General features: G+C 39.2%; 3 protein-coding genes across 3 annotated transcripts in view; 1 reads left to right on the top strand and 2 right to left on the bottom strand.

The window, feature by feature from the left end:
* The window catches only part of flii (FLII actin remodeling protein), a 15,214-nt gene extending 10,648 nt beyond the window's left edge, over positions 1 to 4,566 (bottom strand). The window contains exons 1-7 of the mRNA XM_040159721.1: positions 4,044 to 4,566; positions 2,695 to 2,805; positions 1,754 to 1,825; positions 1,471 to 1,551; positions 952 to 1,199; positions 655 to 758; positions 293 to 468 (exon numbers count right to left, since the gene is read on the bottom strand). Of these exons, the coding sequence (XP_040015655.1) occupies positions 293 to 468; positions 655 to 758; positions 952 to 1,199; positions 1,471 to 1,551; positions 1,754 to 1,825; positions 2,695 to 2,805; positions 4,044 to 4,106 (855 nt within the window). The 5' untranslated portion in view covers positions 4,107 to 4,566. The remainder of the gene's footprint in view (positions 1 to 292; positions 469 to 654; positions 759 to 951; positions 1,200 to 1,470; positions 1,552 to 1,753; positions 1,826 to 2,694; positions 2,806 to 4,043) is intronic.
* A 121-nt stretch (positions 4,567 to 4,687) lies between these two features.
* Positions 4,688 to 12,262, top strand: desi1a (desumoylating isopeptidase 1a). The gene is made up of 6 exons (XM_040159734.1): positions 4,688 to 4,902; positions 5,218 to 5,239; positions 5,858 to 5,927; positions 7,764 to 7,873; positions 8,047 to 8,169; positions 9,497 to 12,262. The coding sequence occupies exons 1-6, from the start codon at positions 4,812 to 4,814 to the stop codon at positions 9,585 to 9,587; spliced, it is 507 nt and encodes a 168-aa protein (XP_040015668.1). The 5' UTR covers positions 4,688 to 4,811; the 3' UTR covers positions 9,588 to 12,262.
* Positions 12,263 to 42,792: 30,530 nt separating this feature from the next.
* Positions 42,793 to 137,206, bottom strand: LOC120783766 (protein shisa-8). The gene is made up of 4 exons (XM_040116983.1): positions 136,641 to 137,206; positions 96,044 to 96,159; positions 54,981 to 55,097; positions 42,793 to 44,189 (listed from the first exon to the last, which is right to left on the bottom strand). The coding sequence occupies exons 1-4, from the start codon at positions 137,204 to 137,206 to the stop codon at positions 43,693 to 43,695; spliced, it is 1,296 nt and encodes a 431-aa protein (XP_039972917.1). The 3' UTR covers positions 42,793 to 43,692.
* Positions 137,207 to 144,179: the final 6,973 nt, after the last annotated feature.

Here is a 144,179-nt window from a genome sequence, read left to right as displayed (position 1 = left end):
CAGTATTCTATTGTCAAAGTCTTTCAGATTAAGAAATTACTCAGTAAAGCAATGTGGTCTTAAAAGGCCAGGTTCACCCAAATTCAAATATTTTCTTCGTCTTTAGTCATACAGACAGTTTTTGTTTTATTTTCCCATGTTTTGAGATATTCATCTTTTAGAGTGAGTAATGAATGAAATTTCATTTGTGCCTTTAATACTGCAACAACTCCAATTACATATCTTCCTAAACACTGTTTGTAATAAAAGAGTGGTTTATAAAAAGAAGCTGTGTAATGGTTATTGTCCTTACGGGCAGTGAGGTGAGCTGGTTACGGCTCAGGTTAAGTGTCTCCAGCTGAGTCCACTGGTCAATGCAGAGGGAGAGTTCAGAGATCTGATTACTGCTCAGGTTGAGTCTCTTCAGACTGCCCAGTGAATAGAGGCACTCTGGCACCCGAGTCAGGTCGTTACATGACAGGTCAACATCTGGGAGACATCGGGGGACAAGAAGGAGCACATTTGTAAAAAAAAGTTAAAAAGGAATGTGTATTCCGGACAGGGAGGGTATATACAGAGTGACGCATTTGTGAAAAATGTAGGTTCAAAGAAAGAAAGAAGAAAATAATGTATGTGAAAATGGTGTGTTTTTGTCCGTGTGTGTATGTTTATTACCTGCTAAATGTGTCAGTCCCTCCAGGCTGGTGGGCATATTGCTCTGGGTCCTCTGGGTGTTCCTCAAGTGGAGAGTCTGTAATGCCACCATGGCTGGCAGCTGGCTGCTCAGAAGCACACACACAAACACACAAGTGCAGTCAGAAAAAGACTAAATAAAATTTGTGTTTTCTAACTACATTTACCACTCACTTTTAGACTTAAAGTGGGACCGAGCACTTTCTGGGTGTTTGGGTATAGGTGTGAAGTGAGGGCTAGATGGCAAAGGATAATGGCAACAAAGCCATGTCTTTTTACCGCAACTGGGCATGCATCAGTGGGTTGTTGTTCAGTATGAGAGTCTGCAGGTGCACCAGGCGTCTCATCTGGGGTGGCAGGCTGTCCAGCTTGTTGTCGCTCAGGTCCAAGTACAGCAGGTCTGTCAGGTTGATGAACAGCTGGTTGGGGATGGAGTCGATACTGTTGTGGCTCAGATTCAGCACCAGCATGTTCCTGCTGTTCTCCAAGTCCCTGGGGATCTCCGTCAGTTGATTGTAGCTCAGGTCCTAAAGTAGAAAAAATATGGGAAAAGTGAGTGGGGAAAACATTATATTGTTTTTGTTGTTAAGACTGTCTGGAAGCCACATTTATTTTTGGGACAGGAAAGTTTCACAACCAATTAAAAACAGGGAAAGTGACAGATTTAAAGCTAAGGCAGTTTACCATTAAAAAAAAGGAACGGAAGCATGTTGATGAAATAAGTGTGGGTGAACTGTAAAAAAAAGTCTTTATGGGTATGATAAGAAGAAAAGAAGAGATGGTGGGAAATTATTATACCAGCACAGAGAGATCATCTAGTTGAAAGATGTCATCTGGGACTCCAGAGTTTTTCAGGTTGTTGGCTCTGGCTACCACCGCCTGCACACATAGTGAAACACTTTTAGTGCATTATGATAGGTGGATTAAATATATACGGTACAATTAGGTGGTTAGTCCTGAAAACCCATGTGAACTTTTCAAAGCATCAAATTAAAATCAACAGTACTAACAAACAATTGATCATTGATGTTGCTTATGGCTATAATATGATTAACAAAATAATTCCACATGTATCAGTTACCCGTAGGTTTGGTAAGCTGGACAGTTCTCCATGTAAGGTGGTCAGGCTGTTGTGACTCACTGAAAGATGCTCCTGAAGAGGGGAAAACAGAGGTTTTGTTACCAGATACACTACACACTGCACAAACATGACCTAATAATGTAAAACTCCATAAATATATCCTACAAGGTCCCCTCGTCGCTGCTGTGAAACATGCCACTAGCCCTAATGCCCAGTTGTCTTGAAACCAAATTATTTAACTACAAACAGGATTAAAAAAAAAAAAAAAATCAAAGCAGAAGTTTAGCTAAACACACCCCAGACATAGCAACTATGAGCCATTATAACAAACAAATATGTTTACCTACACCTGGTAAGCATGGTAGCATAGGTCATCTTTTCACTGTGGCCTGCTAAGCACTGCTTTGGAGAGTTAGATTAGTTAATCCTATCAGAGATATTAAGGATTAAAGCAGAGCCGTGTGTGTTCCAGGTCAGGTGAGATTTCACTGGTGAAATGGATCAATCTGCTGATGTGATCTCCTCTGTTACCCACACTTATAATGTTAAATATTGGTATGGTTTGACCCAGAGAGTGACAACACTGTTGTCAATAACACACTGATAGATGGAAAAATTGATTACGTAATCTAGGTTGATATCATACTAGATGACAACAAACAAAAGTTAAATGAAAATACATACCCATGACTAATAATATATATGTACTTTTATTATTATTAATTCTACGGATAATTAAGACAATACCAAAACAATAATATCATTGAGGTCCTTTTGAATTCTCCCCAGCTTCAAAGCAATTAACTGTGGATTTGCACAGAGTGAACAGGAACAAGACACACATCCAAGTGCCACTTGTGAAAAAGGTTTCAAGTTAATGCCTTCATGTACACAGATGTGGAGCCAAGCTAATAAGGAGCAAATGGGCCGGAATGTCTCACCAGCTTCTGCAGAGAGGCTAGCTCTTCTGGTAGGTAACACAGTCCTGTCCTGTTCAGTTTCAGCCATCGCAGACTGCTCATACACTTGACATGCTCTGGGAAGTACCCACCCTGCAAGGACAAACAAGTTGGAGACACATAAATGACTTCTGACAACAATAATACTTGTAATGACTGTATTTACCAATGCTATGTTTTATTTTCAGTATAGCAGTGTTAAATTGTGGTGGAGAGGGAGGATCTTGCAGTAAATCCAGCTGACATTGCCTGTAAAACATATTAGTGATATTTATACACCAAAATCATTCACTGTGTGAAAATAGAGGAATAAGTACAGTAAATTTCATCTACGTGTCTAGATACAAGATTAAAAGCTGGTATCAGCCCTGTTGGTTTCACAGTCATTATGGGAGGGTGTGACAGCACAAATTTGGACAACTTCAGTCACTTACAAGTCAGCTAGATGAATAAATTCAGCAGACATCTGGCCAGCTGTGATGTTCAGAGTATATTATCTTTTACAGTCAGGATACGACACTTGAAAAGTGTCTGTTACAGTCGTTTTGTTCTGAGGCACATTTTAGTAGAGGAAATGATGTCATTCCAGACTGGCTGGAAATAGATTTTAATCGTCAGCCATCCACTGACTAACAAATGAACAAGTTATTTCGCCTGTTTATGTCCACCACTTTAATACTGACATGGCCGCTAGTTCTATGTACACAAATAGTAGTTGGTTCATGCCAGATGATCCCAGCTGTCACTGCTGCCTTCCCGGCTGCTTGTCCAATCCCCCAAACTATGCTGGCAAAGTCGGTCAAAAGTTACAAGAATGACGACGTGGTTGCGGCTGCAGCTACATCAGCTAACGTTGCTTTTGGCCACAGCATTATCTAAGTTAAACGCTGATAAAGCTGACATGTTCTGACACGAAGCTTGTGCTTCTGACTCAGACAGCCACAGTTAGCCAACACTGAAGCTAAATTCGTTAGCTAGCGTGACGTTGGAAATAAAAGCTACGTTATATAAAACTACAAAGAATTATCTAACAGCTAACAAATTAAAAAAAAAAAAAAAAAAAAAAAAAGTAAACACATTCCCCTAAATATAAATGAGGAAACTGCCAGACAGGACGCTTGTGGCCGAAACCAGTCGGACTCTACTTTGTCCATGTCAAACATCTGACAACTGGCTAACGCCCAATGCTAGTAACGGTAAGCTAAGCTAATGTATTAGCGAACTCAGCTTTTAGCCGTTTGTTGCTCTGAGCCTCTAACTTTAGCTTTAGCTATCTAACTAAACTAAACAGCTATGGATACAAGTCAAAGAGTGTTGCTTAAAATCCTTACTTTGAAGTCGTTTCCACTGAGGTCTACCCCCCTTATGAAGGGAAGAACTCCGGTGGCAGCCATTTCTAGTTGAAGTCAGCTGCTCAGCCCTCAACTGTCTATTTTGGTCCAGAGGTAGAGGGCTGTGGCTGGTAAACTACTGCTCTTCTCTTGGATGTTTACCGGCGGTTTAGGTGCTTTACCGCCACCTTCTGCTCCGGAGTGTGGACCGGAGAGCGTAATCATGTGAGTTCAGCGCCCTCCCGTGGTACACCCATGGACAGTGTCAGTTTCCTACTTTGGAATAAGGATTTGCTAGTCCATCCTCCACAATATTTACCGGCTCAGACGCCTGTCTCTGCATTAAAGTGATGCGTTTATATAATAGGACATTTATTCAACAAAAAATGTCTTCTCCTTTTCAAGACTAAAATCTTAGAGCTGTTTCTTTCTTCGTAACAAGCTCTTTGATCGTGGCACATATGCAACAAAACACCTGTCAGCTTTCAGAATTAAATTGTGTCAAGTCATTCAGAGATAGCGGGGGTAAAACCGGAAACGATACAATTTACTTCAAAATAAAGCCATTTCTGAAGAAAGCTCTCGATACGTTGTTGAAATTTCTCATTCAAGTTTTTGTTTTGAAAGCAATGGAAACGGAAAGGATCTTTCGGCGTAATGACATCATTCTGTAGACCCCCCTCCCCCCGTCAGCTGTGCCATTAAAGGGCCCTAGCTGAGCTATCTAATAGAAAAATAAAATAAAAAACTATTTTAGGGGTTTACATTATGGATAAGAATGCTACGCGATACAAAGTACAACTGTATATTTATGATTTATCGAGAGGAATGGCTCGCAGCCTCAGCCCTATCATGTTAGGTAAGTACAGATAGAAAATCCGATGCAGCCTGGCCTTGGGAAGAAATAAGTGATGATAACAAATCCGTGTGGAGATACATCCTCTGGCGTGCGTTGTATCGATCGTTAGTTATCAAGAGATAGTTTTTTGTTTTTTAATTAATTTTATTTTGTAAATAAATTGTAAAGCGTGATCGATTGATGTTCATGATGATCGTTACTGGGGGTTGACATCAAACCGCTCCACTTGTTAGTGTCAGCTCCCTTGACCTGCTTTGCCTAGAAGATCATCTGCTACCTGCTTTCTCTCACTACTTTCCCCCCTTTCTCTTACAGGAAAACAACTGGATGGTATATGGTATGAATCTCCTTTCTGCTATTTTGATAACTGCGTTGCCTTTGACCTAAAAGTCAGACCTCCTGATTCACCCAAACACTGCTTCTCATGATTTGCGGCTCAGGCAGGTGTAGGCCAACGACCCAGTTAGAACAGGCATTTAAAAATCACCCCTTAAACACAGAGCAGTGTGAAAAACAGCTGCTGGTGGCATGTCTATCTGTCCTAATTGTGTTGTTTAGTGTTGTTCTTTTGGATTTTGTTGAAAGAAACTTTGCGAAATTTAGGAAATCACAAAGTAAAGCAGAATTAGACAGGTGTGGTTGTAGTAGAGGGGACACACCACACAAGTAAGACGCTCTGTCACAAAATAGAAACATGGATTTATCCAAGCCTGGACTTGTTCCTTTTTGAGCATAGCATTTATTCAAATGATATCAAAATCTGTCATCATTGCAAGCCTGGAATAAACAGAATCATCTTGTTTGTAAATGTTTTTTGGGCATGTTATTTGGTTTAAAAGAAAAAAAAAAAGGCACTGAGTTATAATTTTAAATAGGTGCAACTTCAAATGTTGAGTAATATCAAATTGCTCTGACCTGGATACACCCCTGTGTTAATTTTGTGCTTTTCTTCCAGGCACACAGCTATAGTGGCATATGGTGATGAGTTTTTCTTCGGAGGCGAGGGGATCTCCAGCTGTTCACCGGTAAGTCTGTAGCAAGGGGACTGACTCCTGTTTCGCAGGTCTCATCAACCAATCTCATGAAGGAGATGTAGGCCATCTATCTCAGACTGCTGCACGCATATGGAAGACTGTCAAACATTTTTAGCGCCTGTGGGCCCCTTCAGCTAGAAAATTAAAATCCAAAGGAAGTTTCTAGATAAGTGACAGCCACATTATACCTGCTAACCGAGATATACAACAGAGAGACTTGTAAATGTTCTAGAGGTGCTTGGTTCGATTCCTATCACTCAGATTATGTTTTCCAACTGTCAGCGCGCAGTTCTGCTAAAACTAAATCCTTAAAAATTCATACAGGCTGTGTCTTTTATAAAATTCATAATAATAAAATAAAATTTTGTCATGTGCAAGACAATACCAGGTTTACTCGTTCATTGTTTTGAGATGTTGCCAGTCACTAGAAAGACTCCAGGCAAAACACCAAATTAATGATTCACATGCTCTCAGATGTTATTTTGTGTTGGTGTCTTAAGACCTGCCTCAATTACCTTTACTTCAGTTTGTAATTTCTTGCATTTCCCAGAGTCATTTTTAAAGGATACAGCTGGTGTTATTCTATGTCCTTCTCGTTGTCTACAAATATCTTGAAAAGACCGAAACCAACAATGGATTACTCTGTATATCAATACTTTGACTTCCCTACTCCAAATATCTTGAAAAGACCGAAACCAACAATGGATTACTCTGTATATCAATACTTTGACTTCCCTACTCTGTCCGTATCACAAGCACATACTGTATGTTCATCTTTTAAAATAGCTTAGTGATTTTCTAACCACCTGGGCAGTGTAGTTTTTTATCAAATGTTACTCAAACAACAGTAAATAGTCTATATGTCGTGAACTATTTTCAACTGCAGATTAATACACATTTGTTGCTCTTGGTATTGTTTATGGCAGCAGGAAGGTGAATGTAGGAGCAACTCAAAATAAATTACAGCATCCATGATCACTGTAGTGAAGGAACACATCACCTAGTGCAACAATGTGGCTCACTGATGTGATTTTAATAGTTTTGGATGACATTGCAGGTCTATGGCACAGAGGAATAAGCTCTACTAGACTTTGGTTACACAGGAAATACTTGTTAGTGGGATAAATGTTGGTTGTTGGTTTTGGTCTTTTAAAGGACAATAAGAAAATATAGAGTATAAAATGAACAAGATAGAAAAATAGAAAAAAATATAGAATGTTGCCAGCCTCATCCTTTAACATTAATAATGATGGCTGCTAAAAAAAGTCCAGACAGAAAAAAAAGGTGGTAGAGAAACTGATATATTAGCTTCTTATGAGATTAATTTATTCCTACATGATTGTGCAAAATGACAGCTCTAGAAAGACACCCTTGCTCTGTATTTTAGAGGGACTGATAAAACCCAATGTTTGCAACAGCTGAACATTGTTCTGCTATCAAACACCAAGCTAGCTGTTTTGCAAGTATCTTCTCTGAATGTGATGTAATCTGGCTTTTAGCTAACATCCACAAAAATGAGGGGGAAAATGGGCCTAGAATTTTCTGTTTTTTGTAAATTGTGGATTTATGACTTGGGGATCCCCCCCCCCCCCCGGAAGCTACTTGATTGTAGTACATGATCCCATGGGGGGGGGTAGATTAATGTGATACAAATCAGTCACTGAGGATCAAGGTCAGTTGATCCTCAGACTTCTGAATTTTCGTTGTCACAGACAGTAACTCTCGGATCAATCAAACATCACTGATTTGGTTACTTTCTTCAATAGCTCTCGCATAATGTGTCAGTTTTGTGATACATTTTCCTAGTGTGTGCTTTGTGTTTGTCAGGGTGGGACAATGCTGGGACCTCCAGACACAGTAGTGGAGCTGGGTGAGACCGAAGTGTCTGAGGAGATCTTCATGGATTACCTCTCTTCCCTGGGAGAAAGCACATACAGGTTGAGTGACTGTTCTTCATCTCCTCTTCACACCAAATTTCCTCTTTCTTTAATATAGAAAAGTTATTAGTTATTCATATGTTAAGTAAATAGGATTTTATACTTGTTACTAACTAGTCACAATGCATGAAAGCTCTGGTTAATAAACCCCCTTCCGTTCCTTCCTGGTTCAGAGGTGACAGATATCGCCTGTTTGAGCACAACTGCAACACCTTCACCAACGAGGTGGCTCAGTTCCTGACAGGCAGGCCCATCCCCTCCTATATCACTGACCTTCCATCCGAAGTCCTCTCCACGTGAGTGTAAACCTCAGTCCCTGAGCTGCCCACGATTTACGCTCACACAGTGCTCTCTGCCGAAAACGATCAACTAACTAAATTATGTAACATATGGGTAAATTATAAAACATGTCTTTTTAAAAATCCTGTCATTTCAACTTGACTGAAGTTAAACTTTGTGATACAGAAAATTTCAAACCCTGCCAGTGAACCAAAAAGTTAACGTGATGTGGCCCTCTGAGGAGTTTTATTTGGACTAGTTTTTAGGGCTCACTTTGATCTCTTTTTAGCCATCACATGGTGAGTCATATGGGAGTCACAAGTTCTACTGCAAATTCAGTGTGACTCAGCTACATTTGAGGGGGAACAGGCAGCACTAGTTGCCCTCGCAAAAATGGCAGTTACAATGGATGCATAAAGGGTAACAAGTGCCCTAGAAATACAAGTACCTGCATTAAGCATAAAATATTATTTAGCCTTCCTTAGGACCAGTGGTGGATAGTAACTAAGTACATTTATTCAAGTATTGTACTCAAGTACAATATTGAGATACTTGTACTTGAGCATTTCATTTTTCTGCTACTTAATATTTCTACTTCGCTACATTTCAGGGGGAAATATGTTACTTTTTACTCCACTACATTATTTAACACAGAGTTACTAGTTATTTTGCAGACTAAGATTTGAAATTCAGAACATAAGATCATTTATAAAATACAATGCATCGTGGAGTGCACAAAATCTGCTTTTTGAGTAATTTTAGTCATTAATGGAGTACTTTTTTTTCTTAAAAGGAACAAAATTGGCTGTAATAATATTCTAACCTGTTTTTAACACAAATGAACATGTTTGAAGTATATTCTGAAATTTCATTTTTTCATCATACCAGTGTAGCAGCCTGCCTTATTGTTTCTGGTTTCTAGCAACAGAAACTAATTTCAAGTTGATTGAAATTAAAAACAAAACTAATCTCCTTGACAAGTTTGCCTCACAAATGCTAACTTTCTATACAGATGCTCAGAGTGGAGGATGGTGTTGAAAAGCAGCCTTAAATGCAATGGGTTCCTCAATTATTTTTAATGGCAAAAGCTTAAAAGAACAGTTATACAATTGTGACTAAAATTCACTGCAGAAGCCACTGCATATTGCATTTCTTAAGTGTAAAATACCTTATATAGAAACACTTTGTTAACCCCACTGGAAAATAAAAACAAATACGGTCTGTTAATATGCAGTAACGTATGATTATCGTTTAAATTTATGGGTGAGGACCAAAAAATTTGCAATATTTGCATTATGATCCAGTTTAAAAATATCAAATCAAATATCTTTCTTCCATCTCCAGACCGTTCGGCCAGATACTGCGGCCCATTCTGGACTCTATCCACATCGCCCCTCCCGGAGGTAACGTCATAAACGGGGGAAGAAACATCTAACCTGAGAGAGCAGCAGAGTCAGAGTGTTCTCAAGTTTGCTTCCATTGTAGTCAGTCACTAAGAAGTCTCAAACTTTCTTTCTTTCTGTAAATAAACTAGAAATGAAGGTAATTGCAGTTTGGCAAACTATAACTGCTAGATGACAAGTAAATCCTTAAAATTCATCATTTAAATATAATTTCCTCCTTTTTAAATCTAGTTGGTTGGTGGATAGTAATTAGTGGCAACTCACTGCCCACTTTAAGACATTTAATGGTGTCTTGGTCAGTTGACATCACATGCAATGTACTGAGAGGCAGTTGGACAGTAAAAAAAAAAAATGGATAGAATTTTTCAGTATACCTGCATAGTCTGACATCAACATTTAGTTTCCTACACTGAAAGTCGAGTTTGATGAATGTCGCCTCGTCAGACACAGATACATCTGTGGTTTTTTAAAAGCGAATGATAGCAAAGTACATTTTGCCAGGTATTTTATTGAGAATTTTGCAACATTTTGCAAGATTACATACTTTTACTCCACAACATGGAAATATTGCACATCTGATAGTTGTAATTAAGGCTCCTACAACATTAAAATACCTCTTAGCACATTAGTGCATAAAGCTAAATAATTATATAATCTATTTTTTTTTTTTTTTTCGTAGTTTTTTTTTTTGTAGTTTTTTCCCATTTTGGTATTGCCACGTTTTTTTAAAGAACGATTTTAGTTCTTCAGTGTAGTCCTTCTATAAGGATTTTAGTTCCCAACATATCAGGTTTCACACATGGTTTCTGCAGTGAGAATCATCTGCTGTTGGCTTCAATGGAATTAATCTTTGTGTACACTTTTGCGTAGGTATGTTTTAATATATTCAATTCAAAGGATGCAGTTGGATGGAAAATAAGAAAAGGATGGTTGAATCTTTTAATATCAATCAGATTTTAATTTTGCACTTTTATGTTTTGTTCCACTTTTTGTTATTTTGTAGCCTGTACTTAATTTCCCATCAGCAATCGAATTAAGCTCCTTTGTGCTCACCTACTTACTCTACCTTTTATATTATCATTCCATTTGTCGGAGAATATGTGAAATGACATAGAGCAGGTGATTGATGCCTAACAAGCTCAGAGGTTATAAACTTATATTAGAGATTACATAAACTTTGTTCAGTGTACATCTTTATAGCAGGATAGGGTTCAGTTCACTATAAATCCAGTTATTTTGCTGTATACAAAAGTAAACCCTGGATGTCATTTGTTAATGGCAGAGTTTATTAGAAGAGAAAACAGAAGATTAAGTTCCAAAGTGCTATAAAATCATTTCCTGGGGACAATCCTGATCCAATTTTTTAAAGACTAATGAAAATAACTCTGTTATGAAACTGTTGTGAAAATAACAGTTTTCTTGGTCAGATATAACCAAGAATGTAGGGTTTTTTATATTAAATCAACTCTCCGATATAATTAAAAGTGAACTGCACCACAGCCCAGTTATATCACATAAGTTGTGCCTCTTGGCCTGTTTAACCAGCTCCAGAGGGAGATGCTGATAACAGATACACCTGTTCTTTAATTTCTTTTTAAAATACATGTGTTCCAGTTGCCATGTAGGTAATTCTAAACAAATGCACATCCACAGATATTTTTAATGTAGAGGTGACGATATGCAGGGCAAGGTCCTGCACTGTAGACTTATTAACAACCTGCTTGAGTCCTTTAACAACCACCAGAGTGTGTTTGATAATACACCTCTGTGCCTTCATTTCCCTCCGCTTAGTTCCGGTCCCACCGTTGGGGGTTGGCATGGTTATAGTAGAACACAGGTGGTATATTCTTACACCGTCTGCATTAATTATCAGATGGTTAGTTTAATGTATGATGGTCCAGAAACCTTCAAAATCTCAAAGTACACTAATTAGGTAAAAGTTGTAAATAAAACTCACTAATATTCATCATTCATTGCATATAATGAATTAAATTCCTAACTGTTTAAAACATAAGCAGTTGTAAACATTCCAGATTGAACAACATCTGGATCCAGTACTGTAACTCACAGCCTATAACCTCAGTGCATTATCCACTGCACTCTGCCATCAGAAAGAACACATAGCTGTCTAATTTCAAGATAATACGCACAGTAGATGGAATGTTTTAGGGTTTATCTGATTTAAGATAATGTTACAAACAAGAACCACACTGAACCTCATGATCCTTTCCCTGCTTACATAAACAGAGTGAAGGAAAAGAAAGACAAGAGGCCTCAAAGAGTGATTAAACCAGCATTAACCTTCATCATGTTCTCCTGCAATAAATAAACCTTACACACACTTACCTTCCAAGCAGTCACCACTAAAGGTTTAACCAGACATTTCTAAATATTTGGCTACTTTTAAAGACTAATATATGAAACTGAATCCCCCTTTAAGAGGCTAGAAAGCTCAGGTGAATCTGGGTTACGTTATTTTGCCTTCTGCTAACCAACTAACTGACCTGCTAACCAGACCACTGAAATGTATTACTGCACAAGTCACCCTTTGTTGCTGTAATGTGTGTTGTTGCTGGCTGCTACCTGTAATGTGAAATTGCAACAGATATATTTATGGATATTATTCCCTATTTGAGTAATCTAACTATGGTAGATATGCTTATGCATATTGTTTGTGTAATTGTTTTTGTAATTCGACCTATACATAAAACCATTGACTGCAAATTTGTGACTCTCTGGTGTATTCTTGACCATTTTAAATAGTTTCTGGCTGGATACATATGTTTATGGAATTACATTTCAAGGACTTAACAGTTTCAAAATACTGCATATGTGTGATATGTTTAAGTCTTGGTGGAGACTTTGATGATTTAACTGTAAAAACCAATTAGTGCAAGAAAAAAAATTAATGTGACATACAAGGAAAATTCACATGCATAACCTTGCACAAACTTCCAATGTCACAAAAGATATAATAAAAATATAACTTTAGTAATAAGGTGGGTGCCATAGGTTCACAAGACAGTGGGGGCAACAAGAGTCAAATCTTCATAACTATCATAAACTGATTATATTAAGATATTAAGTGGAATATCACAAATATTCTTTATATACAGGTTGTTTTTCCATACATACATATAGATCCTAGGGGGAATCGGAAAAAACGAAAACTGGAAAAAATATGTCTCTGTCAGATGCACTAGAAATGAATGTATAGGCTATAATATTAGGATATGTGTACAAGAAAGGCAAAGTCCTCTTGAAAACTATGAGGGGACAAGGTATTCACGGAGTAAATCCAGTAAGTCTCCCGCTGCAAGAACTTTTTATTGTAATCACTCTCTCTAGGTGGTAAATCAGCTTTTTAAATGTCCAGGTGTGTCATAGTTCTAATATTGTGACTGGTCAACTTGAAATGAGCATGTCAACTGTTCTAATATTCCTCCTGCGCTCCCGATGCCTTACTGCAGTTCTGTAAGTGTCCACAAAGAGACAGTGTTGCTCTGTCTCTAGCTACAGATGCATCTTCAAGACAAGAGATGGATTATGATCAGAAGCTTGCCCTTACAAACCATAAAATTTTAACCAAGAAGTGAATCAATACTGCTGTATCCCTACCTATATTCATAAATAGCTATCAACACCCAATAAGCAAGACAATAACCAGCAAAAAATGATGTGGCAACAACCCCCAATTGGGAGTGTGTGTGTTTTGAGGGAAGTGAGTGGTCAACAAAAACCAGGTCTTCTCAGGGAAAAGCAAAAGGTTAATAATAAAAGGAAATGTACTGAAAATAAAAATGGAAAATAATACTATCAACTGGTTTAATACTGACAAACAACCAAATTAATGAGTGATGAAGGAAAATGTAAAAGCATTATGGAAAGGTGTTTCCATGATTTTTTGCAGTGTTGTGTGGCCCTAAATCTCCCAGTGTTTCCCCTTGGCACAATTCAAAACCAACTTCTTCTAATATGGATAAATAGATTTTACATTTGGCAACGAGTTCACAACAGTAATTAAAGTTCCTCATTTTTGTTCAGGCCAGTCATTTGACATTCATCACAAAAATATACCAGGTCTCGTCTGTGCTACTAAACTCTGTGGTATCAATCATGATGTCAAAGAAGGTATCAGTTTTCCAGATGGCCTATGTCTCACTGTGCAGCAAAACTGTTGCGCAAACAGATGTGAAGCAGAATTGGTCCATGGCCTTTACATCAGCACCCCTCCTAAGAGAAAGTGGATGATAATAATGCACACAGACCTACCCTGTCCTTGCTACCCATGGGTCAGGAGCTGAATCAGCTCGGTTAGTAGCAGAGTTATGAATGTCCATGTGACGTTTGACAAACATTAACCTTCTCTCCAACTTCAAGGGTACTGTCAGCCTGGGCCAAAGTTCTTCATGGCAGTACCTCTGTGTCAAAACCCAGTGTGTCACACCGACCCTCCTGCTGTGGTGTCAAATCCTTCCATGACACATAGGGGTGACTTGGCTTCTCCTACTATGGGCTGTGGTGTAAAGTGCATTTTACTATTACCACTGAGATTATAAAAATGTAAAGAAGGTTGACGAAAGTTGAAGCCTAGTGACGGATGGTTTAGCTAATTTGTCCTTAAAAATAACTACATTTTGGATTGGTAGAAATATAGTCTGGTTATTAAAATATGTAAAAATTTGACTTAAAAATTATCAGCGATATGCATTACATTATGTAATTGTTATAACCATAATATTAAAATTTTTATAAAGTTGATATTGTGGATGTGTTAGCAAACACTCGCCTATTTACACATCCAGCAGATACAGAGTAACATTAGCATTAGCATTCACGTTTTATTACAGACGACACGTCTGAGTCCAATATTCATGCTCCTTCTCGCTCTGTTTTGGTCTCCACCAACACCTGAGAAAAATATCTGGCTCTTTAGCTGCTAAATGCTCCACCATGTTCACCAGCTTGTCACTAATTTTGTCTGTATGTCATTATTTTGCAGGTATTTGGTCATAAACCAAAGCCCTGGACAAGTCAATATGTTGACCTGTTGAGATATTTCAGTCTGGACCCAAGTGGTGGACAGACCAACACAGCAACAGACCAAGATTGCCATTCAGTTAGCCATGTTCTAAGTTTGGCATACATATTGGTTAAAGAAGCTTTAAAAAATTTTTATAATGTGAGCGAGAAAAATTGTAAACAGCTTGAGTGACAGGGAAAATAGTGTCAGTTTACCACACTAAACCAAATGGATTATGAGACCGCAAGTGAATGGTGAAGCTGATTTAACAGCAGCTGCAGTTCCATTGAGAGGTCCTGATTTGCTACGTAACCGTGTGCTCAAAGTGTGCGTGTCTGTTTGTGTGTGTGTGTGTGTGTGTGTTTGTGTGTTGATGTCTGTGTCTGTGGGTGTGAGGGAAGGTGAGAGACAGATCAAAGAGGGATGCTTTTAACAGGTAAGTGTTTAAAAGCTGCATTTTCCCAAGCTCTCCTGAAGGTTTTGCTGGGAGAACTACATCCCCCGGCTTAATGTTTCATTTAGTGCTGATAATGCATAATTAAGGGATTCATGTACTATTTTTGAAGGTTACCCTGCCACTTTGAGCAAGGAGTAATTAATGTATGCAGTGCACAGTAGGCAATGTCAGGTTCTTAGTTTTGACTAACTGAAAATCTACAGTTTGTCACATTTCCTGCATTTGGTGTTTTGTAGGAAGACAATCCCAAACCTCATGTATGAATCTGCACATTTGCACTGCAAAAGCTCGTACGGCAAAAGAGACGGTCCTGATTCTCAAATCTCTTTTGACATAAACCAACATCAAGCAACAAAACCAGTCAAACTATTTCAAGCAGCTAAACCACAATAAAGTGTTCAAGACTGAACCCGATTCTCTGTTCATTGGAACAGAATAAACGTGGCTGATGCTAAAATAATCTGTTAAAATCTGTATCGCTCGCAATCGCAGATACTCTCTTGTGTTGGGACGACAGTTGTCTCCACATTTAATTAAGTTCAGTCTCATAGGAGTCTGGCTAAATGTTGTAAGCCACATCAGTAAGTGTGATGATTATACTTGTCCAGTCATGGTTGCTCAGACATGCTGTCATCTCTGCTGTAGGTGTCAATTTGAATGACTGCCCATATGTCACAGCGGCCTCTTTTAGCATGTACGTAAAGAGGATACCCTTCTTTTCACCCTTTAACTCTCCTCCCTTTTTTCCCTCACCCCTCTTCCCTTCTTTCTACCATCAATGTCTGTATTTTATTTTAACCTTCCCACCTCAATCTCTCTCTTTATCTTCTCCTATCTTTTTCCTCCCTTTACCTATTTTTTGCAAACCTCTACCACTAAAAACATGCTTACCTTCTCTTTCTCTATTCATTCATTTCTCACCAGTATCTCCCCAGACCTCGATCTCCTTCCAATGCTCTTTCTTTCCTCATTTTGCACCCCTTTTTCCTTCCTTTTCATCATGCCTTCCTTATTTGTTCTTTCTCAAAATGCTTTATTACCCAGGGAGTTTTTTCTTGGCTGCACCTCCTCCGCTTTCCAAGCCTCCTCTCATTTCTCTCCTCGTTTCCTCCTCTGACTTTTTTGACCTTGTTTGTTAACCTCTATCATTTTCCATCATCCATTTTGCTTTCTCCATTGAGTTTTTTAAGGTAACTTTAGAAATGCACTCATGCGAAGTAAAAGCATCTAAAACACAAGAGTTAATGCATGTCACTATGTTTTTGTATATCACGTTTTTTTATTTTGTCAAACGCTCAAATGCACGCAAACACACTCACAGCCAGATTATTCATTTCTGAGTTATGTATGAGTTGCTCCTACTCTGTTTTTATCTCATGCAGAAACATATTAAACTCTGGTGTTGGCTTAAGGCTTAAATGAAAGCCCATTTCAATGTTTGACACAAAGTTGCAAAGAAAGCAAAAATAATTAGGTCGTGACATTCTTGCTTTTACTTTGTCCCACTCTGATACTGTTTGTCTTGTCTATCTATTCCTTCAGACCACCTTTACCTCACTTCCTTTATTTCCCTCCTCTAACTTGTCAGCTCCCACCACAGGCAACCAGCTGGGGAACGGCCAACCAGCTGGCCAGATCACTGTTTTGGAATCAGTTGGGTCAACAGCTGCTATTAGCTCCTTGTCTATGTCAAGCCAAGGCCAGGATAACTGCCATGTCCTTGCATAAATACATAGAAGTATATATAGAGATGTGAACTGGCCTCGAGACCTTCTGCAGCATCAGTCACCATTTGCAGCTGTTTCCTGGAATGCCCTTGGGTTGTCCCATCTGTCCATATTGTCTGTGTGTTGGTGAGTCCATGTGTATCTTCCTGTGTGTGTGCACACGATTACTTATCTGTTTCTCTTCTCCTGAACTATTTACAACTTAAAGCAACCCAGACTTTTGATCATCATAAGATCATTTGAAGTAATAGTTTGACATTTTTGCTTTCTTGCAGAGAGAGAAGCTAGAGCCACCAGCTGACTAGCTTAGCTTAGCATAAAATGGACTTGGAATAGGGGGAAACAGCTAGCCTAGGCTATATCCAAAGTTTTTTATGCCTTGTTTTTCGCCTTGAACAAGATATAATGTGTTAATTATTGAATTTGAGAGGTGCTGGTAGGTGGATTTGTTACCTTTGAACAGAGCCAGCTTAGATGTTTCTCCCTGTTTCGAGTCTTAATGTTAGGCTTAGCTAACTGACTGCTGGATCGCAGTAAACATTTCGATGTTGAAAAAATGTTGAAACAACGACTAAACCTAGACATGGTCAGGGTTGAAATATATAGCCAAAATGGAAACTGAATCGACATCAGGTCACAATGTTGACGACATCTCAATTTGCAGTCTTCAACTTATGATAATGAATAAATTGCTATATCCTGACATGTCTTGTGAAAAACTGACTTTTATGATTTTCTGAAATCCAGCGGACAACATCTATTCAGATTAATTTTTTAATGTAAAATAATCAATTACAAAGCTGAAAATGAAAATGAAAGCTGTATTCTTCTTGCTCTGATTGGCACCCTGGCCTAAGTCCAAGAATAAGCTGAAAAAAAAGGATGAAACAAAATCAATAAGGTCAATAAAAAATGTTAAAATGTAAAACAATTATTCAGTTATATGGCCTGGTTTGATACGACAATGATAGAAGCATCACAACCATAAAAAGTAATTTCTTCAGATATTTTTTAAAAAGCAAAGGCTGGAGGTACAAGTTAAAAGCATTAGTTCTTACATAGACCTTTCATTATCTCTTATAACAAATTACATTGTATTTGTAACCACCTAAGATGTCTATAATAGTTTGAAATATCACACACACATTAACACACACAAACACACGCGCAAACACACACACACACACACGCAAACACACACACACACACACACTTCCACAGCTAGATCGATCTACGGTCGTATCCACTATAGAGCCATTGTTACAGTTGAGTTGGGACTGCAAACCCATGTTGTCCCTAATTAGGAGAAGTCTGTAGTCACAGAACTGTGGAGGCTCTACAGGGACCTGATCTGGTGCCTGTGGACTCTGCCTGAGAAGCAAAGAGGGAGGGTGGAAGACAGAGAAAGAGACAGTGATGATGGATAGAGAGGAGGAAAGGAGGTTAAGAAAGAGAGACAAGAGCAAGAGATAACAGAGAGAGTAACAATAATTACACCTGAGGGTTGAATAGGTATTAAATGACATGTTGGCTATTGCAACAACAAGACCTGATTTTATATCGATCACATGAAATGTCTTTCTACTCACTTGGCCCTCCTTTTTACCAAATACTATCTTCACATTTATGGAAATGGAACTCCTGGGCGCCGCATCAAGACAGCTTCAGTCATTTTGGCAGAGCAGAAGCAGTTTTGATTCAGACTGTGATATAGCTTACTAAAATTAGAACAAGCCTGGAAGCTTTAAATTTCTCCGTAGCAGCAATACCAGTTTATAATTTTGCATTACTCACATTTTCCACTTGATGGCACTAGCTCAGAGCAGTATTAACCATGCAGTATATATATTTTGGCTACTGAAGTAATACGCCACTGTTATGGTAGTAATTTCAGTTGAAACATGGTTGTGTCTGTCTGGAAAGAACAATATGCCCCAGGGATATATTTTTTTTAATTTTTAATTTTAGCCACCAACACAGTGGTTTAATGTTTATTATAATAATGGGGACTGACACCCCAAGCACTCTTGGACCACAGACTCAAGCATATCACAATATATATTTAAAAGTCCTCTGGGAATTTGGTCTTATTTTGAACATTTTAAAATTCTGATTAGGACTGAAAATGATGTAGTATTTAGTGTTGCTTCGACTGTTCTTAATGTACTATTTTCTCTTATAGAGTATGTTTCTTACAGTTCTTTAATCTGGACTTCCACTGTTTGGATCCTTTAATGGTTATATGCAGTCCTCCTTAATGTTTCTTGTTTGGTATAGAAAAATATTGCTGCACTTTGCATCTCTTTTTATTATTATATTATTTTTATAATTATACTCAAACCATATACTAATTGTAATTATTGTAATTACTGGCACCCCTGAATTTTATATACAGAATTTAGAATATCTTCAGAAATAAATGCAAATTAACCAATTTTGTATAATCAGAATATTTAATCAAATGTACAAAGTTACTGAAGAACAACAACAACAAAAAAAAAACAAACGCTTTCATTCAGTGAAATAAAAAACACAGACATAAAATGTATGCTTGACACAATTATTGGTATCCTTTTGATGAATTTAAATTAGTTCCTCAAACAAAATAAAAAACAAATAAAACTAACCTGTGCTTAATTTTAAGTGTTCACATGACCTGAAGTACACACACCATTTGCTCACTGATGTGGAGGCTGTGAGAGAAATCTCTTTGCACTCATGAAACCTGTAACAAGGGGTGTCACTACAAATTTTAGACCATGTGAAAAGATGTGACACTGGAGCCTCCACTTCAATGCATCAGAGAAGTGCACACTGGAGTGTTAGCCATGAGGATGCTTTATTTGTTTGGACATGAGGCACTCTGAGGTTAGAAATAATCTCTGATTAAAGGACAATGTGCAGTGTCAGAGAACATCAATTAGTCCAGTGGGAAAAGATGTAACAGAGGAGAAAGCTATCATGATAGTGCTCTTGCTACTAACTAACCACGTTGGTAATATAATTTACCCTAAATTACCAGTATTAATGTACATTTAATACCTGTTTGACCCAATGCAATCCACTAAAGTGGCCCTGCTATTAATCTTACTTTGAATCTTATTTTAGCCATGCTAGTGGTGCAGTTCTGTGGATGGCAACGTCAAGCGATCTACCATTAACCATCAGGTGGCCTGCTACAAAGTTTTGTACAGAGATTTGTGTTCCTCACATTATGAGTCCTAATGACTAAATGTATAACCAAATACACAGGGCTAATGTTAAGCCTGTCAGCCTAAGCCGTATTTTATGTTTAATGCTAAATAGCAAATATTAGCATGCTAACATACTAAACTAAGATGGTGACCAAGCTAAAAATTATCCTTGATGAACATTGGCATGTTAGCAATATCACTGTGATCATGTTAGCATGCTGATGTTAGCATCTAGCTCAAAGCAGCACTGAGCTTCAGAGAGCTCAGTGTAGCTGGTTATTTTGAGGAGACATAAGAAAATTATTCCGGCGATTACCTGTGCCACAAATTTTTGTTTCTTATGGCTCAATATGCGGGGCCCGAGTCCAGCCCACATAGGCTACAGCATGTCTATCAGTTACCACTTCCACATCTGGACCAGTTCTGGCGCACACACACAGAAAATCTTGCTAGCTAAACACTAGCGGATAATGGACAGAAACTTTCCCCAAAAATGGTTTGCTATGTGGGTTACAAGTAGTGATGTATTGTATTGTACTTTACCCCGTCCCAATTCTGTACATGATACATATATAATCTATGTTGTGAATATGAATAGAACTCTGACACAGAAAAAATTATTAGGACATAAAACCTGACCACTGAATGGTCAGTTATACATATACAGTACATATACACTTACAGACACGTGTATATCTAAATGCAGTATTTTTCTTATTATAACTGGAAAAGTAAAACTTTCATGCAGTTATATCACAACCTTCAACTCTGACAGCTGCAGTGTGATATTTAAAAAAAATAAAACATGTTTACAGTGACAAGCCCATGCAGGATATTTCCTGAGCTGAGGCTTGACGCATATAGGCTAAGAAGGCAGCTGATACACTACCAGATCTCTGACGGGAAGGATATACTGTAGCAGAGGAAGAAAGAGTGGACAGATTCTGGGACATTTTAGAGAAAGATGAGAGGTTCAGCCAGCTGGCAGTCCTCACGAAGGCAATTCTCTGCATCCAACACTGTAATGTCCCCTCAGAGAAAACCTTCACAATGGTTAAAAAAATGTCACTGAAAATAGAATGAGTATGGACAATGGATATCCCATTTCTCTCTTTTGTACTGCAAGTTCAACTACAGAAACATTGGCTATAAAACTGCCAAGTCTGCTACCTGTAATTACAATAGTTTAATAGTTTGTTGGGTGGAAGGCACCAGCATGAGAGCTATAAAACACATAACACACACTTTAGGATTCCTTTTTTAGGAATAGAATCTGTTTTTCATCTTCTTTCCTGTTCATGATTATGATAAGAGAGGTAAGCACCTCTATTATCAATAAAACTGTACTTTCAAATCTTTCTATCAAATCTGCCAGAAAGAATAGGGAGACATTTTTATGTGCATATATGCACTGCATCTTCAGATAATATATATTATGGTACCTGTCCTTGTCAGCGTGAACCGAAAAAAGTGGGAAAGTGGCAAGTAAAAAACACTTGAAGCACACCGAGGCTTTTTCCTTCTTTCCTCTGCAAGAGGTAGTTTTAGCTGCTGCCTCGGTAACAATAAATATTTCTCTCAAACTAAACTGTCCAAACTGTCGAACAATGAAAGAAACAAACCTCCAGTTTTATATGGATAATTTAAACTTTCACATATTCTAGTGAAACCAAGCGTGTGTGTGTGAGTGTGTGTGTGTGTGTGTGTGTGTGTGTGTGTGTGTGTGTGTGTGTGTGTACGTCTAATATCACTGTTGTGTGTGAATGGGGTCACTGTATTACGGTCAATATACTTACTTTGATTATATCAAACATTTTCCTTCAAGTATTGCTGAAAGGGTTTTGCATCTCTTTACCAACACGGCACAATCCAGCGATCTTCTAATTAACTCTCTTGGGTTGATGCTAGGAAATCTCTGCCCTGACAGTTTGTCTGGTTGAGATTCACTGATGAGAAACTACAACAAAATGTGACCTGGAGGACACTCTAGTGAGTATGGCACTACACTCATTCCCGTAAAACATAGGAGAGATGCGCCAGTCCAACTATTTCTCTCCCAACACAAATTGTGATATCTCAACTCACTACATCTGCTGAGGCTGAGACGAATCTGATACAAGTGCTCTGGTACTAGAGATGTGCCCTTGTGAATCTATGCCTGAGGACCCTCATTTACATAAAGCAATCCCTAGCCCCCAGTGGTGGAAGAAGTACTCAGAAACTTTGCTTAAGTACAAGTAGCATTACCACAAAGTAAAAATACTCTGTTACAAGTTACATGTCCTGCATTCAAAATTCAACTTGAGTTAAAGTAGGTAAGTATTACCAGCAAAATGTACTTAAAGTATCAAAAGTAATAATACTCATTTTGCAGAATGGCCCTCTCAGAGTGGTAAACTGTGAGTCCCCAGTGTCCTGAAAGACCTTATAAATCTTAAGTCTTATGCACAGAAGCTAATATAAAGTCATTTTATTAAAGTAATAAAGTCATTTTTCAGGGCGTCAGGAGCTCTGCTGTTGATTTTGTTGCGGGGCAATTTACAACTGTGTCATTCTTATTAGCATAGGGTCACCTCCTGTAGATCCAGTATAACTTTGCACAACTCCGAGCTGAGCAGGTCTAAGCGACCACATAACTGGAAACGAGTGTGGATAAAAACGCAAGGCCTTTAATCCGTAATAATGCATCGTACTTTATAGGTTGATCATATGTTGTCATAGGTTGATCAAAGTAATGAGAAATTATAGTTGTCAGATAAATGTAGTTAAAAAGTACAATCGTTGGACCAGAAGTATAAAGAAGCATAAAATGAAAATACTCAAGTACAACCTGAGTAAATGTATCTAGTTACTTTCCCCTAGCCCTAACAACAATACTAAATGTCTAACCTCTAACCGTGCCCTAAACCACACCTAAACCCAATTCTAACCTTAACCCAAAAACCAGGTCTTAAAAGAATGGTTCAACTTTTTGGGAGAAATTACAAAGTTGCTCCGTTGCCAAGAGATAGATGAGCTATCTCTTGGCTGTAGCTTCATAATTACCATACATACATTTGAGTGGTATTGATCTTCTCCTCTAACTCTTGGCAAGAAAGTGACACCACTAATGTCCTCACTCATTAGGTGTAAAACTTAAACTCACAAAGTATCATTGTGAATTGTTAGAAAGGCACTCGCGTCAAGACCAGCTGAGACAAGGGTTATCGCTGAATAGACACTCTCTGTCAAACACACACACACACACACACACACACACACACACACACACACACACACACACACACACAAATTCAGTTATGGGGGGGTTGAGTTCGGACCAAAGGTAATGATTTGCTTTGGCAAGTGGGCAGCGGAGCGTTTTGGAGCCTGTGCATCAGAGAGACACGGGCATGACACGCAACAGCATCCTGACACACATGATTTTAGCATGTCAGCAGAGAACTAGGAGAAGGACTGCCGAAAACCTGGCTCAGCCCGAGGCGAAGGTGAGATGCTGGTAAGTTAGTATTGTATTTACAGCAAACGCAAGGAAGATGAAGTGCAGTATTTGACTACCCAAGCAAGCTGTGATTTTCAAGGTGTGAGAAAATATTCTGGGGGTTACTATGGCTGTCAAGTTGAAAAGGTTAAAGACTCTGTGGAACAAAACCTGGATTCATTCCTTAAAAAGACAGAGAAGTGAAGACAAACTATTGGGAGGGAGAATGACAGGCAACTATCTCAGCAATGGAAAGTAAGTGGAAATGCAAGAAGAAATAACAAGTTTAAGAAAGTTTAATGCATTCAGAGATTGACAGATGCGATAAAAGAGTGTCCCCAGATGACAAGAAATAGAGGCAAAAAAAACAAAAGAGGGAAAGTTCTATCGGATGGAAGAAAAGGAAGCATATGAAATAGCGAACAGACAAATTATAATGCTAAACAACTTTTGAGAACATCTGTCCCCTTTGGATAGTGCTGAATTCCTTTAATATAAACTGAGGACATTTTCCCCCTCTGAAAGTATGGTCACATTGGAAAAGTTTCTCAAGTTAAGTCTTAACTGTTGACAAAAATATTTCATTCACAATTATTTTAGTCACAATGCTCTTGCCATGGCAAACCACATAATCATTTATCCAAAGAATATCTTTTTCTAGCTCCAAGAGTTTGATTTCGGCTGTGTCCGAAATCACTCCCTATTTACTATATTGTTCACTACATTGACTGTTTGCCATTTTATTTGTGTCTGAATTCTGAGTGTGCGAATGTATCCAGTATATAGTGCCCACAAAAATTCCACAATGGAATGAAAAAAGGTAGCGTCCATGACACCTGCACTACTTTCTTCACAACAGTCCCCCAATGCTATGCTCTGCATCTTATAGGTGGTACAAAATGATGATAATCCCATGAGGCTCCGAGCTCCTCTCTCCGCCTCTCTCTCTCCATCTGTACGCATTCACATCCCATCATCGCTTGTCACTAACTTGGCTTCTTCCCTCTCCCGTAGTTTTGTGCTTTCTCGTCTCGCTCCTCCTGTCGCTTTCTGCCCCTGGTTCTGCAGAGTCTGGATCTGCGACTGTGGGCCACCTACTGCCCCCATGATCCTGGTCAACACCCAGCGCTTCAATTTTTATGATTATAATTATTATGATTATATTTAGTCTTATTATTATTATTAACCCTATTATTATAATTATTTGTTTTATTATTAGTCTCATTATACTCTCATTAGTCTCATTATACATCTTTATGTCGTACCTGTATTGTGTTATTTTCTCTTTCCTCCCTCCTACCCCCGTCTCTGTCTCTCTCTCCCTCTCTGTTTCTCTCTCAGCCCAGCTGGTGGGGGCAGACGGCCCTGCACCATGAGCCGGGTTCTGTGCAAGGTGTCTACTGCTGCTGCTGTTGCCAAGTGCTTCTTCATGGGGGAAGGTTGGGTCTAAAAGCAAAAGCAAAAGAAAAAAGACATGCTGCTACTGATGTTTTTAGTTCCGCTTGCTAAGCTATGATTGGACAATTGCTGTTTGGGCAAGGGGTGTAGCAAACAGTCAATTCGGACAGATAAAGATGACATATTCTAAGTAAACTGTGGTGTAGTTGCTCAGGATGTATGAAAATAGCAGCTGGGTCCATGGAAAGTTTGGATGTTATCTCAGATGTGGGCAAAATGCCAGAAAACGAAGCCCTGCGCTGTGTAGTTGACTTTACTGATGTGCTGAAACAAGTAGCCTTGAGCAACTAAGTGACAGTGCAGTGAGCGAAAGATAGGGAGGCACACAGAAGAAACAGAGAAATGAGTCAGAGAATGAGAGGAGGGAGACACAAACAGAATTAGATAGAGGCACACAAAGAAACAGACCCACATACTAAACAGCCAGTATTGCACAGACTTAAATCTGTATGGCCAATAAATGTATCTCCATTTGTCTGCATCTAATGCATACATTTTTGGGTGTGTTTTCCATTATTCTACATTTCTTTGTCATTTGCTGCATCTATTGTTGCTGTCGTCACATCTTCCTGAAGCCTTATTCCACCTCGTTTCATACTTCATACATTTTATGACACTGTACAACAGTACAGTTCATTTACCCAAATTTGCTCCATTCTTATTCTAGCAATCCTTTTCCTTACTGTAGCCTTTTGCAATGTGCTGCTCCCATATGGCATTTTCCTCCCAACCGAGTTCATGAAAGATTGATCTTATCACAGAGAGACACAGGGAAGAGGAGGGAAAAACACAGAGAGAATTGGATAGCAGGCAGCATACATGGCACTGAGCTGCAGTATCTCTGACTTTGTATTCTGCTGCTGTCAAGGGTTGTAGTTTTAATTGGAGCCAAACTCAGCACAACACAGCAGTCGGATCTTCTCAACCTGACCCCAAGACAACAGATATTCACCCTCACACACACACATACACACACACACACACACACACACACACACACACACACACACACACACACACACACACACACACACACACACACACACACACACACACACACACACACGTGCATGCACACATAGGGAGACAGAGGAATACAGTGATAGACATGGACAGGACAGCAGAGAACTCTAATTATCCAACATAAACTTGTATAATAGCATGTTATTTACCAGTTAAGACTCAAGCGACCGGGATCAAATTGTGGCGCAGAGGCAGAGCCAGGCCAACTTACTATAAAGCAAAGTGTAATGAATTAATTCAGCTGCTCACAGGTGCCAGATGTATAGCCACGTGGGGCTGATCAAAAGGTGGGACCTGCACAGGGAATTGGAACAATGATGCTTTGTTAATCTAAATTTAAAATCTAATCTGACGTACCGTTAAATAAGAGGGACCACTCTGAATGGAAAATGCACGGAAGAAATATAGAAGTAGGTTTATTATGGGCAGGCGTGCCTAAAGCAATTAAACTTTTAACTAGTGTTAGTGGGATTCTGTTACACTGTTCAACTATGGTTTGTGATATGCACTACTTGGCCAAGTCATTTTTTTTTTTGGATGTAGTCAGTTTCAGACTGTCTCCACTTATCTATTCAGCTAAAGCTACTGCTTATGTCTGTGTCAGCTACTGGTTCCCTACATTTCTCACAATGTCATTTGACATGCTTTGTGCTTATTCAGTGGAAGTGGAGAGAGCAGAAGTGAAAGCAGCTGTTTGTTCTTCTGAGAGTCAAAGTGCGAGTGAAAACAATAATGCGGCGATGTCTCATTCCAAAAGTGAAGACAAATCTACAATGATGCAGGCCGCCTTTCTGATGATGCCGTTAGTGGACACATTGGTTTCTCAACTGGTTACTTCTTTACCAATATGGATGCATGAATGAATGATTTTTTTAAATTATTGTGTCATGAATATAAATATGCCCAGACCACATGGGCTTACAAGACACCAAAAATTCATGCAAGCCAGGACCAAAGTGCAGCGTATACATTCCCAAAGACAGAGAAGGCAACACATGCTCTTTGGACAAACGTAAACACATCGAAATTAAACAAGCATTCCCGTTTTTGATCATATCAACATCTCAGAGTTTTGTTGAGTTACTTCATGGAAAATTAACTCTCTTCAATCATCGGAGATTGTACAGTACAAAAGAAAGTGGGACTCACTTTCCACTTCACCTATATCACACAGCTCAGAGGGTCTGTTTTCCTCAATGCACAGCTCTCAACTTTGGTATCAAAGAGCTATGGCTTCTGGATAAATGAGATGTAACAAACACACACACACACACACACACACACACACACACACACACACACACACACACACACACACACACACACACACACACATATATATATGTCCTTCATTAGGACTTTTAATAAAGTTGACATTACAGCACAAAACAATCCTGTAGATATACAGCAGATCCAGAGAAAAAAAAAATTATTTCCTAATTTTTCAGTCCAAAGTCAATTTGTCTTCTCATTGGGTACAACTTCAACGTGTGTGTACATGGCCTCATCAAACTTCCAACATAGCTCAACCCAACAGTCGGCCTGAAAAGACATCTAACCAGCAACAGTAAGTGAAAACATCTGTGGGTGTGCGGAGTGTTTTGCCAATAATGTTGGTCAAACCCTGACACTTATGGATGTGACGTGTGATTTGTAAGAAACAAAATCACAAGCTGATACCATGTATTTATTTATTGTGTCAGCTGTTTAGCTCTTCACTATAAGGCAACTGCTTGACTGAATGACTGTGGGAGACAGGTTAGTTATTGTGGAGGGGCAGCGCAAGAGCCTCAGATGAAGCAAATAAATGGTGGTAATTAAGTGGAAAAACTGCAGCTCCTGCGATGGTAAGAGACTGTAGTGGTGCAGTGGTAGATGAGTGCAAAGTGACACTATGAGAGTAGTGATGGAGGGTGACAGGATGCAATCATAATCACTGTGTGATTATTCCCTAATGATTCATATCCTGCTGTATATTGTATTAATAGCTCTGTACGTAAGACCAAAATGAGAGCATGGGGTATTTGTTCAAATTAAATAAAAGTAGAAAGACTAACCATTTCCCTTTGAGGAGGAGGGATATACAGCAGGTTTACCAGAATTCCTTGTGTGAATTCGGTGTGTACTGACTCATGTATGATATAATTCTGAATTGTTTAAGCCATTTTAGTAGATGGCATAATGTGAGCATCAAATGAGTCAATATGAGCCATTTCCAGTTTTCTGTTTGCGTGGACATGAATCACAATTATCTGCGAGGTTGTTGAAGCATCTGCAGTCCAGCCGTGGTGCTATTATCTGCTTGTTCCTTAATATTTGAATTACTTCAGATGGAAGAAAAAAGGGTCTATACACCTAATTACACAAATTTAAAGTTTCACCCCAGTGCCTCTGAGTTTGTGAGATCTTCTTTCTCCTCGAGGCAACTGTTGATGTGAGAATCCAGCAGACTATCAATAGCATAATATGTTATAACAACAGATATTTACTATTCAGCCAAAGATTTCATAATCCAGGTGGGAAACTCATTACTGATAAATAAGACTGAGGGTCTACAGCCAGACTGTGACACTCAGGCACAGCCGTGCGTTGAGATAAATGCTCACATCAGCATTCTAACATGCTTCGTTTAGCAGGTAGAATGTTTACCATGTTCGCAATCTTAGTTTAGTGTGTTAACATGCTAACATTTGCTACTTGGCAAAGAATCATCAGAACCGGTAGGATTTCATCGTCAGTGGACCAGGTGCTACCAGGTAGCAGTGCACTATGAGTGTGAAGTAAGGTAGTGCTGCAGGAGCGCACGTTTTAGTGGAGAAATACATGTCAACAACGTGGTTGATTTCCAGGTCAGGTCAGAGGCACTGACTAACAGGCAGACTGAGTGGCCTGCGACCTGATGGCTGACTGGTTTGCCGGCAAGAGGCACTTTACTTCCAAAGAGTTCATTTAAAAGAGCACACACAAACACACTCTACGTTCAGTTTTCAGCTACACACAACCCTGTCCACTGTGTCCATGAAAAGGCGTGTATCTTTACGTGCACACACACACACACACACACACACACACACACACACACACACACACACACACACACACACACACACACACACACACGGATCAAGCCAGAGTAAATATTGATGTGTCCAATCACCATAATTTTCCTTAAATTTAATTAATTTTGTGCAGTACGTCTTGGCTCTATCTATCCATCAGGTTTTATGTGCCGTCTGCTGCCCACCTCTCCATCTCCTATCATTTCCCCTTTAAAGCAGATGTATTGATTGGGGCTTGTCGGCGTTTTATGAAGTAGTCCGCAGCGCTTGTCTCTATTTTTCTCTGTTTTATATCCCTGTTGTTCTGACCCTGAAGGCAAGTGCAATTTGACTTGTTACTGCAGTAATAAAAAATGTAGGTCCTTTGATATAAACTGTAAAACTTGGTATTATATGACATTTGTTTTTGACAGAAAGCAAGCAAAAAAAAAAAAAAAAAAAAAAGGGAATTGAAGATACATTCTGAAAGGCCTGGATCTGTGTTGATAAGGGAGGTCAGCAAAGTTGTCGAGTGAATGATCTATCAACAGTTGTGAGATTAATTTCATTGGTGATATAGCCCCTGACAATTGAGGCTGGGTGTGCTGTTGAAGAGGGAAAGGGAACGTAGTGGCATACTGGGAGATTTCCCGCCAGATTAGAGGGGCAGTGACGGAGAGTGAGATAGATAGATAGATGGAGAAAGAGAGTGTTCCCCCTCAGGAGGCCTGCAGTTTAATTGAGTTTATGAGGCAGTGGACAGAGGAGACTGATGGAAGACATCCATCTAATAGCACCGTGATCTCTGTGGAACTCTGTCTTCCTACTTGCTCTCCATCTTTCAACTGATCTTTTTCTTCCTTTTTCACCTTTATTCTTATTCTCTTCATCTCACTTACTGTCCTGCCTCTTTCTGTCTCCCTTCCGCTTTCTTCATTTTTTTCTCCTCATTTTCTTCCATTTGATTTCTTCTCTCTCTACACTATCACAAACTCTTTTATACCATGTGGCCAGATCCTTCTCATCCATCTCCACTTTCACAGTTTTCAACCCCTGTCTGTATTTCCAATATTCCTCCCGTCCTCACTTTTCTCCGTCATCTCTTCATTTTCATTGTTTTCGTCCGTATTGTCAGTTTTGTCCAATGTGAAAGTCTCTTGCCTCTACCTCATCCTTCACATTCACATCCATTTCACACATATTTACATGGATCGAGATGAAGGCACGAAAATGCAAGAGCACACACAGTCAAATATGAAAATACTAATGCATATGTTAGTTTGCAATGCATACATAGGGTCACACTTACAGACTTTAAATTACAGTTTAAATGCTTACAGCATACCCATAGGTAAAAGGAAAGGAACACAAGGAATGAGGTTGGTAACAAATTTGTGTTATTACATGTACTATCCTGTAAGAACTTTTAAAATTGCATAAAGTACATTATATAATAAATATTTACAGGGTACAGACAGGGGACCAACAGGCTTAGCATATACTGTATGGCATTTCACAATAGGTATGCCATAAATAAGGGGAGCCAAGTGACACATGGCACTGTCACTATAAGTAAAAAAAATAAAATAAAATAAAGCAAACAACTTATAAACTTTAATATACAATATAATAAAGTATATTGACTGTCCTCGTGGATACACTCAAAAGGGTAAAACGTCTCATTACTCCTCAATAATAATAAAACTACAAATGTTGTAGATTTCACGAAGTGTCTGCTTTGATATCTGTTTTAACTGTTTTTGCCTCCTGAATTTGCCAAACAGCCGGTGTCCCAACTGTACGGACGTATTTACCCCATTTATATCCTGCCTTGTTACCCAGTCATATTATTAATGCACGCTGTGATTATTAAACAACGCAATCAGTAATTTAAGAAATGCTTACAGTATTGTTACCCCCTTATTGGTAGAGGTATCAGGCTGTTATCTAACACGTTATTCCATATTCATGTACAACTGGCTACACAATTACACACTCATGTACCAACACGCATGCACTTAAACATATTCTGTCAGCCTGTTACACTCCTGACTGTGTGTTGACAGCTGGTTGCAGACAGAGAGGCGACCTGATTGATAGAGCTGCTGGCAGATTCGCATGTGTGTGTGTGTGTGTGTGTGTGTGTATGTGTGCTTGTATGAGAAAGAATTTACTGATTGAAGATTAGAGAGCAAGAAAGAACGTGAGAGATGTCTTTGGGGTGTAGAGCAATTTGAAAAAGGGAAAATGATATGCTAATGACTGCATATTGTGTGAATAAAAAGAGCACAGAGTGAATATGTGTGTGAATATGATAAAAAGCCTGCATTAGTGTGCACCAGTGTGTCTTTCTTTCCGTGTGAATTGACAGTCTCCTTCTGTCCCTGATGATATTCAGTGTCACACTGTTACCCCCGATTATAATCCCCCACCCTACACACACCTTATTACCTCGATACTTCTTATTAACTCTTGTTCAAGCGTTACGTTTCTGTTGAGTGCCTTTTTTTTCATATTCAGGTGCTTATTAAGCAATTAAGGTTGCCAATATGTATTCAGATTTTCATCCAAAACCTTAAAGAATAATCATAAGTACAGCTGACCTGACAAAGCAGCAAGCCCAAGATACAAAACATTCATAAATATATGAATAGACAAAACAAAAGAGGTCAAGGAAGGAAAAAAGGGGGAAAGAAAAGAGGAAAACGTTCCTTATAATGAAAAATTGATTTTGAATTATCAATTTTAGAAGAAGAGAGGAGCATATTGTGTACATGAAGAGATGTTCTTATCTAGTTTTTTAATGGAAAATGACAAAAAAAATAAAATAAAAAAGGAGGTAAGGATCTGAGTTATAGAACAGCTAAGTGGACTGGCTGTTGGTTGGAAATGAAACAAGTAAAACACTCGTGCTTTTGGCTCTCCATGTCACTTAGCCCATCTAACCACCGGGCTCAGCACTTCCTGAGCTCTCCATGGCCCCGTTTCCAGCTGTGAACCACCCAGTCGACCAAAGCGTTAGCTGGATTAACCTCCACACTCCTGCTGCTCCCTCTGGTTGTCTGTCTCTCTCCTGTAGCACCAGACTTAAAGCTGTCCTTTGGTTCTTCCTGCCTCTGCTAGTCCAGTGCTCTTTCTCTCTTCGCAGCTTTATGTGCCATTCTGTTAGCTCTGCGGCAAACGTGCACGCCTCGCGCCTACTTTTTCCCCGTGCGGCTGGAAATGTCATCTCCCTTTCCTCGACGATTTCTTTTGTCCTCCCTTTTTTTCTCTTGGTTTTATCTGGCACAGTGTCATTTTCTTTTTGACAGTATATCTTCAGAGAGGGGATATTTCCTCCCCCTTTTTTCTCCCTCTCTCACCCTCCTCTCCTCCCCCTCTGGCTTTTTGGTGTGCTTCTTTTTTTCTCTCATTCATTTGGTTTCCTGTCCTGTCATTATCGACTGCATTGAGTGGCTTTGTGTGGCAGTTGCTGTCTTATCTGGTTCTGTCAGGTGCTGGTTAAAATCCATACATCGGTAGGATGCAGAAAGGTAGGCTGGTACAATGCCAGCGCTGCCTCCACATTGCAATGGGTAGAATATTTTTGGCTGGACACACCGTATGGCACTAAAAGCGTCTTGATTTCCTCTTATTTCGCTCAGTTTATCGTCTGATTGTCTATTTACCTGTTGCTCAACAGAGGAAGAAATGAGTTGGGTTTGTTACTGTATCTGTGTGTGTCTGTGCTTTTACTGTTTCTTTTTCTTCCGAATGCTTTAACTTTACTTGAATGAATGTTTCATCTAATGCACTGTACTTTCTATAGCACACAGCACACAACACATATACATTGTCTTTTCCTACAAACAAAAAACTTGGGCTATTATACGTAAGTTTGAAAGGTTATATAATAGCATAGAAAGGGGCTTTAAATCTGCATTAACAGATATTTTGGCCATTTGTCTTCAACAAACCAGATGCAACAAAAAAATTGATATATTTACACCTAATGGTAACATTATTAACATTAATTTTCAGTCGTGTTTCTGGTGACCAGGCGAAAGGTAAGTCCAAATTTCACTCTCCTTTTCGCTCTGTTTTTGTCTTCAGCAAACACTGAGAAAAATGCTGGCTCGCTGTCATGACTTACTGAGCCACTGTTAATGTTATCAGCAATACCTGTGCCTCTCCTACTAAAGACAAGTCAAAATGTCTGCTGCTAAAAGAGGCCTATTGATTGGATATGAAATCTCACTGTTTCGAGTAATAAATTCCTGGATAACAATGACATTGCTGAAAACGTCCCTTTCTAAACAACAGGGTCACTGAGAGGTTTCGTTTTTGCTGCTAACATGCAGCAGAGACCCTGCTTTGGCAATAGCGGGATGGCTGAATAAGTAATGGTAATGCAATATTCCAGTGTCCTGTGACCTGAATAAGAACATTTATACACTGGTACTGTGCCCCAGGATGCCCGCCATGGGCGAGGGAGAGAGAGAGAGAGAGAGAGAAAGAGAGAGAGAGAATTATTGTGGACATGGTTTGTGGCATTTGGCTTTTTGCTTTCTGTGATGGATTTGGTCCAAACCCTTGAGACACACAAATGAACTGTGACATCTTTGACAGCTGGAGATGATGCCCATTGCCCTGCCTGCACACGTGTACACACACACACACACACACACACACACACACACACACACACACACACACACACACACACACACACACACACACACAGACACACACACACACACACACATATGCACACGTGCCCGCGCGCGGGAGCAGTATGTCGCATACTTGGCCAGCTGTTTCCGGTTGCTAAGACAAATTCAAAATGTCGTCCTTCAGGCAGCAGGCTTCTTCTTGCTGATGAAATATTTTCCATCTCACATTTGTTGTCAAGCAGTATTACATATTACTCAGTAATGAATTTTATATCCATTGGACATCTAGTATATTTGTTATGTGTATTAGTATGTTATCATTTTCTTACAATAATAAATAAATGTGAACAGCTGTTACAATGGGTTAAATTTCCTAGATGAAAATGAGTATGGAACCAGGCTTTTCCCTATAGAGCATATGCGTGGACTCAGATCAGAGGCTATATTAGCGTTTTAGTCTGTACTACTTTCTTTATTATTATTATTATTTATTTTATTTTTTTTAAGACCCTTTGAAATAAATTATGCAGAAAGGCTGTGAATTTGTCTTTGAAGCCTCTGGGAGTACCAAAAGGAAGGTGTATCATCATGAAGTTTGCTCCGTTAACAAAATCAAAAGTGCCTTTTCCATCCTGTCTTTCTGTAAGGCTAGATGTGCCTGCGGTGACATATATCCTGTTTTACCTCCCGGCTGGGTTGTTGACTGCTTTGTGCAGGAATTGACATTATTTGCGTGCATGTACAATAAAAATTTTTCTACATTGCTCTACTGCAATGTGTCCTGATGTGTAAATATCTGTGCTCATTTTACTCACATCTTTTACAAATGGCTTACTTTTCGCATATTAGATATGCGTATTTTGCTCTATTTCTTTTGGCCGTGTGCGTAAAGGACAGCATTAGCTATTCGAATGTTTGCATGTACACATGGTCAATATAAACACAACACAACACAACACTATTAGAGGTCAAAACACTTTCTCTTGTTAACTACATTTTCATGACCTCCTTGTTGTCTTTGTCTTGCTCCTCCTCTCTCTGAACTATAACATTTCTCCAGGTCAAAAACAATTAAAAGTCTAATTTACAGCATGTCTTTGTTGAGGGATAATTGGGGGGGTCATATTATCAGTGTCAAAGCCAATTAACTCATTCATCTAAAAGATCTTTAACATAAGCTTAATGCAGCCCGACATCCTTAACTGGATTTGTCTATTGAGCCAGCTGTGAAGACGTTGCTGCACTAAGTATGAAAGAATTAGTTACAGTATGTCTGTTAAATACAGTGGCCAGACTTGATTATAATTTTGTTACATGATAAACGATTGATATTGTCTCCTGCCATAAATGTGTATCGTCTCTCTTGCCACTTGCTACTTAACTAAACTGGCTTTTTACTGTTCTTAATGCATTATGCAACGTGGAGCTTTAACCTCTAACACGTGTGTGTGTGTGTGTTTGTTTGTGTGCATGGAGAGGGGATTGGTCTTTGGTCTCAGGAGACAAGGCGATGGTTTTGCTTGCTGTCGGATGATATCACACACTTAAGGGCTCTGAAACACACACTGCCGGCTCGCTCGTAACCCACAGGAAACACATCCGGTCAAATCCCAGATGATGTCAGAACAAATAAAGTGGCAACACTCCTCTTTGGGAGACCCAGACTTTAGGCTGTGTATGACAAAGAGACAAAGTGGGGAAAGAGAAGAGAAAGAAAGAAAGAAATAAAGAGAGAAAGAAAGAAAAAGCCGATACCTTCACACTATCCAGCTGAATACAGGTGATGAGAGGGGATGAGGACTTTCTGTTGCTGTTTTGATGTGTGCCACTCATCAGTCAACCTGAGAGCATGTTCTACAGGGAGTCAAGCTCCGGAACTGCCAAACTGAGTCAAATGAAAGCTTAAAGCGGATCTTTTCGGCTGCTGCTTGTAAGAGGTGACAGTTTCCTTGCTAGCACTGCCACAAGCCTCGTTGTCACAGCCATTTAATGAGGTAAATTTTGGGGGAGACCTTCAGTCTTGGATGATCCTGTACTCGTTTTTATATCATCAGTCTGTGTCATTGCTTTTAGGGGATATTTTGTGATGAAGTGTTGTACTATACCCTAGTGTTGAACCCACTTCCCCTCCCTTCTCCTTTTAGTTACGTATTTTTTGTATATCCTAGGATGCTTTTTGACAAGCCCCAACATGCCTGACTGATAAATTTCAGCTGAAGTTTTTACAAGAAGTGTCAGCATTCAGGTCACACTTCTGTTTGTATCTTTTGGATTTATGAATGTTAAAATGTGTCATGTCTAGACTCACTAAAATAGTGAGTCTAGACATGACACATTTTAACAAATGTGCCACGTGATGCCGCGTCATTAGTGCTTGGCAATTTAAACACCGACCACTCTTATAGTGTCTGCTTTAATGTGCTTAGGCATGGATTTAAGCACATTAAAGCTGATGTTAACTTGAACTTTACATGGCCCATTGCAAGTAACCGTTGTTGTAATAATAATAATGAAGTATTTTAGAGTGAAATTTCAATTAAAGGAATAGTTTGACATTTTGGGAATTATGCTTTAAAATGTTCTTTTTGAGAGTTAGATGAAAAAAATAAACACCCATCTCAAGTCTGTACACACAAGCAGTTGGTTAGCTTAGCTTAGCATAAAGACTGGAAACGGGAAAACAGCTAGCCTGGTTCTGTCCAGAGGTAACACAATCAGCCTACTGGCACCTCTAACACCTTGTCTACGCACGAAGCAGATTAGTGTAGCTTTAGCAGCAGCTTCAGTACTCTAAGTAGTGTTAGTGTAAAAAAGTCTGGTTGTTGTTTCGGGGAGGTCATGGACTATTTCTTGACTGGGCACAGTGACTTCCAGGAGTCTTGGTTTGGTAACTGGCAACCTCACGGTGATGGTGATTTATTTGTCTAACTATGATTTTGGACAGTTTGTCCCTATATTTGAGAGCCCACAGAAGCAAGATGTCAGTAAATGAGAGAAAAGGAGAACAACATGCAACAAAGGTCGCTGGCCAGAAAGAAACTGGGGATGTTGTGGTTCATGTCAAGTCTCGAGGATATTATTGCAACTGGCCAAGAAAAAGTCCAGCACATAAACCAATGTAAAACCACAATCTGTCGCTTTGGCACATTGGTTTTTGTACAAGTTTAAAAAACGATCTCAATTAACATTTTAATTTGTGAGCTTTAAGAGGTGCTTATTTGCTGATTTAGCTAGCTGTTTCCCCCTATTTGCAGTCTTTATGCTAACTAAGCTAAACTAAGATAAGCTAAACTAAGATAAGGTGAACCAAAATAAACTAAGATAAGATAAGCGGCTGCTGGCTATAGCTTCATATTTCTCATAAAGACGTTGGAGTGGTGTCAATCTTCTCATGTAATTCTCGGCTGGAAAGTGAAAAGGCATATTTATCAAATATGTTGAAGTATTCCTCTAAGTAGTAAATGGTGTCAGCAGGACTTTGACAAAGACAAAAACACTTTTTCTTTAAATTTCTTCACATTGTACCACTCCTGAACAGAAACAACCAGTACACACAGGTACGATTAACAAATGAATGCTGTATTTCTTGAGAGATTTATACAAATAGGACACATGGGCCAATGTTGTATGAGTGCCAATAGACATTTTAGTCAGTCAGTCAAAACTTTATTTATATAGCATTTTGTATGCATGAAAATTCAGTTCATATCCCTTCATCCCTAAAAAAAAAAAACCTCTAGAGAAATTTGTCTCGAGTTACAGAGAGTGACGTCAGATTGCCCAGTCTGCTTTTATACCTATAAAAAGCCCTTATATAAGCTGAGTAGTCAACAAATTTCACAGCAGACAAGTGGTACAGCATACATATATACACAAGTAGTACATAGCAATCCAAGGCAGCCTATTGCTGCCTGTTACAAATTATCATGAAACCACGCATGATTTTTTTTTTCCTTTTTTGCAGATGCAAAAGCTGTACAAGAAATCACAGAATCTTCCTTTTGTCTGTCAGCTAATGTGTTGGCAAAGCACTTGGATACAATGCAATATCTTTTAACATTAAATACATGTATGCATGTAAACCATACAATGTAACTCAAAAGATCACAAGCTTCAAACGTTTGACATCCTCTGGGGGTAAGGGCCGTGAGTGGGGGGAGTGCTGAAGGGTGCGCAGCCATGAGTCTAAAATCTGGAAGCACTTTTAACTTTCCATTAGTCAAATGAACTTTTTTTTGTTGTTGTTTTTGACAGGAACTCGATCCTTGAAAAAACACAGTACAAAAAACAAACAAACTGACAGGAAACAAAGAAACAATTGAACCATACACCATAACCTATATATTGCTAGGGATCATGGAGCCCAAGTATGTCTACCAGGTTGCATTCAGATAACCTGCAGTAGAATACTTGCATTGTTTCTTTTATATAGAGGAAGTTTTACAAACAACAGTCACTTAGCTCTGAGATGAGCAAGCGACACCATAGTCTGTTATTAATCAGGAGAGATTGAGTAAATGCACTCTAAGCTGATGATCCAAAACAGTCTCAGCATTCTCACTATTTTGGATGTTTAGGCATCAGTTAGGTGTACTCAGTTTCTCCTGATTCAAGGCTTTTGGTCCTGTTTCTTACCACAAAGTTGTGGACATTGTATGGAAGATATAAGTAGTGTTACACGTCTGTGGCTCCTTCTTTCTTGTTCATGAGCATGTATGTTTGTGCATGTGTTCGAGTATTTCCATTGTCCATGACAGAGGCAAAACTGTGGCTCATCAGAGGCCTTTTTCAGTCTAATTTATTCAACTTCACCGGCTGTTTTTCCATGCATTGCTTTGCCTGAAGGGAGTCATAGAAATCCATCCAGCACTGAAAAAAATCCTGGATCCAGGATGTCTAACCACAGGGAAACGAACATGAAAAGGTGTCCCTGTTTTCCAGCGCATCAACACGGTTGCTTCATGTGATCGTGGCACCTCTGATGCGGATCTCCCAAAGAGCAAAAGGATATTCAAGAATCAGCCATTCACAGTGCTCACTTTAACTCTTTAACTGTGGCTAATCATTATGAGCCGTGTCAGCCAACAGAATGTGAGGAAAGTTGAGAGGGAGTTGTCACTCTCTTTAACTTTGCTGGTAGCCTGTCCTCAGGCTCTGGTTGTCCTGAGGGACTCCACTCCTGAACTGTAAATCCTGGTGCCAGTGTTGCCACTGTGTTAAATCTTCAGTGCGATTTGTTAGCAGTAGCACTACAACCCGAGAGGTCAGGCAGTTTTTTAGGAGTTTGAAAGGGTCCTGTTCCTCCAAGACCCAACCACAACAATAACTTTGTTGGCGAAATTGTGCGTTTCAGAGTAAAGACCAACTTTCCCGTTCAACTACAGTCACAGAATGCTTTTGAAAGCTTGTTGTTAGAGAACATCAGAGAGATAAAACCCAGAATTAATGTTTTTAGATGATCCAGACAAATCTGTATGAAAAACAACCATTCTCATATCAGCTGTGTCCATGCAACTCTATTCCTCTTTTCTCCTTCATCTCCTCCCAAGTCCTGTGCACAGCCCATTCTTTTTCTTGGTTTTAACCCCGGCACCCTCATGAGCACACACCACTAAACTCCGAGGAGGGCTCCAGATAGGCAGACAGAGAGATAAGGATAGGGTGAGGATGGTTGGGTGCTTATTGCTTTACTGACGCATATTGCTTGTTTACTCGCTGTCATTTCTCGTTTGTCCTCAACCTCTAATGCATTCGGAGTGATTAAGGACAGACCCCACAGAATCTTTTAGTAGGGCCTTAAGAGGCCAGAAATCTTTTCTTATGAAGTGACCCACTAAAAGGTGGCACCTCGTGGGAATAAAAGTCAAAGAGACAGGGAAGCCATGGAAAAGAAACTTCCTGCAACATGGTACATTACATACTGTGCAGCGCTGGCGAGAGCATAAGCACAGATTCGTTTGATGCATATTCACACTATGCATATCCCATTGATGCTTTTGTATTCATGATCCCCATTCTCTGCTGATCCCTTATTACAAAAGCATGCCAGCAGCTCTGAGCACCAGTCCAACAGCTCGCCTAACAGGTTTTTTCACATCTTGGAGAGGTAAAGTGGAGAAACCATTGCAGCATTACAAACACGCATGATATTGCTAATTTATTCTCTCTCGTTAACGTTTTACTCAGTTTCTCCTTTTATATGCTTGTGTACATGCACAGCTCCATAAAAGTGAAATGCAATTTGGGGAATTTGGCTGATTGACATTTCTGCTTGCAAAAAAAAAAAAAAAAAAAAAAAAAATCAATTAATTCAAAAACTAATATCTCTATTACATAAAATCCACTTGGTTAATATTTAAGGTAGCATGCTCACATGCTCACATCTGGTCAGTCATGTCCCAGCCTGTGTTTGTGGATGCTAGTTTGTGTGTGTTTCCTTTAATGTGTGCATTGAGTAATCGTTCTAGAGTTTGTGTGAGTAATTGAACGTGTGTGAGTGTGATGGTGTACCACGGAAGAAATCTGGAGCCTGCCATGTTGTGACTGACCCCCCCCCCCACACACACACACAAACACAAAGTGAAACAAACGTGCTAAGAGGACCCAGTGAGAATATCATACTTCATAATAGCTTGGAGGACTGGGTACCAACAACCAGACAGGTGCTTAGTACCCATTGCTCCCCCCTCAGTGGACATGGACACAAAGAGGGAGGTTGGGGGGTTGAAGCAGGGAGCAGAAAAAGCAGGAGAAAGACAGAGAGCAAAAGGAAGACAGACAGAGAGAGTGAGTGAGTAAGAAAAAATGCTAAACAGTGTGTGACTCTGGTAAGAGCTGCTGTTTGATTAGGTTCCACCACCTGTCTGATGTGCTGTAGCATGTGCCAGGCATATGCACTGCAGCATAGCTGGTGTCCTCATGATAACAAATGAAGGTGAATTCAATCAGTGAGTCACACTGTTCTGTATGGTGGAGGTGAGAATATGTGTTGTTGAGCTAAAGGATTTTAAAGGCTGAAAGCAGTATTGAATTTCTAGACTGAAACCATCAATAACAAGTGTTGGAGAAGTCATTCGAAGAATGTAATATATTTCTCATTGAAAAAAAGTAATTCTATCTAATCACTCGTCAGCGAAAGTAATTGCTTACGTATCACATTACTTTTGTTACTCAGCCAAGCTCCCTCAAAGGTGCCTTTAAAGAGAAATTCCAGTATATTTCACCCTGGTTTACTTCCGTTAAATGTGGCTATTGTGACTCTATAGGTCGTGCTAACTTTTCACCCGCCACCTCCATTGCAGAACTTTGGGGGGAGAATGACTCACAGAAAACAATGTATATTGGGGCATGATATATACATTGCAAATGAGTGTCCTACAGATTTCCAAATAGACATGATTACCTTCCTGAAACAGCCATTATGGCTTGCTGCAGAGGGATCTACATCTTGGGCAACTTGCCGGTTGACCTTATCCCCTTGCATATTCCTCCAATTGGCCAGTTTGTTAATGTGTGAAGCTGACTTTCACTGCAGTTATGCTTTTCTAAGGAGACCCAAAAAACTACATGCAATGGCAGATTACCCCATGGACTATCATGAGGATGATCTGGAGTCATTTCACTTTGATGGTGGACTGGACACAAACGAGTAACTAAATTAAATGGAAGGGGAAAGATAAAGGGGAAATACGCCAGCTTGAACTATACCAGAATTTTCCTTTAAGTCCAAATCCTCCACAAACACCTGAAAAATTTCTGTATTTAACCAGGCAGATGTTGAAATCTAGCCCGATGTAGAGACAAAAAACAAACAGTGAGCCTATTGTTTGGTGGTATTTCCGAACCATCAACAGCTTGCTTAATGTTAGCCCCGTGACTGCATGCAAGTCACCAGAAGTCCTCAAAAAGAAGCTGCTGCTCCAACACTTAACAAAACCAAGTGATTCCTGAATGCAGACTAAGCATTTGCTAGCCAGCTAAGAAGACACATGTAGGTAAGAACAACATGCAACAACATGCACCTCCCACTAACTCGTGCATTTATCCTCACCGTCTCCTCGGACCTCCAGTACCTCTAGCCCCCAACACTCCCAGCTGAGTCTGTCCACTGAACACGGAGAGACCAAACAGCTATCAATGCTCCAACAAACTCCCAGTCCGTTGGGTGACCCCAGACACTGTAGCGGGCGCTAATTCTACGACAAATCTACTGAAAGCACACAGTAGGGGAAGAAAGCAGGAAAAGCTGTACATTAGGTTTCTAAGTTTAAATATTTTAAAGTGACTGTATGTAACCATTGTACAGCATGCAGGCTATTTTATACTTGTTTTTTTGTTGTTATAGATTTTATAAGTATGTCGTTATTCTGATAATCAGTGTTTTAGAAAGAAATACAACCAATCATCAACAAGGAGCTGTGCAGACTGCTCTGTTTCAAGTTTTGAGAGGCAGTCCCTGGTCTGTATAATTGTTGAGGTTTGCAGATGTGCGTGCGCCTCTAAGAAGCATGCAAAGTACCTGGAATTAGTAAAATTTCAAATTGTAATAACTTATACTTCTCCTTACTGAAAAACATAATCACATTATCGTAATGCCTTAATAAGTCCAACACTCTCAATAAATAATATTTTATGTCTACATTCAAAACTAAAAATTTGACCATTCCAAAGAAAGAAGCTCTTGTTTGAATCCATTCAGTTCAGGAACTGCTCTTATCTTAGGTGCCAGCAGTCATTCATTGCAGCTGTTAAAGCATTTCATGGACAGTAAATTGCAGTGCACTGACAAGTGGTTTCAGCCTCTCAGTTATCTTAGCATTGCAGCAGTAAACACATATATCAAACAGCTGTGTTTAGGAATAGCCATACTGGGACAAGGTGTTCCTGTAACGCACCACTGCTTTCTCTTTCTACATCCAGACACACACCATGGTGATAATCATTAGTGTCTGATTATGAAATAATATCTTAGCATGTGTCTGTTGCCAGAAAACAATAAAGTGGATTTGGAGGATGTACTGTGATCTGTACTCACATATCACAATTTTATGTCCTGGTACAACAAAATGCCTGTACCAGCATGCAGGATTGGCAGATATTTCTCTGACACATACAGTCTCATTTCGAAAAGAGAGAACGCAATGACCTTGACCTTTCTGGATACAAGGGCTCTTTTTCCCTTTTTTTTAAAGCATTGTGACACATCTGAAGATTTTTTTAGAGATAAACATCTGTAGCAACACAATAGACAGTGGCTAGATTTAGCTGCTCAACAAACTGCTACAAATACTAACCAGAAAGCTTGCTTATTCATTTTCCCAGTTTGTGAGGATCAGTGTGTGGAGAGAAAGTGTGTGTGTCTGTGCGTCACTGTTCTCTGACACTGCTGGGAACCTTTTGTAGTTGTTGGCAAGTGTGTAGTGTGTGTGTGTGGGTGTGTGCACATGGTTCCGATCCTTCTCATCTCATTTTCCCCTGGAATGAGATGAACCCCCCCCGGTATAAATTGCCAGGCTGATATCTCACTCCCCGGAGGGCAGGAGGGCAACAGGAACGGACAACACAATGGCATTGTCTCTGCTGTTGGGAAGCCAAAGTCTTAGGGGAAACACTCCCCTACCAGCCTCACTGATAGCCTTGGAGTCTGGGTTAGTTTGTGGACTAAAGAGTGTCTTGTGTGTGGGATTTGAACATTTGCATGTGGTATTGTTGAAGTGCAGGGGGGTTGAGAGGAAAAGGAGGACAGAGCTGTGCCAACACACTGAGAGAGCACTCAATTATTTAGAAGAGCCGCTGGGTTCAAAGAGTCACAGCCAGCACCTGCCAATGCACCACCTTCACAGCTTATCTGATGCTGCTGTTGTTTAGATCCAGTGGTCTTAAAAGTAAAGAGATATCACTCACATTATTATTAGTACTGTCAACACTGATGAGAAAAATACAGAGTTAAAAAATTCCAGATACGATATTTCTTGCCCCCGTCTCACCAATACGACTGTGGATATAAAAGATATCTTAACATTTCCCTTCCAACTCCAACTTCCTTTGTCTCCTCGTCTGTCGATTCACCCATTTACCCCCATGTTCAGACGGTGACTTCGGTCTTGCTGTTGGTGGGCAGTCCCTTGTGCTTGGGGTGCATGCGTGGCGAGTGGCCATAGCCCAGTGGCTGCGAGAAGAGCTCGGGCAGTGTCTCGATACTGAACTGCCTTTTGTTGGAGTAGGCCTGGCGACGGCTGTTCTGCTGGTGCAGTGGCTGATGCTGCTGCTGCTGGATGGGGTGATGCTGCTGCCCCTGGAGGCCCATGTGGGAGGCCGCCGGGTGCGGGACATGGCTCTTACTGGGGTCCCATGCTTTGAAGGCCGAGCTGGAGGTGAGCGGGTGGGTGTTGGTCTTGGAGATCTTAGGCTTGGGAATTTGGGAGGCATTGATGGTGATGGCCAGTGGCGCGTGGATGTCGGGCGGTGGGAGGAAGGGCTTGTCCTTGGGATGGAAGTTGATTGGCTGGAAAGTGGGGGGGGACTGGCGATGGGTATAATCTACCATAGGGTAGCTCTTATAGTAGTCTCTTGCAGCCGTGTCTGGAAGATGGGTGGGGGCAAAAAGACATGGGAGGAGGGGAAAGCAAGACAGAGACATGGTTAAATTATAACAATGAGAAGTTGAGATGATTAGTGATAAAAGCAATCAGTAGTGTATGAGGGTATGAAGCTGACAAAACTGTAGTTACAATATAATAATGATATATAGAATTATTATTCAGTGCAAACTAGCAGGTTTATTTTTAAAAATGGAATTGTTGATGATGGAAAGGTTCACCACTAACCTAAATCTTTTCATATTTATATATATTATATTAAATAGCCATGGATGGAATATGGAATATAATCTTCACAATGATGTTTTCATTATTATATAGTCACCTGAAATGAAGAATTATTGTATTTTTCTTTCCTTAGAATAAGACCTTTATATATACAGAGGGAACAGTTCCTCTTCCACGGAGCCTGCAATGTTTCTACAGTAGCCCAGAATGGACAAACCAAACACTGTCTCTAGAGAGCACCTGAAGGCCACGGTAGGTTCTTCTACACACTTGGAAAGGGAGGGGTGAGGGGTATTCAATTGGTTGCAATCTGCAACCTCACCGCTGGATGCCACTAAATCCTACACACTGGTCCTTTAAAGTGAACTTAGTGAGACACCTTGTTTGGTTAAAGTCACACAGGTTAACAAATAAAAACAACCAAGGCAAAGTAGGCGAATCCTTTGAAGTTGTGCAGTATGCGTGCATCCACGAGGATGAGAGTGTTTGGACAAAATTTTTATTTAACTGAACGCTGAATTGTCTATGCACTGACTTTAGAGTTAAAAGTACTAACAGCACCAGAGAGAAAACAACTGACAATATAAGGGAAACAGCAGTATGAGTGAGTGTCGGGCAAAACAGTAAATTTATAGGGAGTAAAAATAGAGTGGGTTCAACATGTCGAGTCAGATTAGCGCAAGCTCCTTGAGTGGAACTCGACTCTGCTGTTCGGTCATAACTGCTCCCCCCACACCCCTCATACACACTCTGCCCTAAAGACACTGACAACCTTGTTTGCTTAGCCTGGTTTTATTGGTCCCTTTTTCCTGGAGAGAAATAGTGTGAAAGAAATTAAAAATATGAATCTGCATTATACTTTTTCTCTCACTGCTTCATAACATAACAGGACACAACTGCAATCAGCCTGTATTATATTTTTATGACAGTGTATGTTTTCCTATGTATCTGATCTTACCATTATTACACTCCAAACAGTCACATAATAGGGTTATGTCAATAGTGTGGTCAGAGGATGAATGACCAGTTGAGATTAATCTGTTGTAATAAACGTCAATGAATGTGGCTTGCTATTAGTGAGTGTTTATGCAGGCGTGTGTGTTTGTGTGTTTTGTCTGAAACATAAATACAACTCAAAAAAAGACAATCTGCCCTTGAAAGCATATTTGGGCTGCTGTATATTTGTACCACTGGATTGCTTGAGCTCTGAGTTTTGTGCTTGCAGTTTAAGGAATGTAACCTCTTGTGTGTTAACATGCATTTTTACAGCACAGTATGCTCAATTATTTGTTTACAAGGAGAGTTTTTGGGCACTATTCAGACAAAGAACACGAACAGAAGTCATCCAGATTTATTGATTTATCTGAAGTATGTATTGAAAAATCACAGAGTTTTGCAGAGGCCTGCTTTCCCTCTGTAGTTACCGCTGCTGATTCATTTCTAATAAGTTACAGCAGCCAAGATGACTGACAGCACCTTCTTATAATTGTATTTCCAGGAAACACCTGCAGGAGTAGTCTCACAATCACACATGCCAGAAAACTGCCCAGTGCTATCACAGTCTGGTAATTGCTTATTGAACACTTCACATGTGGGTCCATTGTGTAACTCCAGGGCACTTCAACAGCAGCTGTTGAGGAAGGAGACGGAGTTGCCAGTAATCATTCACTCCCTCTGTAAAATTCTCAATGCTCGTCCAAGGATTTAAATACAATCCTGATTTTCTCAATGTACCGTCAAATCACATAAGCAGCCTAAATTTAGGTTCAAGTTTAATGGTTTATAAATATAGCAATTGGTTTTATTAATTAGAGATGAAAATGTACAATTCAGAGATGAACAATTTCCACTGCCAGGACCAACAAATCAACCTTTCTGCACAAGGTAGAGGACCTGGCCATCTAAGTAGTAACCAACAAGATGGTGCAAGAGAGCAGCTAATTTCTGCTAAGATGAAATTTATTTTGCATCCCATGAATTTTCATCCCGCTGGAGAATGCTGCTGGGGTATTTATAGTTCACATCTTTGAGATTTTCATGAAATCAGACCCAATTTTTCCTACTATCTATGGTAAGTATTTTTTTCTGCATTAGCCATTAGATATATTTACATTCAGTAATTATTCCCTCTATAAAGTAGTTTTTAATAGTAGTGATGGAGTCCACCATTCACATTAAAAGCAGCAGCCACAGGAAATGTAATTTAATTGTCACATAGTTAGCTATAAATGTGATCAGTTATCAAAATGTGTCTGAACAACAAGACAAGGTCCTTGCGCTGTGGACTTGTGGAAGGGGATATAAGAGACATGAAGGGAAGCAGAGAAAGAACAATGACATAAATCAATTGAATCGTTCAAATAGCAGAGCAATTAAAGTGGCCTATTTTATGAGGCATATTTTTCTTCAGAAAGCAATGAAATTACACAGTAGTGCTGGCTAGGAATGAGGGAATGAATAGAGGGACTGATTTGCCTTAATTTAAATTTTTGCAAGATAGGAAGGGGTTGAGAAATAGTGTATTTGTGTGTCTGCATGTTTGTGTCTATGGGTTCATATGTTTACACACGTGTGTGAAAATCAGGCATTTTGCAGCAAAGAACACATTTACATAAATTCTTCACTCATTGAAAGGGGAGTAAGCCGCTTGATATGTGTGTGTCTGTGCAGTGAAGTGCATCATGTGGTTTTGGCAGTGGAGAAAATGGGGTGCCTGTTCCTCACAGTGACATGAAGACATTCTTTGGATGTCAGCAGTATTGCTACAGATAGATAGATAGGTTGTATATGCAGACTGCTGGACAAACCCTGGGTGTCAAGAACAGGTCGGTTTTCCTGAAAAATGTTTGTATATATATACATTTTCTGCAGTTTCATTATTTATCAGATTGTAGGAACTACCAAGTATTGCTGTAGACACAGTATTCCTCTCCTTGGCGTGATACACTGCAGCTGAAGCTACAGTACACTGACAGAATTTGAACTTAAATTGGTCCAAATCTCTGGACAGGGTGGGAAAATCTGGGACAGCTGAGAAACAATGAATTAATCACACCCTTTCTTCCCCCAACAACTGCTGTTGCTGTGCATTTTAGTGTTTCCACACATGTTGCCAGCAGGAGCACCTGACAGCAGAGTCCTCTGTGACAGTATTATGTGCCTTCCTCTCCATTTCACAGACTCTCCATCTGCTCGTTCTTCCTCTCGCTCTCTCTTGTTTTTTTAATTCTTTCCTTCTGTATTTTATTCATTTCATGCTCCTAAACATTCAGCCTTTGCTCTCTATCCAGCAGCCGCCTAAAGCGAGGCCCGTGGGCCCAATCTGGGCCACCACATTATAACTGCATAAGTTGGGCCCTCTGAAGGATTTCAGAGTTTGACAACATACTGTATTCTATTCGGTCTATTTCTAATGCCATTTAATTATGTTTGAGCAGTTATTCTGGGGGAAACCTGCTCAGTCTAATGCAGTTTAACACAAGTCACCGTGGAACAAGAACTAAAACACAATTATTTCTTAAGTACTCCACACTTTCTGGTAGTTTTCGGCATGTAGCCAACATTTATATTTTATAAAAGGCAGCTCATATTTTCTGTCCATCCACTTCGTAACTTCTATGTGCGTTTTTAAACCGGTAGTTGTAAATTCATTTTATGAACTTTTAAGGTGGTTTTTGCCCTTTTCTGTACTTAACAAGTTGTGGACAACACAGACTATATACTGGCATCATTAATATATAGCCACATGTGTTGATCTGCATCCTTAACCTCTTAAACGCTCAATTTCGCCCTTATACTTCCTTTTTTCCATATTTCCCATGACAATGTGCTCTGTAACTGCTTGTTCAACACTTCATTGCAGCTATATGATGTCTTACAATTAATTAAATATTTAAACTCCAGATTCCTGCAGATTTTTAAATTCACTGCAGCAGAACACCACATCCTACAAGAGAATCCACAAACTCACAACTAACAAATGTTTCCTCAAATAAGTACATGTCTACCTCACTATAGTGAAGAAAAATTCAAGGATCACATTGCTATGCTTTTCCTCATTAGTCTATTTAGGTACTCGGCTGATCACTGCATATAAAGGAAGCCTATCAGGAAGAAGAAAACATAAAAAACAAACAACTTTGAAACAGATAAGGTTGGAGGAGCACCCTCATTTTCAAAGCCACCTTTTGGAGTATTTGAGATCACCCTACCTCATGTAATCCACCAAAACTTATTTCACTCATTCATTGACCTGAAGCACTTAGTAAGTAGACTGGCACTCAGTAGAGAGCATACCTCTGCTGAGGCAAAAATTGCCGTATTTCGCAATGTTAAGGAAAATGATAAGAAATTCCAGGATCCGCCCCTTTAACCAGATCCGCACCAAAATTTAATGGGTTCTTCCCTGGCCCATGGCCCATCCCTCCACCAAGTTTGATGCAAGTCGGTACAGTACTTTTTGCGTAATCCTACTGACAAATAAACAAACCAACAAACAAACAAACCAACCGACACGGTTGAAACATAACCTCCTTGGTGGAGGTAAAAAAAAATGCAGTATCCACACTGCAGAAGTATTTAATAATTTAATCTCTCACTGAGTCTTAAAGTTTTTCCCCTAAAGCAAGTAAAAGCCTTTATCAGTGAGTCTAAGGAGAAATGTTCTTGTTTCCATGACAACATTTTGTGAAGTAACTCATTATGTAAAAATTTGGCTTCTATGACCTTTTAAAACTGGTGTCCTAGGTGATCTTGCATAAGCAAATACTGAATATTATTTAACTTGAAAGCCATTTTTTTTTTTTTTTTTACAGTATCTCCACTAGTACTCAGACTGTTGGATTGTTAGACTTTAATTACAGACTTCAGGCTGTCTTGGCCCAGAACTTGGGAGTCCTAGCTTCCTGGCACAGTTGTCTTTTCTCTTTCCTGTAAACCAGCTGCTTATTGGACAGTAGACTGGGTTGAGCTCAAGAATCACACATGAAGTATTTGTTTGTATTTTCAAACTGCTTCCTCAATGAAAACAGCTCCAAGTTCCATGAAACCCAAATAGACACGAGGTTAAGTAGTAGAAGTAAAAACAAAAATGAACAACCAACAACCTGGACCAGCCCAGATTAATTTCTCGAAGTTTATTTCTTCCTCCTCTCACTCTGAGATTCTGTTTGTTCATTCTCTGTGATCTCACTTTCTTAGTCTCTAACCTTACGCATATTTATCCCATATTTTCTCACTGCCAGTCCACCTGTAATCCTTTCAGTACTCTATTTAATATAGATTTAACACAGCTGCTTGGGCAGCTGCTGTTACAGGACACAGCAGGTGTCCTGTAACAGCACACCTGCTGTTACAGGTTACTGGCACGGGTTTGCTGCCACAGATTATCCCGACCTCTTTGATCTGTTTTGTCCTTCTTCTTTTCTATTCTTTTTTATTCCTTCTGTACTTCCTACTTCCTTTTTTCCATTTCACCTCGTTTCTTGCTTTGCAAGACAGATTTTAGAAAAAAACACAAACTGTAAACAGCTGCAATGTGTTTAAGATTTCAAAGCAGCTTGGTCCAAATACCTGCTGTTTCACCTGGCAAATGGTCAGCAGCCCCATCCAAGCTGTTGTGTGTCCTAGCCATGACTTTGTCTACACAGCCAGGATCTCTGGACCAAGTGGCTTGTTTATTGCCCAGCGAGAGAACTGATAAGCATGTGTGAAAAGATGATTGGATTGTTTGTACATTCATGTCTCTGTGTATAATATGTTGCCAGTTTCTTAAAGTGAAACAACAGAGGTGGTGAAAATTAAAACATTATTCCTCTATTCATACTTGAAGGAATAATTCATCCTTTTTAGGAAATATGTTTATTCAAGGTTCAAGTTTTTTTACTGTCATTTCTAGAAGCAAAATATCAATTCTCATGGAAAAGTTGGGAGGTGTGTTGGGTGGCTGGCCAGGGTGTGCAAGCTGTTAAAGATTCTCATAGCTTGAGGGGAGAAGCTGTTGCAGAGCCTGGTAGAGGTGGTCCTGATGCGCTGGTGCCTCCTGCAGGATGGTAGGAGGGTGAAGAGGGGGGTGGGGTCCTTTATGATGCCTACCAGCACCTTTAAAGCTTAGCTGTATTTACTAAAAGATATGAGAGTGGTATCAGTCTCATCTAACTCCCGGCAAGAAAGCAAATAAGCATATTTCATAAAATGTTGAAAAATTTCTTTATAATCATGCAACACATCTACTGAGTGGGGTGAATGAATCAGAAAAAGAAACAAAAAAAATAGATCCAAATGTTCTGTCACAATGTGAATCTATTTTATGACATATACAAGTCTTTCACAGTAGAGTTATCTCCCCAGGATTCATACTTTATATGAGTGCTGCCAAAGAAAACAGATCCAGTTTAAGTTTCATTTTTGATGCCCACTGCCCTGAATTTGGGTGCTGGGCATGGTCAAGAAGAGAGGACGATTGATTGTTCATATTATAAAACACTTGAAAATAAATACAATTTATGCAATTTTTCTTCCATTTTATTTCAGCGTTTTCTTTTTTTTTTTTTTTTTTACTTCTATTGTCTTTATTTGGAATCTATCAGTGTGTCTACTTCTATGTTGCATATGCATGTGGCTTTATGCACGAATGAAGACAGACAGAAAAAGCTGATGACATAGACAGTAATAGAAGAGGAGAATTTAAGAGTGTGTCAGAATATACTGTATGCATATTCATCAATGAGAGGAAATGTCGGACGTGCTTGTGGGTTGTACGTGTGTTGTGTCAGTTGTCAGGAGCATCATTAAGAACATATCCCTGATGGCAGAAAGCACGACACACCAAAACTGTACTGGGACAGAGGCCTAAATACAAAAGTGTGCTTGTGTGTCTGTGTGTTAGATAAAGACAGAACAACAAAAACAGAGGAGATACCAAAGAGAGGGACACAAAGAGGAGCAGTTCATCGTCTGTGGGTCATCAAACAGAGACAGAAGTAAATACGTACAGTGGGGACCAAAAGTCTGAGACTGCTGTCGAGAGAGGAGCACTGCACCTCAACGTGTGAAGTATTTTTCAGTGAAATCCTGCTGATGCTCATCCTTCAGTGGTTGGGGGGATGCTGCTGCTGCTGCAATCGGCATTTGTTTCTCTCTCACTGAGCAGAATAATGAGATGAGCTTTTCTCTTTCCTTCTCTTCTCCCTTTCAGTTAGTTTCCTTAGCTCATTTTGCTGGCCTCAGTTTTTCTTTTCATTGTCTTAATTGACATTCGGCTCTGTTCTAGTCTATTTTAACGCTGATTGCTAAGAACATTTTTCCAAAACTTTCAAAAAACCCTGAAAAGGCCCGTTCACTGTGGCCTCTGCAGTAAGTTATCACTTCAATTTCTTCATGGCTGCAATTTCCACCTGTGATTTCTAAAAAAATAGATTTTACAGTAATGATCGAAAACTAAAATATATCTAATCTAGAATTAAGCAGGACTTAATTGACTGTTGACTAAACATAGCTTAGCAGTGATAACTTTACACCACAGGCTTACGTTTGGAATTTCTTCATATGTTGAAGCATTGTGCATCTAGAGTTTGGAGGGAGGGTTTTTTTTTTAGCCCTTTCAAAACCAAAAACACAATAGTTACAATATAAGAAACGGATTAAAAAGCACATTTATCTGCTCTAACGTAACCTGCGTATGCTAGCATACCCCGCTAACTAGCTTGCTACCTACAGCAGTAAGGCCAAGCAGCATATACTGTAATTTGGTGACTATGTTATTAAATATTTATTTAAATATTATAGGTTATGTTATAGAAAAATGGCTTGTTCATGACTATTTCATCAGTTGTGTAGTATTTTTATGGTGTGGAAGCCAGTCCTGGAAGCTATCAGAATTTTATTTTAACGTTAGAAGCTCTTGCTCTTTATTGTATTTATACTCCAGCAACCCGGCAACCTTACCTGAGATATAGCGTTACCTTTGCTATACATATCTACACCTGGTCAGCCTTTTTCTCTTGAAATGTGAAAAGTGAAAACACAATGTTTGTAAAACAAACAAGTATGGAAGCTAAGCAGCCACAGAGTTTATATTGGAAAAAAATAAAGTAAGCGCCTGATATTCATATCTATAAGATTTGTTTTAAAGAAACACATTAAGCTAACGTTAGCTTAATTAGCTAGCTCACAAATGCTGATAAAATCTGCTGGAGACAGTTAGATACCACTGTCTGAAATCAATTGTTGCCAGTGTTTCAAAAATTATTAAGAATTTCGAGCAGCCACTGTTATTATTTTAAACTGCATTATTTGAAGTGCAAACTGGAGGTTTGCAGCTTTGTCCTCCAAAACTTTGGATGTCTTATGGTCTTTGGTTTCTGTGTCTGATACTCTTCAGCTATGATGGGAAGCCCTGTCTCCATTTGCATATTATGTCAATAAACAGTACATACACGTGTCAAGCTGTTGCTCCTCATCATCGTCATTGTGTCCTTATCTGTCTCTGATCTGCAGTGATCAGAAGATAGAATGTATGTGTGGGTGCGTGTGTCCCTTATGTCCCCTTGTGTGCCTTTACATTAGGGAGAAGTGTGTTTGAATGTGTGTGCGTGTCAGTGTGGCCAGAGGGAAAGTTTGAGGCCTGAACTTGCTGTTTTACTCTGCTGCTGTCCAGACTGCTGTCACTCTCCGCCCAACAATGCCTAACTAATTTTGTGTGTGTGTGTGTTTGAGTGTCACACATGTAAAATCACCTTGGTGATTTGTAGAGATGCTAAGATTAGACTCTGTGTAAGATTAGTACAAAAAAAGACATGTACATATATTAATTTTAATATTGTGAACTACTTGAGTTACCTGTACAAGTTATGTCATCATCTGCAGTGAATTTGTGCCATCATTTCATTGTGTTAATCCACGACTCATGTAACACCATGTTCATATCATAAGAGGTAGTTATTTATGATTCTAAATGATAGATCAAAACACAGGAAAATCACCATAAAGTGCATTAGTAAGATGTTAGGTCTGCTTTACACGGTGACGCAAAATCTAGGTGCTCAAATGGGTTCATACTTATCAGAGCATTCAGTGATTTCTCATGCCCTCTATGAAAATATCTACATCAGCTACATTTCTGCACTTATTTATTTAAATATTCATTTCTCCTTTATGTTTACTAATCATAGTTGTGTAGAATTCTGTGACGCACTATGAAACAGATCATTTATATAGCTTGCAAACATATTTATATCAGGAAAACAGTGTATTAACTCTTGCAGTTTGATCTGACTGAGAACACCAACTTGTGATTTTGATAAAGTGATGGTGCGCTGCAGGCATAGATTGTCTTGATGTGAAACCCACTTTAGTCAAAGAGCCTCTCTAAAACATGACACATGCTATTTATCGGTTTGTGTAGTTCATTAATTTTAGTGCAAAACACAGTTTCTGTTTGTTTTATTTACTGTATTTTATTTAATTTTATATTTTGTCTTTGAATGTCCATGTCCAATGTTGGATTCAATTTGCCTTGTCTTTTGTTTTGGTTTTGTTCTTTTTGTTTTTAGGGGTGTATTTAGACAAGTGTGGGTGATTTATGACAGAATAAAACTGTGTTTTCAACATTTTGTGTGTTTCTGTTTTGTGTCTATGTCTGCAAATGTAGCTGCTATTCTCTTGCTAAACAGTGACAGCAAAGTAAAGTTTGTATTAAGCTGCAGCTGACAAAATAAAAGTTTACAGTGGCACGATACTGTCCTACATGATCAGCCTGTTTCCAGTCTTGTATTTATGCTGCTCATTTCACTAAGGAGAGCTTTGCAAACAGGTTTTCCCAATAACTCAACAAAGAAGAGGTTTCTCCCATTTGCATGTATACATCTGCTGCAGCACAGTTTTATACATCACAGTCATAAATTTCTGTATAATTTGCCAAATTTCTCTCCCTCAAACACTTGCAGTATTTTTTTTAGATGGTTGAACGATGGGCTGTCTTTTTTGAGAGCGGCGTAACTTGGTCATAATATTTACATCATGACTGTCGTAATTTAGTTATACTGAGGTCGAGGAAATCAGGAATAAGTCACAGCAATCAAACATGAATCATGATCCAACATGGTTGGATGAGAGTCAGACTCATAAAAAATCCATTATCTTAATGGGTGCTTGCTCTCCCTTAACCACTGTCCCACTCAGAGCGTGCATGAGTATGTTGACATGCTGTATTTTCCATCATCCTAATTCAGGTTTGTTTATACTGTACAATTTTTTAGCTTCACTGACCTCTCTACAGTAAGCTTGTGTTCTGCATCTATCTTGTTATATCCACATCAGTAGATTGATCCATTATTTACATACTATGGGTTACTCTGCATAATATGCCTTTTTAAGTATTCAAACATGCATAAATGCATACATAAAGATGTATGTCTCCATGTAGTCAGTGTATGTGTGTGTCTATGTGTGTGTGTGTGTGTGTGTGTGTGTGTGTGTGTGTGTGTGTGTGTGTGTGTGTGTGTGTGTGTGTGTGTGTGTTTGTGTGTGTGTGTGTAATCCTACTCACCCACGGCCTTGAGCGAGCTGTACTTGTTGAAACCAATTCCCAGGTTGTTATGAGGGTGAGACAAGGCCATGGCTGGACCCAGGGGAGACAAGGCTGCGTTGTTCAAATGGTTATGATCTAAGGGAGGGGGACACAGAGAGAGAAAAATATATTAAGCAAATATCTGAAAAGTCAGCCAAAGAGAATCCAAATCAGTTAATTTTTTCATCAGCTAGTGTTATGAGAATATTCTCAAGAGGGAGTAACAACATCACACAATTAAAGGAGCACCAGTCTTCTGTAACTCTGGTACATCATGGCCTGTTAAGACCGAATCTGATTTAAGATGATATTTGTTTATTTCATGAATTAAGTTTGTGAGACTTTGTCTGTAACTACAGTGTTTGAACACTGCATCCAGAATGTGACATAAGATGCTTGTTAAGCTCTTTTAGGGAGAATGGATGTAATGATTAGCTGTGGCTCGATAACCATTTGCGCATTTCTATGAGTTCTCATTACATAATGTTTCCACTTAAAATAACAAATATGCACATCTAAAGCACTAGCCTTTAGATGTGCAGGTTACCCAGGGCAGAGGCAAACGTTACTTAATATGGGCCTACAGTTAGGATACATACAAGGACAGCTAACAAGAAAATAACACACAAACATAATGATGCATGGAATATGTAAAAAGATACTGTGCGTATGTTTCCTTACAACAGATTACATTAAAGATTAATTATGACAGATTTGATTAAATTACTGATGCTGTAAAGATATGTAGCTGCAGCTCAGAATTTCAAGTGTCAAAGAGTTGGATTTTGTGAAGAATCTGCTGCATTACTTTATGGTACTGAACAAGAAGTGTGGGGTAGAGAAGAAGAACTGGTAATCTGTGGAATATTTTGGTGTCAATATCCAACTAAGTATATTATATTGCTTTCATCTGTACTTTATGTCATGTCTTAATAGAATTCTGATGACCTTTCCTTGTTTGAGTTGGCTGATGGGCATCAGCTGGTTCATTCATGCTTTATAATCATTGGCTGACTGGTTGGTTCACTAACGATGAGGTGTTTACACTCATTCACATTGGCTGTGTGGCTAACGGCTGACTCCTATGATCCAGTTATATTCATGCAGGTGCACAGCGTGGCCATTATAACCTGAAACTTCCTATTATCACTCTGCTCTCACTCATTTCAACACCACAACCTTCTCCTTATGTGCGCTTTGCGCTATTATTGACTTAACTAAAATTGAATGTTCATTTATGTACTTCTGAAGGGGGGATCAGTTCTCACAGAAGAATCCTCATTAAAGATCCTCATCTTTGACACAAGCATCTCTGTCTGAATCGGTGTTTGAGGTAAATCTGAATTTTGAATACTGAAGGTATAATGGTCCCAGTGATTGATGCTAATATTAATACGCTTTGGTCTGCTGATGTTCTGGATTTGAGAGTCAATATCATGGTAATTCTAGTAGTTTTGCTATCGATCCTGTGTGTTTGTTTATGGCACCTGATGACATATTGACAATTTGATGAGTGGAATTGAAGCAGCTTGATGTGAAACATGTTGTTCACAATAAAAAACTCTTTTTATCTGATGTAAATAAAGAATTTTGGTTTCCAGCGACAAGCAAACTTTTTCAATACTGATATGACTGCCAAGACCCCATGGAAAATATTTTCTTGTTTTGCAGGTGGATTAGAGTAAATGCTTCATGCTCGGAAAAGGGTGATATTCATTCTTCCAAATTGAGTTTAAATCTTCACTAATCAATCTTTTTATATTAACAATGGATCAAATTACTATGTGTAGTTTAAACAATATCACCCAACTGCAGTTCCCTTCAAGTCTACAGAGGTTTTTTATTTCTGGCTTCTTTCAGCTTATTGTTTTGGTTTTATAACTTAACTTTTCACAGTCAGTCTCACTGCTCTCATCAACCTCGTTTTTAGCAGCAGTTTTTGGCTGTTTTCAGCAAAAAAGCCTGAACCGATTGTACGCCACCTGCCCAGCAGCAAATGGCAGACAGAGAAAGTACATAGTGGACAATTTAGAAGCTAAAGAACCTATTATTTTCTCAGGAGTTGTTAGAGACCAAAACAGAACTAAAGGAAGGGAAATGTCAGTGATCTGATGTTGCTCCAGGTCTGCTGGATGTGTAAATAGGCAACTAATTGCTAAATTGATAATGCAGCCACAGTTTTACAAAAAAATGTAATGTAATGTAATGAAAATTAAGTTTTAATTTTTGAAAACACTATCAGAGGCAAAAGACCCTCTCTATGGACTTATTTTGTTACAGAAACAAAGAATAAAAGTTAATTTAAGAGTGATGCACCATTGTTCCAAATAGCATCTTTAACTTTAAAACCCTCCAAGATCTGAAGAAACAAGGTCAGGTTAGGATTATCTCACTTCTTAAAAATGTTCTCTTAAACTTAAACCATTTCCCACAGGGGAATAACAGTACAAACACGCTGTCACACACATGCAATAAACAAACACACAGACCTTTCACCCATGTCCACCAGCCCCACGATGACTGAGATGTGTCAGCGAGAATTAAGTGAGTGGGGAAACAGGAGAGCGAGAGGGAGAGAGCGGGTGAGGCAGGGAGAAAGCCAGAGAGTGAGGGATGTGACACCGCTGCTGACTGATTGAATTAGAAATAGATCTTCACTTCTCCTTGTAATTGTTATGCAGTGATGACAGGTTGTGTGCAACGTGGAGTGCAGGGGGGCACAGCTGTGTGTTGTAATTTTATGTGTGTGTAGCTGTGTGCGTGTGTCACATGTGGGTTGTTATTGTCTTATGTGAACCGCTGGTACCACCTGGTCTCCTCACTTACTCATCATCACCAACACTTCAAAAATAGATATTTAAAGGTGCGTGACCTTCAATCAACCATCCAAACAAATAAACACAAACAAAAACATATTAAAAATTGCCTGTAGGCGCTTCATAAGTTAGGTTTTCAGGATCTTTTGAGTGATTATTTAATAACTATATATAAAGAAATAGCTTTTGCTCTTTACGTGCCCTAAATTTGGTTGTTATGTTCTCAAGCGTTATCTAGCAAGCCAACAACAGTGGAAATAATGAGACAGACAGAGAGGGAGAGATAGAGTGAAGAACAGAGTGAGAGAGAGAGTTGAAGGCAGAGATAGACAGGGGAAAAAAATCAACTAATTGATGGAAAGATCCCTGGCCAGTCTCCAGTTTCACCACAGGGCTGTTCCCAGCCACCATAGAGCACAGAGAGAGAGCGAGAGAGATTTTGTTGTGTTATTATTTGTTGTCTTTTTTAAACTTAATGAGTCATGCTAACAGGGCATTAGATCGGATATGGTATATTGGATATGGAAGAGATGGTTTGGCTTATTTGTTATTTTTGTCAGATGAGAACCACTAAATGTATCAGTTTCATGATTCCACTTTTTTATCCAGAGTGAATAAAATCGTATGTTATATGAATATGACAGTTATCAGCTTTAAGGCTGGTGATTTTAAGATGGAGAGAAAAACTGCTGTTCTAACTGGAGTGAAAAGGTCATTTTTCTCCATTAGTGGAACAGAAGTTCAGGGAGAGGTAGTGAGCAAATTAGGTCTGAACATGACTAAGAGTCTATACGTCCATGCTAGCAAAGCAGCTCTGTGTGCTGTGCTTGTGCACAGCCGTGCTTTGGGCTAAATGCTAATATCAGTCTGGCTACATGTTCACCATGATAATGCTGACATGCAGGTATAATGCCAAGATTTGCTAATTAGCACTAAACACAAAGTACAGCTGAGGCTGAAGTATTTTGTCGTAAACTAATGTACTGGACAAATTAAGCTTTCGACCCGATGTTTGTATATATGATGGTTATATGAAAAGTTAAGGGATCATTAAAGTGATTACAGTTCATGGTGAGGGAACCATGTGCCAATCCAACTTCTAAATGTTGAGATATTGATTGGGATAAATGAAAACCAACTAATCTAGACGTATAAAATTTAATGGTCCAATAATAGTAGAGATATTTTAAATCTTGACTAGCATTCTTTTTAATGATGCCACAAATTCAATATGTTGATTCACATGACTACCACTTAGGGGAGTATCCTAATGCTTAAAATTGCAGAATAGTCTTGATATTATATTTATTTCAGGAAACAAAAAGTTAAATATGGCAAACTGAAACTTATTGAAACATTGAACAGATATGAGCAACATTTGTATGTATTTGGAGTCATCTTTCTGTCCATCAAATAAATGTAAGTCCAATACTCACTCTCCCTTTAGCTCTGTTTTTAATCTCCTCTAACTTCTAAGTGAAATAGCTGGATCTGCTAAATACTCCACCATGTTCATCAGCTAGTTGCTAACATTGTCTCTCTACCTTTTGGGCAGCAGCATACAGGGAGTTTTTAGAGCTATTCAACTGAAAACATCTGCCTGGTACAGACAAACTCAACACTACGAGAGAAGTGATACTAAACCAAAATATTAAAGCTACGGGCTAGAAAACAAAAACAATGAGCTGAAAAAAGCTAAAAAGCTCGGTACAGCTGAGAGGAACTGCAAAGTCGAGTGATAATTCTATGTGGTTTTGTCACTACGAGGGACACCCTTCACATTACACATAACAATCAATCCATCACTATTATAAAAAAATTGAGAAGTGCAGCTTTAATGTTTGGGGAAGGTTTTGGTTTAGTTGAAATGAAGGACTCAGTCAACATGAAAATATCACCAAGGGAAGTAAAATATTTTTCTACATCTGATATGGAAACTGAACTTGGGATAGCAGAGTTAGAAGTTCCTCCTTGTCTCAATTTGTTACAACTGAAGTGTATTCTCCTTTTTCTGCACAGAGTATGTATTTCCATTTTAAGATACCATGTTCATTTTATGAAATGTCAGGTCACCAGCCTGTTTTTATCTGGAATTCAGGAGGCTTCCTCCTTTAGTCACTTGGGGACTATTCATACCAGCATACTATAAGAGCGGTAGAGAGCAGATTGAAAGGGAATAAATTCTTATCCGTATGCTGTATTCTTGAATAAATTCTCTCTGAATGTCCTACATTTTTCCATGTGTGTATTCATCAGTGTGTGCATGTTTTTTTGATGTGCTACAGTATAGAGACCTCAGAGGAGAGGCACTCATAAGAATTCAAATTTATGTTTATTAAAGAGAAGTGCAGAATGAAATGAGGATTTACGGTGAATGAATGTAATTCACAAAGTAGAGACAGCAACTGTGAGACTTGAGAATAAGAAATGTTTGTGGACCTGTTTTAGTGTGTGCCCACTGCTTCTGTGTGAGTAGCAGCATATATACTTCGTTTTGCATGTGCATGCTTTCCTGCCAGCACACATTTGTTTTTGTTTTTATGTGTGTGCTTGCAAGCGTACTGCGTGTGTGTGTTTGTGTGTGTGTGTTTGTGTGTGTGTGCAGGCAGGCAGCAGAGCACCGCTGGGTGATGGCCTAATTCAGCAGGGCTCAACATCAAAGAGGCTGACTGCTGCAAGGGCTTCAGCCAGCCTTACTCTGACATGACTACTGTCACACACACACACACACACACACACACACACACACACACACACACACACACACACACACACACACACACACGCACACACACACAGAGAGGGAGAGAGATGGAATGAGGAAGAAAGGAAAATAGATGTAAGGTGGAGGAAGTGGCGTGGGTAGCAGACAGGGAGAAAGGGAAGAGATTCCTGTGTTGTTTAATGCATAGAACAGAAAACTAGGAGGGGTACGACTTTGAGTCCTGCTAGTAACGCAGGCTAACATGAATGCACTTATGGAACTGTAGGGCACACTGGATGAACAGCCAAGTGGCGTATATGTCACATCGTTTCATGTAAGTGTACCAGAGAAGGAGAGGGAAGGAAAAAACAAGGATTGTGAGGGCAAGACAGGTCAGAGGAGAAGTTTACTTTATGACACATGTTGGGAAATTGTCATCTGATTTTCCTGGGGAAAGCACATTTTCTATATTGAGTACGTAACAAAGAATACATGTTCCTAAAGCAATGTAGCAGCTGTTTATGGGACTGGTCTGCATGTTGGCCAATGTGGAGATTAAATTATTAGAGCAGAAGCTACAAAGTCATACATGCATCCTCACTCACTGCAACCAACCAGTATTACCTGAAAAGTTTGAAAACTACAATTTGCAGCAATTCTGATTTAGTTATTTTATTTTAAAGCAATAGTTCAACATCTTGGGAAATAGGCCTATTATCTTTTTTGCCAAGAGTTAGATTATGAGATCAATGGCACTTTCATGTCTGTATGCTAAATACGAAGACACCTCAGCCAGCAGTTACATGAAATATAACTGATAAACAACTTTGCCCATTGTGACATTAAATATGGTGGCTGGTAGGAGACTATGTACAACTACAAATTACTGCAAAGCAGATGAATATTTGTTTGCACACTTCATATATTTCCACTATCATGTACACTTTGGCTGTTTTGGGAAATCCCCACCTATGTCTATTATTTGGGGCTATAGACAGCATGATGCTACAGCAAATCTAGATATGTGTGTATTTTCATGTCTCAGCTGTTGGTTTTACTATGTTTTTTTTTTAGTCAGTGTGTGACTGTTTTATTACACCTGTTTTACAAAAACCTATGATGATACTGGCATCAGTGGTAACACAGTTTACATCAGGCCTTCAATTTTACAATATTGTATATAATGTAATGTATATTGTATAAAATGTAAAGAAAATAGGTCTTTAACGAGCAAAATGTGAGGTAATAACTCCATACTCTTTGCATGTTAAGGCTTTCAGACGGTGGCCTGTTTATGACATATGGGCCTACTTCATTAATATCTTTCTCAGTGCGCTGCAGTAGAAGAAATACACGCAAACATTTGTTTTAGGTGTTGTGGGGTATAACATGCTGTAGTCCCTCTCAATCACGCAAACAACATGTCCATAGAGTATGAGCAGATGCTGCTTAGCAGATCTCTCTTCCTATCCCCTCACTTCCCTACTCCTATTCTTTCTCTGTCTTTTTTACCTTTGACTCTTTACCTCTGTATCACCTACTTTCTCTCTGATTAATTTGTTGTCATATGCCTCTTCCTGCTTCAGTAGCTGTCTTTGTTCCTTTTTCCCCCTCTCAATCCTCCTTTTTCTTTCCGTCACCTGCTTCTTCCTGCAACTCTTCTTGTCCTATTTGTTTATTCTCTCTCAGTGAGTATGAGGCAGGCCATCTGTTGTCTTGTAATGAAAGCAACGTGTGGGATGCACTCATCCGCCTTTAATTTTTTAAATTCTCTCATTTTCCCTACCTTGACTTTTATTATAGTGGATGCAAAAGCAGATGAGCATGAAAAGTTTTAAGAATATCTTTGTGTGAAGGAGATTTTTTTTTTCTTAACTGTCATTTCATGCTGATAGAGATTTCACACGTATTTCTGTTTGGTCACAGCTCCTCATTTACTGCTGTGTTTTAGACAGTTTAAAAAGGTGAGAACCTAGTCCTTGTTTTAGATGAGGAAAAATGTTTAAACAAAAAATCCTATCAAGTTCACTGAATGGAAGTTTGTGCTGCATGTCGTGCTTGACTGGCAAAATACCAGGCTAGCTTAGCTATTAGCTAACTAGGTCTCCTGTGTGAACATCAACGAAACACCGGTCTTTCATACAGGAGACCTCTGTTCGTTTCCTCTGTGAAACCGAGAACCAGCGTTGTTTCTTTTATCCATGATGTTCCTCAAGTTTAACTACATGTTTATTATTGTAACCTTGACGAAAAAGGGTCCTCTAACTTAAAGAATGTACTTATTTGAAAACAAACCACGATCTTTCCCTAAACCTGACCAAGTTGTGTTTGTCCTTAAAACCTAACCAAACTGTGACCGTTCCAAAGCTTAACCACGTGTATACGACTGGAACCATGACAATAAAGGACTGGTACACCTGCTGCTGTAGGGGGGCTTTATCAGGAGACACTCCTATGGGTCAGATCAGACGGTAGGGACAAATGACCTATATGCTTGTTCAGGTAGCAGAACTTGTTGGTTAAAACCGATTAAACTAATACTGTAAATGACAGACACTGAAAAATTGTTTCAATAAATCTTGTACTTGTAAAAATGAACTGTAGCACTAATTTTATAGTAAGTTAAAAACTACTGTAGTTAGTTCTAATGTAGCTTTACTGTGGTATGACTAACAGGACATTGCTGCTAACTGTTGCCAGTAACTTAATGTTATTTTAACGATAAACTTTGAACAGTGCTTGTAGGACAAAAGTAGAGGAGCTTTTATTTGTAGTTGCATTTTTTTTTAATCAGAAAAAGTTTCTGGATTACTACCCTCATTCCATACTTCTCTCTAACATACTTTTTTTCTTTAGTCTCTCTCTTGTTTGTGTTAAATGGAGTCATTTCAGTACATTGATTCCAATGTGGAAGTCCCCCCCCTTCTTTTTCCCTCTCATACATTCTATTTGCAGGGTAAATGAGGGCTTATCCCAGGATAACACCATTATTTTCTGCATTCTGCCCACACATTGAATGCATTGAACTTTGGCTGCCTGTCTGCTTAGCACTTTACATAATGCAGTGGACCGCTATACATCCACAAACACAAACACAAACACACACACACACACACACACACACACACACACACACACACACACACACACACACACACACACACACACACAGAGGATTTGTAATACACATGGGGATGGACAGAGCCCTTTGCTTCCCATTGGGGATATGGTTGGGGAAAGCATGTGGAGGAGAGTTGAAGAGAAACAGACTGATGAAGGGAGTTAGGTAAAAGTGGAAGAAGGAAAAGAAATGAAGAATTTTTTGATGACCTTAACCCAAACAAGGTCACGGACACAATAATCACATACTGAATAAGATAAGTGGAGTGTTCTTATTGTTACAGGGCAAACCACTCCTAAAAATAAACACCATCTTCTATCTGTTCTATATATCTCCATTTCTTTGTTTGTGTGTTCTTACCACTACTTATTTAGAACGTCCTGTGTAGCCATGCATCTTTTCCAGAGCACAGTCACTGTGAACACTCAGTCTGATTCTATTTTCATGTACAGTAACTTCATACAGAGACCATCTGGAAATATCATGTTTTTCCAGCATTTATATGTTGACACCCACACCACAGTAGTAACATGATCCATAAGCTTAAGTGCTAGGTGAATAGCAATATCAGTAAAATAATTCCAGTATTATTAAACTATAGTAAACTTTAAAGCTATCATGGACCTCTAAAATTAATATACTAACATGCTAGGAAACAGTCGCCACATCCAGCAGACACAGAGCAACATTAGCATTCATATGGAGTTGTACCTCTGGTCACCTGATGAATTCCAAAATGTACTCTTTTTTTAGTTCTGTTTTGGTCTCCACCAATTTCTGATGGAAATATCTGGCTCTGTAGCTGCTAACCATGTTCACCAGCTAGTTACTATCTTTGAGCTGAGGGGAACTGAAGAGTCCGATGATAATTCGCTGTGTTTGTCACTAGGAGTGACACCTTTTACTTTACATGTTGCAATTTTATCCAATTCCTAAAGTACAAACCTTCTGTCTGTACAAAAGGCAACATTGGAACAAACTGTGTTACAACACACTTTAAAGCATTAAAAGGACTATACTGTACAGCAGGAAGTAGAACTGCATATTGCTTTCAGAATGATGACAAAAAGCCAATTAACAAAGGAAGACTGACTGTTTGGTCAGGGTTTCATACAACAGCAAGATCATGACCCAAAACATTAGAAAAATCAAACTAGACGGTGGACTCATATGAAAGCAAAAAAGAAGATGAAAGCAAAGCAACCTACAAGTGCAACAGATTCATGGGAACTTCTGCAACAGTGTTGGGATGAACTTTCTGAAAAATATTTGATTTCCCTTGTAGAAAGAACTCCACGAGTGTGTTCGGCTGCTGAATGAGTCAAAATTTAGATTAAATTTACTTCAGTAAGAAGATTCCTTGTTTTTAAAATCTCCAATTGTTTATTTTTTTCAGTGTTTTAATTTCAGAAACCCTGAGACATTGAATTATGTAAATTTAAATAACAGCTGTAAAAAAGGAAGTGTCCTTTTTTTTTATACTTTTGTGATGTCTTTCATGATACACTTAGTAATTTGAATCCATTGTTATTATAAAAATATTGATTAATTCAGCTTTAAGTACATTTATTACTGTCCAAGCAGAAACAAAAACTCATTAGAATAGCCAGATTATTGTAGTCCATGTAAACATAGTTTGTTATATGTCACTAAAATGGGAACTGAAGATGAAAAGAGCAAAAGATGATGGATTGAAATTACAGAGGAGATGGTGAGAGATGAACAGATTGAAAACAGATAAAGGAAAGAGAAAGAGACCACACAACAGCTTAGAATGTCCCTCCTGGTTTGCATTTTCCTGAATGTAGAGCAGCTGCTTTCAGCACCATGGACAGAACCATCAAGTGTCCTACTGACAGTATGCATTTCTTTTCAGCACCATGGACAGCGGCGTTAGCCATGATACAGTTATATATCCAACCCTCATTCTCTAGACTTTACTAGATAGTTTTGACTGTAAAGAGTGACACAAACCATGGGAAGAGACTCTTGTTTCATTTTAATCTATTCTCTTCATTTTACTCATTTGATGACATGGTTTGTGCGCTCCTTTTTTGATGCTTCTGTCCTTCTTATTACTCATGTTTTCTGGAAAAACAGTCTGGGTACAGCACCCTGGATCCTCATTTATGTGAATTTCATTATCCAGTCTGGCTGATTAACCTGTCAGTCATAATTTAAAAATTGAACCACAATTGGTAAAAACGAGAATATTAAATGGAAGCATTTTTCATCATAACGTCTGTATGTATGCAAACACACAAACATGTAGACTTTCTTTAACTGTTGTTGTAATGTACGTTTGAGTGATCAATGCTTGTGGGTGCATGCGTGCACGAGGGTGTGTGCATTTTTTGTGCATGCATTTGTGTGTTATGCAATATTGGAGCAAACAGTAAGAGTGAATCTCTTTAGTCCATTATTTCTTTTTCATTATCTACAAAGAGCTACTTTAACTCTGACATGCGTCCGAAGTCCCACTGGCTTCCCTCAAAGTCACCATGACTCAATCTGTCTCTCTCCCTCCCCTTTTTTCACCCTCTAATTGTTCTTCAAGAAACAACAAAGCAAACGCCTGCCCTGCGCTTCTTAACTTCTGAGGATTTAATTATTCAAGAGGTAATAGTATTGCACAGTCATCTAAAACTCCCTAATTACCCCACAGACATTTACTGATGTTTTCTGTGTGTGTGTATCTTTTTTTTTTTTTGGCTCTTTCCTTATGTTTCTGTTTGTGAGCAGTCTTGTAACGTTAAGTGTGCTTCACATATGTTACCTGTGTGTGTACATGTGCACTTTGTGTGTCTGAAAGCGAGTGTGTGTGTTGCATAACCATCTCCAACTCCCTCTAACAGTTGCAGAAATTTGGAGAGGTACAGAAACCCTAGTTATGCAACAGGAACCAATTTGGGTCTCATACATTAATTTGCTTGAATGAATTCTTCATGAAAAAAAAATTCACAACAATTACCTAAGACTCGAGATCAGGCTTTGGTGCACGACAGACGGCCATTTGTATCCGTTAGGTAATTGGTGACAGATATTACACAATCAGGAACCCTTGTTGCTCTTTTGTACCTTAAAATCACACTTGCGACAGTTGTGTATCCTCATTGTGATCTTTCGTAACATTCATATGAAAATTTGTATCGAATTTTGAGACAAAAAAAATGAACAGAAATGCACATAGCAATTACTTTGTTACACATATCACAGTCTTACAGTGAAAACAGACCCAAAAAATTTAATTACATAAAGGAGTGAATGCTACACAACAAGTCTTCCAAGTTAAACCAATTTTAACCAGGCCGTCTAGAGAGACATATGGAACAGTTTTCTGATCTGATGCTACTATCAGCAGGTTGACATACATACAAATCACTGTTGAAAAAAAAACTGCTACACTAATGTTAAGGTTTGGTTAGATTTGGGGAAACATCGCTCATCGAAACATCGTTAAAATGACTACATTATTAAGGTTCAGGGACCTTCGTCATCATGGTTACAGTAATAAACACGAAAACGAACAAGTGTGAAATAAACAGCGATCTCCCATGTTGAAGCCTGATGTTTTGGTGATACAACCATCCACCCCAATCTCCTCCCTATGCAGATTTTGTTGCTCTATAACAATGTCACCTGACTTTGCCTCTTTGCTCATATTGTAAGTACCACGGCCACTAGAGGGCTTTGCCAATGGGAGTTAAACATATGTTGTTTTGGGGCATTTGCTGAAACTACTGATGCTGTTGTTCTTCTTTGGAGGTCTGTCTTGTGCTACATTGTAAACCAGCATGGGGCTTCATAAAGTGAGCTTGTCTTAAAATGCAAAATAGGCAAAATATGTCTCCTCACTGCAAAGTATCATTAGTAAAGTAGATAGTAACTAAAACAGTAATCACTGTTGAGGTCTGATTGACAGCTGGGCAGATGTTCATTTATCTGAGTTGAGAAGCGCTCCATTTTGAAGTTTAAATAAAAGCTTTTATATTTAACCAGGACCAAAACCAAATTGTTGAAGTTGACTTGAGGATTTGAGTTGATTTTAGAACATTTTGGAGCTTGTGTTGCTGCTAATGGCAACATTGTGACACTTATCAACTCAGGTAATTTCACAACAATCCCCACTTTAGTGCAAATGAAACATCTTCATATATCAAGTCCTTGACTTGCTACCTCTACATGTGCAGACATACAGTTATACTCACACACAAACCTCAGCAGATACAAAGACATTTTTCCTGCTCAAAATCCCTAAGCAATCCCTGAAAAATCTGTTTTTTTACAGACTGTAAGAATTTCTTCCTCCCTTATGGCCTTATCTCTTTTTACCATTTAATATTCTAAAAGATAGTACACCTTTCTAAAGCTCTTTGAAGGATAGAGATATTTTAGTAATGCTTCTCATTCACTGTACCTGCAGAACTAATGAATTAATAATAACCAGTGCGTAGATCTGTGTACCTGTATTTTTTGTTTCTGTAAGTATAAATATGTATGTGTGTGTCACAACAGTGTGTGCATACAGATACACTCCTTCCTACTGTACTTAGAGAACTAGTGAATTATTGAGCTAATCTGAGTATTGACCATGCCCTTCCATTACAGAGGCCATGCAACCCCAAGGGCTTCACTTGACACTCACAAATCTCTGAAACTCCACTCAAAGGCCTTCTGCAAGAGGATCAAACCATAAGGGCGCTTCAGTATTCAAAAGACACTGGATTTACTTTTCAGAAAATTTGCAATTTTTACATGACTGCTGCATTGCTGCCACATTGCATGAACCAGTACTGATGTGCACAAACTCCTCACTAAAATCTCTGTAGACAGTGACTTCTGACTGTCCAGTTGCCAAATTCTAGATGTGAGAAGATCTAAGTTGATAAAAATGTTGATACACTCATCTGAGTTGCCTTCGGTTACTACTGTACGCTCAGAACAATCAGTTTAATGAGTCACAGCTAGCAATGCAGAAGTGCTTTGGAGACTTTTCCCCCTGGGTTGGCCTCTCAGGCTACATACAGTCTGCTTTACCGAGTTGCTGGAGGTTGTTGTGGGTGTATGCAGCCTGAGAGGAGGACTGCAGGCACATCAGTCATCAACTATTATTTTCTTTCTTTCTTCCTTCCTTTCTTTCTTATATTTTAGAGTTATTTTGCTGCTTGTTTTCCATGTTCAGTGCTCTTTGGGGATGACCATAATGAGCCCACTTAGGTTTCTGTCCTCTCCTGCACAGATGTATTCTTTTGTATTTTTGTTTTTATGTCTATTTTATGCCATAAAACCACCCATTTAAGTCGTATTCAGCATTGGCCTCATTCTCCTGTTCAATCTGACCAGGATTGGTCAGTTGTGTTGGGTGATTAGACCCTTGTGTACCTGCTTGAAACGCTAGTTTATTTTAAAACAAAGCAAAACAACACACACACACACACACACACACACACACACACACACACACACATACAAGAGTAAACTCTTCAAAGTTGTGGTTTGAAGATCCAAAGTCGGTTTAACCCTTCTACATCCATCCTGTTCCACCAAGAGTCTGGAAACTTCCTGTGTATCAGTTTTACTGTATATTAGTACTGAAATTGAGTAACCTGTATCTTACTCTTCAGTTTAACTTTAAATATGAATAACTTTTTCCTTTTTCCAGTACCTCTGAACTAATGTATTTTTTCAGAAATAGACAAATAATGATGAAAGCAATGACTTAATCATGGTTATTAAAAAGGGCCTAATCAGATTCTCTGTTTTATAAAAAATGACATGATGTGCACTCTTACTGTTCTTTGATCTTTTATACAGGAGTATAAATCACAGCCAATGTCAGACCTGACAAAGGCGATTTAAAGCCTATTTCTCCTCATCCATAAACCCATTTTAGTTGCAGCTTGGGGCTAATATTGGACCCATAAAAGAGGTGAGGAAAAAATTAATTGATACATATAGATGGATGACAAATTAAAGGACAAAGCAACATAGTGTCTTAGTAAGTTACTGGGCCACCACTAGCCGCCAGAACAGCTTCAGTGTGCCTTGGCATTGAGTCTACACGTGTGTGGAACTCTACTGGAGGGATGGACACCATTGTTCCAAAAGATATTCCCTCATTTGGTGTTTTGATGATGGTGGTGGAGAGAGTTGTCTAACACCTCGGTCCAAAATCTCCCATAGGTTTTAAATTGGGTTGAGATCTGGTGACTTTGGAAGCCATAGCGTATGATCTACATCATTTCCATACTCATCAAACCATTCAGTGACCCCTTGTGCCCTATGGATGGGGGCACTGCCATCCTGAAGGGACAACTCCCATCAGTACAGAAATGTTTCATCATAGGATAAAGGTGATCACTCAGAACAACTTAGTATTGATTTGCAGTGACCCTTCCCTCTAAAGGGACAAGTGGACCCAAACCATGCCAGCAAAATGCAACTCACAGCTTAACAGCCACCATATCCCCCCACACAAGGGTTCAAGAATTCAGGCCTGTACCGTTCTCTTGGTGTATGCTACACATGCACTCGCCCACTTTTTGAGAATATGGTGAAGGATGACTCATCTGACCATATCACGTTTTTCCACATCTCTGTAGACCACTACCTATGGTTTTTGCACCACTGAACGCTCAAATTGTACATTAATCTTTGTAATGTGGGGTTTGTGCACTGCAACCCTACTATAATATCCCTCTATATGTAACTGTCAACAGACTGTTCTTGTTGACACAGTCTGATCATGTCCTGCACTGACATTCTCAGTCACCCAAGGGAGTGTTGCTCTTCTGTTTTTCCCTACATATCGCAGTAATGCACGAGCATCCCACAGGGTCATCAAATGTGTCGACCACAATTTTTGACCCTATGTCCTGTTGTCTTTTCCATAGTTTTAAATGCAGATGGCACTGTAGTCACTGTTTCTATTGAAACACAAGCCAGTTCAGCAGTCTTTGAGACTGAAGCTCCTGCCATCCCTGCCCTAACAATGAACCCTCTTCAAAGTCACTGAGATCTTTTCCTCTTTCCATGTTGATACAAAAATCAGAATCAAATGAGCCTGCGCAGCATTTTTTTACCTGCCACAGAGCACGATTGGATGTTAACTGTTTAATTGTACCTTGTAGTACACCTGTCCAGAAGCATGCTGTTGCATTAATTGTGTTTCTCCACTCATTTATTCAGGTTTCTCCTTTACTTTGTCCCCCGTCTGTATTGTCCATCAAAGCTAATTTCTTAAATGTTTCTGTCACGGTGGGTTCCACGTCTCTTTCATTGATTTAAGTGCCATCCTTGGGCCATAAAAATTCTCTAACCCTTTGTTTTATTACCCTCAGGTCAGGACCTAATATTCTTGCCAGCAACAAGACGTGACCAGTTTCTCTTAAAAAAATATCTAGCAGGTGAGAATAATAACAATATTGACACCAGTAGTCATTAGTTACTATATTAGAGTGAATGTACATACTAGTGAGTTAATCAGGACTGCATTAAAATAAGTTAAAGATATTCATCAAGTATTCATCATTCCTTCTTTTAAACGATATGATATAACCATAAGAAGAAACATGTCAGTAGGGAGATGCTTTAGAGTGAAGACAAAACCAAAGAATCTTAAATCTTGATGTTTGGTGTGTGGTGGAGTGTGCACAATACAAAAAAATATATCAGTATGCAGCTATTACTTATATGAGGGTTAAAAAGAGCATGCTAACGGTCAAGGTCAATGAGTACACAAACACACACACACACATCTAATTTGACATATGGACACACACTGTCTCCCTCCATTCACTGCCAGCTTGTGTGAAAGAAGAGCATCAAGCATGGATTTAATTATTTATGTATGCATCCAGATAGGAAGAAAGGGCATGTGGTATGCATATTAGCTTCTCTATGAAATATTACTGAATAGACCTTTGATACAGCAAAAGAAATGCAATAAAGGATGAAAGAGAGAAGAGGAGAGGAGATATAGAAGAAGAGAGAGAGAGGGAGCTAAGATGACTTAGAGGAGGTGGAGAAAAGAGAGAAGTTAGAGAAAAGAGACGGAAAGAAAGAGATATGATGAAATGTCTTAATAAGTTTGCTACTCAACTTAGAGAAGGAAAAAATTAGGATACGGTGCAGTGAGAATGAGAGAGAGAGAAAAAAGAAAGAAGCCAGGAAAGTGGAAGAAACCATAAATGAGTCGAACAGTTGGTTACGAGCTGGAGAGTGACGTGAGAGTGATACACAGGGAAGGAAAGAGTATAGACGTGTGTATGTGAGAGAAAGTGTGTGTATGTATAGATGTTGTACGTGTTAGAAACCTATTATTACAAAAGAGCTGCCTCAGAGTCACTTGGCTCCTGAAGTGAGTGCACTCTTTTGTGATATAATTTGATGTGTAAATGTTGATGACAGTAATACACAATGTGTATATGTGTGTGTGTGTTTGTGTGTGTTTGTGTGTGTGTGTGTGTGTGTCTGTGTGTGTGTGTGTGTGTGCGTAAGTTTATCCAGAGCTGAGTGACCCTCTACTTGTTAGCGGGATACTCCTCATTCACTGGACAACCGTCAACAGTCCAACAGAGCAAATAGGTTTACACACACACACAAACACACACATGAATGCCTCATATATGCAGAACTCTACTTAGTTACGCTCAGTGATAAATAAAATGAGAAGAAAAAGACAAAAGTAAAAACAGGGAGGAAGTGAAGAGATTTAAACAAAAACAGTGTGTCTATCCACTGACTATAAGTGTATACTGTATATGTTAAAAAGTGTGTATTTTTACATTAAATTAGGTTGGACATGTTCACACCATTTTGTCCTATGTGTGTGTGGACACTACCCTTACCTGCTTGAACTGAACTAGAGCTGAAATGGTTAGTCAATTAACAAATTTATAATTGAAGTTGCTTAACAAGAAAATATTGAACATTTGCTATCCCTACTTCTCAAAATGTGCGATTTACTGCTTACTTCAGTGTAAATTGAAAATCTTCGGGTTTAGACTGGTGATCAGACAAAACCAGTAATTTGATGATGTCTTAAAATATGTAATTGGTATTTCTTTCTATTTTATGATTTTGATTAAACAATTAATTGAGAAAATAGTGGACATTTTAATTGACAATGAAAATTATTGTTAGTTGCTGACCTAAACTGAGGTACTACGTGGAACCCTGTACCTTTATATCTCATGCACCTCTGATACACCTTTGCATGTATATGTGTTTCTGTGGGTATAGGAAATAGTGCAGTAGTGTGTGTATACACATTTTTGTGTGTGTGTGCGTGTGTGTGCGTGTGTATGTGTCTGTGTCTCCTTGTGTCATACTAGTTGTCTCTGCCTCCGCTAATCTCTGTGCTGGTGCCTTCTGATTAATTGCTAATTGTGGCAGGCCTGTAATGTGATTGTAGAGGTGATATGCCTCGCTACTCTCTCTAACCACACAGGCACATACTTCATCATGTTAACTCTCTTGTTGGTGTGTGTGTGTGTGAGTGCGTGTGTGTGTGTGTGTATGTGTGTGTGTGTGTGTGTGAAGACCAAACACTTTCCTCTCTGGGGGTGTATGCACAAAGATTAATATACAGGTGCATCTCAGCCCTTTAGTTTGTGTGGTCAGGGCTTTGTATGTACTGTCTGCGTGTGCACGTGTGGGAATGATCTCATCCATATTCTCAGTACAGCAGCAGTAGCGCTGGAATCGCTCAGCTCACTGATTTCACACAGCACCATAAAAAACGCAGCAGCCAGCCAGCGCTGTCCTTCACTTGAGAGCTCCCATTGCAACACTTGGAAATTGGCGACTGATCAAGAATATTAACTGCAAGCCTATAGTGGGAAAAAAAAGCTCATACAGCCTCTCAGAATTATACCTGAAACCCACCTACCAGGGTTTATCCTGCATCTGTTCTGCATGTTTCTGTTTAAGTGCACAGAAACATGAAGCAGCAATGCAGCAAGCACCTTACATATACAAATACCTGACTTGACTTATAAACCTAAGGTGACTGAAGGATCGCTGTGATGTCTGCAATGCCTAATGCTTTGAGTGGTCGTGGTAAGGAGCTAAAACGTTGTTTTCCTTTGGCAAGTTTCTATTAGTAGATGGTGACATCGAGTGATTGAACTGAGGGCGAATAATGACACTAATACAGACACAAAAACTGATTTGTCGTCTCTATTCAATCTAACTCTCAGGGTGACACTTTAATCCAAAGTACAGCGGGTGAAACAAACTTAATTTCAAGACCTTCAACATTATAAGATCACAGCAGGCTGAATAGTCAGACCAATATTAATGTTAAAATCAATGATGAATACTGTCCACTTTAATCTTGATATTTCTATTAGTACCCTGGGTTGCTTTATTAGAATTAACAAACAACATGGTTTCTTACATCCCCCAATGGTATTAGCAGTAGTAGTATTCTATGGTCAGCTTTTGAGAGATTTGTCTTCATCCATGGAGGTTAGTGGAATTTCATTGGTTGTGCTCAGATCATTACTAAATATAATTAAAGGAATAGTTCGACATTTTGGCAAATGTGCGGATTCACTTTCTTGCTCTCTTAGATTAGAAGATTGATAAAACTCTAATGTCTGTCTTTTAAATACTGCATATAGCTATAGCTAGAAGCCATTTATCTTAGCTCGGCTCAGCATAAAGCATGACAAAATCTGCCAATCAGCATCTCTGAAGCTCACTATTTTTTGGTGAGGAGTACCAAGTTTCCTAAGTTCTCTGCTTGTTGCTTGGAAACGTCAGAAACTCTAGCACATAACCCCTCATAAAACCACAGCTGTTGTGTTTTACATTTGTTTTATTATGCAGATTAAACATACAAGATATAAAGTGTTAATTGGTGATCTTAAGAGGTGATGGAGGAGGACCTTGTTACCTTTGGACGAAGCTTCCCTCAGTTTCTAGTCCTCCCGCTAAGCGACCTGGCTGTAGCTTCACATTTCCATATTTACTCATATTTACAGAAGTGAGAGTGGTATCGATCCTCTCAGAAAATAAGAATCCTTCCCAAAATATCCGACAATGCCTTTCAAGCTATCTGGATGGCCACCACTTGTTTTTGTAATTTGAATCAAAAAACCTTTTCAATGACACACTAGAGTAGCTTTGATTACTGTTTGACAACATTATGTGTAAATAATGTGTAACTGCTTACTTACCTGCTTTATTAAAAATAGACTAAGATGCCATTCTATATACACTTCAATTAGAAAATTCTCAATTTAACTTGCTGCATTTACTATATTTGGAAACCATGGAATATTCATGAGAATTCAAATTGTAAAAAATTGTGGGTTGTATAGTGTCCATCAATATTTACATTTATAATAATGCAACTGTGTGGGTGAGGAGGTAAGTTAGAAGTAAGGAAAATATAAAAATAGACCATAGCAGTTTTTACTATACTATGAATAATATTACAAAAGATTTCAGACCAATACCTCGCAGCAGCAGACAACACAACAGAAAAAGCCGCTGTTGTGAGAAACGCTTTTCGCTTGATTGTGTCTGTTATTTACTCCACACTTTAGAAGCAACACACAATAACACCTTGGTCACGTGGACTGCCTGAGAGGACTGCATACAAACACACACAACTTACACAATCAGTATGTCCATTCACACACATATGTTCTCACACACACACACACACACACACACACACACACACACACACACACACACACACACACACACACACACACACACACACACACTCTCAGCTACTCCTTCCCTCTGTCCCTTTGTCTTGCCAGATCAGGAGCCAGCCCCTCTATGTGTTTCCTAATGCGTGAATCTCTTGCTAGTGTGCCCACCCACCATGTCTAACAGTGATTGATGCTCCTCAGAAGCACTCTTAGACAGGCTTTGTGCTTGTGTATGTGGGTGTATGTGCACTCCTGTGTTTGACCTTCAAATCACCCTCAATGCCAACCACCATTACCACCACCATCACCACCTCCAAACCTCCCTATTTGTGCCTCCATCTTGGTATGTTCTGACCGATACCCGATTAACATGGTGGACTGGGTCAGTGCTGCAAAGGCCACCTGGGAGGGAGCTAGGTTGTAGAGTTGGGGGTGGGTGAGGGTTGTTAGCATGTTCTGCACAGACTACCAATTGGCTGCTACATACCCTGAGGAGAGGCTGGAAAAAAAGGAGGGAAGGATGGAGGAAGAGGTGGGAGGAAAGGATGGAGAGTAATAAAGAGAAGACTGAAGAAAAGAAAGAGAAAAGACTGGAATTTATGTTGTGTGAGGTGTTATGGCATGAGGGAGATGGAAAGATAGAGGGAGAAACAGCACATGAAGAGAAACGGAGGGAGCATATGGCTTCGAAAGAGAAATGAATGACATGAGGGTGATAAAAGAACAGAAATCGGAAATCATTGCATCCAGCTGCTGTTGTGTCTCACAGAAAAGCATTCTGCCCCCTTTTTAATGTTGTACCCATATTTTCAGTATTGACATCTTCTCCTTCACTCATCCTCTCATCACTTTAGAAAGTTAGAAACTGCTTCGACTCATATTCCATTTCTCACCTTATACTAAGGTGAGAAATGGAATACTATCCACATTGCCCATCAGTTTCTCACCATACCTCTTCCTCCTTCTCCTCCTCCTCCCTATCTGCTTCTACCCCACTTTTTGCTCCCCCAAGGCAGTGATTTGTGGATTCTGTCATACTCTGGCAGCTGGGTCCTCCGTCTTTCCCGCTTAGAGAGAGAGAGAGAGAGAGAGAGAGAGAGAGAGAGAGAGAGAGAGAGAGAGGAGAAGGAGACAGAAACAGAGAGAGATGGAGAAAGAGAGAGAGAGAAGAGAGAGGATGAGGGGACATAAGGGTCTAACCACCTCTAAATAATTACACATTCCCTCTCTCCATGCGCTGTCATCCTTTAGGTAGTGTGAAATGTAGGCCACCATACTAAAATTAAGCCAGACTGCTGAGATGGTTTGTCCTCAATTCTATGAATGACTTCTCCATTCTTAAAAAGACCAGGGTCAACACTGAAAGCCCCCAAGTAACACTTATTTATGATTAAATTTTTTAAAAGTGTTTCAGCTGCACACAACCTATTGGACAGTATGTTGCATTGTTATATTAAGGATTAGGAAATGATTGATTTGGCTGCTGAAATCAAACACGCCGATGCAATGTAACACTGATGGAGATCTGGAATCAACTTGCCATCCAAATTTAGTGCAGAAAATCCAGAAAATTTCCAAAATAAGTTTATGCATGTTTCTATGCACTACTGCTATTCAAATATTAGGAGTTGGGTGCTTGAAGATACACAGTTTGTGATGCTAAATATCTAGGGTAAATTAAACCATTAAAGAGGAAGAGGGTGTAATGAGGCGAGGTAATTAAAAGAGCACCAGTCAAATCTCAGATGATGGAAAACAAGGTAGAAAACATGATGGAAATGTGGCATTTGTTTGTTTCATATATTAATTTGAAGAATGTTCCACATTCTCTTCAGAGGAGCACAAGCCTGAGTGACAAATAAGTTGCATGCATCGTCTAAGTCATAATGTATTCTGTCTGCTTCTACTGTACTTAGATACACCAACATTTCAATTTTTTTGTGATGTTTCAAATTTTTTTTTTCAAATTTCCAGCATTTTCCATTTTTTTTCTACATTTACTCATTTGGCAGACACTCATATCCAAAATGAACTCTGAAAACGTGCATTAAAAACAGGTGGATGGAGAAGCGCTCACTGGATTAATAGGGCAATGGAACACAGCAGAGCCATTGTTAATGTTACCTGTAACACCTGTGCTTTTCCTGCAATGTCGACACAAATCGTCTGCTGTGAAAACATCTTTTCGGACAGAGCTTTGTAAACCTGTCATCCTGTCAGGATGGCAGAGCTAAAGCTGGGCTTAGAGCAATGTGGACTTGTCTGAGCCCTTTGTTCAAAATAATTAACCTTCAGAATTAATGCTCAGGTCGTACTGTATCAGTTAAAATTACATGGAGAAATAGCTGAGCTAAAGAATGAGTTCAGACCACATAAAAAAGTTACTGTTGACTGTCAGATGTCACCATTTATCTCAAACCATTTCTCATAGCAGGAAATGCACAGGTGTAATTAGTACCATTAACAATGGCTGTGTCTATAGGCAATGTTGTGTTTGAAAATGACATCTACGTTGTTACCTATAAAACCAAGTCGCAACAAACCAACCGGCAGATGACATAGACTGAGCTCATTGACCTGTTCCTGACATTGTTTACTGGTTTGTAATCTTTACTTGCTGTTGGAATGTGGTAACCATCTTCTCCAGCATTTAGCTAATTTTCAGTCATAACGTCCTTTACAGTCCCTCCCGAGAGCTGCCTGGCACAAACAGTGTGGGCAGAGATAAGCTTCAGTGGAACAAGTGGAGGTTAAGTGACTTGAGTTTCTCCACTACAGTCGTACTTTGACTGCCCCCACTGGTCTGAAAGTTGCTGCTTCAAATATGTTGTTTCCTTTATGTGTGTATTAACAAAAAGAATTTCAATTCCACTTTTGCTTGCCACACCTTCCAAAATATCCCAGCGAGTCGATAAAGAAGAGCAGTGACTTCATATGCCAAGGTCAGGGCTTTGACATTTGTAACATGTGATTCAGCCTGTTATTGACGGAGACAGGCCGGGTGAAGTGTACCACCTCAGGGTGTGCTAGAAAACACACTTGCACTGGGACACGTGGCTGCGCTAAGCTAAGCCGTACACACACGCAAACGCTCGGCATCAACACAAAAATTACATATGCATGACAGTATGTTCTTGTGAGGACTTCGGGCTGATTTAAAAACCCATTCAATTATAATAACTCTCTCTGCTACTTGGAGAACCTTAATGCTGAGCCTAAATACAAACCCACAATTAATGATAACCTGATATTAATCTAACTAACCCAGTCTCCTCTGTAACTCATATTGCAACCCCCAGTTTACAGCATCAAATAGCACCATTAAAGAGTACATGAAAGTGATATGACACTGTAATTACACTAGTTTATTCACATACATGCTGCACGTTAACATGCCTAGAGTCTTGCTGTAGCCTGACTTGTATACTGACGCACACGTAATAAGATACATCATCGGTTTTACCATGCTTGACATTTCTCTCACTCTGCAGCCAGCACATGTAAGCTGTCCAGTGACATTTCACACACTGCATGGGGGGATAGACATAGACAGAACACAAATAAAGACAGAAACCCAGATATAAATGAGAGCAATAGGAGGAGTAAAAGCAGAAGACGGGTGTGTTGGAGAAGTTTAAACAGGGATTACTTCCATGCATTAACACATACATACTATACTTTAATGGAAACAACTGCACTCTTATCTGCCTTCCATCCTTCTCACTTTCTCTTTCAAGGTTCACTCCCCAAGTCCCACCATGTTTCTCACCTCATCCTCAGCCTATTGCCTCCATTTGTCATGCACGCATGCTTGCACACACATATGCTTATGTGCACACACAGACATACACACGGTGTGCCACCACATCTCTTTATTTTTGGCACCTTCGCTATCACTCCTTTACTTCCCCTCTCATGCTCTAATTTCCTTTCCACTCTCATGTCTTTGCCCTCGCCTTTCCCCTCACCTCCTTCCCCTCCATCTCTCCAGTGTCATTGTGAACGACTGAGATGCCACAGGCTGTGATTGAAAATCCTGTTTAGCAGTGTGTGTTTCCTCCTCCTTTATATCCTCTCCCTCTCTTTCTCCCCCCCTTCTTCTCTCCTCCTTCCCTCAGGCGTCAGCTCCTGCACGGTGGCCAACGCTGGCCCCTCTTTGATCCCCCATCATGCATTATGATGGCTGTGTCAGCGCTTAGCCTGATCTCAGAGAAACTCTCTCTAAGCAACAAGCTAAGATCAATAGCACCATGTCACCAGGGAACTGTTTTCTCTGTTGGTCTTTCTTCTCTCTCTGTCTGTCTGATTATCTCATTCCCTCACAATTCCTCACCATCTCTTTTCTTTTTTTCTCATCCTCTAGGTTATTTCTCTGGCACTTTCTGCAACCTTTTCCACCCTGCACTGTGCCTTCTCTCGCTATCTCATCATCTGTCTTTCTGTGATTTATTTATTGTCTTTTTTTTCAGCTTCCCACTCATTCCCTGCCACACACGCACAAGCAGGAACGCCTCAGTGCACATTAAATATGGTTGTGTTATAAAAATCCTACGTCTGGGTGTTCCAGCCGCAACAATGCTGTTTTCTGTTTTGCGACTGCAGTGGGTCAGTGCGACAATTACAGAGTTCAATTTGATTCCCTAAGTGTATGTTTACAAGTAGTTTTCTTTTTCCCCCCAACTTCAACCACCTATTCATTTTTACATTAATGTACTCGTACTTTTACGTTAGCAAAACATCTAGATACTTCTGTCACCACTGTAAAAATGTATGGCACTATGCTTATTTTAGGCTTTTAAAAATTTTGCTGACACATCTGAGTCCAGATACTACTTGTGAATGATGGACACATAAAAATGTGAAAATGCCTGGATTTCCAGCTAATCTTTACAATAGTTATACAAACAAGTTCATGATTCTCTTTCTTGACAAAGACAGAAAACCCTGAAAGTGAATTCTTACTATATTTTTGGTGAAATTTGGTATTTCTTATTCAATATCTGTATGATTAATGTCTGTCTAATCAACAAGCCAATTTTCTTATTTTAAATTTTATGAAATGTCATTAACATAGATGTAAACATCATGCTCTCAGCCTCTACCCTGAACACAACGGAGTAATTCTTGTACCTGGAGCAATCAAGAGGCCTTAATTGGGACAGTGACAGTGATAGGTGCACAACGATTTAGAAAAAGACCATCACACTGTGTTTCCGAGCATTTGGTAAAACAGCAATAGGTGAGGAGATAAAGCAATGACATCACCACTACCAAGTTAGTTTATATTAAATCAGTTGCATCTTTCCCTCCTTGTCACCTGGATTCAAGAGTGTTTATGAAAAATGAGAATTAATCGCAACATGGACAGAATGGCAGCATTACGGTACATACTGTATGAATATCATTTCCAGGTGTGAATACAAGGACGCTCTCCAATTGCTAATTATCCAGATAGCATACAGATGCAGATCAGTTTAATGTGAGGTATAAATGAAGCGTTGATTCGTCCTTGTGTTGCAGATCTGTAATTGGCAGCAGTGTGTTTTGACATATGGCAAGTGTTGGTAAGAGGATGAGCACCATATAAAAAATGAGTCAGCGGGCAGGAGGAAGTCTGAATGACATCCAACATGGGATTATATTAATGTTATGTTATGTTTGTGGATTAATGACTCAATTAAGAGAGAATTTTTTTTTAATAGTGACACAAGTACGACATTGTGTGTGTTTATGCGTGTGCACGTATGTGACAGTGACGGAGAGACTGACATCGCATCTCTCCTTCCACTGCTGTTAGATAAATGATATCTGTCACTTACACAGCAGTATACTGGCAGTGGTATAGGGCTTCACTTTGTTACATGACAATCTCACCTTGTCTGTAACACACACACACACACACACACACACACACACACACACACACACACACACACACACACACACACACACACACACACACACACACACACACAGAGTTCCAGTGATTGATGTGACTATTGAAGTATCTATGACACTACTGAACCCAGCTCAATAATGCTTTATAAAGGCAGAGAAATACAGAAACTGTGAAGTTCAGGGGTTTAAAGTTTAAAGTCTTTTGGCCAAACTGTGTAGCAGATATATGACTTGTAAATTGTATGCCATTTAATACAGCTGACTAATCATTGCCACAGACCTTACATAAAACCTAAAAAACATTAAGCTGTCTCTGTGTTTGGACAAACTGAAGTGAGCAGGGAAAATGCAGTATCTCAAAACAAACTGTTCTTATTTCTTCTTCATTTTCTTGAGCTAGTTTAATAAATTCATCTTTAATTAAATACATTTAAATATGTGACTTTCATAGTGTTGGTTTTGGCCACAGCATGCAGCAGTTTTCAGTGAAAAAGCTCTAAAACCCCACTGTACATTGCCAGCACCGAAAGAGACAAAGTTAGAAAGTAGTTGGTGAACATAATGCTGCATTTAGCAGCTAAAGATCCAGATATTTTTTCATAAGTTGGTAGAGACCAAAAACAAGGCAAAAAGAGAGTGATTATTGGACTTACATACTTACTTACATTCGCCAGGTGGCCAGAAAGACAACTCCACATGAATGATAATGTTGCTATGTAACTGCTGAATGTGTAAATAACCAAATGTTTTCAAACAAGTTCACAATTTCAACTTATAGGTGATGATGATAATGGCATGTCAAAGCTTGTTTCTGCTGCCCCCTAGTGGCCAAAAAAATCAGTTACTGTAGGTTTAATTTATGCCTTTTTATACTGATTATTAATCATTTTCAAAGCCCTCACACACACACAAACACACACACACACACACACACACACACACACACACACACACACACACACACACACACACACACACACAGACAAACACACATACACAAACCATTTAGTCGTACTCTGTGTTTGGACAATCTGATGTAAAGGCAGCTGGTTCACCTTTCTTGAACTGAAGAGCCAGTTTAATAAACAAATCTTGAATTAAATACATTTAAATACGTGTTTTAAAAGGAAGGCAGAATAACAAAATCAAATCACATGAATTCAACAAGAGTCAGAGGCAAACCTAGCATGGCAGTTACTGTTACTCTACTAAGCTAGGCTAATTAACTTTTAGCAGAACTTGTTTATATGGTGGTTTTTTCCCCCCTCCATTCTTAAGATTTAGCTACTGTCTTCCTCATGTGTGCTGTTGGGCATTTACGCATTACTTAGTAACGCATGACAGTGATATGATTACTTTTTTCCAGTAACAAGTAGTGTAAGGGATTACAATTTGAAATTCAGTAACTACATGACAGTTACTAGACCCAGCAATGCTCAGTTACTTTGACATTTGGAGACCAGTTTGTTCACTGCCTCACTGGGAGTTTGATGGAGGGTTGATATCACTTTGGTCTCTGTGTTCAGTGGGCAAAATTGGAAAGGAAACCGAAGAAAAGTGGGTTAATAAACCTTAGCTAAAGGCTAGCTGAGCAGCTAGCCTTAACTAGCTGGAGTACAACCACTGCAGTTTGTTTTTACCTTTGTTTTCTCATTCTTGAGATATTTTCATGCTGTTTTTACTGCTAAAATTATGAATTTCTATGGAAAATTTTAATGGTTTTTGATGTCCGACTTTATGCTTCTGCCAGAATCTGAGGAGATGAATGTTCTCATTCCTCAAAATGGTAAATATGACTCCCACTCCCACTCATGCGGGCTCCCATCTCAATACTATTTGCCTATCTCCCCACAGGTTAACACTGAATCACCAAAACCACTGAACTATAAACAAATCATTTCCCTGTGAGGATTAATTGGACAAATCTGATCGGACGTAGGAGCTGCAGCTCTGACGTGCGTCTGCTCACAGGTTAGTGATATGGAAATGAACGATACAATTAGTCACTCTGTCTACCTTGCAGTCTTCTCTGTTTGGCTAAATTCCTGTCTGTCCACATGTCCGCCTCTCCTTTCGTCCTGCACAGGTCTTTGTCATGTGTGTTTAAAGTCGCAGTGTGTGTGTGTGTGTGTGTGTGTGTGCGAGCGTGTGTATTAAAAGCAGACTGCTGGTCAGTGCTCCCTAAACCCCGTGGCCGTCACACAGCACATCAGCTGTCATAACAGACCTGACTCCCCCTCTGAGGCTCACGCATGGTTGAGTGTGATTAGGTTAAACACGCTCTCTGAAATGACGTGATGTGATGTGGCATTGTGTGTTGTGTGTATGTGTGTGTGTGTGTGTGCTGGATAGAGAGGGAAAGAGAGAGTGAGAGACTGTGTGTGTGTGTGTGTGTGTGTGTGTGTGTGTGTGTGTGTGTGTGTGTGTGTGTGTGTGTGCGTGTGTTTCATTTACGTGTTGTCATTTTCATGTGCCGTGTTTGCATGTGTGCAGGTAACAATTTGTGTGTTTGTGACTCTTAAGGTGTGTGCTGCTCATTGTGGTTCCATGTTCTTCCGTGTGTGTGTGTGTGTGTGTGTGTGTGTGTGTGTGTGTGTTTGTGTGTGTGCGCACACCAAAGACCCGCATGCTGCTTTAGAAAAAGATCTGGCTTTCCGTTGTGAGGCTGATTTCAATCAGATATGTTACACCATCATTTGGCTTAGCTTACACACACACACACACAAACACACACACACACACACACACACACACACACACACACACACACACACACACACACACACACACACACACACACACACACACACACACACACACACACACAGACTCGGAGCTGCCATGCAGAGCCAAGATCAGCTACAATTGCTTTAGTGATAACTACCATCAATTTAAGCTCACAGTAGGAGCAACCTTCGCAGACAGAAGGAGACATCTTTATCAAAGGCACATCCTCCTCTGTTACTTCATATTGGTTTCACTTGTGAAGTTGTGCTTATGAATCAGTTATATCCTGTGAAAACTGGGCCCCTTTAATCTCCCTATAACAGTTTATTTTCCAATCATTGACGAAATCCTCCACGACTGCATGACTAAGCCTAATGATGCATGATGTAGTTTATTTGCCCGATCTGAAGACAATAGAAATGAAAAAAATCAGTGTTTTGTCACTTTAGTTCCTTCATGGAGATACAAGGTTTTTCTTACACTGATACCATCTTTAAGCTTGTAATTGTCAGACTGAGCTTGTACAAGATTGCTGGTTTGATTGTGGAAAATTACTCTAGTTGACAGAAAACACGTCAGGACACGTACAGATGTAGTGTGGAGCAAAGAAAATGAAGGGACTAGGTGGCATGTGGGTAGATCAGCCTGTGTCAGATTGATAAATACCACCAAGGTATTGCTGTCATGCTGAGCTGCATCCCCATTCTGTCATAACCATAATCTGTTATATAGTCTATATGGGTTATCTACCCGAACTATAATATGGTATTGTTAGAAACTGTAGCTCTTATTAAACCATACGTGACATTATATATTATTGATTGTTAATTTGGGTCAGTGTTTTGTATGTTTTGTAAACATGCGTCATTTTGCACGCATCCTGCCAATGGTTTCTCACTATTCCACTGACCCACAGGTAATGCACCAACAAAGATAGGGAAGAGGAGGACCACAAGTGAGCAAACATAGACATAAATAATACTGGACTTAAAATACTTGGACGTTTTATGAGGAAGGAAATGCGTTCAACATGTTTGTTAGACCACAAGGATTGTAGAAATTGTAGAAATTATATCTACTGATGAGAAACAGTGTGTTTGCTTACTTTGAATGTGTTTTTTTCCTGGAAACCACTGAGTCCTCTATGAGAGGGGTTATGTCTCATTATGACAGAATAACAGAGCCAAAATGGAGCCAGATCCCTCCCAGTCGCTCCATAACAGTAATACTATCAGTGAGCCTGCAGCAGTCGGGGCTAATCCTGGCCATTTAATGTATAGCCACACTCTGCACCTCACTCAGGGGCTCAGCAGTGGCTCATATCAGTATCCAACAGACACACACACAAATACTCACATATACACACCCACATTCACACGCTCTTCACATCCATGGAAATCCACATTCTCCCTTTGAACTGCCTTGCCGCTCATTGCTCCTTACACACAAAAATGCCACCCTCTTCTTGCTCATAGAGTAGTGCTAAGTGCCTTCGCAGGCATGCACACTGAAAGACATCACTATTCTCAGTATATCTTTAACCTCAAGCTTTTCAAAATTTCTCATCTGACATCTAATGCCCTAACAAGAATAATAAAGAAAAGCTTGATCTTATATCTTTTGGATGCAGACAAAAAAAAAAAAGAACACTACCAAATGCAGTCATATGCAGCATACATTTCCGCTCACTCACTCATTATATTTTTTAAGGTCGAATATGTAAAAATGTGTCAATCCATAATGGTTGTGATCCTTGGATGACTGGAGGCAGAGGAGGTGACAGACACAACAAAGCTCCCCATAGCCTCTCTTGAAATCTGAAATACAAGCATACCAACAAACACACACACACTTGTGCATAATATACTATCCCTATATATTAAGGCAGTACACATCAACAATGTCTTTCCAATGTGCCCAGTCATTTGTCTCAATTGAGCTGAAATTTATTAATCGTCTGTCAACACTATCACAATGTCTTCCATTGCTCTGTGTGTGTGTGTGTGTGTGTGTGTGTGTGTGTGTGTGTGTGTGTGGGGGCTGTCATGACTGCTTGTTGCATGGGGCTGCCGTCCTTCAAATGACTGACAGAAAATATGCCCCAACACCACACTGGATCAATGTGCCCACACACAAGCACGAAAACACACTCAGAAGCAGTGCACATATGCCTGAAGATACTCTGCTCTCCCATATGTATTAACTTCACCCTAACGAGAGCACAGAGATTCACAAGAGATGATCCTGGATATCCTTTACATGCATTAGTAGAAATAAGCTCAATCAGCAGAAAATAGTCAGTCTGTCTGACCCTGTTCATCAAGATTTTTGTATATCTCTATATTTCACTGGGTTGAAATTTTCATGAATACTCCTAGAATTTGATAAATACATTTTAAGTTAGGATAGTGTAGTGAAAAGGAACGATAAAGGCAATAGCTAGGAGTTCATTATTTCAGTTTTGCATATTTTATTTACACAGTTAAGTAAACAGTTTTATTTTTTGTAAATTTTAATTTCCAAAATGTACTTGACAACAAATGAATGAGTTGCCATGAAATTTGGTACAAACACATTCATGGTGCCTGGAGGATGAAATCCTACTGACTCTGGTGATCCCCTGACTTTTCCTGTAGCGCCACCATGAGGTGGACATTTGTTCTTCTCATTGTTTCAACAACTATTTGATGGATTTTCATAAAATTTGCTTCATGTCCCCTCAGGATAAATTGTATTAACTTTGGTGATCCCTTAACTTTCCTTATAGCGCCATCATCATATCATAATTTTAAGTTGCATTACATACTTTATTTATGAGCATCCAATATTTACAATCAAGTCACTGACCCTCTGCCTTTTGTTTCTGTCTGTCTGACTGTGTCTGCCTGTTTGTAAGTCTCAGTTATTGTTTTGGTGGCTCGCTAAACTGTAATCTGCCGCTGCCCTGGTTTATTAATAAGCCTGTTCTGGATATTTCCCCTCTGTGAGCTAGTTGACTTTCAGCAGTGGTGAACTAGGATGAATAGAGCTGGACCATGTCCATGCATTTGCTTGGTGACTCATTTAATGTCCTGTATTTGTGTTTTTAAATCTGTATTTACAGGCTCTGTCTTTTTTTTAAGTACACTGTGTTGTGCTGTTTTCATTTTAATTATATCTATGAAGTTTCTTAATTTTTTTAAATATTTATTTGAAATTAGGTAAAATATAAACTTCTTTGTTCTACTAACTCATAACATTTTCTTTTTGTGTTTCTCTCTTTGTTTTTCTCTCTTTGCTTCCATCATACTGCCTCCAGGTTTTGTCCCTGTAACCCGAAAAGTTTGCTTTCAACTCGGTGCAACTCAACTCTTGAACTCCTAAAAAAAAAGAAATATCCGGTCTATTTATTGTCGCTCTGTGATCATTTCTGGGTGACTTTAGAGTTCAGTTGGAAAATGAGGGATCAGACAGCTCCGTCTGCAGACACTCAGGCTATGATTTAGAGATTGAAAGAAAGAAGAGGGGAGAGAGGGGAGATAGAAGGGGAGGGGAAACAGAGAGAGGGGAGAGAGTGATAGAGAGACCTCGAGGGAAGCAGGGCTGTGAGCAGAAAGAGGGCAGAGGATGAGAGAAGATTGGCAGCTAATGAGAGGGAACTGGAAGGGGAAAGACAGACGGGAAAAGAGACAGTGGGAGAGTAAAGCCTGCGATGCGCTACAGGATTATCAGTCAGATTTACACCTGATTTACCCATCCTAGCAATCAGTGGAGATATCTCAATCCTGCTGTATACCTGGTATTTCTGTATATCTGTTATCTGGTTGTGTGAGGGCTTCACTATTTCAGTCGTTACCACCATCACTTTTTAAAATTACCATTCAAGATGTTTATCACAAATAGGAGAGATAATGAGAGCCAAAGAGAGACTTTTCTGTGGCGTGAAAATCATCAAAAGAAATTCATGAAAATATCTGACAACTCAGACAAACCTGTAACTGAGAAATACAATACGGTAGTTATTTATGGGTATTTTGGATGTTCAGTCGTTTTGGCTGTGCCAGTACGGTTTGGGCAGAGGCGGAGATAAAGATTGGCCTGAGGGGGGAGGGAAAGAGAGAGAGCGAAGGAGAAGTTTGAAGCTGATGTAGAGAAGGGAAATGCAGACTCACATTTCTCCTCTGGATGTCAGACAATAATAAATTAGTTCAAGGCTCAAATTAAGGTTGAGAGAAAGAAGCAAAGACCCAGGGGAAGAAACTCAAGTTAAACATGAGAAAATACACAAAGGTCTACAACATCCAAAATTATTTATAAAAGGGTGAAATGGAAGGAAAAGGAAAACTGAGATTGGGAGCAGAAGATTAAGAAAATAGGATGTTAAAGAAGAAATTGTGTTGGATTGAATGAATGGAGTTACCATGCTTGAGTCTAAAGACTACAGCAAAATGTAAATATGAAGTGTGCTTTTGCTTTAATCTATTTATTTTTTTCTTGTAAAATAACCATGTCAGCTGGTGAGGTAAACAAATCCCCCTGTCAGAGTCAGATATTTACTTGTTTTTAATTTTGAAAAAATGAAATTAAAGCCATATTTTTGTATGAAATATACACTGAAAAGGATTTGGCTGTGAACAGAAAAATTGGCAAAGTTGTGGGGATTAGCGCAAATAAAAAATTAAGTACAATTTATCATCAATACTAAGATTTGTTATGGTAATAGCCTGCACAAACACATGATGAAAAAGATCATCCACACGTTTCTGAACGTGTATTTAACAACTGCAGTATTCACTCTTATTCTGGGTGGTTGCTGCTTGTTTACACTTACATTAAGGCACACACACACACACGCACACACTGGCATCTGCGTTGATGTATTAAAGCTGCCAAGTCTGGCTCAACACATTCCTGTGATGCCATGAAATGTGTTACTCTGCAATATTAAATCTGGTTGGATGAGGCCAGCAGCTGAGGGTCAGTCAAAGGCCACAGTATCCATCAGAAGGCCAGTCAGGTCAGGATCTGTCATTTCTGGTTCCCTCACACATCCTGTCAGATGCTAATAAGAATAAAAACTCCCATAAAGCAACAAATAGATTGGTAGAGAGACCTGGGGTCCTGTCAGTCATTCAGACATAAGGATAAGAATGCAACTGGATTATAAGACAAGTTGGCCACCTGATGTATAAACAGTACAGTAGGTTCATGGTTGAGTGCATGTTTTCATGCTTGTATGAATATGCTCATACACACACATATACTAACATATTCTTAATACATGCTTGCTCTGTTTCACTCCCTTGCCTCTCCCTCCCTCTCTCGGTCTCTGGTGGGGTGTCATTGTCGAGCTCAATGCTGATATAATTGGCACTGGCCCCGTGTGGCACTGTAGTGACAATCCACAGAAATCAAGGGCACACAGATGTAAACAAGCACTCTCTCTCTCACACTCCTGCACACACACACACCAAACCCCTGCCTATAGTACGTCTTTTCACTTAACACCCATCCTGCAGGCTCCCATGATACTCATTTCCTTGTTTTGATTTCAATGTCACACTGATCCCATCTCCCCCCTCCACTCTCTCTATCTGGCCCCACTCTCTCTGCATCTGACATGCGTTCCTTTTCTCTCTCTTTGTCTCTCTCCCTTTTCCTCCTGCTCTACCTCTTCCATCTCCCCCAATCTCAGCCCCCCCCGATGTTTTTTTTTAGTTCTCTCTGCCTGTTTTTCCTCTCTCGCAGGCCAGCAACATGCAAATTATGCCCCACAAATGCAAATCCTTTCCTATATCAGAAGAGACCTCCAGTCGAGTCCGCCCAGCTCAGATATACCCCCGCTCGCTCCTTTTCCTTCCTTAACAGAGGGGGATTGCTTGTTGCCATTTGCCTGTGAGAACTGCTGAATAAAGTAGTACATGTGTTCATGTGCATTAATGAGACAGTCCGAGGCATCGTTATACAATGCATTTTAATTAGAGGTTGAAATAGCAAATAGGGGATAGGTTCCATTGGTTTTTACTAGTGTAGTTGTATTTAATCAAGTTTAGTCACATCATAGCCCTGTAGCCTAGAAAAATTGATACAAGATAGTCCAATAGGCTTTTTTCAGGGCAGTCATTTTGATTTGTCATAGCAGGGAAAGCACAGTTACAAATATCATTAACAAAGTGTCCCAGTAAGACAAGACCATCTGACAGTGAACCAACATGAACAATAAAAGGATATTGTGGCAAACGACCAGACTGTCAAAATGCACAGCAACAGGGAGTCCTGTAACCTCAGCACTCTGTACGTGACGTATAATACATAGAGACACAGAGTTATGTCGGGAGCGCCCGAATCACAGATGGTACAAAGCAAAGGCTACTGAAGTGATATTAAAAAGCTATTAAAATAATATATTTTTAGTGCCCACTCACACCAAAAATTCAGGCCCCCTGAAAAACAATAAAGTAGGGGGGTAGTATCATGGCAAGTTGACTGAAAAAAGATATTTCTGCAGCTTTAACATGATGATTGCAATTTTAATGATCACACTTGATAATTCAAGCTTTCTCAGAAGATTTTTCTTCAAGTTGGTTTGAAGTTTTCCAGTCTGATGTAATACTGTACTGAAATCAGTGCTACAATTAGATGTTCGCAGGGCTGACATCAGCTATAAGTGATCTGGTAGCGCATTCCCAGCTTTCCATCTTTCTTCCCTCCTTCCTGCTCGTCTTCCCCACCATCTGCTCTTATCTCAGTCCTCCTGCCCCCCCACACTTTATTTACATCCCAACGCCTGATACCCTCTCAATCCTCTCATTCTCATTGAAAACCGCTCACTGCCTCACTTACATGCACCTTATGTTTTTTTTACCCCAGTCTGTGGAAATTTTCTTCCATCATTTCCCTTTTTACTTCTTCTTGTAGCATTTTCTTCCATTGTTCTTTCAAATCTTTGCTTTTTATCTCACCCCTCATCTCTTCACGCTTCCTTTACCATTTTATGAAACTCCGCCAATCTTTGCTCTCTATCCGTGTATCCCAGTCTACTACTAAGGTGACACAGGCATTTTCTAGTTATACACGCAACCATGTGCATTTAGTGTGTGTGTTTGGAGGTGTGTGCGTGTGCGTGCACGTGCAGAGCAGGGTGACGGTCCTCAGGGCAGCTCTGCACACCAGGAAAGAACGGAGCAGCGTCTGACCAGCTGTCCCCCTTGCAGCTAGCAGCATGTTGTCTCTTCTATCTATTCTCTCTATTCCTGTCTTTTCTTTTCACCATCTTTCTCATATTTCATTCCCTCACTTGTGCTCCAGCTCTCTCACACATTGTTCTGTTTTTTTTCTTTATTCCTCCCTCTCTCTTTTCCTCATTGCCCACCAGACTCCTTCCTTCTATTCCTCAATCTCCTCAGTCTCTCCTCTCTCAGGCTTCGTTTGGCACGGACACACCCATCGCTCATTGTCAACATCACCTCCCTTTCATCTCGTCTCTTTCCTGCTCTACCTTCAGCATCTATCCCTTCTCTTCCCTCTTTCCCTCCCATGCTTGCCGTTCCTCCCATTCCCCATCTCCGTAATGTCACTGTTAAGGTATACCGCTTTTAACCTCATCTCATTTTCCATCTCCTCCCTTCTGTCTCCCTCTATTCCCCATTACTTTGTTCTTTGACTTTGTTCAATAACTTCTGTCAACCCCTCTTCCTGTCTTTTCTCTCCACAATATCAAATGTCTTTTTTAATTCTCTTCCTATCTTCCCATTTAACTGATTCAGTCATTGCAACCGTTGCATGACCTCGATACTTTTCCTCACTGTGTTTTTCTCTTTTCCTCTTCTCTCCCTCTCTTATCTGTTTCTGTCAAATATACCAGCCTTAGACTTTACATCTTACCACTTTTATCCCTTGGTTTATCTCTTACATGGTATTAAAAATATATCTGCCATGAAAATAAGTGCAGGAGAGCAGGAGAGGAGTGAAAGGCAGATCCTTCTTTTCTCAGAGAGGAAACATCAGTGTATTTTCATCCTAATCAGCTGCACTCATGCCTCTCACTGCTTTCTAGCTTGTGCATTGATTCGCCAAGTGTTTTGATACAGAGCACATGTATACAAATATATTTACATACCTATGTAGAGCAAATTGTCTAAATTGCAGTGAATGGGAAATGTATTAGTGCTTTTTAATCTTCATGAAAATTGATTTGTTATTCAAATAATAGATATTTTCAGCCTGTAGACTTCTTCTACAAATTAGAGTAATTGCGTTGAAATGCAATTAAGTGACCATAACTTGGAGTCAAAATTTTGCACTCTGTCTATCTCAGCACTGGAGGCAGGTTAGTGTGTGGACAAATAAATAATAAAGTTGAGAACCACTGTTATGTGAATCTACAGGATAAATAACAATTATTATTTAATACTGTTTTAAAAATTTACCTTTAGTTACAAAATCCACTGTATGTAAACAGAAAAAAACTGGACAAGAGACAAGTTTAGTGAGCATGGGATGAAGGTCACAGGCTTAATTCAAGGTGTTTAAAGGTACATGGTGCTGTATGTGACTGAACCACATCAACCTAATAATGTTTGAAAAAAATTTTGAAAAAGAAATTGCTAAAGTTAGCATGCTAACATGCTCACCAATGATAATGTTAACATCCCGATGTTCAGTAGGTATAATGTTTACCATGGTCATCATCTGGTTTTACCGTGTTAGCATGCTAACATTTTGCAATTAGCAGTAAATACAAAGCACAGCTGAGAGTGATGGGAATGTCATCAATCTAAAGTATAGTTATAAATCAAAGTACTAGATAAATTGACAATTCTGAACTGATGAGTTATTAAAGCATGAATGTGGGTACCAACTTTCTTTGGCAATTCATCCAATAAATTTCCAAGTCATTTTCCTCTAAGCCAAAATATTCAAGCTTATGATGGTGCTTAAGAAAAAGTCAGGGAAAAGCCAAAGTCAGTAGGATTCTTCCTCTGGGAACCATGAATTTCTTTATCAAATTTTGTACGAATCCATCATGAAGATCTGAAGATATTTCACAGATTACAGTAAATTAAAATTTTCGCCTGCTGATGCAGCTAGAGGGAACTTTAGGGGATCACCAAAGTCACTAAGATTCATCTGCTACAAAATTTCATTGCAATCCATCCAGTAATTAGTGTTTCAAGGTATTTCCCTCCAAACCAAAACTGTCAACCTCATAGTGGCACTAGAACAGTCAGGGATCTCCAAAACTGTCTAATATCTGTCCAAAGATTTATCCTCTGGGCACCATGAATGTTTGTAAAATTTCATGGTAATATATCCAGAAGTTGCCAAACTATTTCAGTCTTGACCAAAGTGGTGGACCAACCAACCGAACAGACATTTCCAGCCACAGAGCCCGGCTGCTAGTGTTGTTAAACACTGCTACAGTACAGAATCTATTTCCTGGTAACAATCAAAGCCCTTTTACTTTAGACATTCAATTTAATTCCTTTTTCCATTAAAAGGCAACAATGTTGTCATTATTATCATTAAAAGCAAGCATTTTACTGTACGTCCCTATTGTGAGTTTGAATCCCAAAATTATAATGGAAAAAGTGGTGAAACATTACTTTCCTACTACCTGGAAGTCTTTTGGATGAGCCCCAAAACTCAAGTCATGGAGAAGGACAGTTTTGGCAACCATCAACCTCCTCTGAAAAGTTTTTCACTCCAACCTGTGAAGTGATAAACATTTTGTTTACATTTACACCCATCTGTCTACCATCATGTCATCCTTTCTGTCTGTCCCTTTCACTTGCCCTCATCTCTGTTTCTCCTCTCTCTACTTCTCTCTCCCTGTCTCTGTCTCAGTGGCCTGGAGGATTAAATGCGTTTAATTAAGAGGTGATTATGTGAGGACGGCTGACACAGCAGGATCAGGATGGCTTCATCCCATCGCCCCGACTGTCATCACCCTGTACCCCCATTCATCCCCCATCACACACACAGACACTTTCTCCTCCATATTTCCACCTTGTTTATCCCTTACTTAACACCTCTCTCACTCTTCCTTCTGTTCTTTCCTTGCTTGTTTTATTTGGTTATTTATTTATTTTGTATCTATCTGACTTGTCCTTTGTGGTTATGACTTGTTTCTCACTAATTAAAAGGTCAAGGTTGATTTTATTTATCTATGAAAATGTGTGCATCTTCCTGATCCATTAGACTAAAAACAGTCACTCAAAAGATAGTTATCTCCCATATAATAAATAATTAGATAATGATGTTGATGACTACAAAAAAATAACGAGACAAAGCAATGGGAGAAGGCAGAATAGGTAAAAGGGGGGATTTAATAGCAGGGGAAGAAATGGAAGGAGTGAGGGGAAGCAAGACAGAAGAAGACGGAGTGCTAATAAGAACAGTACAGGGTGAAAAATAGGCCAAAAACTTGTTTATTGAAATTGTGGGAAGATGAAAGTAAAGGGATAAGCCTCTGCAATTTCCTTTTGTCCGTGTGTCTGGATAAATGCTTCATGTGTAAGTGTGTCCATGTGTATGACAGTGTGAAACAAAAAATCTTTTACACTGGAATAATTTATTTATGAACCAGAGCATATGGTAAATTTTTGTATCTTTTCCCATATATGTTGCTTTTGAGTCATGGTAATTGATGTAATATGGCTTTCTGGATACCTCTGGTGAGTAACTTGATCTTAAGTGGTTTACAATAAAGTCATTTATCTACCACACAGTAACACAAGTCTACCTGGTTACAAACACAACTGGACCAAAGGACGGCTCACAAAACTGTGAGGCAACAGGGACCTTTGTCCTTTAAAACATGCCATCACTCTTGTCACAAATGAGCCCTCAGGAAAATTGTCCACTAATTTGAGTCTCAATCCACTGAAGAAGCACAGGGTTATTTTGAGCATGTATATGCGTAGGTATGTGTGTGCTGTGTATGTGTGTTTGTGTATGTGTGGTCAGAGCATCTAGAGAAAGAGGGAAACAGATGGGTCACATAGTGTTCCCTCTGTGGTTTTGGAGCTGGAACACGGCTAATTACATCTTAATTAAATATGACCTGTCTGTCCCTGCAACTCCTCGTGCACAGACGTCACATGTCAGCATGTTTGTTTATGTGCACAACAGAGAGACAGTAATAGAGAGTGAGACCTATGTGTGATTAACTGTGTCAGCACAAGTGGGTGTGAGAAGAAGAGTACTGGTGGAGAAATTTTAACATATAAACCTATGTGCATTTTTAAGGTCTTGACTGTGTCTCACAGTGGATATTCAGATTTTGTCCCAGTCCTCTCAATTAATCCACCTCCTTGTTTCTGGATCGCTCTCGATTTGAAGGGTCGCTCTAAGACAGTGTATCCCAACCAGGGCGTACTTGTTGCCAAGGGGGTACTTATGCAGTTAGCAGGGAGTTTGTGGAAAGATTGTGGAAAAAATTGTGAAAAATTATGATTTGAATTAAAAAGAAAATACAGCTGTAACACCTGAAGAACATGCGTTAAGAGTGTGTGAACACTTGTTAGCAAGTAAGCAAGTCTAAAGAGTTTGAGAAAAAAGTGATGGATAAATGGTTGATAAACAGCTCAAATTCATCAGTTAACAGTTGTAATAGTTAGCTAAAAGTAACAGATTAAGGGTTGAATATGGTTCATAGTTAACTTAAAATTAATGGATAAACACTTGAAATATGGATAGCCTCAAATAATTGGTAAATGGTTAAAAGTTTGCTAAAATTAATAATTACTGCAAAGAGTATAAAATAATATAAATTATGTTATCAATGATACTATAAAATAGGAAAAATGGAGAAATGGTTTGAATAAATGGTGGTCTCGTCTGACAAAAAAGGTTGGGAAACCCCTGCTCTAAGACACCTGCTAATTTAACAGATCTGAGCTGCACAAATACAATAATCTACAGAGTATATACATTATATAAATCAAAAACTGCTACTTTTTCCAATTGGACCTTGATGATTGCAAAACCTGTAGCTGATTTGCTTGTTCGTGATGCAAACGCAAAAACTCCTGCTGTCTGTCATTTTACTTCAGCTCAGTTTGCTTGTATTGCACACTCGTGTGTACAGATACACAAAGACACACACACTGAGGACTGACCATTGTTGGAGCGTAGTGACCTGGCAGAGATGCCGTTGGTCCCTATAGGGTGATGAACCCCAGTTCCATCCACTGGTCCTGCCTCCCCTGGCTGCTTCAAAAGCTCTGTCAGAGTCCTGGAGGGAGGAAGAAAAAAACACATTTACAGCATCCTGCATACATACTGAAAAATAGACAAGGCTTAGAACCACTTGTGAGCTCTCACAAGTGTACTCATGTAAATCAACACATAGGAATGAGAAAGAGTGCGTTATCAGGCAAATGAAACAAAGTAACTGCTGAAACAAAGAGGACTTAAGGAAGCGTGTTAGATAGATGTGATGGAAAAGAGTTGGGGTAGAGTGAGAAAGATGATAAAAGGTGCACATATTCGTGTGGATATAGTATGAAAATCCATTATTAAAAATATCCAATTGGTCTACATTTTCATAACTCTACTGGAGGATAAAGATAAGTTTGAAACAAGATTGTTCATGTCTATAAAAAAAAAACCCGAACAGAAAACGCTCAGACTTAAATTCAAGGCAGTGGGATTGAGGATGAAAAGGATGAGAGTCTGGATGTTTGCCAACCGTACTCGTCAATCATTTATAAAAAATAAAACAACTTCCCCTCTTGCCATCTTTTATTGTTTGATGCCTTTGAACAAGTTCTGATGCTTCCACAAAACTGGAACACAGACAGGAAAGGGCCTTCCAGCTTGTAGACTTAACTATTTAGGAGCACACAGAACCCTCAGCTGTAAACAAGGACTTGGACTGTGTTTTGTATCAGATAGAAGGCAGTTGGTTGATGTTATTCTACTTAAATCTTTTAAAATGTTTAGTTCAGTGATTCCTAACCAGGGGAGTTGTATAGTTGCCAGAGTGACATGGAAAGATAGCTCATCTTATTTGAAAAAATATATACACAGACATGCAGTCATCTGTACCACCTAAACAACATGTGTTCAGAGTGCATGAAAACTAGCAAACAAGCAGAGAACTCTACACAGTTAGCTGAAATAATTGAAAAAGTTTGTTACATACGGTAAATCTAAACCCAATGGATAACTGGTTCAATCATAACTAAAGCTAACTGACAAATAGTTATCTTAAAGTAATTGCTACTAATGGAAAATTTGAAATAGTTCACTAAGAGTAATGGATAAATGGCGAAATGGCTAAAAGAAATGGATAAAGAGTTAAAATGGATACCTAAATGACATGGGTAAACATGAAATTGTTAGCTTAAAAATGAGTAAATTTTGAATTGCAAAAACGTCTAATAGATAGTTAAAATTAATGAATAGACCATTGAAAAGGTTTTTAAAATAATCAAATGGTTGCATTAAATGGCAGTGTTGATAACTGGGTACTTGAGTTTATCTGATTGGGCTCAGGACACTCAAACCTGAAGGAAGGCTTGTTATGCTGCACAAGGTCTCTCTATAAACAGACGGCATAAAAAGTATAGTAACTTGAAAAGGAAGCAGGGGCACTTTCACTTGAGGGCTTCCTTTTCAAGTTACCGTAATGTACTTCCTATGCCATCAAATATTTTTAGTTTATGTGTGTTATCTGAGGTTGGAATGGCTAATTTATTTGGTAGCGTACGATTATTCATTGAAATTCTGTAAAAGTAATCTCTCAGTTCAAGTGGATCCTTTCTCTTGTATATTCTGTGCAGGATGGTATGGAAACAGATTGTTTTTTATACAAGTGGTGGTTTCAGCCATGATAATCTGATTTGTCTCAGACAAAGCTGCATCACTGCCATATGTGTGATTGCAGTTTAATTGCTACAAAAGACATCCCTGATGGAGTCCAAAGGATATTGCTTGCCCTTTTAGAGTGTCAGCTACCAAATGTCCCTGCCTCTATTTCTTTTTAATAAGGTAAGCCCAAAAAAGAAAAAAGGAAAAAAAAATTATAGAACCTAAAATAACAACACATGCTGTACATAGGTCTGCTCATATGAAAAGTTTTATTTTATTTCCACTGTTGACCTCAAAGTCTGCAATTGGTATTATATACTTTTCAGTGTTTGCACATATTAATAAGGACTTAAAGTTAAGGGCTCACCATCAAAATGTCACCACTGACGAGGAAATTATCGCATCATCGTCAACAATCAGCTTTGACCTGAGTGCTGCTATCAGGGGACCCATGAATATTTCCTCACTGTTAATCTCGCTGTCGAAACCTTGGCACAAGCTTTCTAACATGCAATTGAGCAATAGTCTTTTGATTAGCCCACTATGAAAGGACTGTCTGTGGTCATGAGACCAGTAAGCATAAAAAAATGAACAGCAGCACAATATAATGCAATCTAACACAGTAGACCTGCAATAGGCATTACGTTTTATGTGCCTTGGTGAAGGCTGTAATTTTTCTTTTTTGTATGATTGTGTCATTTGTTGAATGGACAAAATAGCATAAAATGGGAATTAGTATAAAATTGACATTTCTATGATGACTTCTGCCACTTGCCTATGACTCCATCATAGCAATGCCAATATATCATGGTATAACATGATGGGGGCACCTCACCAGTTTTAAACATCAAAATCAGTCTACTTATCACATGGACTGCAAATCAACCCGTGAAAAAACTATTTTTTTCAAATTTGAGAAAATGGTGATTTCATCAGGGGTTATCTTGGCTTGGGCCTAGACACTACAAATTTATAATGTGTTTCATACTGGAGATGAGGAGTTTAAAAGATGTGGGCATTCAACAGACAGGGAGCAGACTTTAGGTGACTGCATAGTGTAGCTCAAAATCAAAAGTATCAGGTAGGAAAAAAATGAAATTAAACTGGTATTTCTTTCCTTTCCCTTGACATGCTTCTCACTGTGATTAAGCAGTGCCATTAAGCAATCTTCAGCTGCTCCAGTGGAGCTGCACATTGACATGCCAGGCGTCTGTGGGTGTACTGGGCAGCTCCCTGGCGTCAATGTGAAGCACGGTGGTACAGAAAAACTCTCAGCTCAGCAAAACCTCTCCCATATAAATTCAGGTTAGGAAAAAGTTTATTTGAAATTGGAGTCATGCTGGGATTGACGAGTCATCTTTTCTGCCAAAAAAATGTGTAAATATGGACAAGGTCAGTAATGAAATTTATTATCATAATAAAACCATGAGGGTTGAGATTTGACATGTTTAATGAAACTTTACTGATTTCCACAGGGAAATCAGGGCTTTGTAAGTTTAAATGGGCATATAAAACAATAACTAGTCCTAAATGTTTCCATTCCACTGGATAGTATGGACAGTATGTGCTACAGGAACACACATACTGTACCCACACATGCATCTCAATTGCCCTTTCCATTTTCTGCTTGCTAGCCAATCCATTTTCTCTCTCATCTCATTAATATCTGTCCACTTCCATTCCACCACTTCATTTTTCTTCAACCCCCCCCACACCCTCTGCCGTCCTTCTCAAAGTGAGCTGAAACTGTATCTCTGTCACTCTCTCGTCTCCCCCTCCCACTTGCTCCGTGTCTCTTGCTTTCGTCCCCTCCAGAATGCTTAAGAGTGCTATTGTTGAGTACTTGTTCTCTACAACCTCTATCTCCCTGGAAGCATTTTTTCTTTCTTTCTCTCCTCTTCTAATCCTGTCTGTATTATCGTCTTAACTTTTTGCGTCTGACTCGACCCTCCCCTCCTGTTATCTCTCGCCCCTCGTCATTTTTTTTACTTCGAGCCTTTTATCTTTCCATGTATCACTTCCTCAACCCTCCATTTCTGACTCTCTTCTCCTCAACCCTCCGATTATGCCTCTCTTGCATTTTACTCTCTCATCGTTGTGTCTTGTCTATCTCTCAGCCTCTCACCCTTTGGCCCAATTTGTATTTTCTCACCCTGTCTGTCTTTCTTTCTTCCCCTTTAGTATTCTCTTCTCCTCCCTCAGGAAACTATCACATTGACTATTCCAATTTGCATTATTAGCACTCTTGAAATGATACAAAGTGATATGACATAAGAGTACCAACATACACACACAAACACAAACACAGCTTTGCACCTGATGCTTCTAGGGTCACATGATTTTCTCTGCTTACTATGAGCTGTCTGCAGAGTTGGTAACCAGACAAATTATTCTACCATTACACTGAGTTGCATGAGGCAAAGGCACAGGTAAATGCCTAAAATGTATGAAAAAGTGCACGACTTATTCTGCAGCACTTAAGTTTGAGAAAACTTCAAATACTATGTAAACCCCAGATCGGAATAGCATCCATTCAGTCTATATGCTGAGGGCAATCTGGCTCTTTGGTGATAAGGGTGGAAGAAGAAAGTGTTGACATGCGGCACTTCAAACAACACACACTACTACAAATATGAATGAGGACAGTATGTGCAGTATACTGTAGAACCACGCAAACGCATACAGTACAAAAGACATACAGTGGGGTCCAAAAGTCTGAGACCACTTTCCCATTGAAGTGAATAGGTGATTAGTTTCAGTTGTTGTTTTTCTGAAATCTGGACATCGTACAAATTGAGGTCTTATGTCAAATGGTTATACCAACCTTTTGTTTGAAATGTGTAAAGTTGCAAACCAGCTGGATTTGGAACTTTGCTGTTTACTGAGCTACATTATCCTCATCACTCTCCCCTGGGGGGTTAAATATGCTGTCGGGGAATCCCAAAATGACAGACAATACAGTCTATCTATAAGTAATTTATTACTAAATTATTTTTGAGACATCTTAAACCAATAAGGCAAATAGTGAGAAAAGTGGCAACTTGTTACACTGAAGGGGCCACTGATTTGACACATTTTTACACATCTTCTAGAAGAAGACACAAGTCACATGTGAAATGTCTGAAAACCATGTGCTTATTTCATGTGAATTTATCACCTGTGAAGGGCTATTTCATATGTGACAAGTCACATGTGCTTTTTTGTAAAGGTTGGGTCTCTGGATGGGCTTTGTTAAGCCAAAGAAAATAATGATGATATCATAAGGTTGTTTTTTTTTTGTTTTTCAGTGGTTATCAGTGGCAAGGCCTGGGTTTGGAAACTTTTAAATTTATAACAGAAAGCAAATTGGCGACATGGAGTATGAAATGTAGAATCCAGTGTTTGTAGAGTTTGACCCATACTAGGGACTAAAAGTCAGGATATATCTGCCTCTGTTGCTTTGATTCTGACCTTTTTTAAAAATCTGTCTCTTGTGAGTCCCCCGTCTTTATGGAAGTGCAGTACCAATTTGCTAGAGCACCACATGAACTGGTTCAGAAGGGATTATGCTGCAATGATGTATAGCACAAAGGGTTGTGGATAATATATTATGAGAGGTCAACTGGGAAATCATGCTCTGTTCATCATGTTTCTCTCTGATTTGTATTTGTTGCTATTTTATTAAAGTTGGGTCAACTTCCTTTATATGGAAAACTCCCTATTGTTAAATCTTATGGAATGTTGTTTTGTAGATTGTATATTGTTAATAAATTTCATGAGGTTGACATTCATGAAAGGCCATGGATCAGTCTCATTTTCAGTTATATTACTAAAAAATTGATTTTCCCTGTAACGCAAGGCAGGATATGAATTAAATAATGAATAAAAGCTGATGTTCAGAGACTGTACTTTTCCAAATTGTCAAACAAAAATTATTCAGCAGCAAGTAGTAAGATAGACCACGGAGGGTTTTCATTCCCATGAGGATTGGTGGAACTTCTAGAAAACTCCAAAGAAACATCTCCAGGCAATCTGACAGGCTTAAAGCAGCAGATGCTCAGCTTTATCCTGATTGAGACTTGCAGGGTAAGAAAACACAAGACACTGCAAGCTACTCCTGGTATCCTCCAAAATTTGATTTTATAAAACATATAATATTCAAAAAACTTAGCAATGATGGTGCTGTTCAAACAAAACAGTGACAAAATAAAAGTTCTTATGCATCCACTGACTGAGCATGAGTGCATTTTCCAGGAAAGCAGTTTAATATGTGTGATAATTGCTTCAAATGGAGTCAGCCATCTACCACTATGGAATCGTTTCAGTCAGGCGCACTTAGTGATGATTCAGACATTTATAAGAAAAATGAATAGCCTCTGAAAAGTGCGCTGATATTCACGCAGCATGAACCTTGTTAACATGTGGCGCTTGATTAGACTGTGACAATTCAACGTCTTTATTAAGTTCTACCCCCTAATTTTAAAGAGACTAAAGCAGATTAGAAAAATAAAGTTGCTAAAACTGCCTTTTTAAATACATTTCTTAGCTAACTCAGCTAATCCTCTATGCTTACCTGTTAGGGATGTCAATGATTAATCACTTATCAATTTTTTGCTATTAATAATTTAATTGATTAAAATTAAATTACCCAACAATACAGAAGATTAGGATTTGCAGTGAAAATGTACTGTAGTTTGCTGGAGTACCTGGTTGCACCACTTGGTGCTGCCTCTTACTGTTTAATGAGACGGAGTTACACGTGTGCTTGCTGACCACCCAAAGGACCACCACGTGTGCTTGCTGACCACCCAAAGGACTGCACAACTTATAAAAACGAATGCACCTCCTTGCCATCCAAGGAAGAACTAAGTGGCAGTGTGGCTTTCTGTGCTCACTGTGGCACACTTGTTGATGAACACTGCAGCATGAAGTTGTGAAAATTCCTGGGAGTTGTCGTCTGTCGTCCGGTTTAGCTAGCTATCTGAGGCTCATGCTATGGCCAATCTACCATCTTCAACAGAAGCAGCCAGTTGTTGACAAAGCTGAACTTTATAAGCAGCACTCCCCTGGTTTGAGTATAGATGCATTTTACCAATGGCAGTAAATGCTGAAAGACTGTTCTTTAAATTCCTAATTTACTCTGATTTTGTGGTGAGCATAGTTCACGTCAGAAGTTAAATTAATTTTATTATGGAAAAATACCACTTTATTTCATAAATTGTTAATGATTAACTGAGTATTGATTGTTAACATGATGGACTTTTGATTAAGGAAATTGCTTAAAACTTTGCATCCCTATAAACCTGTTGTCTTGATAAATTCAGTATGATGTCCATTTCCACAGCACTAATCATTACAGCAAGAGTCATGTAAGGCGTACCACACACTTTGTCACTGTCCTTGAATGATGTTTAAAAAAACAAAGAGATATAAATTCACAGCAGCAGAGTGGTGAATATAACTAATGTTGTAACGATGGCATCGGTGGTGTGGAAATGTACATTATACTGAGTTTACCATGTGAATCATTTTAGTAGGTTACAGGTAATTCCACCTCCCTCATTGTTTTTATTTTTTTGTTTTGTTTTTTTTACCCATACTTTATTAGCAACTTGCATTTGTTTGGTACAGCATAGTTGTTTTGCTGAAATAATATATCTGACACATTTGAATTAAACTGTCTGAAACAAGGTCAGTGTTATCCACAACAAGAAAGAAAACACAAAAGGGTGATTAAAAGTCTAGCATGATTATGTCATTCACTTACTTGCTCACTTGTTTGCTCACTCCCTCTGTCTGCATTTGCAACATCAACTGAGCAAGTGGATTGAGATGGAATATAATGTCCAAGTATTAAACACACTTTTTGAGTTGTTTGGTCCAAACACATTTTACTATGCCACAATTTCCAATGAGAGGGCAAATAGCTTTTTCCTGGTCAAAATGTATATTAATGTGGTCAAACAGTGGGAAACCAAATATTCATAGTTTGTGTTTGTTAGTGTACCACAACCTTGCAGTGGCCCCGTCCTGGTTTTGTAACTAAATGTGCACTCTTGTTTTCAATTGTCAAAGAGTTTTTTGAGCTAAAAATAAAGTGAGAAAAACACCCCATGGTCATGTAATAAGACATTCAGTATTGTACTTCACACACACACATAAACAAATACACAAATACACACAAACACATTTACTCCCCTGGGTCTATAACACAGTGTTTTGTAGCTGAATCACTCTTCACTGTCACAGCAGGTTAGTTTACATTACAAGGCACCCCACAGATGATTCTATCGGTTCTGACCTAGTATGGAACTGAGCATAGAGATACAACCTTGCTGTTTGCAAATAGTGATTGTGTATAATTGTGGGTGATTCTGCTTACCACCTACAGTTGTGCCACCCAACCAAACTACACAAACACAAAAATACAGATTCTGCTCGCACAGACTCACACATGTATGCCAAACAGAAGCTGCTTGCTTAGACAGACACACACAGCTGCTGGTCTCCTACCTACAGTTGTTCCTAGAGGGAGTTAATTGATGCCACACAGGAGTGACTCACCCTTTAATTCTCATGGGTGGTAATTTAGAGAGGTTACAGTGGGTGGGAATTGCATGGGTATGTGTCTGTGTGTGGTTAACAAAAAATCCTGCGGGACAAGGAAAGTGAATTTCAACATGAGCAAATGAGCAAGGCAGGAGGTTGTATGAGAGTATATAACCATGCGGGGGCTGTTTTCTCTCTATACCTGTTTCAAATTCACTATGTGAGAAAAAAAAAAAACTCCACTATGGCCTTATAACCAAATGATCTGATTTTCCACCTACTTATTGAATATTACATACTGTGCTTGAATGTTTTGTTTTTATATTTAGGAAAACACTTCACTGATATTATTATTAAGTAGGATTTCCATACTCCTCAATGTTGGTTGCAATGAACAGTTCTGCAGCTTTTTATAGGTTCGTGATTGTTATGTAAATTAAGCTGAAGTTCATAGTTATTGTTCCAAAACTGTTGCCTTTGAATGGGCTTTTTGAATCACAATGCAAAATAAAGCCTTTTCTAAGTAAGAGGAGAAGGCAAACAGAGATATTCAGATGTATGGTATGTGTGTGTGTGTGTGTGTGTGTGTGTGTGTGCGTGTGTGTGTGCTCTGTTAGTTTATCTGTCAATTCATCTCTCCCGCCTTCTCTTTGTCATGTGGTGTTATGAAATGACAGAGCCAACACTCGAAGTCTCTCTTTATCAGTAATTCACTGCTGTCAGAGGGCGGCAACACACACATATAGGTAAATGCACGCACGCACACACACACACACACACACACACACACACACACACACACACACACACACACACACACACACAAGCCTAGATCCCCACACATAGATAGTGGGCTAAATGGACACTGTAGTGGCACAAGTGGTAACTAATTTGTCTCAGAGGGGGTCTGATACACCAGTCCCTCTGACACATAAACATCCGCACACTCATACATGTGTGCACACACAAACAGCAGACATGCAGATATGCTGTAGCTGCCAGATAGTGCACCCTTGTAGGCTTGGTACAGAGCCTGGATCTGCCTCCCACCCTGCCATACTCCTATTAGAGCTGACAGCTGCCAAATAATGTCCCTTGGCATGGCTGAGTGCCTGCCATGCCAGGGCCAGATTGTATTCATGCATTGTCTCTCATAGTGTGTGTTTGATGTGCATAACCTCACATTGGAAGAGTTTCATTCCAAAACATTGTATCTCATTTGGAACAAAATGGTGTTTTAATTTTTCAAATATGTGTTAAGGTCACAATTGACATTTAAGATTATTCAAAATATCAAGATCAATAGTCAGATTATTCAAATATCAATGGTTCAGTAAAAGGGTCACATATTTGGGTAGGTCAATTCCACTTTGGCAGCATGTTACATCCACATTCTCTGAGTCAACTAAAAGCTGCAGTTAACAGAGTGGATTCACTCAATAATGTGTGATTACACCCATTCATGCGCTTTTCACTGGCAGGCTGATGAATCTGGAGATACTCAGAGACACAAGGACTCAATTTTATACAAAATCTGTTTTCACCCATGTCTGATAAAGAAAAGTAACCTAACCAACTTTTTTGTTTGAAGAAGCGGCTTGAATATCTGGCACTGCACTTGAAGTGTTTTCTTACTATTTATCTAATTGCAAGTTCTCTGTAGTCATGGCTGACAAAATTGTCTGATTGTCCTCCTCTGACCTGCTGAGTTCCTCAAGGATCTATTCTGGGACCTGTTTTATTTTTTCCTGTACATGCTCCCTTAAGGGCACATTATCCATCAGTTTTGCTGTATCTCATATCATTTCTATGCTGATAATACTCAGCTTTATATACTGTGAAACCTGGGGAGCTTTAAAATTTAAGCTACTTTACATCATTGTTTCACCGTGATTAGCAACTAGATTGTTGTAGTTTTCAGCAGCTAAAACTCAACAAAACTGATGGGCATATCTTCAAATGTTAATGCCCCGAATAAGACATTTATAATAATAATTTTACATATGAACTCCGGTTTATGATTAGATTATGCTCAAACAGAACTTGCTTGTATGTTGTGTTGTCCAACCATGTCAAAAATCAAGCGTTTATAGTTGTTTTAAATGGCTACACTTGAAGGCAGAGTGAAAAGGCTGCTGTTTGAGAGGGTGGAGATGCAATATTGTAAATATGGGGATAATGGTGAACATTTTTAGACAGCGTCTCCTGGAAGGCATTCATGTATTGCACTCGTTTATTCACATGAAAAATTAAAAAAATTGTTTTATCAAGAATGAGAGCTATTCTATTTTACATTTTACATTTTTTGTCTTTGATCCATGCATTTATTCAAATTCTTTTAATATTTTTTTTCTTTAAATATGACGCACTTTCTAATATTGTTTTTTTTAACCTTATTTGAAAGCTGCTCTATTCACTTTTACAAAAACTAACTTTATTTTGTGTTGTCAGTTCTTGGCGCTCAACTGAATATGTATGAAAATGTTACAGTGATGACAATAAAGATTCTTGATGAATTTCATTCATTCATTCAGTTTACCATGATGTATGACAGAGAAAAGCAACAAATCTTTTCTTTTGAGAGGTGAAACTCAAAAATATATATATCTATAAATATATGGCATTTTTCCTCCAGTTTCTGCTTGAAAAATGACTGAAATATCTAATCGATTAATAAAATAATTACAGATTATTTTTCTGTTGATCGACTAATCGTTTCAGCTCTAATTTATTGTATCAACATAAGTACATGGAGAGAGCACTAAAAAGGCAACCAAAAAGAAAAAAAAATTCAAAGCCAGCAAGAAGCATGAACCGGTTGCTGGCAGGATCTCAGTGCCGAGGCTGTGGTGCTGCTGAAGATGATGTCACAGAAAAATACCATATGTCAACCTCTGAGTCACTGCCTGCACTAATTATTTTGGGCCATCTTTATTTTAGAAACAACAAAACACACACATGTAGAGACACATACAAACACACAAACACACAACAGATTCAATCCCCTCAAGGGATTTGTTCTCAAACATTCATCAGTGTGACGCACACATAACCCATGCATGAATACACCAACACACACAGACACAGACACACATGCACACACGTTTGTCAGGAGCATATCTATCACCCTGTGAAGCCTTTGACATTATTCATGACATACAGGTACTCAGTATGCTATAATATTGCCATCATTCATCGTTAAACCAAGATAGACAGAAAGGTGATCAATTTTATCAGATATCTGTTACTGTCTACACAGCTTGAACCACTCACTGGAAAAGCCTGTAGGAGAAGTCATTATAGGTCTCCATTCAACAGGATAGAATACAGTAGACTTTATGCAACTGTGAAGTACCCTATCATTATAAACCCTGGATGTGGCTGTTTTAACTTGTTTTCTGTATAATTTTGTTGTTTTCGTGTATAATTTATGTTTAGTCTATGCCAAAGCTTCTTTTATTTTGTTGTTCAAAGGAGTTTCTCATAACTCATGACAGGAGTGTTTAGACTGTAACTTGTAATTGAATTAACTTTACTGTTGTGATGAATGTAACAGTACATGTATCCTAAAATAATTCAGACTAGCCATTTGATTTCACCCGTATTGGTCAACATTTCAACCATCTATCCCTTCAACATGGGTAATGAATAATCATTTCACCCCTTTATGCTTTTTATGGATGCACCCACTTGGACCAAGCCAAACCTGTACATGTCCTGTACTAAAAATGTCTCATGGTCAGGGTAGCATTGATAAATAATCAACACCAAAGCACTATATCATCTTTACACTGTGACAGGCTCTCGTATATGTTGATAGCTGTGTGTGAACTACAGAATTAAGTGACCTTGGGTTACAACTGCAGGCACCTACACATAGTACTAGTATGGCCAGTATGATGGTCATTGACACAGGACAATTTTTGCTGTCTTCAGGAAGTTGCGACACGTACAATTCAAAAGACAAAACAGGATGAATGGATGAGTGGCAAAACGTAACTGTGCGCTTTCTAGATGCAGTTTGTGTGAGCTCTGCGATGTGGTAGCTCTGCATCTCCCAGATGGGTGCTATTTGAGGCTAAGGGGATAGATACAGCTGGTCAGCCAGCGATGTGAACCATCAATGGACATGCTGTGAAATACCATATTGCTAACTTCATAGCTGCACTTTGTTGTACAGATACCCAAGAAGGAATTTAAGAATAAAAGTTTATTTTAGCACTTGTTATTGCAGGAAACCTTTAACATTACATCTGCAATTAAACAGATCTACTCTGATCATTTTCCATTTCATTTCAATGGACACTGAAGATGTGGAGGCTTGCGGTGAGAGATAAGGATAAACTCAATCACGTTATATGTAATTTTATTTTGACATCTTTGTTATGATATAAAATAACCAGATGTGGATGGTTTGTTTTGGCCAGTACAAGGAATTAAATACCTCATATTCAATGTACCTCATTCCTAGGTGATAACACTTGTAATGATCACCGTGGTGAAAATGACAAGGCAAGTTTATTTGTATAGCACATTACAACAATAAGGCAAGCCATCCTCAACGAAGATTATTTTCTGAGAATCTTACAACACACCCTCTCCCATTTAAGCGTCCTGTATCCTGATCTGACTGCTGTCAGACCGAGCCTTTACTGTAAAATACATGCATTGTTATTTTTAAGAACATATTAGGATTTGTACAGTGAAAGTATAAAGTTTCATACTATAATACTGTCAAAAAATACCCTAAGTGAATTTATCATTTCATGAGCCCAGAGTGGGTTATATGGATCTGCTTTTTTGATGTTTTATTTTCAAAATACAAAGTGTAGAGTCTTTGCTATGAGGTGAAAAGGCTTCAGTCTGGAGAGGTCACATGACAAAGCGTACACCTTACAGTCTGTGACATCCTCACATTCTGAAGCCTGTCATGATGGAATAGGATGTCCATTCATCCAGCCATTTTCTGCTGCTTATCCGGGGTCGGGTTGCAGTGGCAGCAGGTTAAGCAAGGCAGCCCAGACGCCCCTCTCCCCAGCAACGTTTTCCAGCTCCTCCTGGTGGATCCTGAGACATTCCCAAGTCCGATGAGATATATAATATCTCCAACATGTTCTGGGTCTACCCCGGGGTCTCCTACCAGTTGGACATGCCTGGAAGACCTCCAAGAGAAGGCGACCAGGAGGCATCCTAATCAGATGCCCAAACCACCTCAACTGGCTCCTTTCGACGCAAAGGAGCAGCAGCTCTACTCCAAGCTCCCTCTGGATGTTGGAACTCCTTACCCTATCTCTACAGCTGAACCCAGCCACCCTGCGGTGGCTCATGACCATAGGTGAGAGTTGGAACCAAAAGAGAAAAACCTCAGTGGGAACAGACCAACAACTTCTCAAACTACAACACAACTACCACAAAACATTCAGTACTGCAACCACTATACAGCAGGTACAACAACTGTACAATACTCCAGTACCGCTACGATCGGACAACTATGGGATGAATATCATGTAATATTTCCAAACTGAAATAAAAGTTTCAAAAGGTTGAAACTCAGTGTTTAAAAGCTTGAAATCTAATAATGTGGGTTTTGCAAGATTGATTAAGTTTTGAAGGCGTGCATAATGTTTTGATAGGCTGAAAAAAAATTTCAAATCTCTTATAGAAAATTATTTTGTATTTAAGTATTCCTTCTTCACAACTGGAGCAGTCTTTTCACAGTGTTTCTCCAACACATTTTCAGAGTTTCAAATTTCTCCCAGTATATTTAGTTTGATTTCCAGGTATGAAATCTTGTAAATGGTGATCTGAAAACTGGTACGCATATGTTGTGAAAACAGTTCTGAAAGTAGTTTCGAAAGGGCGAAATTTTATTTTGAAACTTTTGCGGATGTACTTTTGCACTCGTATTACAGACTGTTCTTTCAGAGCTGAGTTTACCACACCCACTTTTCCGAGATATGCCCACACAGTTGCAAGCTTGCGAGTCACGTGATTTCTGGCAGCGTTGTCTCACAGCTCTGATCTGAAACACCGAAAGATGGTCTGGGGAAAAAAAAAAGAGCCTGGAGGCAGGGACATTTGATCTTAACCTATTGTTTGCGCTCTACTTAAGTATAGTCCTATATATCGTGCAAGTACATGTCGTATTAATCAGATTAGGGGGGGATTGACTGCTCCGCGAATAACTGATGCGCACAGGATACACAAACAGGATACACGGTTCTCTGTGCTATCCGGCTGTCCCCAAGCAGTGTCTGGCACATTCATTGTAGTCTTACCCAGATAAAATATGACTACACACTGTCTTAGGAGTCTTAAAGAAAGAGTCTTTTTTCTTTATCTGACATCAGATGTTTCACATCTGACACACAAAGTTCAATTAGTCCTTTTAATGAATATGTGTTGACACTGTTTTGTACTGGTAATTGTCGCCATGATATTTTAAATGTCATGCCAATGGCCCTGAATGCAGAGTGGAAAAGGCAGTTGTTTGTGAGGCAGGAGGAGGTCACCACCGAGCTCAGAACTCTTTAGGAGGAGCTTGAAAGGAAGGTGAACCAGGTCATCCTGGAAAAGGATAATCTAAACACAACAATAACAAATGAAAAGAAGGCTTATGAAGAACGCAGAGAGCTCAGCCAAGCTCCAAAAAAAAAGAAAGGGAGTTCATCCATAGCGAGGCTGAGTGGAGCACAAAAATCAAAATTCTGCAGCACTGCAGCAGTAAGGTGAGCCAGGTCATCCTGGAAAGGGATGATCTGATCATCAAAATGTTGAATGAGAAGAGGGTCTTGATGCAAAGCTTGTGGAGACCTCAGCCCAGATGAAAGAGAAGACAACAGAGATCATTTAGATCAAGGCTGAGTGGCAAGATCAACTCAAAGCTCTGGAAGATCGGCTGATGTGTGAGCTGGCTGCAAAGGAAGCAAGCTTCCAGACAGCTCAGGAGCTGGAAAGGCAGGGCAGAAAAAAGGAGGAGGAGCTGTTTAACAAAGCAAATGGAGGAGAAGCTTAAGCTCCTGACTCAAAACAACATGGAGCTTTGGGTACGTCACCTCAGCTGATCATTTTGATTTTGACTAATGACGTGTTGGATTATAATATAATAAGCTTTTAAGCCTTTAATAGAGAAAATTCTCAATTTACATTGTTATTCTTTTTGGAAACTTGCCCAAATGACAGATAAAGAGAAGGTGAGGTTTAAAAAAGAGGAAAAGCAGGCAATGAAGGAGATAGAAAAGAGACTGACTAAGGACTGATTATAGACAGAGGACAGAATGAAGAAAGAGAAAAGTAAAAATGAGAAGGAGAGGGAGAAAATAAGAGAGAAAAAAAGACCAGCAGGAGAGAGATAAGGAGGGGAAGGAGAGAGAAAAGAAGGGTGCGAAAGAGGAATCAAACCTACATCCTTGAAGTGAACAGACCACATTCAATAAAAGTAAGAAAAATCTTACAACCCTTCTTGTTGACTCCAACACAAGAAGAAGTGAGTCTGAAGCCTGCAAGGCTCAGTTTTCGGCTTTTTTCCCCAATAATTGTTGGCAAACATGATTTTGAATGATTAAAAAGAAACAATTTCATTGAATAAAACTGATAGAGAGCACTAAGGGAGGGCACAAATTCATCAAAGCTGCGCAATACTTTGCATTAAATGCAGAAAAAAAGGCTAAAATATTAAGTTTTAGCTTTGACTGACGGTAAAGAAAATCAAATAGAGCTTATCTTTTTGGGTGTCATCTGGTATTGAGGTGTGGTCTGGACCTAAAATAGTGGCTTATATGTTAAATCAACACAGTTCCCATTTTCTACTGCATTAATGTTCCCCAGAATTCCAAATTTAGCAATTTGTAACTTCTTTTTGAATGATTTTTCTGTTGCTGTGCAGCCTATTAAGTCATTGATTTCACCCATTTTGTGCAGCTTTTCTTTATTCAAAATCAAAATCATTATGATGAGCTTAGAAATTAAGACATGGTTGTTTAGTTACCCAAGTGTATTTAACAGTCTGAGGGTCATAAAATTGTCTAAACCCACAAAAGAACAGTCCTTCACGTTGCAACCATGTTCAGCCATTCTCCTATCCATGCAATTACAGAGGTACATGTTGAGGTTTAAGGTTTGTGAAGCTTTTTTTTGTCCTTCTGAGGCATTTTTTCACCATCAGTCTAGTTTGAAAACTATTATGAATAGGATCCACAGTGGTTACATTACACACAATCATTTGATCAGTTGTTAATGCAAAAATATCAGCTATAGCTGATTTGAAGCTGCAGTATTTCAACTGTTTTGGCCCAGGTACTATTTATCCCAAAAAACATTCACTTAATACCAGAGGTTTAACAACAATCTTATGGTATTTTCTGATGCCATTTAACTGCATACAGCATATACAGTATTTTAGTTATATGTATTAATTTTTCTCTCTTTTTGCATTTAATTTCCACAGACAAAATTAACCTTGTTTAATTAACCACAGTAGTTCAATTGCTCATACAGATTAAAAAACAACAACTCAGTGCTACTCTATTTGACGCAATACAATATATTTGATGTAATGCAATGAAATGCAACAGAAAGCAACACTGCAAAAAGCATTGCAATGCAGCACAACAGGACTGGGAGCCAGGAGTCAACCTGTGTTTATCTCATAACACATATTCACACATGCACTGATATTCCCTTCACACTGCATTCAGTTCAGAGTTCAGCCTTGTACACAGACATCAAAGCTATGTGCCATAAGTGGGGTGTCACAGGGTTTATACACACACACACACACACACACACACACACACACACACACACACACACACACACACACACACACACACACACACACACACACACACAGGGCAAGGACACTCTGACAATGTGTAATAATATTCTAATGGAAAAGCAACTCTCACAGCCAATTCTTGTTCCTCCTTTGTCAAATCGAATACACACATGCACTCACACACACACGTACAATAAGACTGAGCTTGGCTTTTCCTTTCATAAGTGCGTGCATACTACAGGGTGGGTCACATCAATAACTCTAATCTATCAACCTGTCTGGCTTGACTACTTTTAATTCCATCCACACATACATCTCTCTCTTTCTTTCCCTCTGTCTCTGTACCTCCTCTACCTATTCATTCTCTCAACCTGTCTTCTTCCACATCATCTTTTATACATCCATTTTTCACTTTCACTTATCTGGGAGGAAACAAAGAAAACAAAAATGTAATTTGAAGAGGTGTTTGCTAAACATTTTGTACTGTTTAAGATGGTGTAGTTCTTTGGATTTTCATAACTTTTCTTCCTTGTCTATTTGGAACATGCGTTTGGCCTTTTTCTGTCTTTTTTCCCAATCACTTCATATATACTTTCAGCAGACAATAACCATGAATTATTTTGATTTTCATGTTTTCAAATTAGATGTTTTCATAAAAATCACATTTAAACATTGAATCAATTCCCACACTTGTCCACAATGGCACAAACTGACAAACAACCAATCCAGGGGAAGTGGAGAGGAAAAGCCGGAGACATAAAAAGAGGGAGGAGGGAGGGATAAATTAATGGAGTGATGGTCTAAAAAAATAAATTGCTCAGTTCTCTCCTGATAAAATATCAATTAATCAATCTCTTTCACCAGTTAATCTCAATTCCTGCCTTTCCCAAGCGTTCCATTTTGCTCAAATTCACTCTCTCTGTCTTGCCTCCCGCTTCTTTCTCCTCTATTAGAAAGAGAAAAAGGAGCCTGTTTCTCTTTTTAATGGCTCCAACTCTGACAACCATCTCCCTATCCCTCTATTTCTCACACTTATCTTATGTCCATCCCTCTTTCCTCATCTCTCATTGTTTTTTTTCGTCTATTGGTCTCTCCTTATCTCTGCTGCCTCCTGAGTGCCTCTCTCTCCCTCTCTCTCTCTCGTCCTCTCTGTTACGTGTGCTGTTTAGCTGCGCTTAGCTTCACCTGTCAGCTTGGATCAGGGCTGTGGAGCAGCAACATGACAAACTACCCTCTGATTCACTTACTCACACACACAGACATATAAGCGCACACACTTGTAGTGTCTTCTCAGAATCCCCCACCCGACCTTACTCCCCCTGGCTTATTGCTTTGTGTTGATGCACATGCCTGGCTTCAACTTGCAGTTACCTGCAGGCCTTTCTTGGTACAAACATTTTAAAGGAATACTGTGTTTCTTTTGCCAACTGGCCTATTGGTCAATTTATTTGCATCTTTTGATGTGAAAACATTATTCGTGTGTCCATGTATTGATTAGGTCAGTGCAGACAATGTAAATGACTGTGGGACTCTAGAAATAAAACAGCAGATCTATTGTTGAACAGTAAATTAGCTCAGATGATATGTGGCTAATTATACATGGTTTGGGGAGGAAAGGTCACGCTCTTACGACACAAACTTTTTAATAATGATACAAAATATCATAGGTTGTTGCATGGTAGTAGCAGGGACTGGATTTCCTATTTCGACAGAAATTAAAGGGGCACTCCACCAATTTAGCCCCATGAAAATCAAATTATTTTTCACGAGGAGCATTATTCAACATGTAAAAACAAGTTTATCATGTCTTGTGTCATGTCCTTTTAAAGTCGGAAAATATAATCCTGATGATTCCATCAGGGTTATCTCACCTTAGGTTAAGAGGCTTCAAAATTTTAATAGAAAGTGTGCTTTAAAAACTATGGGTATATAGAGTTTGACAGGTGTGGGAATTTACCAGGATGGAAGGATCTAATAAAAGATGCTTTCCAGTTGCATTATGAGAAAACTGTAGAATCCACTGTTCTTGGACCATGACCCATACTATTGACGAAAAGTCAGGATATCTCAGCCCCTCTGCATCGATTGTGATCACTCTTTTTTAATCTATCTCTCGTAAGTCCCCTAACTAAATATAAGTGCAATAGTAAATTGCTGAAGTAAGAACAGTGCATTATATTTCTGCAAACCAGAAACCGTCCCAAAACTAAACCTAGCTATATACTGAGCTGATCTGCAAGTTTTTTAACGTCTACTATGCTGACCATAATGTCGACCATTAACAACATTCACTGTATCCTGTGAAGCATGAGTGGTATTAGCCATTATCAAGTGCTTAGACAGAAAACAAATAATAATATTATAGGCATTTCCCTTGGTTGTTAACGAGTGTGATGTGTGGCATTGTGTGTGTATGTATATATGGTGTTTATGATGTATTATGCTAAAACATCCATGGTTTCCTAAGACCTCAAAGGAACAGAGGTAATGCTTTGCTACTGGCTCATCTTTGAATCCTATAGAGGTGAAAAAAGACCAAATATTAGCAGTAGTTAGATCCTGTTAATATACTGTATGTCTTGAAAATTAAGTAAATGCAGTAGGCCACATGTTTGTTTTATTTTAAATTTGAGAACTTTTCACAAGTTGTCACCCTTTGCAGTGGTTAAAGGTTTCCAGGAAACATTTTGTACTGTGAAAAAATATGTGGAAGCTGCTATTTTTTTGGGGGGGTTTTTTTACTCAATCACTGCAAAACATACAAAATGTCCCAAATGTAGAATGACCTTTCTGCAGTTTACATTGTAGTCTACAAACTACTGTATTTCTCAACTCTTTAAAATCCTCATTTGGACTTCTGGACTTAACAGTTTTATTTATTTAATTCATTTGATTAAATATTTTATTTACATTTTTTATTTCATTTATTTAACTAAACTAAATTAATTGAGATTATTTTTCTCGGTTGTAAAATGACCATGATACATAAGTGTGCTGTGCTCACTTCCCCCATATGTTGTTGTTACTTGCCCCTCCTCCCCAATAAAAACAGGTCGGGCAGACATATGTAGGGAGAACGAGCATTGATTGGTAGTCTACGAAAGGTTCCTATAGCTCTCAGAGAAAAGAAGGGCCATAAATCCACTTAATGACTGGAGATATTAGCATGAGCTAAGCAGCTGGGATGCTCATCACTTAGCGATGGATGGAGGGAGAGAGACAGACACACAGACGGAGGGCATGTAAACAGAGGGAAGTGGTTTATTATATGTTGAGTGCTTCTGTGCATGTGTAAATTAAGGCCCGCAGATACAGATGAAGGTGCAGAACACACATACACAGTCTGTCGTATCCTGATACGTGAATGGTGACACACCACCAAAATTCAAAACACTGGATTTAGTGCTTGTCTGCTGTCACTCACAAATTGATGACTGGTGCATGTATTTCATACAGGGACTATTACTAAACAACAACTATAACTAATTTAAAGTTTTTAACAACAACATGGGGTAAAAAAGACCTATTTTTTTAAGTGTGATCATTTCGGTAACATGAAAAAGGACCTTCCGTCTATAAGTCCAAATCTTTGATGATATGATATCTACAATTTAAATGATCAAAAACTACTGATTGGATCTTTAATAAAGAAACACACACGTACAGACATGCAAACATGCATCCACACACAAGTGCACATTTTTTCCACTATCCCAGTGAGGTCAATCGTTGACGTAATGCATTCCCTAGCCCTTTACTCTAACCTTAACCATCACAACTAAATTCCTAACCCCAACCCCTACCCTAACCCTAACCTAAACCTACTTCCAACTTAAACCCTAGAACAAAGTCTTAACCCTCAATAAGCTGTCAGTCTGGACCTGTGGTGATCTCAGATTTTACCCCTATTCTTACATGAGTCCCCATGGGTTAGTGTGTTTTCAGGTTGAAGTCTTCCCCGGAATATAAGAACATGCACGTGCGCACACACACACACACACACACACACACACACACACACACACTGCAAGCACTCTGAAGAGAAGGAAAGAGAGATGGCAGAGATAACATTGGGGTTGTACTACAGTAAAAGGCAGAAGCACCATGTTAATGTGTAGTAAATTGTGGTGGAAAACTACAGATCCCTGTGCCATCATGCCATAACAGTTTCTTCCTGTTCACACCTTGTAGTGTTTTGACTGTGATGCAGGATGCTAGCTGCTCTGCTTTGTTTTTTCTTCTCTCAGAAGTGTTGGAGGATCTTTTATTGCCATAGATAGAAGAAAGAAGAGTGAAGCGAAAAGAGAAGTCGATGAGCAAGATGGAGAGGGAGGACAGACAGCTGCATTCTTATTGTAGGCTAAAAAGCCTTTTCAGCATTGCGGGATGTCAGCGCTCTGCAGTTACAAACTGCTTTAACAATTGCCACGTTAATAATATTATTAAGATACTGAATACTGATATGATATATAGTAAAGGATTACCTAAACACAATTTTTTTTTCTATATTTCATTTCAAAACGTCTAACGATACCCACTGTAACTGAATAAGAGGTAAGGCAGCAATTACCAGAACCAAGCTCAACCAAAATGGTAGTTTATGTAGCACCCAACAGACATTGCTAATAGTTAGGTACATTTTGAATGGTACTGTAGCACTACTCTCCCAAAAAAGCCCAAACAGTGCTTTCCTGGTCCTCGTCCACTGATCATACATCACAATCTCAGGTAGTTTTCTTCTGAAGCCTTTTAACAAACACACTCCGAATTGGTTTTAGCTTTACATTACCTGACAAAATCAACAGAAATTAGCAACACATAATATCATATATACTGCTTTCACATTGAAATATGTGCTAATATTCTTAGCACGCTAACACGCTAACCGCAAATAGCATTAGCATCTCAAGTTAACACACTGCATATTACTGAAACAGTGTAAATGTACATGTACAGGGGTAGTTACCTTCTGCAGGTCTTGATATTTCCATTAGAAGTTGATAAACTCTGCAGCCACCATTGCAATGTGCTTAATTACAGCAGCTTTGACCGCCTTCCCCTACCTGGGTCCCATAGATGCTCATCCTCTCACTGGCCCGTGGATTCACGCTACGGGGTTGCTTTGCATCCCGCCCCTTCACCTTCGTAATTGGACCGACAGATCCATAACAACCAATGCAAATACATAAAGGTCAAGATAGACAGGATTAGGTAGTCAGCTAAACGAAGAATACAAACTATTTGTATTTCAATTAACTTTATTTACAAAACTACAAAGATTTTTTTAAATTCACTACAGACTGTATTAAACATCTCAGATGAGTTTAAATATAATACTTTTTCAAATTAAAACAGGCTGGGCTACACCTTTTCCACTCAGACTGTGTGATTCTCTTGCTCTCTACTTCTACTTCAGGTAGTCATTTTGGACATTTTCTCTGATGCTTCTTGACATTATCGCACATTTGTATGAATTTATCAAATACATTTTTTACATGAAGTGACAAGACCAAGGCCACATGAAAATTTTTCAAGTAAAACTCTGTTCCTTGAACAGAATGTACAGTATACCTTATACCTATAAGGTATACTGTACAGTATACCTTATACCTATAAGGTATACTGTACATTCTGTTCAAGGAACAGAATTACTTTTACTATAAGGCATTATGAACCATTAAAGCAGCTGTTGTCTGAGAATTTGTCTGCCTCTACTGTAAAGGACTTACACCAAAGCCTGATTTTGAAATTCCCTTGAAAGTGATACCTTGATGGGACATCTTATTGTCTACTTTTGGCCAATGATGCAGAGTGTCAAATATGTCAACCTGGTTGTGCTAAAGGAAAAGTCGGGGGATTACCAAAGTCATTAGGATTATTCTCCAGGTACCTTGAATATCTATAGCAATTTTTATGGCAATCCATCCCATAGTTTGCCTATTCACACATATTTTATTGTAAACCACAAAAGTCAATCTGCTGATGGCTCTGGAGACTGTGATGTTTGGACAAAATTTCATGGCAATCCATTAAATAGTTAGATATTTAATCTGGACCGAAGTGGTGGAGCAAATGACTGACAAAGAGACTGACATTACCATGCCACTACCACAGATAAAACAAGACCCAACAATAAAATGAACCAGGACATTCAAAGTACCTTGTCAGCAGCTACTAAGAAAATGTTTTTTGAGAATGAAAACACATGCAAAAATGTATGTAGGCCTAAGGCATAGATAAAATCTAACATTGAAACTTTGTTGTCATGTCATTCGCTTCTTTTCGCTCCCATTTTCTGTACCTTTCCACCATCGGTTTTCAAATAAATGAAAAATGTCGCAATGTCATTTGATTTTTCAAAATCCAGTTTGTTTTCTTGTCATGCCATGACAGAATATTAAACTCTTGTCACCACATGTTGTAGTTGTGTAAGGTTATGTAAGGTGGCTATTTCAGCTACCATTGTTAACCATTCAAACACAGCGAACATCTGGTTTGCCTTTCTAAAACAATATGTATGCGGCACATACAGCGACCTTCCTCTCTTAAGATTTATCACACTCATTTGTACAAAAGTAGGGAGGCGAGGAAGCATGTGGTTGGAATATAGATGTCTCTATACATTTCCCACTGATAAACCCAGCAAATGGAGGAGAGATATGGAGACTGATGAATGAGAGAATAAAAGAATGAATGGACGAGGTACAAAAGAAGTGAGAAGAGCAGAAAAGAAGGCCATTAGAGAGGAAATGAGAGGGGAGAAGTAAAGAAGAAAGAGAGGCATGGAGAGAGCCAGAAGAGAGCCAGAGGGAAAGGTCACATGAGGGCTGCCTGTTCATCACCTATTAATTACTTTTTTTCTGATATTTACTTTACAAAATTGCATCTGCTGTAAGAATTAAACTCTGTCAAAATACATATTGTGTGTCAACAGCTTTGCATTTGTGATAAGTTTCTGGGATGAGTGTATCTTTCATTGTGTTCATTTCTTCTTATGTATTTATTTCACAGAAGGAAAACATTGGTTCAATCACCTAAAGAAAACACTGGCTGGCTGCCAAACACAACAGAAAATATGGCACTGCTAAAGTAATCTGTATTTTCCCAGGATTCCTCACCACACACTATCAATTACTTAATAATTTACATTAAATCCTGTAGGGCAGCCATATGCATAAAAGAAGTAACATGTCAAAAGGCAACTGGACATGCTTTCGATTCTTGATGATGATTCACCAGTTCTTCAGCACCAGTGTTAATTTTGGCATGAAATTTTTTGTCTTAGTCTTTTGATGAAAACTATATTATTTTTAGTCAAATCTGATTTTGGTAAGATTTAGTCTACTTTTAGTGGCAGAATCTAAATCAATTTTAGCATTTTAGTCTAATTTTTGTCGCACATTTTTAATTTCTATGTCCTCTAAACATTTTCAGGCTACAGTTGTTGCCATATTTGTTGTGTAGATAGTATGGTTAAAGTGTTGTCTGAGGTTGAGGTGAGTGGAAAAGACACTTTACTTGTGTCTATGTCACTCTGTTCTCCAGTAATATCACTGACTGACTCTACTCAGTCAATCCAGTTATCATTTCCAAACTCTGTCTGTTCTAACGGAATGGCTTTCTCTCTGTTGTTGCTGCCCACCTAGCATTTGTGCAGCTACAGTGGCTGTTAAGTGAGTAACTCAGAAGCTGGATTCACTCAGTTGTTCACTAAAATACTGTTGACTGTCTGGGAAGAAGAAGCATGGCTACAGTGTGTGATTCTGTTGATGCATGCCGGTCACTGAATAAGGCTTTTTTAAAACAGTGGTTGATTTGTCCATGCGTTCATCTGTTCTTTATATCTTTTAGTTTTTATTAATTGTAGAAAATGCAATGCATTTTGTCATAGTTCTTGCTTTCAAATGTTACCTTTAATTTAGCTGTAATCTCATTTTCGGTGAGGAAAGGTCAAATATTTTTCACCGTAGCTTTCGTCGACACAAAATTAACACTGTTCATAACTGAAAAAGCCTTTCGGATGAGAGGATAAACATCTTCAAGAATCTAAAGCAGTCAGTTGGCTTTGACTTTCTCTTTTTATGTCTGAGCTTATCTCTCCGTCACTTGTACTAACCGGCTCTCTCTTTGCCACATTTTCTTCCCATCTATCTCTCTGCTTTATCTGTGTTCTCCCTCTGAAGCTCTCTGTTTCTGTTTTCCCCGAACCCTCTCACTCTCACTCACTCTTCTCTTTTCCTGTGTTATATAACCGTGTGTCTGTGCCTTCGTGCTCCACTTTCGCAAGGAGTGTAAGGACTCTGCATGGTTAAACAACGCAGCTGAGCATTGGGAAACAGAGCTGGGTTCATTGGTTATGGTGACTAGTGATAACCAGTGTTTTTCTTCCATCGCTGAGGACAAAGGAAGGAGGGCAAGAATGAACAGTGTCCATGGAGTGACTCTGTTTCCTGGAACAGTAGCTGAACTCTAAACTGCTTGTCTAACATCAGCCTCTGTAGAACCTGACTGAACAGCCTTAACATCAAGGGCTCCTCCGTAGCCATGGTACCCAAGTTGATATTCTTTACTGTGATTACCACTGCCAAGTTTCCCATAATACAGTTTATGGGATACTACAGTGGTATAATGGTTAAATGGTTAATAACACACTGATGCTTTGTATTTTAACTGCAGTAAATGGAAATTAAAATAAGGAAAGAAAAGATTGCTAATAATTCTTTGATTATTACAACAGTTGGCAAGACAGAAAATTATGATTTATACTTGTCATATTGATTAAAGTGGCAATAATCCATTTTTTTGTCTAGTAATTGTAGTTCGGACCACTCATTCGGCCTGTTTACCAACACAATCAGCACTTTGGGCAGCAACAGTGGCTTACAACACAAAACTCATGGAGGTATTTATTGCACTTTAGAAGCTTTATTGCCTAATTGCCAAAACTTGCTTCAAAAATCACACTCGAACTCAGAGTCATACCTCAAAAAAAAACAAAAACACGCCGCTTGTAACTCCAGAGCTTGCTTGAAAATCATCGCGTTTTTTTCTTCAGTATCAAAGCAAACCAATGATAGTTCTCTGGACGCCCACAAGGCACACTGTAGATAGGAACTGCTAATAGCTAATTCGGCAAACTTTCAATTTGCCAAAATGTAAACAAGTATAGACTAAAAATAAAAAAGGGCTTAAGTTGCAACTGACAGCGTAACTCACAGAATCCATGGCAACAGTAAACGTCCTGTTTAAATCCCCCAAAGTATTATGGGAAATTTTGTTCCAAAATTTACAGATTATCTCCCAAACAGAGGTAAGAATATTAATCCAGTAGTATTAACTTTTTTCACTTATGTTGCGTTATCAATACTTTTCTAAATAGATAAGGCTCTTTGAAAACCCCTGCTCTAAGGTGACAGCCACATCAACATTTCTCTACAGAAGATTATGTAGGTTGTTCCCAATTATTTAAATGTGCTAGTTTTAGTGTTTCATGGTACTCCATCATGCACAGAGAAATTGGGATTGAAATACTAATAAAGGCTTAAGAAAACAGATTAATTTAGCTTTTAAAATGAAACAAGACATTTTTAACTACAAGATGCTTTTTTGCTGTAAAGATATTAGAAAAAGCACCCCACCAGTTTGAAAAACATTTCCTTCCTTACTTACCAATTCTTTTCAATGGCTTAACAAACTACATCCTTTTTTTTAAGATAATGTTCCTTGTACAGCCCCTCAAGTCCTCTGATGTTGGCCTTTTGGACCTTCTCAGGCCAGGACCTGGAGTTGGAGCAGCATTTAATATCTCTGTTTGCGAACCTCACAGCAGCCTCCGAGCGAGCCTGAGGGCAACAGAGTCTGTCGATGATCAGTTAGACGGTGGTCTCTCTAATCAGCAGGGTCATTAATTTATTTATCTGTACACAGTGGGTTCAAGTATTTTATTACGGCATTTAGACAAGAACATATGTGTTAAAAACTAAAGGAAACAATATGGTCACCAACTTAGAGCCAAAGGGTGTGTCCACAGTTACAGATGTATGTAAGATTGCTGTATAAAATCACAGGTCATCAGTATTGACATATTAACAAGTAATGTGGGGTTAGACACCAGTACAGAGAGGCAGGGCTGGAGAGTTTATGAGGAAGATAACAGAGGAGGGAAAGGTTTAAAATGGGGATGAGGGTGATGGATTGAAGAAGAGATGACTGGTTAGTGGGAGGAGTGGAGGGATAAGGTGAGCTCTATTTTGACCATCATGGCTGTCATGTAGAGATGAGTAATTTCAATTCCCCTGTCATTTTCCATTGACTCTACGTTATTTCACAGTCGCCCATGGGGAGTATTATATTGTTTTCATTCCAGCTCAAGGGCAAGACATCAAAATTTCTTTTCCTCTCTCATTCTTCACTTACTCCCTTGTCCATCTATTTGCCTATTATTTTTTTCTTTCTTTCATTCTTTCATTCTTTCTTTCTTTCTTTCTTTCTTTCTTTCTTCATTCATTCCCTCCACCCTCCTCGCAGTGACAGGGTTCCCTTGGCCAGCATCAGTGTTGAGTCACGCTGACATTGAAACGTTGATACAACATCAGTATAATTAGAACACACATATCGACTGCTTCACTGCTGCCAAATGTGAGCGTGTGTATGTTTGTGTGCGTGTGTGTCTGTGTGCGCGTGTCTGTGTCTGTGTGCGCGTGTGTGCGCATTCAGACTAATGGCAGTTTTTGACCCTGAGCGTAATCTTGTTGCAAAAGTTTTGAGCCTCTCTGACTTTTAAAACTGTGTTTTCGTTACTTGGTTACATTTGCTGCAATCTTTGCATTCACAAAGGACATCCCAGTTTGTGAACGTAAAATAAAAAAAGAAAAAAAAATCTTTTGGATGTCTCACTATTATTTTGTTACACTTATATGTGGTGTTATTACATAATTGCTGCAGTGATTATACAACAAAAGTGCATGATTAATTTACTGTACAAAAGCATTAATGGAGGACAGCACTTGACACAGCATTGGCATCATTGTGACCAGCAGAAAAAAAATAAAAATAAAAACTGGAAAGAGTTGACAGTCAGAGCATTAGAAAACTGGGCACGTCTCCAGTGATGATGGGAGGATTCCAAAGAAATGAAGAAAGATACAGGTAACATACTGAATTTAATTCGTGCTTCTTGCTCAGCAGACAGCAGCAACACCACGGCTCCTGCAGCACAGTAGCTCTTGTGCACTGTGATAGTGTCATCATGCGTTACAACTGCAGGGCTAAATCCTGATTGATTTTCACTATAGCTCAAACACTGTGTTATTAATCCTGAGTGCAAAGAACAAATACGATCCTGTTCAATACACAGATAGTAGAGATACAGTGTGCCCTGCTGCTGCGTCTGTAAAGCACGCAGGGTAGTTTACAGCCTTTTGTGAAGTGTTTTCAAATCATGAAACACTTAAACTGCCACATTTTTTTCAAGAGTCTAGTGTCCTGGTTGACAATGATAAATAAACTGAGTGATGTGTTTGCAACCAATCATAAAATAGGACTAGTTTGAAATGTAGCACACCGCATGTTTGGGGGGGGGGGCAACATAATAAATTAAGAGATTTTAGCTTAATTACCATAGCTTTAGTTTGTCTGACAGAGGTAGAGACGGGAGATGGAAGACGGTCATATTTTGCTTGAGTCTAAAGAAAACCCAGCACAAACAAATCAATTTTTAAGGCATAATGAAAGAAAGGGTATGTTTCTTTGTATGTGTGCGAGAGAGAAAGCAGGGGAGAAGGAGAGTAAGTGTGTGTTAATCAGATACAAGTTTGTTATTCTTCAAAAGCATCTATTCCCTGAAAACATCTTGTACCCTTCCAGTCTGGTTTGGCATAACTGCTGCCTTTTGTAAAACAGAAAACTTCTATTTTGAGATTGCAAATGTGCAAATGGTACGCACAGCTCTGGGTTGTTTTTGTTGTTGTGGATGAGTTGAGTGGAGGAGTGGGGATGGGGGAAACTAAGGGGAGTCGAGGAGACGACAAAATCATACAATGGTTTTAAGGACCTTGGGCCCTGTACCTCCACAGTCTCATCAGCCATATGACATGTTACATCACCAACATGCAAAATAAACCCCTGTTTAGATGCCATGGACCAGTGACGGGAAAAAAAAAAAAAATCTATTTTGCTGTTCGGAAATCTTTCTCCAGCATACTTTTTACTGGGAGTCAGTCGAGAAGTTTCATCCGATCAAAGAGATTAGTCTGAGGGAAAAACAACTCGAAAGCTGTCACTTCATACAAATCATTTTATCTTTCACATCAACAAGATTAAAATGCAAACTGGAGCTAGCCATTACATTTTTTTCCCTGTCTGTATCACTACTGTCAAAGTCAAATGAAGGCTAAAATTCCTAAAAATTTGCATTCCGCAACAATGGTGAAGTATTTTGTTTCTGTTTGCTACAACAAAGCAGTCTGAATTGGGTGTTACCCCCGACTTATGTTTCTGGCTAGCGTCTTCTTCTTCTGGTCACTGAGAGTCGTGAGAACTTATTTAGACCCATATGTAATAACAAACAGAGGGAATTAAGACTAAAATTTCTAAGAAAGATTAGAAAATTAATAACGTATCACTGTGCATGTTATACTATTATATTATTAGATTATTATTGCTCATGTATCAATATGAAAACAGCATTTTACTGTTGCATTGGGTTGAAGTGGAGCTATTTCTTTTTCTATTATATATATGTCTGCAACGAATGATGATTTTCAATATGGATTAATGTGCTGATTGTTTTCTTGATTAATCGACTAATTGATAGTTAGAAATACCATCACTATTACCCAGAGCCCAAAGTAACGTCACAATGCTTGTTTTGTCCAATCAATGGTCTAAAATATCAAAAAGAAGATATAATGAAATAATGATAATAATGATTAAAATTTTTATTATAATTCAAAGAAAAGGCTCACAGATTCAAAGATACTCACATTTGAGAAGCTGGATTTGTTAAATGTCTGGAATTTTTACATGAAAAATGACTTTTGACCACTATCAAACTAGTTGCCAATTAATTTTCTGTCAAACAACTAATGGTTTCAGCTTTACTTGAATACACTGTTAAGTAGTTTCATTTATAATAAAGTATTTTATTCATAAGCTCTACATATGTTTTGTATGCAAAAATCTTAATTTATAAAGTAACGAAAACTGTCAGATGACTTTAGTGCAGTAAAATTATAATATGTATTAGTGAAATTTAGTGGAGTAGAAGTATAAAGTGGCATGAGAAGAAAATACCTGAGTAAAGTAGAAATACTTGCACAAGTACTTGAGTAAATCTACATGGTTATATTCCACCAAATTTCTTGTCTCTCTCTCTGTCTTAGAGCTCAGATGAAAGGAAGATGAATAACCCAGCTTTTCTTTCCAAAGGGTGAGAAAGAACTGGGGACACTGGTCTCAACATAGGATCTGCACTCTGCAGCCTGTCGCAACAAGTTTGTGTGTGTTATTGTGTGTACAGGTAAGAGAGAGTGTGTGTATGTGTGTGCAAGTGCTTGCTGCTGTTGGTGAGAAAAAGAAAGAGAAGACGGTGACAGTACAGACCAGCATCAAAGTTTTGAAAAAACACATCCAGCGATCTGTGTAAAATACATCTAGCGACAGTAATATGGGTTGGAAATATTTTGACTGCTCTCAAACACAGGATATAGTGGGTAGCTATGACATGACTGGACATGGCGTGTAGCTATGGTCAGCTCTTAATTTCATCATTAGATGGCTACATTGATTTGCTTTGCTTCACAACATATGCATGGGAAAAGAAAAGGAACAGAGCGGGAGATAGATCAGCAACACAGGAGAAAGGATCAGTAGAGAAAAGAGACAAAGAAAGAGACCAACGGGGCATGAGATGAGCACGGGCATACGAATATGAAAAGCAAACAGAAAATGAAAGAGGATAATGGTGAGGGATGAAAGTAGAGAGAAAAGTAAAGGAGTGAATTCCTCCTCACTGTGCCATCCTATTCCCCCTTCTGAGTTACCCCTCGTCGACGCTCATCTTCCCCTTTTGTTTCATCTCTGTCCCTGCACAATCCTGAACATGTAAGATTGTTTGGGCGATAAAAGCTAGCAGGTAATTATTTTTTGGACTATAGAGAGAAGGAATGGGGATAGATGGAAGGATAGGGAGGGATGGCAGACGCTGGGAGGAGGAGAAATGAGAAAGATAAATGGCAAAGGAGATGGGTCTCTTGTTCAACCTGCATGTAAAGTTTCAGATACGATGGTGTTTAGGGGATAAGAACTGCGATGTGATTACTAAGACATGGAAGAGCCACGGCAGACAGAGGAAAGAGGGAAAAAGGATGGGAAAGAAAGCAAGAGAGGGAGACTGTGAGAAACAGACTCTCACCCACATGCAACACAACATATTGGTTTAGGCCTTGCAAGATAAAGTGGAAGAGTTAGGAAAAAGATTGATTACTAAATGTAATCAATAATATAATAAGAAATTACTGTGTAAACTGTGGTGAGTAATAGCTGTATTTCCCTGTTGATCCCCTTTTGCAGCAGTGCTGTCATGATCAGAAGACACGCTGACGAGAACAGTAATAACAAGTGTTGGATGACTACTAAGGAGAGTGGTTAGCAACGGATGGTATAGACACACTTTTTTAAATAATGATCAGTTGTAAAGTCTGGTCACACCAGCAATGCTGATATTTCAAAGTGAAATCAATTCATTCTGGTGGATTCGTGGCAATCAGTGGATTTTTGGGCTGCGGGGGATTTTTTATTTGTTACAATACCACAGGTGGCCAGTGGGACAAATTGGCAGCAAGGCTGAGTGGAGACTCCATGTCCAGCTCTCTTACTAAATCCAGCTACAGCAGTTTACTAGCTAGCCCTGCAAGTAGCGGCAACGTCATCAAGTCTCTAGATATCACAGACTTTTTTGAAGAAGTGTGGATTTCATTGTGTCCCTTTTAGGTGGTTAAATTATAAAAAGAGTAGTTCTTGCTTGGTATTTTCGTCTAGTTATATTACAAATTAAATAATATATACTGCATGAAATAATAAAATAAAAACAAATACATTACTTAACTAATACTATTTATTTGAATTCTCTACTGATCTGCCTGGGTCAAATATTTCAGTATACTTCCTTCCACTGAAAGAAAGATATTAAAAGATGAGCAGGAACCGGGAGGTTGGAGGGCAGATTGCAAAGAAATGAAGAGATGCATAATAGCTGAGAATGGTGAGACGGTGATGAATAAAAATGAGATAGATCGATAGATAGATAGATATGAGAAAGCAGAGTAAGTGGTGAGTTAGAGTAGAAGGAGAAAGAGAGGTGACCAGCTACAGTACACTGACAGTGGTAATGCTTGCTACAATGCGCGCTCCAGCAAACAGCTACATGCAAGCAGTTGATTTTCTGTCAGGGCGACTTGGAGCCAGCATCAATCTACACTGGGACAAGACCATTACCAGGATCACTGGAGGGAAACTGGAGCCCACGTTGGACGACATGTTCCCGAACTCCATGTAGGCTATACACATACACACAAGCACACAACCAGGTTTACACACAAACACACAATGTGACACACAGTCAACAAAGTTTACCCAATTCTAAGGCGTTAGCAAAGTTTTGTTAGACTGAATATAGATGGGAATGTATTCACTTTAACAATGATGCCTCCCACAACCTCCTACAGTGCCTCTTAATTACACAGTCAAAAGTGATACATATCCTAGTTAACAGCCCATAGCTCTGCTCAAAAATAAAACCCTTATTATGAAGTAATAACACTTCATATATCTATAGTTTCATTTGTCTTCTTTTAAAACATAAAGTGAAATGTGAAAAATTGTGTTTTAGCAACAGGCTGTAAACGTCCGGTAGTTTGGGTGTATGGGTTTTGATGAAAATCTGAAAGAAATATAATTCAGGAAAAGAAATAGGAAGATGAAGAGAGGGTATGACTTTTTTGGATGCATTTTTTGCCTTCTTGTCGTGAAACTTAATTAAAGTCATAGCAGAGAGGAGGTGAGAGGAGAGGAGGAAACTGCAACTGCGAGATGGGCTGTTGCATTTTTGACATTTACTTTAATATCTGGAAAGTAAAGGGAAGGTATGGGAAAGGCTAAAGAATATGTTGTGCTTTTGGTGGAAAAAATAATAACAAGCGAATGGAAGACAGAATACTTTTACTTTGAGCAGCAGAAATGACACTTTCACTTTGCTAGAAGTTTCTCTATGAGGGCTTTTTCTCTGTGTACAGGAACCATTAGTATGCAAAAACATATATTATAATCTCTAAACCCCCCCATGAGCTCAAATCAATACATTTTTGACTTTAAAAATCATAGTAAACAGGATAAATAGACATCCCATTCTATTTTCTCTCACAAGTAGCCATTGGTCTGTTATGCATGCAACTACTATCAGGGACAGATCAGCTTCTCAATTGCAATGTGCTTAATTCAGAACAATTTACAGCAATTCTGATAAAGTCAATACATTCTGTAGAAATATTAGCGTTTTGATTATTTTGATTGTCATTTAAAATTTGAGAGTACATGTTTTTTCAAATATAAGATTACAATTTTATAATCTATTTCTCCATCTAATTTTCACTGCTTTAATATTGTGCATAAAGTGCCCACAGAGATCATACCAATACTCATACAAAATATGAAAAATATCAGTCTATTTTTATTCTTAAATCTGTCGTGCACACTTTTCAGCCTTTTTTGGGCACAATGGGAGAAAGAGGAAAATAAGGTGGACAAATACGTGAGGAAATAATGGGAAATATTACAAGGGGAGACAGACGGAAGGAGGAGGAAGAAATAGATATAGTGCACAGGAATAGGGTGAGTCAAAGAGAAAGTATGGAGATCAGCTGATGTGGTGTGGAGCCACTGCAGCAACAGTTGAGCTGAGGAACTTCAGCGCTCTGCAGCAATCTGTCTGTCTGAGCTCTGCTGCACTGAGGTGTGGTGTGGAGTTACAATCATAACATAGCTGATAAAGGCGCCTCTATGGGACACGCAAGTAAAAAGACACCTGAATACACCATCCAGGCCATCCAGTGGTGGAAGAAGTATTGGGATCTTTTACATAAGTAAAAGCAGCAACACTTCAATGTACAAATACTTCATTATAAGTAGAAATCTTGCATTTATTAACAGAACTATTAGCATTACTGTACTTAAAAGTGCATGCATGCAAAAGAAGTGTGGGTTTTGTGTTAAAGTGTGTCAAATGTTGATTAGTTGTGTGTGATAACAATCACAGGTCGATCATGCAGGTCGAACATATTTTATGCTGTTCACATGTGAACAGCATAAAACTGTGATTGAGCCTCAGGAAGGATACAACAAACTGAACTGACATCTTACAGTGCAGTACTGCATCTCTGAGTTGTTTACCTCAGCTGTACTAAGTTAAAACTTTTAAACCTTTTATTTGGATGTGTGCGTTCCAACAAGTAAAATGCGTGAAAGGAAACTTTCGGGCTAGTGCATGAACGTGTTGTGTCTTTTAGAGATGTGGGTTTTTAATCACTTTAGAAAGATCAAAGTGGTTTTTGGCACTTGCACTTTGGCTCTTTGGTGTTTTGAAGAGTAGAGATACTGGCAAAGTGAAGGCAGTTTGAAATGTTTAACGAAAATATAGGCCCATACGAAAATAAGGCCCATATTAAAAAATATTCACAATTATCCCCCTTTCCCTAAATGTGCACAGAGACAAATAAGAGGCATACACAGTAATAATAATTCTTTGCTGATTTGACTTAACTGTGCACTTTGGGAGGGTCAGAATCTATTTATTTCATACTGCTGCAGCATCAAAGAGTTTATTTTGGGTTCAGATTGAGCACGGAGGGAGGAAGTTAGCTTAACAAGGCAAATAAGACACTGCTCTGCTAAAATACACAAGCTCTTGTTAGTGCAAGGTGAGAATAGCATCAGCTCTAAGTGAAATAAGCAGTGAAGCCTGAAGACACATCAAAGATGAGTTTCTTTGTGATGCGTGAAGTCAATTTGAAGAACTGCTTGATCTGTTTTTTTCTTCACTTTGTATTTGATAGTTTTAATCAGCATTTCTTCTTGCTGTGTGATAACTTTTGTTCTAAATGAAAAAGCAACTACAGTTCCCATTGTCAAGTTATGACCCCCCAGAAACACGCACACACACACACACACACACACACACACACACACACACACACACACACACACACACACACACGGACACACACACACACACACACACACACACACACACACACACATGGACAAACACTCATAAAAGCACAGCTATAATTGAGACCACACAGCTCACAATGAAATGTTCATCTGGCCACCGCTGTAACCGTTTCAGAAAATGCGGAGCTGTATGCACATGTTTATCTCTTGGCTCTAAACACCTGTCACAGGCGATGATGGAAAGCGCCACTGTGGCTGAACAATAAAGGAAATAGAGAGCACTATTGATGAAAAACAATACAGCAAAGGAATAGAATGGCCAATGAAAATGGTTGTTTAGATCCCCAGTGGGTCATTCAATTGCCTGTGCCCTTGAACACATGGCTCTTCAGTGGAATAACTTATGATAAGTGGTACAATGCTGTTAAAGGGAATGAGAGGAACGTTATGCTGCGCATGTGTGTGTGTGTGTGTGTGTGTGTCTGTATTGGAAGAAATCTTTATAGATTTATGTAGGAAGTGGTCACTTGTTCCAAAACACAAAAGCACTTGAGCTAATGTCTCGCGATAATTACTGTGATATTTCAAACATGTACAGCTGTATGTACGAGGTCATTGATAAAGGTAACAAATACAATACTGTTATTGGTAATCCATCTTTATAAACACCTTTTATAAAACAACATATGAGTTGCATTGCTGTGATTTCTGCATCTTGCAGGAATAGTTTTAAGAGTTTCCTTTAGTTTCAAGAAGACGCTTTTCTCCATCAACAAACAGCGGTATGCCATACTAATTCCTTGATTTCTTTTTTTTGCATTAATGATAATACAGGCCCCACCATGATGATCTACACGTTATGTGGGGGTTGGGCATGTGTTCATGTAATTAATTAAATAATATTTATTATTTAGTTGTGTCCAAAAGCATACACATTTTCAATTCAAACAAAAGCAAACTTTTACCTGTTTGTTCATGCTGAGCTTGATGCTTACCCTGCTAAGACTGGCATTCATTCATGCCTGGCATTTAGACTATTTCTGCTATTGGATGTTAAGTATCGTTTTGTTGTTTTTAAATAGCTTAATGCACCAGTTGCTGTGTTTTTCAGTAATGCTCTACAAATACATTTTTATAGTTGTACTGTATATAGGTTTATGTGCAGAATATTTACTGGCCAACGCCTTATTTTAACTGGCTCTGATTCTCACAGCTGCAGTGTGCATAGTGATCCCTGATCACGCTGGTACTGCATTGTGAGTTTTGGCGCCTGTCTATATGTAAGGGATGTTCTTTTCTAAATATTTTGCAGCCTCACTCATGCAAAACGTCACCTTTCAATTTTTGTGGTAATATTAAATGCTTTACTGCACTATACTTTCACCTGAGAGGCCCTTGTGTATGCCCTCTTCCTTTTTCCTCCCTCTTCACCTTCAGTGAAGCTGCAGTCTATAATATCATGAGCCAAGGTGTCGGTAATTGAGAAAACTTCATTTGCCATATCAATTCCCAAAGCTGAATTATGTATCAAAGGATATAATTCATTCTTAATTTTGCTTTGCAGCAGTTTCCACACAACAGACGCAGCAGCAGACACTCTGAGAGCAAAACAAAAAACACGAAGCGCTGCTTGGGAGGTGAGAAGCAGTGTAATGGAGGAGACACAGGAGGGGCATTGTATGGTTGTAATGAGAGGTTTGTGTGTGCGCATGCACTTGTGTGCATGTGTGCTGCGTATCATTGCGCTGCTGCCTGTTGTGATTGCCTGACCCAAGGTTTCAGCGCATTACCACCCTAACAGCTTTATGGCTGGATTTATTTGTTGAGTGCACACACAGGGCACAAACACACACATGACTGCGCATAGACTCACATACATTTTCACGCTCACAGCCGGGTGAAAGAGTCTCACTGTCAAATGTTTGCAGGCAGAGGGTGAATTTTCAACAGGGCTCATCCACAGAAAAACGCAGTGTGGCCTCAGTGTGTCTTTCTTTCACAAGCAAATTCAGACACGTCTAATAAGTATTATTTATTAGTTTGTTCGGTCATATAGATTTTCATTTACATTTTAGACAACTGAATAAGGCATTTTAGGCATTCAGTAGTTCTACTTACAGCAAGTGCAACAGAAACAGGCACCATGTGTTTCTTCAGGTTTGGGCCCCCATTGTAAAAAGAGTTAAAAAAAATTATTATAATTTCAATCCAAAGATGTTCCATAAAAGCCCTCAAGAATGAAACTGACTTTTATATACCTTATGAAAGACTTCAGACAATCGTTATCCATGCTACCTGGTCACAGAGCTAACCAGTCATCCATAGCTCTCAATGACAAATCAGCAGAATTGTAACAGCTTAGCCCTTCACTCATCGGCACCTTCTTCTCTCCTGTATAACTTTCTCCCTTCGTCCTTATATCTCTCACAACTTAATGCTTCAGCGGACTGTCCTTTCACAGGCTCTTTTATCACTTGGCTCTGGTCATACCACTACAGCTGTTAGCTTTTGTGTCACAGTCTCTGTTGCTCCTCTCTCGCACACAGCTGTAGGTGTAAACGAGAGGTACGCAAGAAGGGGGTAAAATGAATCCGGCAGCATCTCAGTATTCACCTTCCCAAACGTAGCCTTCTTTAATCCCTGAGTTCTCAGTCTTTCTTTATATTTTTCACACACAATTTTGTCACTCTGTCTCTGACCCTTGTCCTGTCCTATGACTTAAAAAAAACAAAGAAAGCCCTCCCCTGGGGTTCCTCTTCTCTCTGTGTGTTTATGTATGAATTTTTCACTCATGCTGAAACATGACGATTTAACAAAGTGCGTCTGACTGAACACACACATATAGGCAACAAATCCTCATTCCAAACTGCAGTGATGCAACATGCATTCAGATCCTTTATTTGAGTAAAAGTAACAATACCACAATGTAGTCCACCAAGACCAGTGTTTTTATATATATTTCCTAATTAGACCTCTTCTCAGGACTGAGATCAGGTGACAACACCCATGTAGTTGCACAGATCCTAAGTATTACCAGCAAAAAGCATTTAAAATATTAAAATTAAAAGTAGTCATTATGCAGCACTCTTGCAGGAGTGGTATATTATATTACTGGATTATTATTACTGATGCATTATTTTGCAAATGTTAAAGCTGTTCAAGGTGGAGCTAGTTTTGACTAGTATATGTATACAGCTGGGTGCTCCAGTTTACAACAATATATCATATTTTCTACGCTGGCCATATGTTTTTTTGATTTAAAATCTCGACCTTCAAAGTAACCAATAACTCTATCTGTCAAATAAATATTATGCATAAAATGGAAATACTCAGGTAAAGTGCAAGTACTTAGTCACTTACTTACTGTGCATATAGCACTTTCTACCACTGCCAAAATGATAAAATATGTTTTTTACTTGATTTCAAAGTTGATAAATAATAATAATTTCAACACCGTATCTAATTTATTGCATTGTTTATTTCATTGAAAAAAAACAAAACTGTAGGGTCGAAGTGAATGGTCAAGCGATTAGAGTTTCAGTGTCCAGGATACTTCAGCAGAACAGCTCGACAGCATCTGTCCTGCTGATTGGAGGCATAGACACATCACCTCTGGCAAGCTTCAAGGAAAATCCTTAACATTTCTTTTGACAGTATGACCTGCATCTAGTGAAAACAGCCAGCTACGAGATCCAGTAATGACAAGATTTTAAAGGAGCCCCCATGGCCCAACTCTTAACACCCTATAGGCTGGCTGGTCACACAACTGTTTTCCCCCTCACACACATGCACACACCCCTGTTCTCTGTACTAGAATTAGCTGTTGGCTGCACTCCACTCTGAACCGCTCAATATCCCACCCTTCCAAAAACCACCCTCTCTCTTCTCATTGTTCACTTGAGGCCACACATTGCCACAGTCATAGTTGTGTCACAGCAATCAATCACCCATCAATTTGAAACAGCTATACCGATATAGAGAAAACACAATACAACCTCCCTGTAATTTCCCCCCAAACTCCTCCCTTGCTATCACCTGACATCTGTCCTTTTGAATCTCCAACCTACTGTGTGACCTGCATCTGGTCCTCACTCCTGCTCTTCCTCTCTGTCACTATGTCCATTGCTCCCTCATGGTTTCAAACAGACATCCCACCCATTGTCACCTCACTGGGATTCAGAAACTTGATTCATTACCCAGCTGGTCTCACACAGAATTTTATGCAGAAAAACGCACATGAGCACATGCACACATGCACACATGCATGCATTTACTCACACACATACTGTACATGAACACTCACAAACACTAATGTGATATGCAACTGAAATTGCAGAACTAATTTCAAGTGGAGCACTGTGTGTATTCACCAGAACTAACATTAAGCCAGATGTTGATGGCTAGCTAACATCTCTAAAAGATAATTTGGCTATTGGTTAAACCATAATGTCTTGTTTTAGTTTTCTACATTATGTGGGGGTATAGTGGTGTTGGAGTTGTTTAAAAACACTTTTGATGGAGCTGGGTCGAGTCATGAAATTAATTTACTGAGTAACAGATAACTTTTGCTGTGAGAAGTTAGTGAAGTAATGTAATTACTTTTTGTCATGAGTAATTGAATTGTTAAGTAACTTTCCCCTCCCTGCCTGATAGAGGAATTTAATATTTGATCCCGTTCTAGACCCTTATTCATTAATCATTTAGAAGTTGATCTGAAATGTAACGCTAGAAATTAGCTTCCCACATGTTTTTAGATAAGCTGATTGATTCTTAGGCAATAGGGAATCATCTTTTTTTACCATGAGGAATTAGTTCAACATTGTAAGAAATGCTCTTCACTTTGTTTGCTGAGAGTTAGATGCGAAGATTGATACTAGTTCCGTACCTGTTGGACAGATATGGAGCTGGGATCAGCAGCCAGTTAATTTAGCTTAGCATAAAGACTGGAAACAGGGGGAAACGGCTAGCCTGGCTCTCTCTCTAAATCTCTTTAACTAACATGTTATATCTCAGCGTTTGATTCGTATAAAACCTAAAGTGTAAAAATGTGCAGGACACCGGGCCAAAACATAGTCTTGAACATAACTGCTTGTAAAACTCCATCTTGTTGTTTTTTTATATTTTGGTTATTGTATGGATTTAGTAAACAAGATATAACATGTTTAATAGTGAGTTTTGTAGGTACTGGCTTGCAGATTTTGTTAACTCTGGACAGACTCCAGACTCTTTCTCCTGTGTCCGGTCTTTATGCTAAGTTAAGCTAACTGCTAGTCATGATCACATCCAATATCTACCCATTGATGATCACTCCCTTCCATGCCAAATATCAATATCAATATTAATATCATCCATCCACCGCTCTCAGTTCCTACCTAGAGTTGGTCATGTCAGTCTGTCCGCCCTGACTTTTCTCCAGCCCGAGCTTGGTGAAAATCCCGACCAACACCATGATGGCGACCACTCCACAAATAATATACACGATCATGTGGGTCCGATCCCGGTCTGGTTCCTCGTGGACCTCTGTAACGGGTGCCGCTGGTCTCCCGGTGTTAGCCCACACAGGTGTGTCATAGTTGGAACAGGATGTCTGGTCCAAACTGTGAACTTTGAACTGGCAGCAGAAGCGGTAGAAGCAGGAACCACAACAGAACATGTAGATACCTGCGTTACAGTTGAAGGGCGGGTCCCACTGGCCCATGACATCATAGTAACCCCAGCATCGGTTACCGCTGCTTGGAACTGTTTGGTCCTCGGCGTCTGGTGTGGGTGTGGCCAGGGCGGACTCTGTCAAGATAGTGGGCTCTGTTGTCTGGTTGTTGGTGGAGACCTGGGCCAAAGCCTGACCTGAGGGCCGAGAGCTCAGTCCACCCAGAGAGGTCAAACCCAGGAGAATGGCCAGCGAAAAGCTTATCAAGAGTGGATGCATGGAGTTGGCCATCTTGAAGTTACTCCAGTGTCTTGTGATGGCTCAGTGCTGATGTGTAATTAAAGAGAGGTCCAAATGAAAGCTCCTAGGTTTAAAAAACAACAAAGAAATAGAAAGTTAAATATGTCCAGAGCATGAAATTATAGTCAGTGAATCAATCCCTGATTAGAAAAACTTGGGAAATAACAATTATGACAAAAAGAGGGAGTTCAGCCTATATTCATGCCTGGATGATAAATAAAACAGCATTCAATTAGTGTTGTGGGAGTTATTACTGCACACTGTTACAGAAAACTAAATTGTCGTGAAAGGGCAGAGGAACAAGTGAGTGAAAGAAATCAATCTCCCATCTCAGCATGCTCCTAACAGGAGGGAATGAGTCCCTTGTGAGCAGGCACTCACATGCAAAGACACATCACAGCCCCTGGCAGTCTACTGTATGTGTGTAGGTGTGTGTGGGAGTGTGTCTGTTTGCGTATCAAAGCGAACAAATATTCTAAAATTCAGGAAATGTCACCTTTCACAAAGCCATATGTCATGAGCAGACAGCAGAGGCAGTTGTAGACAAATCCAAATCCGGTGGCTTGGAGCGAATCCAGTTTAGGAAGGCGTGTTACATACGAAAGAGCTTGCCTCTGGCATTTCTAGCAATAAGCACCCCCGCTGAGTGGATGAATAATCCGTGAAAAGTGAGAACTCTGGGTTCCTGATTGCGCTAGCATAAAAAGAAAGCAGATTCCTCTCAAACTCACAGATAGTCACGGGCTCCCACATGAAAGGGTATTCACTCTGGAGACGGACTCATATTCCTGAGTGGATAACAACAACTCTAATGCTCAAGTCTGGAGTCGGATCAGTTCTGATGTCCAGGAAAAACTAACCAGAGTGTGGTGTTTTCCACTTCTCCTTCTCAGAGCTTAACTTGCATCTATCATCCTCCTACTCTCAATGTCACTGTTCAAAGGAAGCTTTTTTATTTTTGTGGTGGGCATCTTTTCACTGCCACCTTGGTCCACTTTGGTGAACGTTACTTCCTCCTTGAGAAGTGTAGTTCCAGTCTTCCAGTCCCTGTTGTCTTTATGAGTGATATTAAATATTCAGCTTTTATTTTGTAAAGCTTATGTAGGATAGTTCCTTCCTATTTCCAACCAAAGACCCAACGGGTAAAAACAGCTGCTCAATACTCTCTAAAACATCACTCCAGGCTCTTGTCAAGCTGAAATCCTATGCTGATTATAGTCCAGAAGTGTCCCTTTTGCACCTGAGGCGTGTTTTCTGTCACGTACGCACACACACACACTCACAAACAGCTCAAAGCCCCCTGGTGACAGTGCTCTGTCAGTGTCACTCTGTGGCTTTTAAGTGACACACAGAGTCCAATGGCTTTTTGTGCTCGGCGTGTGCAGGGCTCCTGTTGCTGCTGCTCCGTGAACACTCCACTGAAACCCCTCCTTTCCCCGCAGATCCCAGGGTCTCTAAAAGACCCAGGACACCAGCTGGGTACGTTGTCTATTAGCCCACTCAGTCCTGCCCTACAAGTGCTAAGACTAAGGGGAGAGCAGGAGAAAGAGAGAGAGAGAGAGAGAGGGGCGGGCTGATCTTGTGAAACTGAATCTCTGATCAGAGAGGCGGGCTGATCTTGTGAAACTGAATCTCTGATCTTATTGTCTTAGTGCTGCTGCATCCAATAGAAACTGTAAAAAAAGAGAAACATGCTGGAATAACTGGACCAGAGTGGATGGTCCCACAAAACGGATTTTTCTTTGATGGTTGTTTTTCCCTTTTCTTGGCTTGCTTTTGGCTCAGTTCCTTTATTATTTGTTTTTGATTAAACTCTGACCTTAATATTAATCTCTGCTCTCTTTGATACTTCTGCCTCTTTCTCTCTCTTCCACAACTTACCTCACCCTCTCCTCTCATGCCCTCAGGAAATATCAGCTTGGGGGCCAGAGAGCCTGTGGACTGCCCTCTGCACTTTCAGCGCCGCACTTGCACAAGCCTCGCTGGAATAATACTCCCCCAGCCCATTCGGACGACAGAGACAAGTGGAGATGCGACTGTCAAACAGCAGTGTGGCACTGAGAGCAGATAAAAAAATACCCTGTTTTCAAAAGAAGCCCCCCCCCCCCTTTGGAAATATAGGACTGTCTGCAGCAGCCACTCTTTGTTGTTCTTGATACTGTTGTTGCTTCAACAACTAATCGGCCAGTTTTTCAAATTTTCCATTGGCATCAATGTATTTTTTTGTCTCCCCACCCCCCCACTGAGCAAAAAAATTAACAAAAAAATCTCAAAGCATTAATATGCAACAGTTTTTAAGCAAATGCTGCATATTATCTCCCAATTTTTCATGCAATGGATTCACTTTGCTGTCAATTCAGTCCTTGTCCGGCTGCAGCTTCTTTGAAAACAGGCATAATTTGATATATATGTATAGGAATTTTATATATATATCATATGTATGTGTTTTCACTGGTGCTCTGCTTGTGGGATGCTCCAAACAGAAGTGGGAACAGCAAGGAGAAGCAATAAAATGCTTTTTTTTAATTATTCCATCCTCCTCCTTTGTTTCTGCGCCTTCGTCAGTGTGTATTCCCGTATTTCCTCGCTGCCTGGGTCTGCTCAGTGCATCTGAATCCCGTCCGCTGGTGATGCTCGCGCTGCTGCTGCTGCTGCTCCTGCTGCTGCTGCTGCTCTCTGGCAGGACTGGATGACAATGTCTCACACACGCACTGTCTCTCCCTCTGTCTCTCTTTCACTCCTCCCTCTCCCAACTCACTCCTCCCTCTCTTGCCCACTCCTCCCCTCTCTTTCTCACACGCACACCCCCACACACTCACTCATCTTTTGTGGGCAAATGAGCGCCTGCTGACTCTCCCTTTTACTCTCCTCCTCTCTACCTCATCATGTGTCACTGACACTCTCTCCCCTCAGTTTTGTCCCACATTTGTGTTTTCTTTTTGGCTCCTGACTACCCCTCCTTATTCTTTTTCCATCATGTCCCTTCCATCCTCGTCCTCTGTTCTTTTTTTATCGGTTCATCTCCATTTACCTCCTGTCTGTCTAACCTTTTCAGTTTGCTTTGGCTGCCTCCCCTGTCCTATACCTTCTTTTTTCCATTCTCCCATTATTTCTGAGCTTCTATCCCCTCTCCTTTCATCCTTTCCCTGACTCTCTGCTTTTTTCTCCTCTGTGCTACTTTCCTTTCCTAAAATGCCTGTCAGTCCAACAAATGAGAGCATTAGTGCTGACTGAGCGGCAGGTTGTATTTTACAGGCATGCATGTATGATGCATGTTTGTATGTGTAACTGTGTGTGCGTGCATGTGTGTGTGGCTTGTATTTGTGCTTGTGTGTAATTACTGAGCTAATACCTCTGCACATCTTCGTCCTTGTGTGAGCATGTCTGGAACATGTGTGGTGCTGCAGTCTACTGGGGCTGATTTAGAGAGAGAAAGAGAGAGAGAGAGAGAGAGCAAAGGGATGGATGAGGGAGAGGAAGAGGGAAGGAGAAAGCGAGAGTGACATAGAGAAGAAGTGGAAGGCAGGAAGAGTGGGAGGGGAGGAGAGAGGAGGACAGCAGAGCAGCTGCCAAAGAGAGGGGGAGAAAGAGAGGGGGCTTGACACAGAGGAGCAGGGGGAGGGAAAGAGGAGAGGAATTAGGGAAGGGAGGGGGATTAAGAAACATGACGATAGCAAGTGGAATAGGAACTGACAGAGGGATAGTAGGAGGGAGTGGGGGAAAGATATAGATGGGAAGGAAGTGCAGACAGGTAGGATGAAAAAAAGAAAAGCTATCTCAAGGGAAAGTGACATATTAGACCCAGAGAGAAAGAGAGAGGGAATATTATTCAGAGAACAATGCATGAGAGAGATAGACAGTTCAAATTCCCAGGCAATAGGCTGAATAGAAAGATAAAGAAAATGTTATGAATGTTGAATAATCCCACATAAAATGTTGAATGAGAGCTAGATTTTAAGTAATAATGAGACGGAGTGGTGCCTGGCGTTCATGGTCAGACCCTCATCAGAAAACAGAGAAAAAAATCAGCAAAGGTAATGCTGCTTAAAATTTGGTTCCATTTTTAAATGGCTGAAATATCAATTTTTCAAACTTTTTTTGCATAAAAGTTTAAAAGCTTTGAATTAAACCTGGGATTTTCTTTTTGACTCTCTCACACACTCAATACAGACCTGTAATAGTCTGAGACACGCTCCTTTTTTGTTGTTCTTCTTCTTGCAGCTCATTTTTGCTCATTTTTTGAATTAATTCCAAGCCTGTAGGTATACATTTTTTTAAATCTTTGGCAAGTTGTGTCAAGAAAACACAGGCACGTTTACAAAATGCACACAAACCTGTGTCCCAACACACACTTCACACTATAGTTATGTGATGCGCCACAAATCAGCTAATCCTCCTCTTCCCCCCAGTCTGACACAAAAGTGTCCTCAGCACATTTTTTCAGAGAGTATGGACTGAATGGGAGATTTTTTTTCTTTAATCATTTCAGTCGTTCTCTTCCTCTACTTTGCTGTGGTGTAAGAGCACACGTTCTCTCCTCTCCTGTCCTGTCGTCTTCATTTTGCCCTCTTTCTCTTCATATGCTAATATCAGGGTTGTGAGGCAAAGCTACTATGTGTTTATATCACAAAACTATCTATATTCCAATTTAAACTGGAAGTGGACAGGCTCTACATCGAAAGTTATTAGACGTTGTCTAGATTGCTTAATTAACTGTCTTAAGTTGTTTTATACCACCATTTAGGCTTAACATTGTGTTGTTTTGGAGGTTGAAGTGAACAGTTTTTCCCACTCAGCTGCTCATAGTTACAATAAAAACAATATAACATGAACGTGGCATCAAGGCCTATCGACACCAACATTTCAAACAGTAAAATTTGTGGTGAAAGAGCAATGTTCTGCCAACAGTTATGAGACAGCAGTCGATGGCACAGGTATGTCTTTTGCATAAAAACGTGTTGACTTAATCTCCCATTAGCGACCTATCTAAATTGACATAGCTGTATAACTTTCTGGTGTGACTAGACCTCAGGTCTAAATAAAGCCTGAGTAACTGCTAATTGTACACTTGGAAATAAACAATGACAAATTGACATAAAGTTTTAACAGAGGGGAAAATACAGGAGACCCACATGAATGTAAAGCTGGTCTGAAGTATTCAGGAAAAAAAGAGAGAAAGCTATTTGCAAAAATCTGACAAGATATTTTTCTCATTCTGCATGCACTTTTGAGGCGGTCCCTACATCAGCTCCTCACTGTCTTGTGTATTGTCAAGTCACTAAGGTGCCAGTCTTTGATATCAGATTATACAGCGAAATTAACATCTGGGTAGAGTCATCCAAGCTTTATCCTGCACCTGCCAACAAGTCTGGCAAATACGGATGAAACATTATTGAGAATGAACCTTGCTGAATATTTGAATTATCAATTTAAAACTACATCTACACCTTAGTGTTTTGAGCTTATAGCCCTAATGGGTTACATTTTGCCACATCTGCATCATGGAAAATAATGCTACTGAGGTTATTAACAGTTCTTGTTCGCATTTTACAGACCACAGTTACCTGTATTACCTTTGATACTGAAGAAAAAAGTCTGAATTTGAGGATTATGAAACAAATTCTGAAGTTAAAGAAGCATATTTTTTCAATGAATCTCGAGGAATTTATGGGTGTTTATCTGCAATGGATTTTGGAGATCCTTAAACCACTGTAAATAGTGTATTCCACTGATTGTAGCAAAGTGTGTATGATGTCTGTGTTTCGATTTGATTGAAGTATTCGACTAAGGGGGCTTGGAGACAAATATGACTGCAAAAATTCAAATGTTGTTCATATATAGATGTAGTATTTGTATTCATTTACATCCCTAATAAGTATTACTTATTTTAAACCTTTTACTGTATTCCTCATAAAAGCAGGTGGCTGTATTTGATGGATTTTTTTGATGTTCTCTCACCTCTCCTCCCTCCTGCTCTCTTCTCCTGCTCACTCTCTCTAACTTTTCTCTTCAATTCCATCCTCTCCTCCACTTGCATCTGTCCCTTTTCCCTGGCACTTGTCTCAATTCTTTTGTTCCATGCCCTTCCTATCTCCTCTACTTTCTTCTCATCTTCGACCTCTCTTCTTTACTTCCTCTCCTTACCTCTCCCCTCCTTTCCCACTCACCCTTCATTTAATTTTAAAAAAAAACTTAAGGAGGGTAAACCTGTTTCCTCGGATCCAGCCTTGTTCTTTGACTTCTCCTCTCTTACCTGCAGCCTCCACTGTCACTTCAAACAATGTCTCCTCTTTACCTTCGCTCCAGCCTTGCCTCGGTCTGTCTCTATGTCTGCCCCCTCATCTTCCAATCCTCTCATCAAACTGTCTTCTGTGTCTCTCAGATTCCAGCGTATGTGCCACACCACGCCATGCCTGTCACTCCCACTGCTTTGCTTCGTGGGAGTGCAGGCTTTTTCTTGCTGTGTGTTACTTCCTTTTGCTCGATACAGCTGCTCATCATCCCTGTACTCTCCGTCTGTCACTCACTTTAGATTAGTTCAGGTTGGAGACAAACAGGAAGAAAAAGGTTAGAGTTATGTGAGGATAAGTCAGACGAGAAAGGATAAGGAGAGAAAGAGGGAGATGAAGGAATGCAAAATAAGGGACAGAAGATGAAAAATTTAGGAGAAAGTAAAAGTGTGAAAGCAATGGAATAAATACATACTAATAGTAATAAATGAAGAGGAAAGATTAAAGCAAATAAAGCAGGGGGCGAAAGAAATAGATCAAGTTATAAAGTTATAGCGGAGTAAAACTCTTGGATTACATCAGTAGTGATGATGTGTGCGGTTTCAGGAGTGTTTTTCTATTTTAAAAAATTTTTTTATTATTCACTTCCCTGTTCAGCACCGTCTTGAGCCAGGGCCCTCCTAAAACCTTGTCCTTGACTGCAGGGGCCAGACATCATATAACTGCCATTGATT

This window comes from Xiphias gladius, chromosome 3 (assembly GCF_016859285.1).
Source record: "Xiphias gladius isolate SHS-SW01 ecotype Sanya breed wild chromosome 3, ASM1685928v1, whole genome shotgun sequence".
Lineage (NCBI taxonomy): Eukaryota > Metazoa > Chordata > Actinopteri > Istiophoriformes > Xiphiidae > Xiphias > Xiphias gladius.
The sequence above is the reverse complement of the archived record's forward strand: the minus strand, read 5'-3'. Positions and strand labels throughout refer to the sequence as shown.

Coding starts and splice junctions, on each gene's coding strand:
- LOC120783766 (XM_040116983.1), bottom strand. CDS start 137,206: ATGGCCAACTCCATGCATCCACTCTTGATAAGCTTTTCGCTGGCCATT. Junction 96,160..136,640: donor ACTGACATGACCAACTCTAG/GTAGGAACTGAG, acceptor TCCTCCCTCCAG/GACTCTGACAGAGCTTTTGA. Junction 44,190..54,980: donor CAGCTCGCTCAAGGCCGTGG/GTGAGTAGGATT, acceptor CCCATCTTCCAG/ACACGGCTGCAAGAGACTAC.
- desi1a (XM_040159734.1), top strand. CDS start 4,812: ATGGATAAGAATGCTACGCGATACAAAGTACAACTGTATATTTATGAT. Junction 5,240..5,857: donor AAACAACTGGATGGTATATG/GTATGAATCTCC, acceptor CTTTTCTTCCAG/GCACACAGCTATAGTGGCAT. Junction 8,170..9,496: donor CCATCCGAAGTCCTCTCCAC/GTGAGTGTAAAC, acceptor TTCCATCTCCAG/ACCGTTCGGCCAGATACTGC.